The following is a 123,303-nucleotide window of genomic DNA, read 5'->3' as shown; positions in this document are numbered from 1 at the left end:
GAATTTGGGTGAAACATATTCTCTCACTTTCTACATAGAGGCCGGCCACTTAGGGGAGGAACATCTAGCAATCTATTCTTCCCTAAGTCATCCATTTCATCTTCACACTACATCTTTGGTGTGGAGACTTAGAGACACCAAACCTTTGGTGTTTTGGAGAACAAATCCTCAAATCCTCAAAGAAGAAAAGAAGCACTAAAAGGGAGGAAATCACAAGGAAGATCCAAGGAGCAAGGAGGTGACTTGAAGGCCCTCCACTTGGGTGAATCCCTTGTGCAATCAAGGATGAGCTTCAAGGGTAAAGAATCTCTAAATTCTTATTCTCTTTAATATTGTTAAAGAGTCTTATGGTTCATCATATACTAGGCTTTGAAAGTCATGGGTTTTATGAATTGTTTTTGGATGCATGCCTACTTTAATTTGTTAATAGTTTGCCTATGTATTCAAATGTTCTTTACATGTTCTTAGCTAGGACATAAATTTTCCTTCACTCGGGCCTGCTTGCCTTGGGCATAGGCCCATGTAGGCTGGAGTGGCATTAGGCACTGTTGCCTTGGGCCTGCAGCCGCCTAGTTTTGGGCCTGCTTCTCCTAGGCTTGCTAGGGCCTAACATTTTGGGCTGCTTAGAAAAAAACATTGGGCTTGTGCCTGGTGGTGCTGGCCTGGGTCTGTTGCTGCGAAGTGGCGCAAACCTAGGCTTGCTGCTACATGGCTGCCTGCTCACCGTAGGCATAGGGCTCGCCAAAGGCTGCGATGGATGGTTGCTGTTGTGGTGGCTGCCACGATGGTGCCCCGTGAGGGTGGTGCCACTCTACTAGCCATTGTGTTAAGCCTCGTGGATCATCTTAGTGGGGCTATGCTTCAATCTCCATTGCTTGGTCCAAATCCTTGAACGTAGGAAGTTCCGTTCGTTGTGGTTTCTGAATTTCTAGTCATTGTACTTTTATTTTATGCTTATTCAAAGAACTTTATAAAAAAATAAAATAAAATAAAATAAAAATTCTAGGAATAAGAACGTACAAAAAATCTAGAAATGAACGAAAAATGGGAAACTTTGAATGCGAGAGTTTTCTTCAAGCGTGTGAATCAAACTCTCAATGAAAGTACCAATTTCTGGAGGAAAATTTCCACCCTTATGCACCCATCATGAATTTAGGGGGGCAGGGGCGGAGGCTTTGGCCGAAGAATCTCCGATGCCAAAGTTAGAATTTGAGAAAGAGTGTTTAGGATTTTTTGGGGAGAGAATGGCCTAGCATTTTAGTGGGAAACATGGCTATTTATAGAGGAGTGACCGGCCCTATTTGGAGAATAGGGGCCGGCCATATATGGTCAAATTGTGAGTGTAATTGCAAAATATTATGTGAAATAATATCTTGCAATTAACTTGGCAATTAATCCCAAATTGAATAGGAAAATTGAGAGTTGCATTTTGAGTGAGGATTTGCTGAGGAGTGATGAGAGGGTTTTGAATAAATACCATTTTGATCACCTTTGACTCTTCCTTGATTGAGCCGTTATTGTCTGTTGCATGCGCATGGGAATTCTAGTATGCCTCGAGAGTAATTTTGTCCTTTTAACCCAAATGTACACGTGTCACCACCATAATTTTCTTGATTATTTTTTGCTCCACACATGATACATTTTTATGACTCGGGGTTGTTTTTGATTGAAAAGGCTATCATTTGATTGTTATCGTTGTTTGTAATCATTCAACAAGGATCTAAAAAATAAACACATCATGAGACCACATTACAAGGTATCCCCCAATAAATTTGGTACAATTACTATTATTATTATTATTATTATTATTTTGAACAAACAATATTATCTACACTTAAGGAAAGGGGTGGGCTTAGCTTCACAATGGGTTAGCAATAATGTGGTTCCAAATCGCCTTTGGTGAGAATAACATAAAACCTCTCATTTACAAGTGAAGAGGAATATCACTAGACCGTAGTACTAAGGGGCTATGTTTAGCCCCGTCTGGAGTTATAACCCTGTAAGAAATTATTTTCAAATAAACAGTGTCATGCCATATTTATATATCATCTCCAACTGAATAGGCTATTTTTTAGCTCCCTCAATAATTTATTATTTTTAAGTTTGTTCTTTATTGGTTAATTGAATTAAACTACCATATTAAAATAAGTTTATCTAGACATTTTGAGCTTCACTTGTCGCTAATTCAATAAGGCTATCCAGACATATTTTGAGTGCCATTTGAAAAAATATTGAAAATTTTAAATTTAAATTATTAGAAGACGTAAGAGAGGGGTGTATATGAAGAGTGTTTGAGATGAATAGAATGTGTAAAGAATTGGATTAAAATGAGGTAAGATAGTATGAAATGGTGGAAAAAGATGTGAGAAATAGTGTACAAATAGCTTAGGTATTTATAAGAAAAAAAAAATTAGAATTTTTTTTTTTTTTTTTAATTTCATCCTAAAAACAAAAACAAACCCCGCCAAGCTGTTAGGTGGGTTCAAGATACCTAGCCCGATAGCCAAAAGGCTCTAATTTCGCTTGATGAGATCCACTTAGTTTTCAGGCAGCTCTCCACTGGAGTTGGATTTTGTAAAAAAGGGGCTAAAAATTGGCCCAAGGCCTAAGTTGCACAATGAACTTTATTTTTTTCTGATCCGCTTTATTGAGCAATGAAATAAAAGGGCAACCACAAAAAATGAACGAAATTCTTACATAGAACTGAGGGAGTGAGTGAGTGTGTGTTGGAGTGAGAGAGGGCAGAGGAATACCTGGTAGGATGGTACTAGAAAAATGAACCGAGATAATGCCAAATGCTGAGTAGGGTTTAAGCCCAGACAAATAAATAAAAAACACCATACAGTCCTGCATTTTACTTTGAATCGGACCAACCATCCAGTCCAAGGTAATGCCATGCACCCTTGGATTGGATATGAAATCATACAATACTCATGTTTGAAGTAAAAAGCCATAATATGTGATGGGAATGCACCACCTAAGTGAGAGCGAACAGCCCTTTTGCCACAGTTAGTATATTACTTCATATTAAACCTACATCAAAGGCAAAACCCCACTGGGTGCATGTCACTGTCTCTACAAAAGAAACATAACAGAGACTGACCGACGCTTTCAGTACTAGAGCTAAAATCACGCACTTTTGAGCCTGCCCATCAATCACTACCTGCATCTCTATACACAGTTTACTCTAACTAACGTTAAGTGATCTTGCATTCTCTGCACCCTTGCCCAATTCCATTAGTTCTTTGAAGCATTCCCTACCAGAAGGTTCAATATCAACTTTGGGACTCTCTCCCTTTGATAAGGTCATAGTCACAGGTGTCAGCTGTGCAGCCAATTCACCAGCAGATATTTGGCCATTATCCTTCAATTCGTCATTTTCCTTGGCTTGATCGCCCACACTTTCATCAATAACTTTATGCTCACCTTCTGTGGCGGAGTCAATACCAGCATTCATATCGGCCTCCAATTCACCAACAGAAATTTGGCCATTGTCCTTTAATCCGTCGTTTTCCTTTGCCTTATCATCCTCACGTTCAATAACTTTATGCTCGCCTGCTGTGGCAGAGTCAATACCAGTCTTCATATCCGCCTCCAATTTACCAGCAGATATTTGGTCATCATCCATCAATCTGTCACTTTCCTTGGCTTGATCACCGTCATCAATAATTTTATTCCCACCTAGTACAGAACAGTCTGCAGATTTACTTCCAGCTGAGTCTCCACGTCTAGATATCCTTCAAACAAAGTTTCAGTTCAAGACCAATAGAAAATAACAGTTCATTACAATATGAAAGCAACCAACCCACTCCGCAAGCTTCTTAATTGGATGTTCATGTGGCATCCTCAAAGCAGATCTAAGAGTAGGTGAAAGAGGAAGAAAGTACACAAATCCAACCTTTTTGAGGGCAGACCAGCGTGCATTTGTTTTGATGGCTCTGATTTTGGCTTCCGTTTTCTCTTTTGTGGGGATCTGATAAAAAAGCACAACCAAATGATAAATAAGATGATTAAGATCAGAGAGGCATGCACATGGAAGCGGCCAAAGTGTGCTAGGCGAGGCAATTAGGATATCAACCATTCGGTAGTGTAAAGACTTTGACTGTATAGAATTAAAGTTGTGGTTAATTTGTTTTTCCATTGCTAGAGTACTTTTTAAAAGCCTATTGCCTTGATCCTTTGGTTTGAACATTCTACTCTTTAAGTAGTGCATTATTAGGTTAACCACTAAAAGAAAGCTCAAACGGAAACAAATTTTACACCGAAAATATATTCAAAATTCTAGCAATTACGGGAGCTCATTACTGTCATGTTATTGTGACAAATATTCAAGATAACCTTTTTCCATGTAGTCGTGCAAAATGCAAAGAACATCGAATGTTTGTCCAGAACATAACAAGAGAACTTCAGGAGTAATGATGACTAGAAGGATTGGTTGTGCTTCCCTTAATTCTCTAAAGTGGCCAAAAATAATCGATTTTGCAAACACCATTTAACCATAAAAGACGAACACTTGTCAGAGGCACAAACGACTAAATTTTCTATTAAGTTTACAGATATTATTTAGAGAATAAAACTTACGTATCAGAAGCAGCATCTGGTTTTAGCAGATTCTCCATTTTGACCTGTTGAAGAGAAAGAAAAATTATGCAGGATAATTCATTAGGGAATAAGTTTAACACCAATGATCAAAATATGAATAACAAAAAAGTTCAATTTAAGACACAACACATACATCTGGCAAACCATCTCCAATCAGTTTCCAGCACTGCTTTTTGAGGTTCAGATTTTCTTCATCCCCATCAGTATACAACACCTGTGCAAGTAGTCAAACAAAAAACTATGCATCATGCAAAGAAAATTTTGAAAGGAACTGAAGTTATCATGGCAGATGTCAGGCTAGATGACCAGATCATGCTCCAAGTTGATGTTATGACGAATAGTCAAATACTATAAGAGGGCCAAGGAGGTCATGCCTAGAACTCAAGGACTCTAGTATTGGGAGATCTTCAGTCTAGCATTTCATCTTTGTGATACACAAAAGAAGACAGACAATATAGCATGAAGGCCATAAATCCAACTCACCAAGTGCTTCTTTTTGGCAGGGTCGTAAGAAGAAACAACACCTTCATAAAACCTGCAGAGACAGAATTTTCAGGCAAGAAAATAATCATTTGGGGCTTAAAACTCCACCGTCACAGACTTTAGTGGGGCCATATAAAAAGGGAATAGACAAATGGCATGAAGAATAAAGCATTAACCCAGGGGTGTTTTGAATCTTCTAGCAGCTTGGGAAGCCAGAAATTTCACCTATACCTTTTGAAGATCAGAACTGGAAACAAAATAACACATGAAGACCTCCTGCAAGTCATGGCCAAAATACTGACTTCTTGCGTTGGGTCAAGAGCAGAGATATGGTTTCCCCGGCAAACAATACAAATCCAAAATTCAGTGCCAAAAAATCACATTCACCATTTTTTACACCCCAAAAGGTCCTGTTGTATGACATATATCACTATATCAACCTTCTCCTTTATTCAAGAAAAAAAACCCATTCAGAATAATTTCAGTTGACAGTCCTAAATTACCATTAAAATATAATTTGCAATCCCTTTTTTCATTTTGGAAGAATCCAACATAACTTGATCCAAGCATTGTCTCATAATCCATCACTGATGCATATACTGCATTTTCAAGCCATGCCCACAATTTCACCAAAATGTAAACTGCCACCCAATTGCCTTTCTCTGTTTCCCGGACTGGGTTTCACACCTACTAAAGAGTTTACATCAATTTTTATCTTATGTTAACTGTAAATTCATCTTGTATAAAATTTCACAGCTGAGCCCTCACATGGTTCTGCAAAAGCCTAACTAGAGTATTTATAAAACTAAAAACAAAATGGCGAGTTCCCTCTTGAGCTAAGCATACCCAATTATAATATGCACAAGCATAATTCATCAGTGTCTACCCAAATCCACTAAATGTCATGGATCCTTATAATTATAGCAAAATATTCTTGGATACGCAATGTTTCCAAGTCCTAAAGGCACTACTGATCAATAAAAACTATCAAACATAGAAACATGAAAACCACTGACGGTATAAGATGCAAGTAAATATTGACTAATTACAAATATATCATGTCATTTTTATCATCAATTCTGCAATACTCACTTTTTATCCTGTGGCCACCAAACCTTTATTCTTCTGTCAACCAACCGTTCACCAAGATCAGGCATTTGAGAGGCCTAGATTGGAAAAGTTAAATTTACAATAATTAAAAACAAAAAATTATAAAATATATCAGTAAATGAATAGATGAACGAGGATACATGTTAACTTTGGAGGATACCCAAGTTCAAAAAGTACACCATGGTCCCAAATCCAATGTGAGCTCCTTAAGATATTAAATCTCCAGTTGAAAATTGAAACCCACAGAGGCTGCCCCTACCTCACTGTTTCTGCTCTTTTAAAGGCCCATTAAAGGAGTAAGAAATGCGGAATAACAGTATAAGACGCAACACCTTATTCCAATGCATCGGCCTTGCTATTAGTTTAATACTTTCTTTATCATCAACGAAAAGAAAGCATGGATCATCAATATAGTGTCACTACTTAACTCAAATATCCCAGATTTCAGAACTTTATTGTTGGACAGAAAACCACTAATCCATTATTGTTGGACTGAATATTCGGACATACAAAGATCAAATTGAACAGAAACAGCATTTTATTTGAGAACACATTTTATGCATGGGTCATTGAGAACACCTTTTACATTTTAACCACTGAGATTTTACTCGGTTTATATCGTGTGTAATCCAATAACAGTGTTAATATTGTTCATTGCACTACTTCATCTACAAGATGATGCTAATAGGGTCATCTAGATTGAAATAATAAAGTTGGGGCCAATACAGTATACAGCCAACCTATATTACTCGGAAAATGGTCCAAAGTGATAAAGGTTAATAGTTGAGTTGAATGACCAAAGAGAAAAAAACAATAACAAAGGTATACCTTTTTTTCAAAAGAGAAAAAAATACAAGTATGATTTAGCACCAAAGCATAACTAAGTAGACTTTAAACTGGAAATGAAGTTAAGAATCCTTACCTCTTCCTTTTCAATGAAATGCTTCCTCTTGAGAACCACTTTAGGGGTTCCTTCATTATCTTTATTCATTTTTTTGGCAGACTTGGAAATCTTTTGCAAAAGTGGACAATTGCAGATGGGAGACCCGGCCAAATAATAGAAGACAAGTAAAAGTCATTACAGGTGACAACTTAAAATTTCATTATCTATTCTTTTTTGCATAATTGTCAGAGAAAGTACCTTGCTACCAGATGCTTCAGTACTCTCCTTTCTAGAAGTACCATTCCCCTTATATTTATAAATAACCTGACGGACGGATGATTGATCAGTGGTACTCTTCGTTTCTACGTCCAAAGACAAGCTTTGATGTGATTTTTTACCAGGATCAATGGGAACCTCAGATTCCTTATCTGTGACCACATTTACAGAAGAAAGAGTGCAGCCCCCATTTGTTTTTTCAGCAAGTCTAATATCTCTAAGCTGCTCCCGTAGTCTTTCTCCTATGTTAACAGTCCCCTTATATTTCTTTCTCAGCTTGGGCTTTTCTTCTTGTGGAGTTCTCTCCTCAACTTGAGCAAGCTCTTGCTTCACAGCTGAAAGGGAACTAGGATTAGCAGCATGGTCTGCTACAACTTTCTTCTTCGGCCAGCCCTTTCTGTGTTGGGATCCACCAAGAGGATTGTTCAGAACAAACCGAAAAGCCCCAATATCCCTTTCAGTTTTAGGTTGGGAACCAGGTCGCTCCCTAGCACTTTGAAGTATCAAGGGCACATCTGCTTTTACACAAAGACAATCTTTTGTACGTGAAGGATTAGACCCCCTGTAATCAGACTTACTGCTGGAAGATGGTTTCTGAGTTTTTCTCCCACAACTTATCCAAGAATGGTCATAGCCTTGTGCCGGATTCATTGAAGAATTTGGCTTCCTGCCTCTCCTTTTGGCGGCTGGGGATGGCTCAATTTCTGATTTAAGAATGTTCAGAGAGAGTGAATTGTTGGGTTGAGCATTGTCATACCCTTCCTTTGGATCCTTCAAAAAGTTTGACTTCTGGACTCTCTTCTTGAGAGCCAAGCATGGCTCAGTTGCTGATTTGACAGCTTTTGAAGAGGAGTTGTCTGGTTTAGCACTATCTCTTGAATCAATAACCTTGGAGGGTTTAGTATGATGGCAATGCCGTAATCTTGCAGTAGAATTTTTATGTCTGACGTGTTCATCCCCAGTAGAAGCAGCTACAGTCTTTTCAACTTCTCTAGGACAATAAGCACTGGGCTTAGGCCCCTCGGTCACCTGGATAATGAAGAAGTTTTCCTAGACGGGTGTAATATCAAATGAAAATGAAAAAAAGAAAGGAACAAAAGAGGAGAAGAATGGACATAACAGTAACATACATGAGCAAATCATTCAGAACTTCCTAATTCACATACAAGCACACACATGCACAAAGACTCATGTCATAAGCCAGATGAAACAACTTTCCTCCCAATAATTCTTCCTGACATGCCATGTAATTTAAGCAAAGCAATGCTATTCCAATTTCTCTAACAATCTCTACATAGAATGTAGCATAGCTAGGTACACAAAAAGAGGGGGAATTGACTTGTTATTAATTTTTCCCCGATGTCATGTTGATTTCATAAATCTGGGGTACTGGCTGGCATCTTCAATTCAGTGTAATCCTATACATCCACATTAATCTCTTATTTATTATTGTCATACAGAACATTTTTAACACTACTCAAACAGTAGACACCATTGTGCACGAAAAAGAATATGGATACTGAACACTGGGAGACAACAGGCCTTCCCATTAGAAAGAATTTGATAATATGATTACCTCACAGAGAGAGAGAGAGAGAGAGAGAGAGAGGGAGGGAGGGAGGGAGGGAAGGAGAGATTTCATTCTTCTCTTAGTTAGCAAGAGAAGTTCTGCTTTCAATTCGCCGAAAGAAAACATAAAAAAAAAAAAAAAGAAAAAATAAGGGAACAAGAGAAGAACAGAGATTCAGCAAACACAAACACAAAAACAAAAAAGAAAAAAGAAAAAAACAAACAAATCTATATGCCGGTTTGAATAACTTCCACTAAACAGGCAAGCCTGTAAACAGTATCACCAGTTTGGCTTACCAGATTCTTCGCAGAATCATTGACTTGATTATGTTTGACAGCATCAGATCCATTCTGGCACACAGAAGCCACTATTTGAGTGTAATCGTCCAAAGCGACGTCCATGGACTTCACTGCTTCCACGAGATAAGGTTTAAGCTTAGCTGAAGAATTGTCTATAACTTTCTCCCCCAATTTCCAAGAAAATGGTGAAACGGTCTGAAACAGTAACAGGCCTCTTATATAAAGAAGAATGAATTATAAAAAAAATAAATTAAAAATAAATAAAAAGAAAAGAACAAAACAAACAAAACAAGATGTAAAGGAGAAGATTATGACCTGATTTTCCTTTCTAACACTAGATAGAAGAGCTTTGAGAAGATCCACAGGAATTTCTTCACTCTCATCTAAAACCATGGTCATAATAGTTTCCATGGCTGAAAATACAGAATGCGGATGATTGAACCTTAACAGTAAGAAGGAGAAGGCATAAGTTATCATTAAAATCAATATTTGAGATGGAAGACAAGGCTTCAAGTTATCATTAAAATCAATACACACCACACACAGAGAGATTGTCTATTCTATAACTTATTGTTTATACGGATAAGTTATAAAGAAAATAATAAATTGAACCCCACAGATACAATGACTGTCTATTTTTTAACTTCGTAAACTTGCTCTCTCATTAGGACTAAACAAAGAAGACCCTGTTTATTTCCTCCACAATCATGTCTTCTGGGAAAAGATTCAGGTGAGAATACTCAGCAATATTATTTAATTTTTCTCTTTCACTTTGAAAATTTGGTGTAGATCTGCTTTGATGGTGTGGGTTTGATGTAAAAAGTAAAAATGGTTATTCTTTGTTAGCAGGTTTGGGTTGAGGGAAACAAGAAGGCTCTGGGATAAAGTTCAGTTTTGGGCTCTCTGGACTTCTGTCTCTAAGGGTTTAGGATTATTTCTTTCTCTTATATTTGGTGGGACTGAAAGTCTGTAGTGCTATAGTATTTTTAGACTGGTTTTAGGCTGGTTCTCTTTCTCTCCTGCTTTTTTCTCTTCTTTTAGTGGTCTTCTTGGCTACTTTCTTTTGCCCTTTGTTTTCTAGTCAGATGAGAGGAATAGATTCAAAATGGACCTTTGAGAGCAGAATATCAACAAGAGAAATTGTAAAGATGACGATCTGATGAGTGAAATTGTCTAAATTCATTACACAATCGAATTCTATGAATCAAGTTTTCAGTTATGTTTTTTTCTTATTCGCTCTTCTTGGAGTGCAGATGGGAAACCCTACATATCTCTGCCTCAAACTCTTAAGAATTTAAAGTATGAATAAATTTTCCAAGAAAAAGAAAGTGGATTATTCACTCTCAAATTCAGTGCACATACACTCTGAAGAAACAAACTCATCAATACTTTGTAGATGTATAAAACATACAGTTTCACTCTCGATAACTATGATTAGCTAACAGTGTTTTGAAGGAAAGTAAACCCAGTATTGAGTGAAAATTCTGCCCCACTTCAGCATAGCATGCTTGTGATACAAACATATAAAGACAAGAAACCTCTACAATTCCATTCAAACACTTGCCTAACTATTAAGAAGAAATGGAGCAGTACAGTTTTACTCATGCCATGCACAGTATAAAAATTTGTGACAACAAAATTCCTATGCTCATGATACAAACAAATTTCATATTTCAATTCAACGACAAATCACTTTCCGCACAGAACTGAGTGCAATGGTGTTCTAGGATTCATATAGCCGACCCCACTTAGGGGAATAAGGCTTTGTTGTTGTTGTAACGACAAAGCACTTTCCAGCAAAGCACCATCAGAAGTCAAAAAGTAATAAACAGCATGAATAAAGCTCTTACTGGGTTATTTTAAGGAAATGTTGGAACATCTCAATAATTAATGCACTGCAACCAAGGTCCAGCATCAGCAAGCTTGACCTAACCTTTGCAACAATGTGAAGAATGGAAACTGCCTTTCTATAAAAGGGACTGGAAACATATGAAAGCTTCTCAAAACCTGCTACAGTCAGCTGAAAGATTTCCTGTTCAACCAATAAATGAGAAATGAAGTCCTAAGAGCCCATAAAATTAAAATATAAGCATTGGAGGATGCAAGATGTAGGACTTCAAAATGATTAATGATTACTTCAGATCCTAGACAGTTTACTGGAGCTGTTATACCTTCATCCATTCATCGTTGTATGGAGGAACTGGTGCTGTTATTCTCATAAGCTCAGTAATGCAAGAAGCAACATATAGCTTCACATCCATATCTGAATGCCTAAATAGCTCATCAGAAATCAATGCCTTCATTATTGGTAGAAGTGCATCTTGCATGGATCTGAGTGGTGCTTGCTCAACATTTGACAACAAACCCTCAGCTTCCTAAAATATAAAAAGAAACAGAGGATCTCAGGTTTTCGCAATCTTTAAAGACCTAAAGAAAAAAAAAAGTGAGATATAAGCTATAGCTATGCTTAACACAGCTTGAAACATTGTGTATCACAACAGACTAGAATTTCTGATGAGTTTCAACAAAACATATTCATAGAGATAGTTTTAACGACTACGCAACTAATGAGAACAAATCATAAATAGATTTATGCATATCATCAAGACAGAATAATCAACTACTGCATTTGTAATCATCTAGTAACATCCGTGAAAGAGCAAGGTGAACAAGAGCCTGATATTTGCATCTATTATGATACTTGAACCACCACAAGAATCAGCAATATCACTACAGTAACATCCTTAGCTACGAGCCATTATCCATGAAGAAACCACTTCCATCTTCCAGTTCTCACTGGCTATTTCTTGGCCAGCATTTCCCTTTCTAGAGAAAATAGGAGTCCAAGAAATAAGCCATATGTGAGCAATATGATTTAATGCAGACGAAAATACTAAAGAGCAATACCAACTGAATGGCATTGAAGATCAACTTTATCTAATTTAAGCAAATGACAGTCCCATGCCATAGTTGTTGGAAGTTGGGGAAAAGTGTATATCGAGTTGAAAACAGGTTAAATGCCTCTCACACGCAAGCCAGTCCAAAACAGGGCAGCCTGCTGCGACTGTTTCCAGGGAGACGGCTTTCACAGCTTGAACCTGACAACCACTAGATCACATGGCCAAGCCAAATTGATGCTCTAAGATAAACACTCAATGGAGGTGAGTCTAATTACCCAAAATATGCAGGGCCTTGTGAAACTAAAGAGACAATAAAAAAATCACAGATAATCATGTCTAAGACCAGACAAACAAACAGGCTCTAACAAAGAGGAAAGATCATCAATGAGTTTAAGCCTTTGGAACTATACCCTTATCAAGTAAACTAGCAAGCCTTGCAATTGGACCTATCAATAACTCAGTATGATTTTATTTAAGCACCATGCTGAAGGTTCAAGAACCTACACCCCATGCGCGTGCGCGCACACACACACAACATCTTTTAACAAGCAACAGTATACATTCAATATCTTCTGATAAGCAACAATGCGAATCAAATATTCAAATATGAAAAATCATAGCCAACAAACAGCTCACATCTGGTTTAATGTATAATTGTCAAGCCATTCAACACATACACACACATCACCTTTTAATAAGCAACAGTATACATCAAAACATTTAAAAATCGTATGCCAGGAAATTGCTCACAATCGGTCATAAATTCATAATCCATAAGCTAATCAGCTAATTAAACATTATATGCAAAAATTGGGAAATAAAAGTCATCTGTTCATTTAAAACACAATACTGACTGGAGCAAACAATCATCAACAAGAAACCGAAACAACATTAAAAGGCCAGACTTTTTGGTAAAAATTCGGCAAAAATAAGCCCCCATTTAAGCCCGACTCCAAAGAATTCAGAAAATGATGATCAACCCATCTCAAGCCATCACTCATTTGTATTCTAATGTTTTCAATTAGCACAAAAGAGACCCAAATACACACACAGAAACCAACAACACACCAACAATCACTAATTCAACAAAATGATGATCAACCCACTTCAGCATTTCGGTGAATTCATCAAACCGAACAAAGAAAATGAGCTCAGTAAACATGCATATGAACATATATGTGTGTATCTATCTGTGTGTTTGTCTAAACAATAAAATACAACACAGAGAGAGGGTCTCAGGGCGGCATTACGCCAAGGATTTTGAGAAGCTCGTCGGTAGCAAAAGGAGGGTTGAGGAGAGTATTTCCAGCCTCCTTGAGCTGCTGCTCCACCTCTTTCTCAGAGGAACAAGACATTGCGACAACAACCCAGAATTACAGCGGAAGCTGAAAGACCATTAATCTATATCTCCCCAAAAACGATAAGGAGACAAAGATACCAACTCAGAAAACAAACAGCCAAGTTTTAGGGATTTAAGCCCATGTGTTCGGGCATGCAAACACAAGGTACAAATGGGGGCTGTTCCGCTACACTCTCTCTCTCTCTCTCTCTCTCTCTCTCTCTCTCTCTCTCTCTCTCTCTAGTTTACTGTACTGGGTATTTTTTGGGTATTGCCTCTCACGCCATCTGAATGTGCATATTGGCGCTTTAATGCTCGTTCTTTGATTGCTGGCCTAAAGTAAAAGAGTGCCATTTTTGGCCAAATTACAACTTTGCCCTTGTAATGTTTGAATTTGGAGGGGCAATGGTGGATGATAATTTGCTTGTATTGCATGGGCTACTAAAATTCTTGTAGCACCAATTTTAGGTGAAATAAGTCGCATGCTATATGCTACACATCGAATTTCAACGATCCGGATCGTCTATTTTTTAAGAGTGTCCATTATTATAGAAAAATAATTTATTCAGAGACAGAAACCTCTACCGCTACCAGTTTCATAACAATCAGAGAGAAAAGCATTTCTAGTTAGCAGGCAGAGTTTAAAGTTGTATAATTTGATAATTTTTTAATTTATGTCAAAAATAGTATTTGGATGACCAATTTGGTAGAATGCGTATAACAACACATGCCAAATTATTATTACTATTAATCTCACTACGCCCACTAATGCACACGAGAAAGGTAATTTTTTAATCACGAGAGCTAAGTGCAATTTATAAATTTTTATTCGATTTTAGACATTGATATGTCAACATTATGCAAAAGTATTCTCCAAATGGTTATCGCAATCACCATGTTTGGCTAGAACGACAACAAATTCATAAAAATGACAACTCTTAATCCCTATTCAGCCAAGTTACACAATGATATCATTCTTTGTCAATTTGATTTTTTATTCTCTACCTTCTTGTCATCTTAGGGTGTGTTTGTTTGGACTCACTTCTTTTATTGGACTGGATTGGACTAATTATTAATCTAATCGCGTGTTTGTTAGGCAGCTAGATTATGTTTAATGGGATTACCCACGACTCACTCAAACTCAACCCCTCGCTAGAAGTTCTTAGCAAAACCCCCACCCCCCCCCCCACCCCCCCCCCCCCCCGAAAAAAAAAAATCACAAGAAGAGCATCTCCAAATGAGATGTCAAAAAGTCCACATCAGCAATAGCGTTAAAAAAAAGAGCCAACAATGGTGTTTTCCAACCGAAATGTTAATTCCTAAGTAGCATGACATGGAATGGCAACAGAGGGAGTTTGACACACCCCGACCCAGAAAGTCCAATTGGACCCTGAATCGAGCTGTGCTGACCGACACCTGGAAGGTGACGAAGCCATAAAATGTGATAGAGTGTAGAAAAAAGTGAATAAATTTGAATCTAAAAGTGTCAAAGTACCAGAGTGCGCTATGAGTGGGAGCGAACCCATATCACACGCGATGTCAAAGCATAGGTAAGGTACAGTAGTGCGGGTAAGAATCATACCCTCACAATTATCCATCAATACTAAGATTCGCCACAGATTCTTGTCGATACAAACTCAGTAGCTAAAACCTGGAGGGCACCAAACAGAAGGTGTGAGTAAACAATAAAACCAAACTTCCCAAAGTTATTACCTCTCTAAAAGTAATGCCCCTAATTGTAAAACCCGTATCGTTTTCCATAAGACAGTACAACATATATACATATATCCAAACCATACTCAGAAATGACCAAAACCACGGTTTGCCATCAACTCCACCATACATTAATAAGTAGGTCAAATGAACTAAATCAATACAAAGTGATATATCAGTCAGAGTCATCTAAAATGACGTGTACAACTTATCCATATCTCATCAATCATGGCTAGCATATAAGTCGGAGTCACCTATAGTGACCTGTACGACTTATCCATATCTCATCAATCCTGGCTAGCCAATAGCTCAATAAGTATACCTGCACACGAGTCGGAACCACCTAAAGTGGTATGTACGACAGGACTGGTTGTAAATAAATACGCTCAAGTGCTACGATCACGTGAAGACTGGGCGAATAATTGCGAGTCACCTACGAGTCGGAACCACCTAAAGTGGTCTGTACGACAGGACTGTGCACCTACCTTGAATCCAAGGTGAACGTAAGGTGTGGGAAGTGAACATCACGTGAAGGACTGTGCCCTGGTCACGGGCGGGAGCACTAACACCGGGGTGCAGGTTTATGAGCTATACTATGTCTCAACACAATCGTACTCACTACCATCACTAACATCAACATATACTCACCTGAAGCTTACTTGGGTGTCCTGCGTCCACCTTTGCACTTGAAAGCATTCCCAATAATTATATGCAAGTAGTATACATATGGATATACCATGATGCAATCTAAAACTCAACCATGTTGTAGCATTTTCAATTATAAACACTACGGTGTGAAATGTACAATCAATAACGCTTTACTCCCGAACTACTTATTTTCAAGGATAATTATCCATAATAACCCAATTAACACTAATTAACTAACTAATTCACAAAACTAAAACTTGTCTTTATCAATTTCCTTCGCATTACTCAATTTCCCAAATAAGGCTTTTGTCTCAAATATTTTATGGCTGCATCTAACCTCTCGTTAGACTGCCTACGTACCCTAGACAGGGATCAAGCCATTCGTAGTTCATATTGGTACTTCAAGCATTCACAATAATTATATATGAAAGTAATATGCCTAATCAATTTAAAAGTGTCGATAGAACTCTCAACAATATGTACGATAAAAAGGAAAATATGCACTCACCTGGAGTCCACGCTATGATTCTCTAGCGCACGCATCTAGGCGTCCTGAATGATTGGTCCCTGTGACCAATTATCAAATCACATCTCAGAACTCTTATCCGTAGAATATGTAATTCACATAAAACACAACCTCAACGACATTCTAAAATAGTTTGAGACCCATTGTCCACAAGTTAACCGTCGATCAAAGATCGACGGTAGGGTTTACAAACCTGTATAACTTGACCCGGAAGATCCGCATATCAGATTTCCAATCCACAACTCCCAACGATCCAAAATATGTTTCTACAATAACATATTAAAATTTCATTACGATCCAACGGTCAGATCTCCGCCAATTGCCTAAAACAAGTGGCCGTGAACATTTATTTTACTAACTTACAAATCCAATTCAGGAAGATCCGTAAGTCGGATTCCCGATCCATAAATTCCTGTGATCTTTAAATATTACGTATTATAATGTCTCCAGTTTTGGTGACGATCCAACGGTCAGATCATCGATTCACATTTTTATCAAGTAACGTATCGTAACGAATTTAGGTTCCAACTATCAACCTACGTCATTCAAATGACAAAACTGAATTCAAGACATTTAACATAGCCTAAAAATAGCATTGGCGGCCCACTGGCCACGCGCCGCCGCAGGTGGCGGTCGGCCTCCCCGACTCGCCGGAAAATCCAACTATTTCCAAAAATTCTCAAACTTCACAGAAATGAAGATCTCAGTGAGTGGAGCAACTTTCATACCTGCCACGAAGTCCAAAAGTGGACGGAAGATGGTCAATTTTGCCCACAAAGCCGATGGGTGCCTAAAACTTCCCGACGTCGATTCGTCGTCCACGGTGGTCCAATGGGGTCAAGGTTGGTTGGGTTTTGTTCCTGGGTTGATGGGCTACAAAGCCCAAGTGGTGGCATCGGCCATCGCTTTGCCGATTTGCCGGAAAATCGAAAAGGGTGGCCGGAGCACCATTGATTTTCGTCAACTTTCGTGGCCTCAAACCGCCTCATACCATGGTTAATCAAGGTGGTTCTTGGGTGGGTTTTGTAGAGGGGAATGAGAGCTTCAAGATGGTGGTGGTGGCATCGAAAAACTCGACCGGAGTTGGCCGGAATCGGCCTTGGAAAATGGATGGTCGTGCATGTCGGGTCACGGTTTTGGGGAAGCTTTCCCATTTTTTTTTTTTTTTCTCTTCTTTTCTTCTTTCTTTTTGATTGGCTGCCAACTTTACTTCTTCTTTCCTCCCTCCATTTTCTGATTGGGCTTCCCCCACAAAGTGGGGATTTAATTTAAATAAACATTAAACTTTGAATAACCAATTTCGAACGTCCGTAACTATACCGTTATAATCCGGACTCGCAAACGGCTTTCGCCTCTGCGTTCACATCCACGAGTATTATGAGAATATGTTAAAAGAATAAGCCATACGTCTCTCTAGACGATGCTCAACATAAGTCAAAGCCCTTGCCTCTAGGGCAATTTAGTAAATTCACGCTTTTAAAATAAAATAAAAACGTAAAATTTGGAACAGGTTGTCACAATCTACCCACCTTAAGAAAATTTCGTCCTCGAAATTTAAAATCATCAGTCCAAAGTAGAATACTCAAAATTAAAGAGATATATGTATGTAAATACATGCACGAGGAAGACACAAAGTGATAGCGACTCCATAAAAGAGGATGACATTCCGTCATGATCGGAGTGTAGTGACTCTTCTTTCATGCCTCCAAATTCCTACTATCCTCCCATAAACGTGTTCAAAGCGTAACGCACTTCGAAATTAAGTATGTAATAGTTTTGGGTCAAGCCCAAACAACAATTAACGAATTAAATAAGTAAGCACAAATATTAACGTAGAATAATCTACTTGTTTACTTGCTTAACAACCCAACGAATAAGTTATTAATATTACGGTCTGCACCCCGCAAAACCGACAATTCACTGTTGTCTTGATAAGCAAGTAACAATTCCCGATGGTGCAATATTACCATCTTGCCCCTCAATGGGAAATACACATACCAACCTCCATCGTACTCATTCACTACCTTCTGAGGCAACATCGTCAATAACATAAATTTTCTACATCACAATCTCAATCAAATATTTGTTCGCAATAATTTGCTGTAAATCACAAGCTGCACATACAATATTTGTATTATATCTCGAAAGATACCATACTCCTAAACAGGAATGTAACCGTAGTTACCCATAATTCTAACAAAAGTATGCGTCCATTAAATATGCGATGTGCGTAAAATCTCCATACATCAACTCCAATGATACCATAGTTAACCCAAAATTGTAACCGTGGTTACAAGTGACTAGAATAGAGATAAGGATATACTGCAACCGTGCTAATGGTGGGACAAATAAGATGCAACTCGTCCACAAAGGTCTAATCATAATCTAGGGGTAGAAATACAATACTGAACAACTTCTAATACTCAAAACCTTCATAACGACTTCCAAAGGCTTGGAAGTGAAACATGTAACACGATGAAATATAAATACACCAAGATGATAATCTTGTCAGATTTCTGTTTGTTGAATTTGTATAGAAGTCTAGGAGTAGTTTTCTCAAAAAGTCATCGTCCTCTGGACGCAATTAGAAAATTGTAGTTGCCCAAGGAAATTTGAACTCTATATCCTCAATATCCCCACAACATTAATCAAAAGTAAGGTGCATCTAGAGTGAGGATTCATTTAAAACACATCAACGGGAGCCTCGATTTTATCTCTTCCCTACTTCCACATTTGGTCACGTCACAAAGAGAACTTCTAGATCACATCACCCGAAGAGATTGACTACATCCCACTTCTATCTTAGTGGTCTTCACAAGTGTCTTGTTGTTGAAATTTCAACGCCCATTTTAAGGAAATAACTATTGCCAATACTTCAATTTTTAGGGCAAGAAGAATATTGTTTTCCACTTAAGTAAACAACCACCAATTGGAACATCATATAAGCGTATCATTGGTTTAGCATCACGATTAATGAATTTCACATTCTTTACATATACAACATATCTCGAACTGAGCATATAAAAAGATACTTCCTAACTCCATTCATACAAAATGATTAAAATCATTTGAACCATTTCTTGATAGATTAAAGGTAACTCTACATCAATACTCATATTTCCCAACTAAATAGAATAGGACATGCTGGAAGTGTGCGAGAGTAGATACACGATAGTGCACTCATAGATGCTAATTTAATTCTACTATTGCCTCTGACAGAACTTAGCTTGTTCCAAAAAGTAAATGTAATAAAAAGTTCTAAGATCAATGAAGATTTGGACACACTTTTCTACATAAAAGTCCCAAACAATATTCCAATGAAATTAGAAATTGTTAATTCTAGGTCATAAGTATGATGGTTCATCTTTAGCTGTTCTACCACCGAGAAACATAAGCGTTAACCTACTAAGAAAGGCTGAATCTGAATTGACTTGTTACATCAATCAACAATCACTATGCATCATCAAAATCTCCACCGAGAAGTGTCATCTAGCCTTCGAAATAAGGTGATGATCGTTGGCTTTAGGTCAATGAATAAGATGGTTCGTTTCAAACGGTTCTAATCGTGAAAAATAAAAGCAATACTCAGTCATGTTACCATACCAACTTAACAATGTGGTGGTATCCGCGGTAAGATTTTTGGGATATGACGCCAAAAGTATACGTCCTCGAATTTACAGTACTACTAACCAACTCTACGACACGAACTAAAAGGTCTTCACAGTTTCCTCGACACTCATAACAATCTAACAGTGAGATATCATCCCGCATTTCGATTCTAATGTCTACTTATGGAAGTGATCGAGAGGTGGTTAGTCAAAGGGTTTTCGTTTGCCTAGATAAGTGATAGGGTAAAAACAACAATCATGAGTTTACTGTCCTATTGCAAAGCTTATTCCTAAGCTTCCACGATCCTAATTTATTCGGCTCAAGCGAAGTAGTTCATTGATCCTAGGAGGATTTGATGATTGCTTTTTGGATTTCTACAACTCCCAGGATATGACAACTTACATTCGCAAGCCTATTCTCACCCATTTAATGAGTACAACTACAAAAGCAAAAATCTGGGAATAGCGTTAATTGAAAAATCTCAATGCTAGAAAAAGACCTTACTTAAGATCTACTTTCAAAAAAACTTCATCGACAGTTGATCTTCCTACTAAAGATCCAACATGAACACAAGTATGCTTGAAGATATTAGTGCTAATAGGGACCAAACAAATAATTATCCCTCAAATGATCTTCCGCAAAATGTTACTAAGAAATCAAGACTAACTAAGATTTCCAATCTCTAAAGGATCAATACTAACGGTGGTAAGACAATGATAGAATTATTTGGTAATATCTCTGGCGATAAATGATTATCAAAACATTTACTTAGGCCAACAACTTGCCTCACTTTTATACCTTTCCTCCACAAGGAAAATCTTCGTTTCAATTCTAAGGACAACTGCCAAAATGATTTTATAAAATGTCGTCAAGACCACAAAATTGTCCAAAACTGAAGAAAAGTTAACATATTTTTCCATATTCAACGAGGTGGCATCATTCGAACGTCAAACACAAAAACCAAGAGTGCTCACATCACGCGTGTGATGAACACAATACTGCCCAACATATGCTCTGATACCAAACTGACACACCCCGACCCAGAAAGTCCAATTGGACCCTGAATCGAGCTGTGCTGGGCGACACCTGGAAGGTGACGAAGCCATAAAATGTGATAGAGTGTAGAAAAAGTGAATAAATTTGAATCTAAAAGTGTCAAAGTACCAGAGTGCGCTATGAGTGGGAGCGAACCCATATCACACGCGATGTCAAAGCATAGGTAAGGTACAGTAGTGCGGGTAAGAATCATACCCTCAGAATTATCCATCAATACTAAGATTCACCACAGATTCTTGTCGATACAAACTCAGCAACTAAAACCTGGAGGGCACCAAACAGAAGGTTTGAGTAAACAATAAAACCAAACTTCCCAAAGTTATTACCTCTCTAAAAGTAATGCCCCTAATTGTAAAACCCGTATCGTTTTCCATAAGACAGTACAACATATATACATATATCCAAACCATACTCAGAAATGACCAAAACCACGGTTTGCCATCAACTCCACCATACATTAATAAGTAGGCCAAATGAACTAAATCAATACAAAGTGATATATCAGTCAGAGTCATCTAAAATGACGTGTACGACTTATCCATATCTCATCAATCCTGGCTAGCCAATAGCTCAATAAGTATACCTGCACACGAGTCGGAACCACCTAAAGTGGTCTGTACGACAGGACTGGGTGTAAATAAATACGCTCAAGTGCTACGATCACGTGAAGACTGGGCGAATAATCGCGGGTCACCTACGAGTCGGAACCACCTAAAGTGGTCTGTACGACAGGACTGTGCACGAACCTTGAATCCAAGGTGAACGTAAGCTGCAGGAGGTGAACATCACGTGAAGGACTGTGCCCTGGCCACGGGCGGAAGCACTAACACCGGGGTGCAGGTTTATGAGCTATACTATGTCTCAACACAATCGTACTCACTACCATCACTAACATCAACATATAGTCACCTGAAGCTTACCTAGGTGTCCTGCGTCCACCTTTGCACTTGAAAGCATTCCCAATAATTATATGCAAGTAGTATACATATGGATATACCATGATGCAATCTAAAACTCAACCATGTTGTAGCATTTTCAATTATAAACACTACAGTGTGAAATGTACAATCAATAACGCTCTACTCCCGAACTACTTATTTTCAAGGATAATTATCCATAATAACCCAATTAACACTAATTAACTAACTAATTCACAAAACTAAAACTTGTCTTTATCAATTTCCTTCGCATTACTCAATTTCCCAAATAAGGCTTTTGTCTCAAATATTTTATGGCTGCATCTAACCTCTCGTTAGACTGCCTACGTACCCTAGACAGGGATCAAGCCATTTGTAGTTCATATTGGTACTTCAAGCATTCACAATAATTATATATGAAAGTAATATGCCTAATCAATTTAAAAGTGTCGATAGAACTCTCAACAATATGTACGATAAAAAGGAAAATATGCACTCACCTGGAGTCCACGCTATGATTCTCTAGCGCACACATCGAGGCGTCCTAAATGATTGGTCCCTATGACCAATTATCAAATCACATCTCAGAACTCTTATCCGTAGAATATGTAATTCACATAAAACACAACCTCAACGACATTCTAAAATAGTTTGAGACCCATTGTCCACAAGTTAACCGTCGATCAAAGATCGACGGTAGGGTTTACAACCCTGTATAACTTGACCCGGAAGATCCGCATATCAGATTTCCAATCCGCAACTCCGAACGATCCAAAATATGTTTCTACAATAACATATTAAAATTTCATTACGATCCAACGGTCAGATCTCCGCCAATTGCCTAAAACAAGTGGCCGTGAACATTTATTTTACTAACTTACAAATCCAATTCAGGAAGATCTGTAAGTCGGATTTCCGATCCATAAATTCCTATGAACTTTAAATATTACGTATTATAATGTATCCAATTTTGGTGATGATCCAACGGTCGGATCATCGATTCACATTTTTATCAAGTAACGTATCGTAACGAATTTAGGTTCCAACTATCAACCTACGTCATTCAAATGACAAAACTGAATTCAAGACATTTAACATAGCCTAAAAATAGCATTGGCGGCCCACTGGCCATGCGCCGCCGCGGGTGGCGGTCGGCCGCCTCGACTCGCCGGAAATGAAGATATCAGTGAGTGGAGCAACTTTCATACCTGCCACGAAGTCCAAAAGTGGACGGAAGATGGTCAATTTTGCCCACAAAGCCGATGGGTGCCTAAAACTTCCCGACGTCGATTCGTCGTCCACGGTGGTCCAATGGGGTCAAGGTTGGTTGGGTTTTTCTCCTGGGATGATGGGCTACAAAGCCCAAGTGGTGGCATCGGCCATCGCTTTGCTGATTTGCCTGAAAATCGAAAATGGTGGCCGGAGCACCATTGATTTTCGTCAACTTTCGTGGCCTCAAACCGCCTCATACCATGGTTAATCAAGGTGGTTCTTGGGTGTGTTTTGTAGAGGGGAATGAGAGCTTCAAGATGATGGTGGTGGCATCGAAAAAATCAACCGGAGTTGGCCGGAATCGGCCTTGGAAAATGGATGGTCGTGCATGTCGGGTCACGGTTTTGGGGGAGCTTTCCCATTTTTTTATTTTTTTTTTCTTTTTTTTTCTTCCTTCTTTTTGATTGGCTGCCAACTTTACTTCTTCTTTCCTCCATTTTCTGATTGGGCTTCCCCTACAAAGTGGGGATTTAATTTAAATAAACATTAAACTTTGAATAACCAATTTCGAACGTCCGTAACTATACCGTTATAATCCGGACTCGCAAACGGCTTTCGCCTCTGCGTTCACATCCACGAGTATTATGAGAATATGTTAAAAGAATAAGCCATACGTCTCTCTAGACGATGTTCAACATAAGTCAAAGCCCTTGCCTCTAGGGCAATTTAGTAAATTCACGCTTTTAAAATAAAATACAAACGTAAAATTTGGAACGAGTTGTCACAGAGTTGGCTTCAAATCTATATTTAGTGAGTAATAAATGCTTTTTATAATATATTATTATTATCCTTTGTTTTAAAAATACTAATCACACTTATGATTTATGAAGAGTAAATAATATAATAAATAATAGTTTAAATTTAACAAATCGAGTAGAGAATAAAATTAAAAAAAAAAAACCGATATACCACGTAAGCTTTCAAATGTAAATTTTATGTTTAAAATTTGACGACTTGCTTTGGAGATGGTGTAAGACCCCGCACTGCTTCATTTGCTTTGGCAACCCGCGCTGCTGCGCTTCCCCAACCTGCCGCCGCTACCCAATTCCAACAACCGGTATCATCTGCTAAATTCTCATCTTCCTCGTTTAATTTCTTTTGAAATCGAATTTGGGTTTGTCTAATTCTTTGTCTTCTTAATTTTTTTATGTAATTGAGATGATTAAAGTCCATGAGCTCAGGCACAAAACCAGCAGATCTTTTGGCTCAGCTGAAGGATGTGAAGGCAAAAGCTCTCTCTAATGTTACTGATAGACTGATTGATTTGTGAAATTTTTGTTCAATTTTTTAGTTTGTGTCTGTTTGAAGGCAGAGCTCTCTCAAGCTATAAGGTGTGTATTTCCGGGAATGTATGTAGTGTTTATTTGAAAATGGGTCACATGGAGAGTATCTGTGCGTACGAGTAGCATGTCCCAAAGGGGGCAAAAGTTGGCACTGGCCGCGTACTAGTATGTAACTGATTGTAATGAGGAGTTATGCAAATCTAAAAGACCATTTTGGCTAAAAAAAACCTTTATTTTATAAGCACTAAAATGTTCATCAAGGCATATTTCACATCAAGAAAGACAAGGCCATGTAAAGTGACCAAAATGTAATGGAATGGCAACATTAGCAGGAAGGCATGGTCTTTCAACAAAGAGTAAGGCACAAGAAATCCAACATGTTGTAAACTCAACGGAATTAGCAACAGAAAATAGCAAAAGAAGCAGCCTACGCATTCTAACGTAACGTGCATAAACCATCGAGAGCACACATAGGTGGAGAAAGATCAACTTGAACAGAAACAGAGTTTCCCGAAAACCCGCCGGTGATAAAATTGGTACCTCCACCAGACGCAGTTGTTTCCACACGCAAACAATGGTTTTATACGCGAATGCAACCCAATCCGTCAATCCAATGATCGAACAAAGTGCATGCAACGACAAGTGACAAGTACCAAAGTTGTGCACAAGAAGATTTCAATAAAAATATGTAAACTCATAAATTAATACATGAATATGCAGTATCAGGCACAGATAAGGTTAAGAAAGAAACCGCTTTCGGGTCTTGTTTTCTTTTTCCTGTTGTTTTCTCTTCAGAAAGTATTCTGTCCATTCTCCACACCTAAACCATACAAGACACCAGCATACTTCTCCAAAGAACCACTAAAGAAATTCTCTTTCAATTTTCTGAATGTAGAGGACGTGAGCAAACTATCCGAACCTGCCTGGTGACAAATACCAACTCTCTCCACTTCCAACAGTTCCGCGAGCTTGTTCAATCCACCATGGAGGCTATTGCAAAACTTCATCAGATGCTTGATATCGTATACTGTCGGAAAGTACATATTGATCAAATTAAAGAACCCTGCTTGAGTTTGGGGCAAGTTCTGGCACGTCAAAAGCTTTAGCAAGTATCCAAAATCATAGCCGCTATGGAAAGTGACCCAATTCACATTATCATTCAACACAATCCCAGACGACATTAGGAGCTCCCCAAACCGCTTTGCATTAATTCCCTTTTCATTGTTTTTCTTAAAATCGATGCCGCTTTGGTGCAGAAGCTCAATAGAATCACTGGCGAATACATCCTTGTTGAGATTGAACTCGCGGAAATTGAACTGCCAAATGCATTGTTTATCAGTTCCACAAGAGGGCAAGTTCCCTTGCTCATCGGAAAACGTGAGACCGAGTTGAATCAACTTGAGCATGTCCACATTGTCCTTCAAGGTTTGGTAATGGTAGTCGTAGCTGTTCTTGAAGTTGCCCACCGGACGAATAACAATGCCCGGAAACTCAGTGTCCATGGCAACATACGGGTAGTCATCGACAATTTTGCGTATCAACGCAAATTCCTCCTCAAGATTGTCGTTCCACACCTCACGAATTTGAATCGAATCAATTTTCGGTAAGAGCGGCATTCCGCAGTGAAAATCCACCAGGAAGTTGGACCAAAACCGTGAGATTTGAACACCCAAGTCACAAATTCAATCAAATACGCATGCAGCGGATCCAATTGAATCGACGGGATTTACATGAACCCCGTTCAACTCTGCTACACAACAATTAAAAACAACACAAACCCATCAAAAATCAATCAACCAAACTCCAAGTTTTTTATTAATTGATCGAAATATGCATACAAACACACAAAAACCAAAAAGAAAAAACTGAGATAAATGAAAAGGAATTGAGACCAACCTCAAATCAAAGGAACATCAACATGGCATAAAAAATCCGATGGTTTTTAACGAAGTGCATCGAGAACTTGCGGATTCAAAGGAGAAGGAAGGCAGAAAGCGAGGTTGAGGTTTCGATCGAGAGAGAGAGAGGTATGGTGGGAGAGAAGAAGGTCGGTGGAGGAAGAAGGAGATAAATATTATGGGGTCTTAAAATGGCGGTAATCAGATTTTTTAACAGTTTTTTTGTTTTAATTTTTTGGTGTTTTTGGTTTGTTCTTGGCTTCTTGCGCTGAACGAGAGGCAGAGAGACGAGAGAGAGTGAGAGAGAGAGAGAGAGAGAGGAACGAAGAACAAACAAAAAGGATGAATGGATACCAATGCGATAATATGAAATAAATAGACACAGAGGATTTTTATTTTTTTTATTTTTTTATTTTTTTAGGTGAAAATGACATGGTATTGTTGGCAGGTGGCCGTGGGATCCACTATGTCACTTTCTTTGAATTTTCTTCCAAGGCAGATTGTCTGCGCTCTTGTTTGGATATCCTTCACATCTTTTTCTATTTGTGAGGTCACGATTAAGTCACGTCCATATTTTATATTTCTATTGTTTTTTCCTTTATTATCTCTATAAAAAAATCAATATAAAATGTTAACATCGCTTAACCGTGATCGCACAAAATAGAAAGACATGAGAAGAGCGTCCAAATAGGAGTACCTCCATTTTCTTCAGTGCGCTTATGCATTCGTACACTCTTAAACTTCATATAATTAAAAAGAAAAATATATTTGTGTGAAGTGTAAAATGAGATTTATAGAGCGTTAATAACAGTTTTTTAATGAAACTAGTATTGTGATCTAGTGGTCCTATTTTCTTGTAAGTGAGAAATCTAGTGATATTCCTTTTACTTACATATAAAAAGAAATAACAATAAAACGTAGTACTAAGTCGCAATTAAAGTCACTCTATTAAATTTACAATCACCAGAATAGCCACCAACCACAATCCTCACAGAAAAGCCCCATAATCCTTACGGACCTTACCCGCTGTGCACCACAACCGACCCGAAAACCGCATCAATAATCTCGCAGATGGTCGAGTACTCGAAAACGTAGATGGGCTTGAGCACGGAGACCACATAGGTCAAGTGCCAGAGCGCAGTGACGTAGTCATGGACGACCAAGAAGATGAGGAATTTGACGATGCCAGGAGAAGAACAGAATTAATCTCTGTTCTGGAAAAGGAGACGGGTTTGGAGGCGTAGAGGGAGGCCAAATTTTAGTTATTTTTTTTTCCAAATGTCCCTGCGGTGCGGGTTTGGGTCATGGACGTTGCTGAACATAGTCGCAATGTTGCCTTGAAATAACACAATGTCATGTGTAGCAAAATAAAGTTGACTTATTATTAGACCATGATACCATCGTGACAATGTACTCGATGGCCCACACCTACGGAAATAGTAGAAAAACTTACGTGACAACTACTTATTGTAAGCGTGACATTATATGCAACGAAAGTTCCTATCGTCATGTGGAGGGGAAATGTTTGGACAGCAATGCATTGAATAAAAATGCCCCATCACTATGATCCGCCATTTGCATAGTTGTTTGCATTTATGGCTACATACATTTTACATTTCCGTTCAATTTCTCGAAAATATTTTCTGATTCGAAGCATAACTTTCGCGTTGGATTCAAATCTCTAATCCAAAATTAAATTTCAAATTATAAATCATTTTGTCCAGGAGGAATTCTTCTCCCTGCGAAACATGATTTCCCTGCCATCCGATCCAACCACTGCCCACTGGTTGTAGATTTACCATCGACCCTCGCTGCTCTGGAGTTCATCTTCTACCTCTTGCTACCAGGCCTGCCACAATACACCTCACATAGTAGGAGAACAATTCTTAACAACGGGAAGAATGGTTCTGATTCCAACAGTCGACGATTCTATACACTATTGCGTTACTCGAATCCTTGAGATTCAAGTCATTTAAACGCAATTGAGTGCTTGCAACAACGATATTCTGAGGTTGAATTCGCACGAGATGCATTGAGATAAAACAAAAGAAAGACAAAGTGGAGTACGAATCAACAGCAATATCTAAAGTGGTCTGATGAATTGCCGAGGACATCAAATGCATGTCTCAAATCTATCCATTTTAATAAAATTAAATACAGCCGAGGATTATCATTGGTGCAATCATGAATGCATCCAAACAGAGAATTTAACAAATTGCCCCAACAAGAGAACAGTAATCCAATATCTTGAGAAACATTTAACTTCCAAATAATAATGAAACTAACCTTCGTTTCATGTTCTCTTTCGCTTGAGTGTCTTCATAGTCTTTAAGACAAAACTGACAACCTCCTTCAGTGTGGCTTTCCTTCCTTCTTTGAAGTTCCAAAGTTCAGAGATAACATACCTCCCACTTGGATTGTAATCATTAAGTTCTTTCAAGGCTGTAACGACACACTCATGTATCTCATTGCCCCACTCCTCCTTCAGATTTCGTAGCTTCTCATCTTCCTCATCAAGTATCTCCTGCATCACATGGCATCTCGGAAAATTAATCATCTTCTAACCACCCTCCAATCGTCATTATGAATGGGTGATTTAACACGACATTTACATAAATACACGTAGTATCTTCACATGCATAAGAACTTCAATCTCTAAGTTTCTTTCACACTGCATCTCAACCAGGAAATTGTTATTCAGCACAACTTTTACCCAATATCTATTAACACAAAACAGATGGAAAAAACAAACTCCTATTACGTAGTTATCAATACATTTGCAAGGTACCTCTGATTTATACCTGGGTATAAGAAATAAAAATATACACGTAGGAGAGCCAATGTAAATTATCACAAGCAGATAGCATAACTCCTCCCACCATATATATAATTGTAGAAACTGTGTTGGTTGCCAAACACAGCACACCTATGATTAGAATCCTAAAACTTTCCATCTTTGAAACTCTTGTAGGGTGCCTAGTTCTTCCCAGATACTAATTTTATGTTTCAGACTTGGTATAATGATTACAAAAACACCAGGAAATAGTTGAAAACAAAAATTAACAAAACAAGAATACTGTGTGTATTTGTTGAAATAACGAGTTACTAGATGAGCTTTTTATCATGATACCACTGCAAGTTGGAGTGCACATCTCCACTTGCATTGTTGGTATATAAATGAGTTCCGAAACCATCAATTTGAAGGTATTTAAGAATCATACCTTGGGCTCCTCATTGACTGTTATAACCTTGAAAGGATGCCAATCAGGATTTGTTAGATTGTCCTGCCACAAGGAACATAGAGTGGAGGCCTGCACCTGTGCTTCCTCAAGAGTGAATCGTTCCTTGCATGTGTTCATGAAGGGCTTCTGATCAAGATCACCCATTCTCTTTATCCCAATATTAGATCGACCACTCAACATTTCACTCAAACCCTGAATAAACAGTAAGTTTTCATGACTTCATTATCTCTCTTTATCATATGACGAAAATATGCTAATTACAAATAATTTTTTTATTTGTTCCTTCTCTGACAAGATAATGGAAGTATACTTTTGTTTTTATAAGTATGAACCACAAGATTATGCCAAACAGAAAACACGACAACCAGCATTTTCCAATCTCTATCTTATACTCTCGTCTGAGCTGTGATTATGCCAAACAAAAAGTACGAGAGGTTAGATGATTACTAAAACAGAATTTACCATAGATTACCAACTCATCACTCTAAAGCACCTCTTTCTTAATGTACTTTTTCTAGCTTCCAATTCGATTACCTTCCAAGGCAATGTAACAAGGAGAGAATAGTCATAATAAGTCACTATTTAAACATTCGAAAGTGGGATATATGTTTCTTAGAATATCAGAAGTACGTTAAGTCTATACAAAATAAATAAATAAAAATGTATGTATTAATTATTAATCAATATACAGGCTTCCCCACAATCATCATTGCGAAAAATCAACAAAATCTAAAACCTATTGTTAAAGAATTTTTGACAAAGAAATTGACGACCAGTGTTTCAAGAAACCAGGTAATGATCAGATGGTAACCAAAATGGCTTCCAATTCGGTTGTTTTTCTTGGATGGATGCTCTTAATTGAGTATTAAAAAAACCAGACAGTTTTCATTGTGGAACCACAGTGTGGGCCCAGCTTCAACAATGTGGCCCTTACTTTTCTTAAAATGGGGGCATCCTTGTAGCGGGGTATATAAAATAAGTATAACTATTAATAAGTAAAGTTCAAAATAAAAAGGAGGAAAAAATGCATACCGCTATTAATTCTTTACGCGCTTCTTGTAACTCATCATTGCTTTGGCGTTCTTTGGTGATAAGAGTTTGATTTAGAGATTCTAAATCCTCAAGTTCATCAACTTTTTCCCCTAATTCATCTTCCATTTCTTTTATCTTTGATTGAACAGCATCATCATCTTGATCCCCTAGATGCTTCATTACCTCTAATTTCCCTTTTAGCTCTTCAATCTCCATCTCCAGCTTCTGTTTAGCATCCAGCTGCTTTTCTAACTCAAGTATTTTATTTAAGGCATCCTCTTTTTCTCTCTGAAAAGTTCAGATTCCTAGTCAGTGAAAACCATGGAAAAGACAGATATAGCATGGAAAAGACAGATATAGCAAGGAAGTTTTGCAGTTTCTATTGAGTTTAACACTAAATTTCCACACCTTTTGCACTTCAACCAGCCTCAAGACACTCTCATCAGCCTTTTTCTGCTCCTCGGAAGCCAATTGGAGTGAATTGTTTCTCTCATCATTCTGGAGGGGCAAACTATATTAGTACCCAGGACACAAACCAAGCAACGGCTTTACCTACTGGCTGCACATTTCTAAATTTGAATTTTTAACACATGGCAATGCTTATGTACATGACTGTTTGAATTACAGGGACAAGTTTACCAGAGCTTAACTTGTATGATTATGAGGATAAACTGTTGACCAATTTAAAAACCAAACTGGATATCACAAACCCCATAAAATAAAAAACCAATATGAAACAGAAGTCAAATTTTGATGCATCCTAGAAATTAAACGGAAATAATGAATCATTTTTTATAAACGCTAACTGACTATTTACTACTTAACTCCTAATGCAGACAATTAACCCCTTTTATTGAGGTCTCAAATTGTTCCAATCTCACATTAATCACATATGAAACTGGGTATGACTTAAATCTTATACAGACAGGAAATGATTCTAAGTTACAGAATTTGACAATTCAAATTCTTGAAATATCTACAGCTCTGATTAACTAATAAAATCAATTCCAATTAAACAAGATTTGTCTCTAGTTGTAGCTAACTACCAGAATACAAGGATAGCAAACAGAAATGCAACGTATGGACTGCTAGTAAACAAGTAGATTCAATGCTTACTTTAAATTCGTTTAATGCAAAATATGGAGTGGTACAAGTATGTCATATATGTTACCTTCTTCTTATCCTCGTCAAGTTTTTGCCTCTCACGCTCAGTCAGTGCTTCCCGTTTGTTTAATTCTTTGCTCCAGGTATCAAGTTTCTTTTTTTTAGACTCCAACTCATAATTCAATTTTTCTTGTTCCTCTAATATTCTCTGCACATTATTTCTTGCCATTTGCTGCATCTTTCTCGTTTCTGATAAACACGAAAACAGTTCGTCAAGGAACCCCCAACAAATCAAGCAAAGATAATAAAATCCAAATGCATAGGTACATTTAAACAAGAGGATGTGCTACACGCATGCACATAAAAAACAAAGCATAGAAGAAGGGGCAGGACAAAACCTTTAACAAAGTCATTGTGCAGCCGGTCTTTCTCTTCAAGCATCCTACTTAAAGACAGTGTCCTCTCATTGTACTTGTATCGCAGTTCATCCAGATTTTCATTTGTCATATCAATTTCATTGGCCAGGCTTGCCACAACATCATTTCTTTTTCTAGCTGCTTCCTGTACAATGTCAGATACCGTTCTTAGCTCTCCTGTCTTGCGAAGAAACTCCCCTATCTGCCCTTGGGAATGATAATCATCAGCACGAGCGCACCACCCATAGATGCTTGAGCCAGGCTGTTCCTTTTGTGCATTCCAATCCTTTTTACTTTGACAGTCGGTTTCAAACATCTTCTCAAAATCAGTAGCATTCCCAAAACCATTCCAATCTTTACTAAAATATACTACAGCGCATGCAGCTGGATTGCCTTCATTGCACAAAGTACAAACTTCTAAAGGTTTATATTTTGAAAACTTTCTCATCCAGTATCCAGAATCTAGAAGATCTTTTCCATCCTTTGGCTGGCTCACTATGTTTACAACAATGCCAGTCCAAGGCCACACATAGAGGTCTTCTTGCTTTTCTTGCTGAGCAACAGGAGCCGGTAACGTTGGATGCTGTATTTGGTCTCCTTCGCTGGCTAGATCATTCTCCAAGTACAGTGCCAAGGCAAGGTGGTTGGCTTTCTGTTTCGCATTTCTGAGAGCAGAACCCTTGGCCACCCCTGAAGCATGTTGGAGGAGGTCCTTAAACTTGTAATCTTGTTTCTTCTTCCCCGCACAAAAGGGACATCTAAGAGTCCCATTAGGACCCTTTACTTTATATTTTCCCTCCCGTAACTGCTCGTAAGGTTTATCTTTGTATTCATGGATCTCGGAATCACTAATATCAGATTCATCTTCAGAGCTGTAGTCCATCTGGATTGTATACAAACATCACAAATCATTGTTTGAAAACAGACTTGGTTTCGTAAATCCAAAAAACTCCAAACACACAAAACTGGAGTACTTGCAAGGAGACAGTTTAATGGACATTACAGCATGTCCACTCCTAAAGGTCAAGGTGATAAATAATTACAGCATAACGAGAAATTGAATAAACAATCAAATGCTTTAAGCGAGTTTGAAACTAATGAATACAAAAACCCAACAATCAGAACAGTTTCTCTGCAAATTACTCAAGAATGACAACAGTTTCTCTACAAAAACCCAAAAATTGAACAGTTTCTCTTCATACTTACAAAACCCGGCTTCTCTAAACATGTTCTGAACAAAGTAATTTGTATTGCAATAAAACTACATTTCAATCTCAATCTAATGCTTCAATCTTCAATCGCATAAACTACATTTCAAAATGCGAAAAAATAAATGCATAAATTCGCTAACCCACAAAATTGGAGGCCACATTTCAAAATGCAAACAGCAACGGGTTGCCATAATCAAAGAAATTTTGAGTCCTTAAGCTGAGATTGTAGCGAGAGAAAGAGAGACTTACAGTGGAGAGTGACAGTCAATGAGGGCAAATGGGTCTCTCTCTCCCCCTCTTCGTCTTCTTCTTAGGGCGAAAGAGTTGAATGGTCAGCACTCAGTAGCAAGCCCTAGATACTGTTTCCGAGTATCCGAAGGTGAGGTGACGATCACGTGACTTGCTTACACTCGCCCCGCGATTATTCGTTAGAGCAGTTCCAGCGTGGGACCTCGGCAATACACTATGCTATCCAACTAGTGAACGTTACTCTTTAATAAACAGTAACTATCTTTTGTGTTATTGCATTTCAATAACCTACAATAGGCAATAAAATAATAGGTGACAAAGGCCCACTCCCCTCTCTGCTTCCTACTAATTACTCAATTTGTACGGCCTCCATCGTCCTTTCGATTCTCCCTCTTTAATTTATTTCACTCTCTGTCTCTCTGCAAATCTTCCAAACGCTCGCATTGATCGAAGAAGCAAACTCGGAACTTCACTGCACCTCAACATCTCCGTTTCATGGGCACTCTCTCGCACACGATCGCCCCGTCAGGACTTGCCGTCCACCACCGCACTTCTCACCGATTCTCTCCGCCGTCTCTGAGGCTACTGACTACTTTTGAAGGAGTCGCAAAGAACAGTAACCACATCTTCGCACAGAGCAAGAGCCAGAGCTGGCAGCAGATCGATTTTAGCGATCCCAACTGGGAATCCAGGTTCCAGAGGGATTTCGAGAAACGGTTCAACATCCCTCACATCACTGATGTTTTCCTTGACTCCGTTCCCATTCCTTCCACCTTCTGCTTAAGGATGAGGTCACTTTTTTCTTCTTTTTTTTTTGTTTAATTTTATTTTTGAATTTTAGTTGGGAGGCCCTGAAATTGGTTGATATTATGTTGCAAGACTCCGGTGATCAAAGACTTTGCAGGTGGGTACTGTTAGTGGTGTGAAGCTCGTTAGGACAGCGAGATGGTGGTTGTTAGTGTCTCTGTGTTTGCAGGGATATAAAGAGACAATGAGGGTTATGGGCAGAGAGAATGGAAAGATTAAGGGACCTTAGGGATTTTCCCCCTATTTCCTGGTTTCGTGAAACTCACAAAGATGGTGAGGCTGTGACGATGGTTTGGAGTTCGCCGAAATAGGAAGGTTGTGTGGTCTCCTAACAGAAAAAAAATTAAAATAGGCGTATGACGTCAGCTGATGTTAGACTCGCCTCAGGCGCTCGGGCTGACACGAATCCACGGGCCTGGTGCTCGGGCTTGCTTGTGCTCCTTCGCCAGCCAACGCTGGACTTCCTCCCTCCGGCTATCAGGCCTTGTGCTGAAGCTTGTCCCTCGAGCAATTGCTTCCGCTGAAGCTGCTCTTACAGAGAAGTGAGCCAGTGAGAGGAAATTCCTCTTTCTACTAGGGTGGTAGACACACTCTCGATGCATTGAAATTTCAAGACACCCCTTTTTTCATATAGAAAAAGGCTTTTTAACTAAAATAGTTCCTGACATTTGCATAACACATCATTTTCGTTCTTGAGATTGAAAATCAATAGAAATAGTCTCTGAGATTGTCCATCATCCATTAAGTGTCCCATTAAGTGTCCCGGAGCTCTTGGACGGAAGTTTGGGCAATTTTCAAAGCTTCGTAACTCAATCGTTTCTTAATCAAATTCAACCCATAATATATCAAAATGAAGATAGGAAAGTATAAAACAAGATTATACATATTTGGAAGCCTAATGGTCACCGGAGAAGGCTGGAAAATAGCCTGAAAGGTGATTGGTTCGCCGGAAAACTGAAAAACTTACCGAAAACTGGGCAAACTTTAAATGATCATAACTTCTTCAATACTCAACAAAATGAAGTGATTCAAAAACGAAAAATCATACTTCTCAACGAGACGAAGAGAATGATACCTTACCCGAAGCTTATTCGTTGTGGTTTGGTCGGAAAATGGCTCGAAAGTAGCTAACTCGAGACCAAGACAGCCACTTTCGAGTCGTTTTTTGGCCAAACCACGACAAATTAGCCTTCGAAAAAGGTACCATTCTCTTCACTACGTCGAGAAGTGCAGATAAAGGGAATTTTAGCACACCAGAATCTCCTTCAGGAGTGCAGATAGAAGGAATTTTAAACTCAAATCTAAGTACCATAGGTGGATTCTAGTACATGGACGATAAGGATCAGAAGAATCAGGCAAAGCTGCTCGGATGTTTTGGTTGGCTTCCAACCAGACCTTGTAGTCATTTAGTAGATCTCGGCGATGGCGAACGAAGGCTTCATCATCTTCTTTACTCCGTACTCTAACCACATGAGGTTCTAGTAAGAGTCGTAGTTTGCTACAAAGGCATGAAAAACATTCAAATAAGACATATCTCGATTTGAAAGGTATGGGGAAAACATTGGAAGTGAGAATTTCTGGCAACGAAAGTAGAAGGTTCAATAATCGAAGGTTCTGTAGAAATCTTAAAATAAAGTTGAAGGCTTGAACACTTTGAGGTGGGAAGAAAACAAAGAAGAAATCTGAGGATATTTATGGAAGATATTTTAGATTCATCCTACCGTTGATTCTGGATCGTCATGCCTTGATATCTACAAATCCGACGGTCTACATAGGTTAGAAACATAAAAAGTAGTTCCTTATTTCTTGCGCACACACAACTAGGGCATCCCTATTATTGTAGCATTTATGGCATGCTCTTCAGGAGCACACATATGATTCCGGAACATCTCAATTACCTTGCAATAGGCAATAACTATGAGGTTGGATAGCCATGCGTCAGAAGAACTATAAACAATATGTATTCTGATTTACTCCGAAAGGCATGATCTTTGGATAATTATCTATCTTTAAGTGGAGCAACCCTTTAGATAAATAGTTAAGGGAAATTGTGGGACCATGATTTTCAAGGGTTGGAGTAAGATGGATCGAAATATAAGTACCTAACAATTCTGGTGATGTACCTAATAGTTCCAATCAGCTTAAGCTGTACAAACAGACTAGCGATGCCACCATCATCTTGTGTCCCAAAAAGGCTAAGATTGACCATTCTTGTTTCATAAGATACGGAAACTTGATCCGGTCATGGATCAGATAAGTTTCTATATTCTTGAAAATTCCTACAATCCATGGATTGGCATGCGCCACAAGTAATCAAAATTCTAAGAAGATGCAATATCTACTTCTAGATATCCTCTGGGATTCTCCTAACTTAATACGTATTTTATGTCTTAAAAAGACTCTCTCTCGACTAGTATAAATACACCATTCTAGGATTCATTTTGAGAAACGCAATTATCACATGCTCTATTGTCTTAGCTGTTGCTTGAGTCTCATAAATTGCTTACCAACTTGACCATTGAAGAGCCTTTGACTGGTACCCCACCGGTTCTAAAATGATATTATGATCGTTTGTTCTTTTACAAATAGTCGAGTTTGTGCATCTCCTCCACACAAGGGTGGTGCACGAATTTGGTTCCAATAAACTAATTTGGTAGGTCAACTTCCTTATTCCCCATTTTCCTCTCATGTTGTTGACTCTAGTTGTTAGCCACAACTGAAAACCAATCGCCTTCGACTACCAACATCCTTATTCCCCATTTTCCTCTCATGTTGTTGACTCTAGTGGCTTCGCTTTGAATGCTCAAGCTAGCCTTTCTCCACATGTGATTCAAGGGAAGCCCCCTCCTCAAGATGTAGGTTTCTTTCTTGATAGAGATTTTCACCACCTGCAAAAGTAGAGATAAAAATACACAAAATACTTGCAAGAGAATAAGGTAGTTGTAGTATAAACGGCTCAAGTAAGATCGTTTTCCACAGGGATTGAATGAATAATTTGTATTTAAAACTAACTCTTAATTAATTATATAAAACAAAGTTTGAAAAATATTGATTTTGAGATTTAAAATAATAAAAACAAATTTAAACTAAAAACAATTAAATAAATCAACTAGAAAATAATTTAAAGAAACATTAGGATTCTACCGTCACCCTAACAATCCTATGTAGTTCTTCTAATCTCATATGAATTACATATGCATATTTTGAAGGTTAGGTTTTCCTAAAATATATCCTACTTGGAACCTCCAACATAGAATGTATATCTAACATGCAACCCGTTTGTGGCGTCCAGATTAAATGTGAACATGTAAGACTCATTAAGTTTTGTGAAAACCTTTTGAAAAACCATATAACTCTTAAGACGTGCCGTCCATCCTAAAAAGCTACACATATGAACCACAAGAAGGCTTTGTCAATTTTAGTGACAGCCCTCCACCAAAATTGCATCAAATTATTTTTCTAAATATCCTAATGGTGGCCAATCATCAAGACAATTAGATAGTTTAAATCGGTGATTAATAATTCAAAACTTGCACGCATAATATCATAAGCAAATTGAAAAGAAACTAAATATTCTTGCCAAAGCTCGTGGCCTCGTCCTAGCTAACAAAAATTAGTTACTAACAACCATAAAAGGAATTTTATTGAAATAGAAGAATGATAGAAAACACTTTGAAATACAAAACATCAAACCCTAGCTAAGTTCTATAAATTGATGTGTTCTCCTCTCCTCTCTAACCCTAATGGCTAAAAAGCCTTATTTATACTACCGCAAAATAAAATCCTACCTTTCCTAGGTCTTTTAAAAACTAGGAAACATATTAGATTAAAATACCTAGGAAACAAAAGGTTTCCTATTTGAATTGAAATTCAGACTTCTCAGAAAATCAGACTTTTGACCGACCAAATCAACTCCAAATTCAGAAGGAATATTCCTCAAAATATGCCATCTTAACCTCCAAAATACCCAAAACATCCAGAAACGTCAATTTGGGAAAGCTGCGTGTTGGGTCTTTATTTCATCGCCACAGTCAAACGGTTTGGTAGAAAAATCTGAAATTTTGATACAATTATCTTGAAAGAATCACGAACATCCTTCAATTGGAATCACTCCAAAATTCATCCGTTTGATCACTTTTTGCTCTAGAGGAAGTCGAATGTCCTATATTGACAATATATAACAAAGTATCAAAATTCTACCAAAATAACCAATAAACTATAACTAAGAATAGGATAAAATATATGGTATAATATGGACTCATCAGTTCAGTTCATGACTTATCTGCTGGTGGTGGTTTCATTATCAAATTATGGTGGTCATCCTCTTGTTGTTGGTACAAAACTTTTTGGTAACTTAAACACCCTAGTGTTTAATACCTTGGCGAATTAGAACTATTTCCAAAGACATTGTAAACTTAACTAGTGTTTTCTCTTCTATTTCCTTCCATCATATTTTGAGAGAGGCTAACTTTTATGTTGATGTTAATGCTAATTTTGGGCCTCAACAAGCCTCCGATTGTATTTGGTTAAATTCGGGTTTCTTCATGCGCCGGGCAGGCTCCCTCCTTGACTCATCCGTCAATAATTATAATTCAGTTCAAAGCTAATTTATGGGATTTATAGCTATATTTTTTCTTTGGTCGCAAATAGTACTAACCTAAAGAACGAAAAGCAATGAAAAGGAAAAGGAAGCATTTCGCGGTTGGGAGTCAAGCTTGGATGATAACTTCGATTCAAATTAATCAAACGTTACCGCGTGAGAGGAGATTTGAACTCAAAACATCGAAATACCTAGTGCAAGATAACTATTTTTTACCAGCTGAGCCACAACCTCTACTTTTGACATTTTAATAATAACAAAAGATAAATTATCGTGATAAAACCGAATCTATAGAAAAGGAGATTAAAAGATTGGAATGGAAGGGAGGTACGCACAAAGAGATGGTCACATGAAGATTATAATATTTATTCTACCACAAAAAAAGCTTTTTTAGGCTTTACCCACTTGAATACATGAATGCAGGATATTCTACATTAACTGAATGCGCATATATTTTGGTTCTACTTGTCGCATACCTTCCATACGGCTTCACCTAACACTTCTAACAAGGGAATTTGGCTTCCAATTATTGATGAGTTTTTTGTCCACAAGTACAAAATTATTTAGTTAAAGACGCTGAATCAAAATAAATAAATAAACAAATCTCAGTTTCTCACCGTCCACTTCCTCATCCCCAGTAGCAGTTCCAACCACTTCTTTTTCTCACTTTTTTGTTTCCCTTGGGATTCTCTAAGTCAACTTGCAACTTAATACTAGTAAACTACTACTATATAGGCAAACAAGCTAGTTAAACTGAAAGCTCAAACTTTCTCTTCTCTTCTCTCTCTCTTTAAGATTTTATTGTTTACTGCACAAACTTTTAATTTGTTGATTTTTTCTCTCTATAGATCTATCTAGTACTCTTTTGTATTTGAGTTATATATAATTGATGGACAATAGTGAGGAAGTTCCGTCAGCTCCCTCAACTCTTGTAACACCAGAGACTCCTGGTGCCCCTCTCTTTGGTGGCTTCAAGCCAGATCACACAAGTAGTGGGATTGGTAGGAAATCCCTCCTCAAGAGCTGCACCAGATGCTTTACTGTTGATGCTTGGCCTTTGGAAGATGGCACATTGCAGCCTAAAGTTTCTTGTGCATTGCCTTAACCTCCTGTCTTACTTGCACGAAAGGTAATTCACTGAAAACTCCAAAATTAATGTAGCTAAGTTCATAGTTCGAATCTCTCTTTTTGTTACTTTCGGGCTTGTAACTCCCCGCAATCCAATGTCAAAGATATGTGTTGGTTCATTTTTAATATTAAATTAATTATAATTGTCATTATTTGGTTGTTAGTGGGAAAGTAATTTTATTTGTCATTATTTGTGGTTAGTGGGAAACTAAGATGGAGTCTTTAGCTTTTCATCTTTTGTAACTCTAGTAACCTTTTTTCTTTGTTAATTTGTGTTTGTTATGTTATTCGCTAAAGGTGACAATAAACATATAATTATTATCATTTTCCATGTCTTTTTATTTAAGGAAAACTAATGAAAATGACTTGAAAACTTTGAGTTTTAACGATAAGGATAAAATAAAGGATAAAGTAAATAGTACCAGAATTGCCTTTTTAGTGTAAAAATATGGTTTTTCGTTAAAATGAATAGTACCGGGAGTTTTGATTAAAGTTTCCTTTTATTTTATGATCCCACTACCAATTTCCTAATAACTACAATCTTCATTCCTCCATACTTTGTATCTTTTACTTATATTGGCCAAAGAAGGTGGTTCTTGTGGAGCTTAGGACTCTTCTCTTTTTGTGCATAAAGGTTTGAGTCAAACACAATTTAGTTGGGCTGTTGTATCTTGAAGGGGACAAGTCAAGAGATATATTGCTGCACCGAACGTTCACTTTTGTCAAACTGCAGTGGGCTTGAATCTCCTTAAAGAGAGCAAAATACCCGCGCTTCAGCCTAATTGTCTACGTGTTTCTTAGAAGAATATTACAATTTTCTTGTAAGATATTTGAGAAAATATGTTGATGATATGTTAATTTTTGAGAAAATATATTTGCGATTAATGAAACAAAAAATATGCTTAAGAGCCATTTTGACATGAAAGATCTTGGTGAGGCTAATTTTATTTTAGGTATGAAAATTACAAAAAACATGTGATGGTATTTTCTTGATTAGTCACATTTTTATTGATTGCAAGCATGTTTCCATTCCTGTTGATTCAAGTGTTCACTTATTTCCAGTCGAAAAAGAAAATTATGTGAGTAATAAAAAAGGAATATGCTAGCATACTTGGTAGTTTGAGATATGCGATTGATTGTACTAGACTTGATATTGCATATACAGTTGCAGTGCTTAGTAGGTCTTCCAGTAAGCCAGGTAAAGAGCATTGGCATGCCATAGAAAGAGTAATGAAATATTTACTTGGCACTAAGAATTATGGTTTATTTTATATAAAAAAAAAATCTTGTAGTACTTAAGGTTTTTAGTGATGTTGGTGATTCTCTTTCTACTACTGGTTATATTTTTACATTAGGTAGTTGTGCTTTTTGTTGAAAATCAAATAGGCAAACTATTATTGCTAATTCAACCATGGAGGCTGAACTTATTGCTTTGACATCAGCCACTCAAGAAGCAGAATGGTTGAGAGATTTTTTTATATGACATCCCATTTTGGGAAAAACCAATGCCACCTATTGTAATTCATTGTGATGGCATTACTATTATCAACATGGTAAAAATCAATTATTATAACGGTAAATCCAGACCTATAAGAAGAAAACATAGGGTTATGAGATCTCATTTGAGCATGGTACCATTATTGTGAATTTATACTAAATATGGTGATAATCTTGCAGTTCCATTAACCACGACCTTCGTAAGAGAAAAGGTCTGGAGTACATGGAAGGGGATAAGATTAAAGCCCTTGAAATCATGAGCCATGTATGAGGACACCCAACTTGGTAATTAGAGATGCTAAGAACTAGGTTCAATGGAAAAAAACGAATCATATGATGGCCGTAAGAGATGTATTGTTATTTTTACTCATCCCTACGGTGTAAGTGCATTTATCCTGTAATGTTTTTTGGAGGTTGAGTGCATTTATCCTGTAATGTTTTTTGGAGGTTGAGTTTTTTTAATCTCTTAATAAAATCTACAACTCGTTTTGAGTGTGATGTTATAATTAGAGGAGCTTCCTTAACTGATTTTACTTATGTGAGTGTGAGAGTGAGGCCGCTTTCTATGAGAATTAGGCTTGTTCTCAAATACACTCGTGAAAATTGAAATTAGCACAAGGCCGTAACGTGCTAGCTATTAAAGCTCAAATTAGCACCTGGATTATTTTGTGTGAGCAATAATTCTTATTTGCCCTTAAGTAGATGTAGTTCATATGAGACCACTATTAACTCTGGAGTAGGAATTATTGATGCGTGAATTTATACGCACACAAATTAAACCCTCTTTTCGTCAAATTGTAGTATATGTATAAGTAGGGATCGTTCTGGACCGGGGATTAGGAGGGATTGTTAATCACTTGGATTTGACTCAAAAACGTAAAAACACAATATAAAACACTAAACTAGACTCAAAGAATGTAAAACTAAACTTTAAAACACTAAGACAAACCAAAGACTCAAAATGCTTTTAAAAACACAAACTAAAATGATTTCTAACTAAATTGACATTAAAGTAAAGGGGGATTTAAGTTTATACGAAAATTGAAATAACGAAACAAGTTAAATAAACTAGACAGAATGTAAATATGAATGTGATGGAATTGAATGGATGAATGCTAGCTAAGGGGTTCATCTCCATACATGTTATACTTGCATAATAAAACGATTTCCAATTGCATTTCAATAAATCATTAATTCTCAACACTCCAAGTTAATTAGGTCCGCTTAAATTAACCGTCAAGTTTTCCTTACGTTAATGAATTGGATGATTGCATACGACAACCCAAAGCATTCCTCACAAGTTCCCTACATGAATTGCATAATAGAGATACAAGCAAGAATCATTAAGTTCTTTGAAAACTATAAGTGTTGACGAGGCATTCGTTACTATGATTGCATGAAACTTATGCCAAGAATTCGTTTAACGCGATTGTTTATAAGCAACCTCCACTACTTGTGAATATAAGTTCATAACGATTAGGTGAAATTCACTTATATTCTAGCGTCAAATTCATGCATGAAAATTAAGTGTGCACTCTCAATAAACATACATAAATAGGTTATCAATAAAACAGTTAAACAAATTGAATTCACAACTTATGAAACGTAATTAGAAGTAATCAAATCAAAATGCAAGCATAAACATATATTTCGAATCACCCCCTAGCTAAAGGGGGGTTTAGTTCCTCATACAAAACAAAGAGAATTGAAATTAAACATTGAAATCAAAGAAACGCCTAAACATTCCAACAACTCAAACTTGAATTGTATGAACGTTTAGGCTCTCTTCTCTTCCTCTTTATTGTAGCATAAGGTCTAGGGATAATTGGTTTGGGGGATGGAAGTGTGGAATGGAAGAGGAGTGGTGGAGAAGTGGAAGGGGAATGGAAAAATGGTGTTTGGATTATAAGGGGAGAGATGGGAAGCTCACGGCTAGGGAAGGGAGAATGTGTTTGTAATGTGTTGTGTATGAAATGAGATGATCATGAATGAATGAATGCAAGGGTATTTATAGGAGTAGTGGAGGGAACATATGGCTATGTCATTTGTAGGTGAAGTAAGTGTGTGAGGTTGGTGAAGTAAGTGGAGGTTGTAGGTGAAGTAGGTGGATGTTGTAGGTGAAGTAGGTGGATGTTGTAGGTGAAGTGGATGTTGTAGGTGAAGTAGGTGGATGATATGTTAAGTGATAAGTGATAAGTGATATGATATGTGGTTATGATATGATAAGTGGTTAAGTGGTGATGATAAGTGATAAGTGATTAAGTGATATGATATGTGGTGATGATAAGTGATAAGTGCATGTGGGTTAACTAATGAAGGAAATGCATGTGCAATGACAATGTGTTAGAATGGATGTGTGTTATGCATGGCATGATTGGGATTAGGAAAGGTTTAAATGTCCTAAAACTAAAGAGAACAAGGTTCCAACACTTTGGCTCCAATTAGGTCTTCAATTTCGTCCAACACTTTGGCTTCAAGCATAAGCTATCCGTCCTTAGCCCAAAAGTGCTCCAAAAGTCTCCAAAATGCATCTTTTTGCTCCTTTAGCCCTTTGGACCTACAAACACACGAAAATAGCTTAAAGTACTAAAATAACTAAAGAAACATAACGTAAATGTACGAGAACAAGCCATTTAAGTCGCATAAATATGCTCCTATCAAATACCCCCACACTTAGCTTTTGCTAGTCCTCGAGCAAAACAGAAAAACAAAACAAAAAGAACAAAACACAACCTACACCTTCCAACAATCGTATCAGGGACTTCCAATGCACATGACAAGTTAAAAATCATTATTCTCACAGATTTGAGCCATCTTTACACTTAAGTACATTCTTAATCATAGTCACCACATACTAGTTCACAATTAAGCAATTAAAACACATTTCAAATGTAGTAACATGCCTTTAGAGAATTCCCTCAATTTCTTACTAGATGTACTCTCGTTTTTCACACAGATTTTCCGATTACACACCCTACACTAGGTATATGTGAGAAGATTGATGTAAACATGTAGACGAACACTCACATATGTTATAATAAGGAAAGCATTTTCTGGAGTTAATAAGCATGTTTAGATATGATCTCATGAATGGAATGCTACTACTTAGACGCAAGAACCAGTGACACCATAAGCTCATACCAAGTTCAAACTCCACAATTGAAATACATAACACTCAATATAGAAGTCAAAGGGTAGTAACGGGGCTAGGGTCTTGGCTAACAATGAAAGGTGAAGGATAAACAAACATTCTTAAAGCAATAGTGAGCAAAGTATTGAATTAGGCACTTAGAATTCCCTTAAGAACGCAGAAGTCAATTTTGAACACCCAAGGGAAAATCACACAAAACTTAGGGCCATATTCAACTTTTTGGACCCTTTCTTCAACCATCAACGCTCGTGAGTTCATTCTTACTTATTTTCACTCCTTTTTTTTTTTTTTTTTTGTTTTTTTCTTTTCTTCTTCTTTTTCTTTTGAATCTCAAAACATACATATAAACGTAAGAACAAACTTTTACTCCCCCACACTCATTTTCTTGCATAATGTAACTCAAAAGGAATTCATTTAAGTCATGCTCACTAAACTTTAAGAACAAGGGTATAGGAAAGTCCTACTCTAAGCTAGGTAAGGGGTGATGTGGGTAAACAAGGAATAAAGGCAAAACGAGGCTCAACGGGGTTAAAACTTACAACATATACGAAGTATGGGAAGTAAGGCTATTTGGCTATGGTGGTGGTCACTACACAACTTCTTCTTGAATATGTGTTATGCAAATCAATAACATGCTTTGAATGAAATGGGCATGAGTTCTAGCATTTGGAACTAAATGATGAAACGCCTTCTAAGTAGTAACCAAGCAAAGAATAATGAGATCATGCAACGACTTTAGAAAACAAGAAATCACAGATTATACTCTCCAACGAACGTTATAGGCTCAAGTCTCTCAGGGTTGTAGCGTTTGTTTGAGTTCCTTCCTTCAAGCATGTTACAAAAACGAATTTTTCTTTTATGATTGCATGTGAAGTCATACATATAACCATAACCAAGCATATACCAAGAGTAAATCAAACTTTTCTCTATGTTTATAACTCTTTCTAACCGTCATGCAATTATAAACCAAATCCTTATCATTGTGTTGGAAGGTACCCTAAGACACAAACACACAAAAACGACTCAAAACACTCTTTTTAGGGTTTTTAAAACAAGTTTTTCAAATTTTTATGTGATTTTCGGAGTTATAAAACAAAACACATTAAAACACTCTAAAACAACTTAAAAACACCTTAAAACAGCAAGGAACAACATTTGAAGTTATGGGTGATAAAATCCCACGAATTTGCATTAAATAAACTTAGTTACCCCCCCACACTTAAATCAAACATTGTTCTCAATGTTTTAAGCATATGGTTCACACAAAACATAAGTAAACATACTAAACATGGCAGAATGTAATTAACAAAGAGAAGAGTTTAGGGACGCAAATCTGGTTATGGAGTGTAAATTCCCTCTTCTCCTTGGTGATTGCATTGAGGCTTTGATCTTTGTGATTCCACAGGCTTACTCTTGAACTGGTTTCCGCCCATCGTTGATTTTCCTTTGTGCTACTCTTGAACTGGGCAGCAGGATTCCTTTTAGGGTCTCCCCCGAAGGTCTGAGCTTCCTCCTGTTACCTGTTTCTTTGTTCAATCTTTGCAGGAGTGGTCCCTTCTCTGGAAGTGTATCAACCGTTGAAGATGACTACTCGAGAGCAACACTAGGTAAGCAATCAGGAATAGATTCCAGGCAGTTGGCTCCAGATCGGTAGACTGACTCCAAGTGCCGGCTGATTGCTTCTTTTACTTTGCCATGCAAGTAAGAACAAGGACAAAGAAAAAGACAGGGAAAGAGCATGATATGAGATATTTTTGCTTTTGACCTTGATGATATGAGATACCTTTGCTTTGAAGAAGCGGTGAATGAATCAGCACATGCTTCAATCCGCCGTTTCCTCCTGGGTCATATGTACTCCAGGCATCTGGTATCATCTTTGGGGAAGAAGAAAGAATTGAGTATTTCGAAAGGCTTTGCTGGGAGTGCGCCCTCAGAGGTGAGAGAGAGTTGGGCATTTTCTTCAGGTTTGCCCTGCCATAAAAGACGAAGGTCGACATATATAGAGATAATATCAAGTGGTGGTACCTTTTACCCTTGTCGACAGACGTTTTGATCCCGCAAATTCGGCTTTTTGAAATAGTGGCGCCTCTTCGATCTTTGAATACGCTTTTTCGATTTCTGAGCAGGCGCCCCTTCGATTTCTGAACGACGCCCCTTCGCTTTCTGAACGACACGTGGTAGTGCAGATGCGGCTCCTTTTGACAAAGCTGCACGCGTTTTCTGAAAAGCAGAGAAAGCGTCGCCGAACTTTACGCTTGTCGGCTAAAGATGTGTAGTTGCGATGATGGCCTCCACGTGTTGTCTGAAAAGAAGAAATCTTTTGACAAAGTTGAACGCGCCTTCAGAAAAGCCGAGAAAGCGTCGCCTAAATTACGCCGGAAATTCCGGCTTCTTGAATCGGTGGACGCGTCGCCTTGGCTTTTATAGAGCTATCAATCACCACAACAAACACACTCTGAAGAATTCCCATTCTTGAAAATCGACTCCGGCCCTTTGAGAATTAACTCCATCCGCCCCTCTCTTTGAACACTTTTGAAAAATGGCAAACCCATCGAACCTTAGCTTGGAATTGAGCCTTAGCAGTGATACGGGCGCGCCGCGTCAAGGTAACGTATGGCGCCCTTCTTTCTTATCTTCTAACGGTCCTCTCACAGGTGAAGACTCCGTGATGCAGGACGCCACAACAGCTACAATAGTAGCTAGGAACCTCCTCACTCCAAAAGATAGTAGGCTGCTGTCAGGACGGTCCGATGAGTTGGCCGTTCAAGAGTCCCTCGCACTTAGTGTTCAGTGTGCGAGTTCTGTGTCCAACATGGGCCAACGCCTGCTTGCCCGCTCCCGTCAGGTGGAATCATTGATGGCAGAGGTGGAAAGTCTTAAGCAGGAGATCAAACTGCTTAAGCATGAGAATAGAAGTTTGCACGTGCTTGCCAACAACTATTCGACGGGCATGAAGAGGAAGCTTGATGAACTGCAAGAGTCTGAAGGTCGGATTCAAAGTGACGGTCAAAGGTTTTCGTCTTTCCTCCAGAGGCACCTTTTTCTTGGATCATCCAGCATTTGGCCAAGTATTGAGGCCTCGAATGCTCTATCTTCGATGCCTCTAGCTCCGATGCCTTCCGCTCCTATGTCTTCTGCCCCGATGCCTTCCGTCTCGATGCCTTCCGCTTCAAGAGTTTTGCCACGTAGTGGGTCTTTAAGTAAACAACCTTTGTGAAGCCTCGCCACTTTTATTATTATTATTATTATTTTTTTTTTTTTTTTTTTTAAACAAAATGCATTGGGTTGCTTCCCAAGTAGCGCTTTCTTTTACGTCTTGCAGCCGGACGAAGAACCCAATCACTCCAGGATATGTTTACGAATCGGATGAGAACTCCGAGTCATAAACTAGTACCTAGAACAAGAAACAAAACAACATTAAGAATCTGGAATAAAAACAAACGAAAATAAAACAATCCAAGGGATTAGCAAATTTTCTAATCCCCGGCAACGGCGCCAAAATTTGATGCGTGAATTTATACGCACACAAATTAAACCCTCTTTTCGTCAAATTGTAGTATATGTATAAGTAGGGATCGTTCTGGACCGGGGATTAGGAGGGATTGTTAATCACTTGGATTTGACTCAAAAACGTAAAAACACAATATAAAACACTAAACTAGACTCAAAGAATGTAAAACTAAACTTTAAAACACTAAGACAAACCAAAGACTCAAAATGCTTTTAAAAACACAAACTAAAATGATTTCTAACTAAATTGACATTAAAGTAAAGGGGGATTTAAGTTTATACGAAAATTGAAATAACGAAACAAGTTAAATAAACTAGACAGAATGTAAATATGAATGTGATGGAATTGAATGGATGAATGCTAGCTAAGGGGTTCATCTCCATACATGTTATACTTGCATAATAAAACGATTTCCAATTGCATTTCAATAAATCATTAATTCTCAACACTCCAAGTTAATTAGGTCCGCTTAAATTAACCGTCAAGTTTTCCTTACGTTAATGAATTGGATGATTGCATACGACAACCCAAAGCATTCCTCACAAGTTCCCTACATGAATTGCATAATAGAGATACAAGCAAGAATCATTAAGTTCTTTGAAAACTATAAGTGTTGACGAGGCATTCGTTACTATGATTGCATGAAACTTATGCCAAGAATTCGTTTAACGCGATTGTTTATAAGCAACCTCCACTACTTGTGAATATAAGTTCATAACGATTAGGTGAAATTCACTTATATTCTAGCGTCAAATTCATGCATGAAAATTAAGTGTGCACTCTCAATAAACATACATAAATAGGTTATCAATAAAACAGTTAAACAAATTGAATTCACAACTTATGAAACGTAATTAGAAGTAATCAAATCAAAATGCAAGCATAAACATATATTTCGAATCACCCCCTAGCTAAAGGGGGGTTTAGTTCCTCATACAAAACAAAGAGAATTGAAATTAAACATTGAAATCAAAGAAACGCCTAAACATTCCAACAACTCAAACTTGAATTGTATGAACGTTTAGGCTCTCTTCTCTTCCTCTTTATTGTAGCATAAGGTCTAGGGATAATTGGTTTGGGGGATGGAAGTGTGGAATGGAAGAGGAGTGGTGGAGAAGTGGAAGGGGAATGGAAAAATGGTGTTTGGATTATAAGGGGAGAGATGGGAAGCTCACGGCTAGGGAAGGGAGAATGTGTTTGTAATGTGTTGTGTATGAAATGAGATGATCATGAATGAATGAATGCAAGGGTATTTATAGGAGTAGTGGAGGGAACATATGGCTATGTCATTTGTAGGTGAAGTAAGTGTGTGAGGTTGGTGAAGTAAGTGGAGGTTGTAGGTGAAGTAGGTGGATGTTGTAGGTGAAGTAGGTGGATGTTGTAGGTGAAGTGGATGTTGTAGGTGAAGTAGGTGGATGATATGTTAAGTGATAAGTGATAAGTGATATGATATGTGGTTATGATATGATAAGTGGTTAAGTGGTGATGATAAGTGATAAGTGATTAAGTGATATGATATGTGGTGATGATAAGTGATAAGTGCATGTGGGTTAACTAATGAAGGAAATGCATGTGCAATGACAATGTGTTAGAATGGATGTGTGTTATGCATGGCATGATTGGGATTAGGAAAGGTTTAAATGTCCTAAAACTAAAGAGAACAAGGTTCCAACACTTTGGCTCCAATTAGGTCTTCAATTTCGTCCAACACTTTGGCTTCAAGCATAAGCTATCCGTCCTTAGCCCAAAAGTGCTCCAAAAGTCTCCAAAATGCATCTTTTTGCTCCTTTAGCCCTTTGGACCTACAAACACACGAAAATAGCTTAAAGTACTAAAATAACTAAAGAAACATAACGTAAATGTACGAGAACAAGCCATTTAAGTCGCATAAATATGCTCCTATCAATTATTGTTTCACAAATGGAGGTTCAATGCAGAGTCACACCTTCATGATGCATAATGATCCGTCTTTGGCCAATATTATTTTCCTTCTTTTCTTCATAGCTAATATTAAAAATGAGTGGGGGAATGTTGGTTCATTTTTAATATTAAATAAATTAAATAAATTATAATTGTCATTATTTGGTTGTTAGTGGGAAAGTAGGTTTTGTGGAGCCAAAAATAATCAAGAAAATTATGGAGACGACGCATGGACTTTTGGGTAAAAAAGATAAAATTACCCTCAAGGCACACCGGGATTGCCACGCACATGCAACAAATAATAATGGCTCAATCAAGGAAGAGTCAAAGGTGATCAAAATGATATTTATTCAAATCCCTCTCATCACTCCTCATCAAATCCCCACTCAAAAGGTAACTCCCAATTATCCTATTTAAATTAGGATTAATTGTCTAGATTAATTGCAAGATATTAGGGCCGGCCACACCCCTATAAATAGTCCCATTTTCCCCACTAAAAAGCTAAGTTCATTCTCTCCCTAAAAATTCCCTACACACTTTCTCTCTTAAATTCTAACTTTGGCATTGGAGATTCTTCGGCCAAAGCCCCCCATTCATCATGGGTGCATGAGGCTCTTGACCTTGATCGTAGGTGTTATTATTTTGCAAGTGTATTTTCGTCAAAGGAGAAGACGGCAAAAATTTGCATCCACAAATTGGTGCTTTCATTGAGAGTCTTGATTCACGCTCTCGAAGAAGACTCTCGCTCAAAGTTTCTGATTTCTTGTTCATTTGTAGATTTTTCGTACTTCTTATTCTTAAAATTCTTTGAAAAAAAGTAAAAGAAAAGTACAATGACTAGAAATTTGGAAACCACAACAAACGAAACTTCCTATGTTCAAGGATTTGGACAACGGTGATCCCCACAAGGCTCAACTCAGTGACAAGTGGAGTGGCACCACCCACTCAGGGCACCATTGTGGCAGCCACCACAGTAGCAACCCTTGATGAGTCCACAATCCACGGTGAGGGCTTCACCTTGTAGCCATAAGCGTAGGCCCGCGCCGCTTTGGAGCAGCGAGCCGAGACCTGCGCTATAAGAGAGCCTAACATGGCCCAGCGGGAGCAGGCCCAAGGTGCAGCTGCTAAGACAGCGGTCCAAGACCCGCAGGGCTAAGCCGCGCCAAGGACAAACCAACGCCCCGCTCCACTCTAAACCACATAGGCCCATGCCCAAGGCAAGCCGGCCCGAGCTGTGACTCAGCGCGAGCCTAGGTACTCCCGAGTCAAACCTAAGCCCATCGCCCATGTGTGCTACACATGGAGCAGCCCAAATCGGTCTAAGACTGGTTCAACCGTCCCGGCTTTAGATTTCTGGATCGACGATTGAACCAGGGATATTTTCACCTCATTTTTCTGTAAGATTTGACATATCCCAACTCAAATCTTGCACTCGAAGTCCATTATACTTCCATTACTCAACGTGACGCATATCGTCCAAGCCTTTCCAACCCAAATGGCGAACCATACTTGTTTCGACAAGTCATAGAGTTAACAAGTGCCCTCACATAGTAGATGACCTTGGTGAATTAGCTCTTGCAGCGCTCTAAGATGAAACGTGCCCCAGATGAGGTGTCCTAATGTGATAAATAATAGCACTCAAATTAAACCCTGTTATTGACAATTGTAGTAAAGACAAACTAGACTCTAGGACTTAATTTGGACGAAAATAGAATTGGTTTTGACTCAAAATGCTCAAAAACACACAATAGGACAGATTTGACACAACAAAGTAAAGGGGATTAGGGTTTTGACGAATTGAAGATAAAAACAAGTAACTAAAAGACTTAAGCAAAGTTTGGACAAATTTGGGGAAAACTATGGATGATTAGCCAGCTAGAGGATTCTTTTCCACACATGATACATTTGAACACAAATTGATTTCCAGTTGCTTTTTCGATAAACCATGAACCTCAACACCCCAGATTAACCGTGACATCACTAATTAACCCTCAGATTCTCCTTTAGTTATTAGATTGGATGACATCATTCGATAACCCAAAGCATTCTTCAAAAGTTCCCTACATGACATCATAATAGAGATACAATCAAAGATCATTACATTCTATGAAAATCATAAGTATTGACAAAGCATTCGTAACTATGACATCATGATACTCATGCTAGGAATTTAACTTAACATGATTGTGAAAACAACCTTAACTACTTGTGAATATACGTTTGTAACGATTATGTGAAACTCCCTTATATTCTAGCACCAAATTCAAGCATGCAAATTAAGCAGGCCTCCCTAATCAACATACAAGAATAAGTTATCCATCAAACGGTTAAGTAAATTGCACTCACAATTTATGAAATCACAACTGGAATTAATCAATTCATATCACAAACATAATCATGGTTTCAAAGTCTCCCCTAACTAAAATGGGTTTAGCCTTTCATGTTCACAACAAAACAAAGAAAACTTGAATTAAAAATTGAATAACAAAAGATAGATTACACCTAAAAACGTTCCAACAATCCAACTTGAATGCAAAACGTCCAAGGCTTCTTCTTCTCTTCTTCTTCCTTGCTATGCTGCGGCACAAGGGTTTAGGGATGGTTTTAGATGTGTTTCTGGGTTAGGAATGGATTTAGGTTAGTGAAGAAGTGCGGCAAGGGGTAGGAATGGTATGTGTGTGTTTGAAGGTATGGAAGTATGGGAATGATGTAAGAGTGAATGAAGGCTGCGGCAAAGGTTGGTGGTCCTCGTGAATGATGGCTGATTGTGTATATGACTGAATAGATGTGTGTATGGTGTGGCAAAGTGTTAGGAAAGGTCAATGAAACTTAGCTATTTTTGTCCAAGAGCATTAAGGGTCAGAATCTCCTCAAAATAAGTAAGTAAGATCATAAATTCAAGGTAATAGGAAGGTGACATGCGACAAGAGAAAGGGAAGGAAAGAGAATGTGTTTAAGGCTGAAATTAGGCAAAGATTTAGGATAGAATAGGAATGTAAGGTGTGGCATTGACTAGGGTGAAAAATGAATGTGATCTTGGGACACAAAATAGGGAATAAGCAATCCCCCCTGCACGACAAGGAAATGAAAAGTTAAGGCAAGCCATGGCAAGGGCAATATAGGTGCAAGGAAGGTTTAGTTTGTGTCCTAAAATGCATAAGAGACCTTCAATGTTGCTGGAACTTAGGGCTTTTAGGATTAGGAAAGGTCAAACCAAAATAGGAATCCTTCTTTGATTAGGAATCCTAACATCTTTAGGTCTTCAAATTTGTCCATTCCTTTTGCTCCAAGCATATGCTATCCATTCCAAGTCCAATTTTGCTCCAAAAGGCTCCAAAATGCACCTTCTTGCTACTTTAGCCATATGGACCTACAAACACACGAAAATAGCTTAAAATACTAAAATAATAAGAACTAACAACAAAAATGTAAGAAAACAGGCTAACTAAGTCGCCTAAATATGCTCCTATCAAATTCCCCCACACTTAGCTTTTGCTAGTCCTTAAGCAAAACAAAACAAACAAAACAAACAAAACTAACAAAAAAAAACAAACTCTAGACCTTCCAACATTTACCTCAGGGATTTCTAATGAACATGACACATTAAAGAACACTACTCCCATGGTTTTTAGCTTTCTTTACACTTGAGCAAACACTTAACCATAGTTACCACTTACTAGTTCACATTTAATCAATTAAAACAACATTTTGAATGTAGTAACATGCCTTAAAGAATTTCCTCAGTTCCTCACTAGAATACTCTCTATTTTCACATAGATTTTCTGACTACACTCCCTACACTAGGTATATGTGAGAAGATTGATGTAAACATGTAGACTAACACTCACATATGTTATAACAAAGAAAGCATTTTCTGGAATTATGACAATGACATGTATATGATCTCATGAATAGAATGCTACTACTTAGAATGAGAACCAGGGATTCCATATGCTCATACCAATTTCAAACTCCACCTATTGAACACCTAACATTAAGATAGAAGTCAAGGGTTGTAATAAGGCTAAGATATTGGCTAACAAAGAAGGGTAAAGGATAAGCAAAGGTTCTTAAAGCCATAGGAAGCAAAGTAATGAAATTGACACTTAAATTCACTTTTGATGGCAGAAATCATCTTTTAAACACAAAGTGAAGATTAACACAAACTTAGGGTCAAATTCAAACTTTTGGACCCTTTCTTCAACAACCAATAGTTGTGAGTTCATTCTCACTTATTTCTCAATTCTTTTTCTTTCTTTTCACAACTTTTCTCATTTTTTTCTTTTTTTGTTTCTTTCTTTTGCCGTGCCTTTTTACATTCCCCCACACTTGTTTTCTGCAATATGTTGATCGAAAGGAATTCATTCTAAGTCATGCCTTACTATCCTTTAAGAACAAGGGTATAGAAAGTCCTAATCTAGGCTAGGTAAGGATAATGTGGCTAACAAAGAAAAAAGGCTTGAATAGGCTCAAAAGGGTTAATCCTACAATACAAATGCAAAGGGATAAGGCTTTTTGACTTTGGTTTAACTAGCAACTTCATCTTATTGTATGTTATGCAATCAATATCATGCTTTGAATGAAATGGGCATGAGTTCTAGTATTTGGAACTATAATGATGAAAACGCATTCTAAGTAGCAACCAAGCAAAGAATAATGAGATCATGCAATGACTTTAGAAAACAATAATCCAAAGATTAATAACTCTCCAAACAAAGTTTAGGCTCAAGTCTCTCAGGGATGTAGCGTTAGTTTGAGTTCATTCCTTCAAGCATGTTACAAAAACTAATTTTTTTTCTTTGTGATTGCATGTGAATTTGCAAACTATAACTATAACCAAGCATAAACCAAAAAGCAAATCAAACTTCCATCCATGTTTGTAACTTGCTTTAATAGTCATGCAATTAAAAACCAAATCCTCATCATTGTGTTGGAAGGTACCCTAAGACACAAACAAACACACAAAAACAACTCTTTTTGGGTTTTCAAAACTGTTTTGCAAATTTTTTTTGTAAAGTTTTCATATTTTCTGATCCAAACACATTAAAACACTTCAAAACACACTAAAAACACTTAAAACAGTGAGAAACAATTAGAAGTGATAGGTGATAAAATCCCATGAAAATCATGCAAAAACAACTTGTTTACCCCCTACTTAAATCAAACATTGTCCTCAATGTTTCAAACAAAAACTCACATTCAAGCAAACAACATAAACTAACTAGCATGATGAAATAAAAGCAAGAAAGAGAGGAGTTTAGGAATGCAAATCAGATTGGAATGAATTATTGGATTGCCTAAGTCCTCTTTAGTTGAATGCATGGGTTGCCTCCCAAGAAGTGCTTGCTTTAACGTCTTGCAGCCGGGCGAAACCTCTTCTTAGGCTCAATTGGAACCCACGACATGGAGGGTGACTTCCTCCATAATCTGCCTTTCAATACTTTCATAATATGGCTTCAAACGATGCCCATTCACCTTGAATTCATGCCCATTCCTCAAGCTCTGGATTTGAACTGCACCATATGAAAAAACATTAGTAATAACAAAGGGGCCAATCCATTTAGAACGCCTCAATGGTGCGATTACAAAAAATGAGACCCTCCATCACTAATAAGCACTCTAGGCATCCCAAATCTAGAAAAGATGTTAGTTTTGATGAAATCTGTAACCACTCTAGAATCATTAGTACGGGTGACTTTTGCTTTCACCCATTTGGAGTCCCAATCAACCGCAAGCAAAATATAAGTGAAACCATATGAAGAAGGAAAAGGACCCATGAAATCAATGCCCCAAACATCAAAAATTTCAACATTGAATATAGGGGTTTGCGGCATTTGATCCCTTGCACCTATATTGCCCATTCTTTGACAACGATCACAAGTTAAACAAAAAGTTCTAGCATCTTTAAAGATTGTAGGCCAATAAAATCCACATTCTAACACCTTAAGGGCTGTGCGTTGTGTGCAAAATGTCTTCCACATGCATAAGTGTGACAAAAAGTTAAAATTGAATTAAACTCACAATCATGCACACATCTATGAAGAATCTGATCTGCACAATATTTCAACAAATATGGGTCATCCCACACATAAAACTGTGCCTCTTTCTTGAGTTTATCACGTTAGTGCTTGGTTATGGTCTTTGGAACACGTTTTGACACCAAATAATTCACCAAATCGGCATACCAAGGTTCACTTACCTTAATGGACATCAATTGCTCATCAGGGTATGTCTCTTAGATGGGTAAAGACTCTTCATTGCACACCAAACGACTCAAATGGTCAGCCACCACGTTTTCACTCCCTTTCTTGTCTTTAATTTCAATATCAAACTCTTGGAGGAGAAGCATCCATCGAATTAGCCTTGGTTTGGCCTCCTTTTTGGTGAATAAGTACTTCAAAGCTGCATAGTCAGAATATACAACAACTTTAGTGCCAAGTAAATATGAACGAAACTTATCTAAAGCAAACACAACGGCAATAAGTTCTTTTTCAGTGGTAGAGTAGTTTAATTGAGCATCATTCAAGGTCTGGGATGCATAATAGATGACATGTGGTTGCTTGTTCTTCCTTTGGCCCAAAACAGCCCCTATTGCATAATCGGATGCATCACACATTAGCTCAAAAAGCATGCTCCAATCTGGTGGGACTATGATTGGTGCCGTGGTAAGCAACTCCTTGATGTGCTTGAATGCCTTCTCACACTACTCGTTGAATTCAAAGGACACTTCCTTTTGTAGGAGACGGTAAATGGGTTGTGCAATCTTGGAAAAGTCCTTGATAAATCGCCTATAGAATCCTGCATGTCCAAGAAAAGAACGAACCTTTCTCATCGAAGTAGGAGAGGGTAAGTAACGTACAAGATCTATTTTTGATTTATCAACTTCAATTCCTTTTTCAGAGATGATATGACCCAAAACTAAGCCTTGTTTTACCATGAAATGACTTTTTTCCCAATTTAAAACAAGGTTAGTTTCCATGCATCTTTTCAAGATTAAAGTGAGATTATGCAAACAATCGTCAAATGAGTCACCAAATACACTAAAATCGTCCATGAATACCTCAATAATCTTCTTAACATAATCAGAAAATATACTTACCATGCATCTTTGAAAGGTGGCTGGTGCATTGCACAAACCAAATGACATACGACGATAAGCAAAAGTACCAAATGGACAAGTAAAATTGGTATTTTCTTGATCATCCGAAGCTATGACAATTTGATTATATCCCGAATAATCATCAAGAAAACGATAAAAAGAATGGCCGGCTAACCTTTCAAGCATTTGATCAATGAATGGCAAAGGGAAGTGATCCTTCCTTGTGGCGGCATTTAGCTTCCTATAATCAATGCAAACTCTCTTCATTCTTCACCATTGTGACTCGGACTTCTTTGGAACTACTTGGACCGGTGAAACCCAACAACTATCCGAGATGGGATAGATCACGCCACAATCAAGGAGTTTGATAATCTCATTTTTCACGATTTTCATCATTGGAGGGTTGAGTCGGCGTTGAGCTTCTCTAGATGGTTTAGCCCCCTCCTCTATGAGTATACGGTGCATGCATGTAGTAGGGCTTATTCCCTTGATATCGGCCAAAGTGCACCCAATGGCTGTTTTGTGCTCCTTTAGAACCCTTACCAACTTGTCCTCTTCTTGTGCCGTGAGTGAGTAGGCCACCATGACGGGCAATGTCTCGTGTTCGCCCAAGAAAACATACTTCAAATGGTTTGGTAACGGTTTAAGCTCAAGGGTAGGTGGTTCTTCTATGGAAGGAAGCAACTTGTTAATTGAAATTAGAATTGAAATTGGGATTGAGGACTTACCATTGAGCCGTGGCAATGACTCTAGGGCAACCACCACCTCAATTACATCATCACAAAGGGGCACGGCATGGAATTCCAGATTGGTGCCGTGGGATGCTATTGGTGCTACCATTTGATTTGTCAATTCTATTCCACTTGTAATGACCGTTTCAAGTGCATCCTCATGCAATTGTTCAAGATGTTCCTGCGCCAATGAATCAAAGATATCAATAGAAAAGCATGACTGATTATCATTAGGAAATCTCATGGTTTCAGAAATATTAAAATCAATCACTTTCCCATCAAATTCCATCGTTAAAGTTCCTTTAAACACATCGATCTTGGTGCGGGCCGTCTTCATGAATAGCCTTCCAAGAAAGAGCGGCAAGGATGTGGAATGGGTGGTTTCTTCCATCCCAAGAACATAGAAATCCGCCGGGAAGATCAAGTTATTAACCTACACTAAAACATCTTCCAAAACTCCCTTTGGATAGGCATTAGATCGATCGGCCAATTGAATAATCACACCATCATTTTTCAATTCTCCAAGGTTCATGGATGCATAAATAGAATATGGCATGACATTAATTGAAGCTCCTAAGTCTAACATAACATATTCAAACTTAGTTTGGTCAATAATGTAAGGGATTGTAAAGCTACTTGGATCTTTGCACTTTGGAGGTAACTTTCTTTGTAAAACAGCGGAAACGTTTTCACTTACCCTAACTACGTCTTTATTTGAAACCCTCATCCTTGTGGTGCAAAGTTCCTTCAAGAATTTGGCATATTTGGGAACTTGCTTGATGGCATCGAGGAGCGGAATATTGACTTGTACTTTTCTAAACATCTCAAGAATGTCTTTGTCATTCTCCTCTTTCTTTGCTTGCATAAATCTGCGAGGAAAAGGAACATTGGGTTGAATAGGGTTAGAATTAATCGAATTTGAACCCAACTTACCTATATTGGCCGAATTAGATGAATTGGATGAATTGGGGTCCCTAAGAGGTTGCGGCAAGGGTGCTTCTACCCTTGCCGTGGCTTTGCTTTGCTCCTCTTCTTCCAATTGCAGCTTTTCATCTTCATTGGGCCTTGATTTGGATGATGTTGGATTAGTGCCAACTTCTTTTCCACTTCTCAATGTGATTGCTTTGGCAGATTCGAATCCTCCCTTTGGATTGACAATGGTTGAACTAGAGAGTTTGTCTTGGTTTTGGAATTGTCCTACAAACTCCGCTATCTACCCAATTTGTTTCTCTAAGTGATCCACCCTTTTGTCTCGATTTTGCATGGCTTTGTTTTGATTCTCTTGCCCCTGAGACAAATTGGTAAGTAACTTAATAAGTGTATCATTGTCCAAAGACTACCTTGATTGTTTTGGGCAGGTTGTGGTTGGGCTTGATTTGGTGCGTATGGCTTGGTGTAGAACCTCTGGGGTTGTTGCCTAAATCCTCCTTGTTGTTGAGATTGTTGAGGCTCCCTCCACTTGAAATTTGGATGATCTCTCCAACCCAGATTGTATGTGTTGGAATAGGGATCATTTTGTGGCTGATTTTGGCTTGGAAATCCAATAGCATTCGCACTCTCCCATCCCCCATTCTCAATCAATTGAGGGCACTTTTTAGAAGGGTGTCCTTGGATAGAACACACGCCACATACACTTGGTCCTTGTATCCTCATTCCTTTGGCCATCTGAGACACAATAAAAGTAAGATTAGCTAATTGAGATTGAATGTTAGATGTAGAACTTACCTCATGCACTTGCTGCCGTTGGGGGTCTCTTTGCCCAATTCCTTCATATTGTTGTGCATTTTAAGCATGGTTTGCAATTAGGGTCTTGGCTACCATAGGAGTTTTGTCCACCAATGCACCTCCCGCTGAAGCATCGAGCATTTGCCTTTCAATTGGAAGAAGGCCTTCATAGAAATATTGAAGTAGAAGCTCCTCCTTCATTTGATGTTGGGGACATGATGGAACAAAGGCTTTAAAACGCTCATAATACGCCAGAAAAGACTTTCCTTGGCTTTGTTGGATTATGCTAATTTTCTTCCTCAAGAGAATGACTCTTGAAGCAGGGAAGAATTTCTCTAGAAACGCCCTCTTCATGCTCTCCCAAGAAGTGACCGTTCCGGGTGCTAATTCATATAACCAATCTTTAGCCTTTTCCAATAGAGAGAATGGAAAGGCTTTCATCTTCAAAGTATTGCTATCAACATTAATTGGAGTCATACTTGAACACACCACCTCGAACTTTTTTAAATGCTTGTTTGGATCCTCCATGGACAGCCCATGGAACTTTGGGATGTGGTGCAACAAACTAGATTCCAATTCAAATTCATCGGTCTTGTCTTGAGCCGCCCTAGGGTATTGGATGCATAATGGTGCGGCATTGTACATTCCCGAGGCGGAAAGCTCCTTGATTGTTTGATTGTCCGCTACCATGACTTATACCTCTTCTTCCTCCCTTGCTGTGGGCTGTTCTTCCTCCTCAAAGTCAGATGCCGAGCTAGAACTTGATGGGTTAAGTTCTGGCTTCTTCCTCTTCATTCTCAAAGTGCGCTCAAAATCGTCGTCAAAGTCCAAGATGTTTGCACGAACAGGTTGAGAGCTACGAGTCATAAACTAGTACCTACAAACAAGAAAAGGTTAGCAACTAAAACAAAATATATGAAAAAGAAACAAAAAGAAACAACGGGGGATTAGCAAAGTTGCTGATCCCCGACAACGACGCCAAAAATTTGATGTGATAAATAATAGCACTCAAATTAAACCCTCTTATTGACAATTGTAGTAAAGATGTAAGTAGGGATCGTTCTAGGCCGGGGATTAGGAGGGATTGCTAATCTAATGAAAGCTGACTCAAGGATACAAAAATATGCTTAAAAACACTTAAACAAACTCAAAGACTCTTAACTAAACTTATATGACTCAAAACAAACTCAAAAAACTCAAAATAACACAAAACAATCAAATAGACTCAAACTAGACTCTAGGACTTAATTTGGACGAAAATAGAATTGGTTTTAACTCAAAATACTTAAAAACACACAATAAGATAGATTTGACACAACAAAGTAAAGGGGATTAGGGTTTTGATGAATTTAAGATAAAAACAAGTAACTAAAAGACTTAAGCAAAGTTTGGATGAATTTGGGGGAAAACTATGGATGATTAGCTAGCTAGAGGATTCTTTTCCACACATGATACATTTGAACACAAATTGATTTCCAGTTGCTTTTTCGATAAACCATAAACCTCAACACCCCAGATTAACCGTGACATCACTAATTAACCCTCAAATTCTCCTTTAGTTATTGGATTGGATGACATCATTCGACAACCCAAAGCATTCTTCAAAAGTTCCCTACATGACATCAGAGATACAATCAAAGATCATTACATTCTATGAAAATCATAAGTATTGACAAAGCATTCGTAACTATGACATCATGATACTCATGCTAGGAATTTTACTTAACATGATTGTGAAAACAACCTTAACTACTTGTGAATATAAGTTTGTAACGATTGTGTGAAACCCCCTTATATTCTAGCACCAAATTCAAGCATGTAAATTAAGTAGGCCTCCCTAATCAACATACAAGAATAAGTTATCCATCAAACGTTTAAGTAAATTGCACTCACAATTTATGAAATCACAACTGGAATTAATCAATTCATATCACAAACATAATCATGGTTTCAAAGTCTCCCCTAACTAAAACGGGTTTAGCCTCTCATGTTCACAACAAAATGAAAACTTGAATTAAACATTGAATAACAAAAGATAGATTACACCTAAAAACGTTCCAACAATCCAACTTGAATGCAAAACGTCTAAGGCTTCTTCTTCTTTTCTTCTTACTTGCTATGCTGCAACACAAGGGTTTAGGGATGGTTTTAGATGTGTTTCTGGGTTAGGAATGGATTTAGGTTGGTGAGAGAGTGCGGCAAGGGGTAGGAATAATGTATAGGTGTGTGGTTGAAGGTATGAAAGTATGGGAATGATGTAAGAGTGAATAAAGGCTGTGGCAAAGGTTGGTGGTCCTCGTGAATGATGGCTGATTGTGTATATGACTGAATAGATGTGTGTATGGTGCAACAAAGTGTTAGGAAAGGTCAATGAAACTTAGCTATTTTGTCCAAGAGCATTAAGGGTCAGAATCTCCTCAAAATAAGTAATTAAGATCAGAAATTCAAGGTAATAGGAAGGTGACATGCGGCAAGAAAAAGGGTAGGAAAAAGAATGTGTTTAAGGCTGAAATTAGGCAAGGATTTAGGATAAAATAGGAATGTAAGGTGCGGCATTGACTAGGGTGAAAAAGGAATGTGATCTTGGGACACAAATAGGGAATAAGCAATCCCCTTGCACGGCAAGGAAAGGAAAAGTTAGGGAAAGCCACGGCAAAGGCAATATAGGTGCAAGGAAGGTTTAGTTTGTGTCCTAAAATGCATAAGAGACCTTCAATGTTGCTGGAACTTAGGGCTTTTAGAATTAGAAAAGGTCAAACCAAAATAGGAAACCTTGGCTTAACTTTCCTACTTCAAGTAGGAAACCTTCTTTGATTAGAAATCCTTCTTTGATTAGGAATCCTAACATCTTTAGGTCTTCAATTTCGTCCATTCCTTTTGCTCCAAGCATATGCTATCCATTCCAAGTCCAATTTTGCTCCAAAAGGCTCCAAAATGCGCATTCTTGCTACTTTAGCCATATGGACCTATAAACACACGAAAATAGCTTAAAATACTAAAATAACTATGAACTAACAACAAAAAAAAAAGCTAACTAAGTCGCCTAAATATGCTCCTATCAGTGACGCATACTGTCCAAGCTTTTCCAACCCAAATGGTGAACCGTACTTGTCTCGACAAGTCATAGAGTTGACTAGTGCCCTTACACAGCAGACGACCTTGGTGAATTAACTTTTGCAGCACTCCGAGATGTAACGTTCCCCAGATGAGGTGTCCTGAAGTAAGACAAGGGCAGATGAGAAACCTCTCCAACAGCGTCCCGATAAGCAACCACTCGACCAGTCACGAATCGAACTTTCTGGCAGTGTACATTCTCGACTAGCTCCCGAGATAGTAATTTTATCTTAGCGCGCGGAGGAGCGTGCACTATCGGTTAGGCCCACAAACGAACATACATACACGGTTGGGGCTATATTCTAATAATCAACATGAACAGCCTTTCAGGCGAAGTGTTCATTCGTGGCTAGGCCTGCAAGGAGCATCCTCTACCTTACATCGGAGTAGGCAGCATGATGTTGATGTATATTTCCTTCTTAATGCTAGAATATATTTAGTATAATGGCATAAGTAAGGGTGTCGAATCCACAGGGACTAATTGGACCTATGTAATTACTTGTTTTGCAAGAACTATAAGAAATGAATCAAACTAAACAAACTAGGCAGATTTGGAAATGAATCAAACTAGTCTAAATAAACAGATTTGTTTTTGTAACTTGAAAGCATGAGAATATGAAATAAACACAAATAAATGAATCAACAACTAATGTAATGGGATAGTATCAATGGAAATGAAACTAGGGATTCGATTTCACCATTGCTCAACTAAGTCCATGTTTGTCAAGTTAGTTTATACTCATTCATCTACCTATTTCTTGAGTTTGTTTCACTTGGATATGATCAACCATATGATGTGTGGATTTGATCAAATGTCTCTAATCATGAACCTAATTGTGATGTGCAACTTTGGTTCATAATCAAGATTATGTAATGTACAAGAAACTTTCATAAAACCAAAGGGAATAACTCGGCAGGATGTGTGCTAAACACTCCCTTCATTCATTCACATATCTACCAAGATTATGCATGATGTGTGTTCTAATCTTGGCTACATAACTTTGTGATTAATTCAAATGATGATCAAACATTAAAATCAACACACTAAATCACCATTAAAACAGAAAATGAAACAAGAAATAGATGGACAAACTGAGCATTCTAACTTGATTACATGGCAAACTTTGCAAGGCTACATCGAATCCCTAGAGAAAGATTAGTTACAATTCATGTTTACAGAATGTTTAACATAAAGGTACACAACATGAATGAACATAGAATGAAGTAGAAGGAACCCTTGAAGCAAAACTGATGTTGAATTCCTTGAAGAGTGCCTTCGGTGTTGGAGCTCCCAAATGTGTTTGTAAATGAGGGTGGAGAAACTTATGTCGAATGGTTTCTGTGAGTGGTGCATAAATGGAGAGAAATGGACAGTTTCTGTGAAAGGGAGAGAGTGTCGAATGAAATGGAATGGAGAGGGAGAATGAGAGTGAATGGTGGACAGAAATTGGAGCAAATAGAGTGTGTGTGATCCAATGAATCCGAAAGAGCCATCTATCCCCCTTGGTGAATTTCTGAATGAGTCTAATGATGGGGAGACAATCAGATTGGATCTTGGCTTTGTTTAATTCAGATGGCAGAGCTTAAGTGATGGAAATGATTATGTTTCTGAGATGGAAGACTCACGGCATGGGCAATGTCCAAGGAAATGTTAATGTATTCAAAGAAGCACATGCTCTTGCTGCCATAAGTGAGTGGAACCTGCCAAGGTGACTTGGACCACCAGAAAATGCTTTGTAAAAATCTGGAAAGGAGAAGGGATCACACGGCATGGACTAAGAATGATTGATTTTCTGGAATAATGGGTGAATAACAAAAGGGAAAGGTGCAAGCATGGGTTTTATTTAATTGAAGTGCATGTGTATTTCTGCAAAGATGAAGTGCAGAAATGTAATGGAATGCACGGAATGGATGTGGATCATGCATGTGAAGATGTGGCTGAATGGATTAAGTAATGGAAATGGATGTTTTTGGCTCAAAAGGGAGTTGGAATGGCATGGGACGCACGGACTGGATGTCAGCATGCATGTGACCGTATGTTTGGTGTTTAGAAGTGCATAAAATGATGGGATTGCATGAGAACACACGGTCAAGGTTGTGACATGCATGTGAATGCATGTTTTGATGTTTTAGAAGTGCATAATCTGACTTGGAACCACATGGGATTTGCATGACATGATTGTGTTTGTTGGTGGAAATATGGCTGAATGTTTTAGGCAAGGAGGTACACGGCACAAGCCATGTGGAATAATAAGAAATCTGCATGTTTTTGCCTTGTTTAGAACCACCCAATGTGGTCGAATTGCACCACATTCCTTCATTTGCCTTCCAATTGATCTTATTACACCTTGGCTGCACACTAACACAAAACAATGTAAAACGCGACTAGTTTAATCCAAAACAATCACAAAGACACCAAATAAGGAAGATATAAATGCATGCAAAATGTGACTTATCAAATACCCCCAAACCTGGTTTTTGCTAGTCCTCGAGCAAACTTAAAACTAAAACACACAAAATACAAACATCTAACTAAACCACTTTCGCTGGCCAAACGATTGCACTGAGCATGTGCAACAAGCCTTTGAACCCCTAGGTGTCCCTAGTTGGAGGAGATGTGTCTCCTGAGGGTTTACAGCGATGAACCCACAAACATCTACAAAAACTGCAAACAACTTGGTTAAAACATGCTTTAAACAAACTAATAAGAACCAATGAAGATTTTGTCATATATTCAAACTCAAAAGTTTGCCACTTCCAAAGAATCGTATCCATTGTAACGTATAAAGATATTTCTCCATGTCTTACAACTTCAAGGTCACCATACCCAAATGCTTCAGAAAGAATTCGCCTCAACTCTACTCCTCACAGACTTCACTCAAATTTTCACTCAGATCCTAAGGTTTAGTCTCTCAACAACATATATGAGTGAAATTATGTAAAGGAAATCAAAATTCTCACATATGAAACCTGAAATGGAAGCACAGTTTCTGAGTAGATCTCATGAAATGAATCAAATGCTAAGAATATAGATAACACACACACTTACCATCACCCATGAATACATCCCCAATGATCAGCTAGGTCTTTCTCAAGGTTGTAATGCAAGGCTTAGGGTATAGGTTACGAAAGAAGTGATATGAAAAACTAGAGCTTGGGGCCTACCAATGTGTCTTTGAGGCTCTTCACTGGCATTTGTCTTCTTTTGTTTTTGGCGTCCAGGCCCTATGCTTTATAATTAGGCGATTTGGAGTTTGTATCCACTTTGATCCTTTCTTTTTTTTTTTTTTTTTTTTTTTTTTGTTTTTTTAGAAACATTTTCAACATAGGTGCCCTCGGTACACGCCACAATCTTGCTTTATAACTCAATCTGCCCTTAGTCTTCATCACATTGGTATTCCCCAAACTATAAGGTATGGCTTGTAATGGGCTAGAATGGGTAGATTATGGTGTAGGTGATGAAAGAATTAGGCTAAAGTGTTTGGCTGCAACGAGGGTGAATGGAGCACACAAATGGGTAGGATTTAAGCCTTTTAGTAGTTAAACATGCATAGCCTAACATCATCTCATTGAGTTCATTCATGAATGATACTAACTACATGGTATCTGCAAAGGAGAATGATTCTTAGCATCCAAACGAAATAGAAATAATGAGATCATTTAAAGTGAAAATGAAAGAAAAAGATAGGAGTAGGAACACTTTAAACCCTCTCAAAGAAGCAATTAGGCTCAAAATAACTCACTAGGGTAGTCTCCACTATTCTTCTTCCAGAATTTGAGTATGGTACCTCTATCATCATAATTTCAAGAGTTATAGCTTTATAAATGACAACAAGATGCAACTCTTTTCCATAGCAACCTAATCGCTTGTTTTCAAACCTAGTCCTCATATACATTCGTATTAGTAAGCAAAAACACACTTAACTAAAACAAACCCACACAAATTGAACAAAATGAAAGCAAAACACTCTTAACCAAACTAACACATAAAACAAATATAAACACAAACTTTCCATCCCACACCCCCAAACCTAACCTAAGCATTGTCCTCGATGCTTAAAATTGTATGCAAAGTAAAAAAAACAAAGAATATGGAATGGAAATAACATAAACACAAAATAAGGAATGAGTGAGTCTGCCTTGGTGAATTTCTTAATGTGCTAATGATGGAGAACAATCAGAAATGCATGTGGAAAACTGACATGGTCCATGTGAAAGGAATTCTGAAAAGAGAATGAATGTGCACGGTATGGGCATTAAGGAGATGGAATCGCATGAAATGGTTGGATGAGTGGATTTCTGGCATGATACCTGCAAAGCATGGACATGATCTGCAAGTGTATGGTTTATTTAATCCAAAACACATGTGGAATGTCTGCAAGCATGAAGTGGATAACCTGAAATTGGTTATAATACTCTGGGAATGGCAGAAAGCTCACGGCATGGGCATAAGTGGAGCTGAAATGGCATGGAATGTTTAATTGAGGTGCATGTGGATTTCTGCAAAGAGAAGTGAAGAAGGGAAATGGAATGCACGGGTCAGGTTGTGGACATGCATGTGAATGCATGTTTTGATGTTTTAGAAGTGCATAATCTGACTTGGAACCACATGGGATTTGCATGACATGATTGTGTTTGTTGGTGGAAATATGGCTGAATGTTTTAGGCAAGGAGGTACACGGCACAAGCCATGTGGAATAATAAGAAATCTGCATGTTTTTGCCTTGTTTAGAACCACCCAATGTGGTCGAATTGCACCACATTCCTTCATTTGCCTTCCAATTGATCTTATTACACCTTGGCTGCACACTAACACAAAACAATGTAAAACGCGACTAGTTTAATCCAAAACAATCACAAAGACACCAAATAAGGAAGATATAAATGCATGCAAAATGTGACTTATCACATGACAGACGGAGAGAAGCAGTTACTCAATCCGGCTCAAGTTCAATAGCCTGCGAGAAATTCTCTTGCCTGCTAAGAATGTACCATATATACTGCAGCTGCAGCATAGACGAGTCAAACACATGGAAGAGTAACCTAGGCTAGTAGGTCACGACTGGGGGTAGTCGAGAGCTCAGCCACCCCCAACAAATGCAAATTCAAGAAGAAGTAGAGAGGCTTTTGATTGAACGATTGCATGATTTCCAACGTAACAAGGTCACTGATGAGGCGCTACATTTCACATCACCCTTCATAGACGAAATCGAGCAGGCAGAGCCTCCATGCAAGTTCAGCATGCCACATTTCATGTCCTTTAAAGGAGATGGAGACCCAGAACACACTTGAAGCACAATGATCCTTTATCGGAACAATGATGCTCTTATGTGCAAGATATTCATCACCACTTTACAAGGCAAGGCACAAGATGCTTCCACACCTTGCCGTCATAATCAATTCGGAATTTTGGTGAGCTTTCTTTGGTTTTCACCAAAGAGTACTCATCCTACTGGTCGATCAAGAAAAAGTTCGACCAATTGTTCAATGTGAAGAAGAATCTAAAGGAGTCACTCCTTGACTATGTGAAGAGGTTCAAAGCAGATAAGGCAAAGATAGTCGAATGTGATGACTTGATAGCTAATATGGCCTTCCAAAAAGACTCATAGTAGACCATCTGTTGTTTGAAGAATAGACTTGATAGCTAATATGGCCTTCCAAAAATACTCCTAGTAGACCATCTGCTGTTTGAAGAATTGATCATGAATGAAGATCTAACTCTGGCAGAGTCTTTCGCCCTGGAAGAGAAGCATGCATTTTGGGATGAGGCTCAGCGAACATACTAGTGGTATCTGTCCAACTAGCCCAACCTATAGTCAATAGAATGATGGTTGACAATGGAAGTGTAGTCAACCTACTTTAGCTCTCAGTAATTTAGAAGATGGGCCTGAAAAACACAATCATACTCCGAGCAGAGGTACTCACCGGATTCAACGGTTACACCTCGCCTGCCATCGGCAACATTACATTTGACATGAGAACATTGCCTAGTTGTCTCAAAGTAGATGTTCACAATAGTAAGCGACCTATCTTCTTACAATGGGATTCTAGGGTGACATTGGCTAATAAAGCTGGATGCCGTAACCTCCGTCAAGTATCAAAAAATTCGACTCTGCATCTTAAGAGGAGGAGTTGGAAAAATCAAGTTTGAGCAGGCCACATCTAGACGATGCACAATGCAAGTACTGAATAAGTAAAAAAAGAAGACCTTTACACCCGTAGAGGCTACCGAGGTCCAAAGGGATGGTGAAGCTACCAAATAGTAATTATAGCAGACAAATTAAAAAGATAGTGTCCAAATCAATGCACCAACAGACGAGACAGGATGGAAACCTGAAAAGGACGCTGAGCACATCATTCTTAATACCTAGTAGTTGGAGAAGACTATTAGAATCGGCTTACGTCTGAGCCAGAAGAAAAAGAAGGAACTCACAGCTTTCTTTCAGGAAAATCATGACGTCTTTGCATAGTCATCTTCCGACATGCCCAACATTGACCCTAAGATAGCTTGCCATAAGCTCCACGTCGACTCCGCTGCCAAATCGGTAATCCAAAAGAGGAGACATTGTGCACTCGAACAAGTAGCGATCATCGAAGCAGGAATCAGTAAGCTATTGGAGGCCAGATTCATAGAAGATGTAGCACACTCAGCATGGCTTTCCAACATCGTGCTAGTGATGAAGAAATAGAAAGGCAAATGGAGGGTTTGCATAGACTACACCGACCTTAACAAAGCATGCACAAATGATCCATATCCAGTTCTCGAATCAATCTATTAGTAGATTCAACTTCCGGGAACCAGCTGCTCAATTTCTTGGATACATACTCTGGCTATAACCAAATAGCCATGCACAAGCCTGATAAAGAGAAAACCGTGTTCGTGATCGAGCGAGGCACCTATTGCTACAAAATTATACCTTTTGGCCTTAAGAACGCTAGAGCCACTTGCCAACGATTAGTAAATATGATGTTCAAGAAGCAAATTAAAGCAACCATGTAGGTCTACATCAATGACATCATGGTGAAAGGCAAGCAGCCATCAGACCACATCGATAACTTCGCGGAAACTTTGGACATCCTTAGAAAATACAAGATAAAGCTCAATCCCGCCAAATGCACTTTTGGAGTATCTTCAGGTAGATTCTTAGGGTACATAGTAACCCAATGAGGAATCGAAGCACATCTTAAGCAAATCCGAGCAATCCTAGAGATGAAATCTCCAACTACCTTGAGGAGATCTAAAATTTGACCCGATGAGCAGTCACACTCAATCGTTTCCTTTAATGGTCCACCGATCAATATAAGCTTTTTTTTCAAAGTTATTAAAAAGGCACAACGAGACAAATGAGATGATGAGTGCGAAAAAGCTTTCTAAGACCTGAAACAGTATTTGACATCACTTCCCTTACTATCCAAACCGGAAGCAGTGGAGGATTTATACATTTACTTGGCATTCTTAGAAGTAGCAATCAGCTTTTCCCTCATACGAATAGAGCTAGGGGCTCAATTACCGATGTTCTGCACTTCTAAAGCTTCTCTCGATGTGGAAACCAGATATCCAAAGATTGAGAAATTAATTTTGGTGTTTGTTGTTGCGGCTCGGAATATTAGACCATATTTTCAAGCTCACACAATCATCGTCATAACTCAGTATCCTCAACGATCAATCTTACATGGTCCAGACGCTTCTTAATGAGTGATGAAATGGGTGTTGGAACTCGGCCAATACAGCTTAGTTTATCAACCCCACACGACTAACCTAGGTAACGTAACAGAGCAACCCAATAACGCCCCAGAGGTAACCGAGCATGCCCTAACCATGCCTGCCTCACCCAATTGAGACTTCTGGCATTTGCAAGTCGACGACACATCTAAATACAAGGGCTCGGGAGCAAGTGTGGTCCTTATCACCTTAGATGGTTCGATGCTTAATCAGGCAATCACTCTAGGTTTTATAGCATCCAACAACGAAGTAGAGTACGAAACCCTACTAGCAGGCCTCTGAATGGCAAAAGACTTGGCGTTGAAAAAGCTTGCAATTCATTCTAATTCCTAACTAATCATTAGCTAGACTACTAGGGAGTACATGGCAAAACATCTGAAGATGGCGCAATACCTAGAGAAGGTACGAAAGTAACTCGAGGTGTTTCAAACTTACACCCTCACTCAAGTGCTAGCCGGCCTAGGCTCTGCCTTTAACCACCAACTCAAATGCTCTATTCTAGTGGAGTACCTAGACAAGCCAAGCATAGAGGAGAAGCCAACAACCGATGTGTCACTGGTTAATATAACTCCAAATCGGCAAGATTCCATTATAGACTATATGGTCAATGACACACTTCCTATGGAAAGATTGGAGTCTAGAAATCTCCAAACAAAGGCAACACGTTACTACATGTAGAACGACATTCTCGTTCGAAGATCCTACATTAAACCACATCTCTGCTGCCTAATGTTTCCTGATGACCTAAAGGTTCTAAGTTCAATTTACAAAGGCGTTTGTGGAAATCATAGGCCGATCCTTAACACAAAAGGCTCTTAATGCAGGATGTTACTAGCCTACTATGCATCAAGATGCTGAGGAATTAGTACAAAAGTACGACTGTTGCTAATGCTACAAGCTGGTACCAGCATTGTCTGCCAGCGAACTACACCCGCAAACGAGTCCTTAGCCATTCATGCAATGGGCAATGAACTTGGTAGGGCTAATGCCTCTCACTACTAAGGGTAGAAGCATGATAATCGTGGTAACTGACTACTTAACCAAGTGGGTGGAAGTAGAGTCCACGACAACCATAACTCAGACGAATATAGAGCGCTTCATATAGAGGAACATCATTTGTCGATTTGGCATCCTTCAATCTATCATCACAGACAACGGCCCACAATTCATAGGTAAAGTTCTTCCAAAAATATGGCATCAAGCAACACATGTCTATGCCGAGGTATCCCCAAGGCAATGGGCAGGCCGAAGCATCCAACAAGACGATTATCGACTGCCTTAAGAAATCCCTTTCCGACAAGAAAGATAAATGGCAAGACAAACTTCCCAGATGTTTATCAGGATATCGTACAACCAAAACATGAGCAACCGGTGAGACTCTTTTCTCTTTGGCATTTGGTTTAGAAGCAATCATTCTTCCCAATTTCATCGTGCTAAGTATCAGTACTCTACTGCCAAGCATCGAGCAGAACATAAATGAGATGGCCACAAACTTAGATTTAGCAGAGGAGAAACGTGATAAGGTTATCACTTGCATTGCAGCCTATCAACAGTAGCTCATCTCCAGCTATAACAAAAGGGCCAAGATCCGGCAGTTCCAACCCGAAGATCTAGTCCTAAGAAAAACCTCCATCACTGCCCGCAAAGAAGGCTTTAAATATATGGATCCCATTTGGGAAGGTCCGTACAAGATCAGTAAAGTAGACGGTAAGGGTAGTTACACCCTCGCCACCATGAACGACAAAGAGATTGAAAAGCAGTGGAACACCTAAAATCTGAGAAAGTACCATACGTGACCTCCTGCTACATCAAAGCCTGAAGACTTAAGCAGCTCGACGGGTACCACCTCACAAGCTGATGACTATCTAGTTGTTATGCAGTTCTTACCTTACAGCTAAGTTTTCATTCGTTGCACTCATTCTTCAATAAGGAATTCAGAAGTAATTTACAACTTGGCTTAGCTGCATGCTTATAACAACTTATCATTCATGCACTTCAAAAGAAAACCGCATCCTTCTTAGGGACTTATCGCATGAATTGCGTCGCCTTGAGGACCAACCATGCTCTCCAGTGTAAGAGGGTAAACCAATTCCCCGACACCCACATGGGCTTGCTCTTCATTGTGGAAGGACAAACTATACACTCCGAATATCTAGACGTGGATGAGTCGGGCTGCCATGATGTAACTAGGTGCATAATGGCTTGCGATGAGATTTCTAGAAGTAGCCATAATGGTCTTTTTCAAGGGTTAGCTAACTGAAGGATTTTGGGTCTCTTGGCCTAATCCATATGGAACCAAGCCTCAGAGATGGAGGAGGCACATTATGCAATATGCCCTATGAACGGCTGCCCTAGACCCTAAAGCTGCTACCGAGTGCACTAAAGTAGCCTACAGTTTCCAAAAAACTGCCTACGGCTTGCCCTTTGAGGAATAAGGAACACTAAACTTATACAACCACATGTTTTTGTGAAAGATTAAACAAGTTAGTGTGCATACACGAAGCTTTATCCAATGCCGACATGCTACGCAGTCGATAAGCTTCACCTCTGCCAAAACGCAGAATGTTCATTTAAGATCTACACTAATTCCTAAAGTGCTATGATACTTGTTACGCAACCCACAAAATTGGTTAAATAAAAGCAAGGAGTTCTCTCGACATTTGCTTACTAAATTCCATATAACCGCATACTTATGATACGAAAGGTTAGTGGATTTCATGACCCAAAAATCTTTAGTATGTTGTGATGCAGGCCACACAGCTCAAAAGATTGAAGAAAGCCAAGGTTAACAGCCTAGTGGTCACGCAGACTCATCTACTTCTATAAGTAAGGCATCCGACTGCATACCCTATGGTTAACAACGTCGCAAAAATTCTGCACCAACACCTACGGCTATATAGGCTACGTGGGCCTGTCTGCTTATAGAAAAGTAACACGTCTGTCGCTAGTCTAAAGGTCAAAGGTTGGGCGTCAACAAAAGAAGCGAAGATGAAGAAAAGAGAAAGAATCAAGTTTATTAAATTTTCTAGCAAAATTGATAAACAAATAGCGAAGGCAAAAGGAGTTCAAGCAAAGCAAAGCAACAAAGCAATAAAGAAAACAAAGAAAACCCTAAAAGCTACCTAGAAGACTACTCTTCAGCTACTTGGACATCCCACGACTACTTGGTCGCCACATCTTCAGCAGCCGTGACATTCTGAGCAGGGACATCATATAGCGTTTTACCTTGGCTACCCTAGCCTGGGCACCAACTTCTTCAACTACTACACCAATGGAAGCCTCAAAAGTAAAGGCAAGCAAGTCTTTTGGAGAAATAGATAAGGTCTCAAAGTCTTTCCCAGCAAACTCAAGGTTAGACGACCTACCAAAGAGATGATCTACATAACCCAGCTTGTAGAAATCAGCCTGACTTTGAACAAGCGAAGCCTTGAGCTCAGCCTTTTCACCCTTCAGTTGTTCGTTCTCCTCGAGTAAGCCAATATGGATGCGCTACAGCTTATCCACTTCCTTATTTAGACTTTCGTTAATCTTCATTGAACCTTGGAGTTCCAACACTTGAGGTTCAATCCTATCGATGATCTTTTTGAAGTGGATCACTTGATTATAACAGCAATCAACTCTTCATCCTTTGTGTAAGCAGCAGAACGAAGCTCAAAAATGTCACGCTCAAGATTTTGAATCTGACATATATAACATCCAATCTCTTTCTCTGCACTTTCATACTTAACTTGGATCACGTCAAGCCTAATCTTCAAATCAACGATCTCTTGGTGAGCAATCTCAAGCTGCAAAGAAGTGAGGGCTAAGATATTAGACCCTTCAAAGCGACAACTCAGATTCTAACCTTTTGACCTTCTCGGTATAGGAATAAGTTTTAGCTGCTATGTCTTTGCCACCTCCTTGGCAACCTTGGTATCCTCTTGGTCAAGGAGCATAGACTCGATAGCCAAAATCGTCGTTTTCTGCATCATAGCAAGCATAACAGTCATTCTATATTCGGCCATATACTTCGCAAAGGAATTTGGGCAAACAACCCCTTTAACGCAGACAACAAGCTTGGCATACACGTTCATATTTTCAAGCAGATCTGGTTTCGAGAGTGCCCAAATCTCAGCAGCCTCCCCAGAAACAGGCTTGGTAGATTTCTCACAACTGCCAACGCGAGCAGTCTCCTCTTCCTCAATAGGCGAATCAGTCTTAGTAGCGAGGGGAGTGGGCTTTAGCGCCACTTTAGCAGTAGAGCCTACCTTATCGCTCTTTATAGTGGTAAACCTCTCCGAATGTGAACCAGACTTAGCTCCCGATGAATGTTTTGGCACAAATTTCGGCACTAGGGGCACGACATAACCTCTACGCTGAGCAATTTGATCAACAATTGTACTAGCCATCTTCGGTATGGCATGTGTCACTGGTTTAGATCTAGCAGCCCCATCTTTATTTCCCTTGGAAGAAGTTAAATCAATCACAAGCCAATCGGAAGCAGGTGTTCTCATGAGCAGTGGAGGAAGTTTTCGACTTTTTCTCAACCAACATCTCTTGAGCAGGTGAGGAAGATCTCTTCTTTCCACTTTCATTCATAGCAGGCTCCACGACAGCGATCGAATGAGCCAATGCCTTTACCTTGATCTGCTTTATATCATTTCTCAAGGGTAGTCTACCTTTCTCCCGGCGAAGAAGACTAAGCAGCTAATGCCATACACGGTACTCAAAAGGGATACCTAGAGCAACAAACACCTTCTTCATATCTGGAGAAGTCTTGGGAGTTGAGCCACATTTTGAATCTACATAAACAGAGAAGGATAATCAAAAAATCAAAGAGCAGCTCAACAAAAGTATAAAGCAGCCTAGAGACTAAGCAGTCTACTTACAGGTGATGAAAATCGTCATAACACACAACTCAGGGAAAGAATCAGACTTCCACTCTCCACTTATCTCCGAAGTCTCATTGGCCCAGTTATGATCTTTTTTGCTTGAATGATCGAAGAGCCTATGGCGGGATCGCAACTGCCCAACTCTTTCAATGTGGCTTATGCCAAAAAAGTACCAAAATTCGTTGATGGTCATATCTAAGTCGAAGAATTGGCTTAGATTAAGGAACCCCACCATCACACGGACCACATTTGGAGAACATTCAGTGGGGGCACACTTCATGAAGCAAATCCCTTATTGGAAGAAAAGCGGCTTGTGGAAGGTAAATCCCAACACGAAGTAGTAGGGATGAAACTTGATGGCTCTCCGAGCCCTATTACATGGCTCACGGCTGCTACTTTCCTTGACACGCTTCACATGCACCCCCGATGAAATGGCGTGCCTATATGCCTCAAGAAAGTCTCTAAACAAGTCATTGGAGCTAATTTTGAAGTGAGCAGCCTTGAAGTAGCCCACCTTACTCAAAAACCCACCTTGGCGATACAATGGCGGCACACCATCATCACCCTTATGGCTTAAAGAAGACATGCTCGAGGAAATTCTAAAAAGACGCGAGGAAATTTTGTTAGACAACTGCACAAATATATATATATGTATGTATCAGGCCCCCACAGCCGAAGACCGCAGAAGCCTAGCAACCACGCTAGGCCTCACGGCCTAGTCTATCTCCCTTTTGGCCCAAGAGGCATCTCGGGGGCAAGCACCCCAGGGCACCCCTTAGCTCACTCAAACGGGCTAAGTTTGGCGATCCACAAGCTTAGCAGCCCTTGGCCCCTTTCACCTCTCTTCACACACGGGCTTGAGCCCAGAAAGGAAAGAGGCTCATGCCTCTTTGGCACAATCCATCGCACCAGCCTGGCCCATGCTAGGTCTAGCCCAATGCTTTAGCGCCTATTAGCTTTACCTAATCCGTGCCGTACCTAGCCCAGCCAGTAGCCCCATCGAGCCGATAGCAGCAAACCACCCATGGTAGCCATGCCGTGGCTTTCCAGTCACCTTTTCACATAATCTCAACCCCTGTTGAGCCAAATTTAAAGCCCTGAGGCTTCCAATAATTAAGAAGAGAAGAATTAAAATTTTTCTTACCTTGGTGTGGTGTGAAGATGAAGAAAGGAATGAAATACACTCATTTGCATGGGCAAGTGTAGAAGATTGCTAGGGGAGGGGGAAAAATATCATTTTGCTTTCTCTCTTTTGTAAGGTAATGTAAATTGCTTTCTGAAGTTGATTTAATCATCTACTTAAGGTAGACTTAAATAGACTTTAGAGTAATTTATTTCCCTTTCCTAGAAGGATCTAATTTCCAATTAATGTGGGAATTTACAACAAAATAGGAAATAATATTATGTTTCCTAAAGCAAGGGAAAATCTCTACACCTGCTGCCCTTTCTTGCAAGCAGCCCAACAGGTGTGGGGGCATTTGTGGAGCCAAAAATAATCAAGAAAATTATGGATGCGACACGTTGACTTTTGGGTAAAAAGGACAAAATTACCCTCAAGGGACACCGAAATTCCCACGCGCATGCAACATACAATAACGGCTCAATCAAGGAAGAGTCAAGGGTGATCAAAATGGTATTTATTCAAATCCCTCTCATCACTCCTCATCAAATCCCCACTCAAAAGGTAACTCCCAATTATCCTATTTAAATTAGGATTGATTGCCTAGATTAATTGCAAGATATTATTTCATATAATATCTTGCAATTAAATCCCTAATTCCACCAAAAGTGGACGGACCCTATTCTCCATATAGGGACGGCCACACCCCTATAAATAGTCCAATTTTCTCCACTAAAATCTCCACACCTCTATTTTCCAAATAGAGACGCCTCAGCTAAGTTCATTCTCTCCCTAAAAATACCCTAAACACTTTCTCTCTCAAATTCTAACTTTGGCATTGGAGATTCTTCGGCCAAAGTCCCCCCCTTCATCGTGGGCGTGTGAGGCTCTTGGCCTTGATCTTAGGTGTTATTATTTTGCAGGTGCATTTTCGTCAAAGGAGAAGATGACGGAAATTTGCATCCATAGGTTTATTTGTCATTATTTGTGGTTAGTGGGGAATTAAGATGGAGTCTTTAACTTTTCATATTTTGTAACTCTTGTAACCTTTTTTCCTTGTTAATTTGTGTTTATTATCCTATTCACCAAGGGTGATAATAACCATATAATTATTAGCATTTTCTAATGTCTTTTTATTTATGATCCCACTACCAATTTCCTAATAACTACAATCTTTATTCCTCCATACTTTGTATCTTTTACTTATATTGGCCAAAGAAGGGTGTTCTAGTGGTGGAGCTTTGGACTCTTCTCTTTTTGTGCAAAAAGGTTTGAGTCCCACAATTTAGTTGGGCTGTTGTATCTTGGAGGGGATACATCAAGAGATATACTGCTGCACCAGTTCATTAACTTTTGTCAAACCACAGTGGGCTTGAATCCTTGCCTCAGCCTAATTGTCTACGTGCTTCTTAGAAGAGTATTACAATTTTCTTGTAATTTTCCCAACAGTACGAATCCCTTTTTTTTATCGTTTTTTTATCAAAAGTGAAGTCTTTTACTATCAAGAATCAATCTCAAATTGATGAAAGAAAAGACTTTGCATGGGCTACTCTCCATATTGCCGAATAATTTTATTGTAGAACTCAAACTTTCTTCATTTATTGCAACTACCCTCAGTAGTTCAGGCCATATTTGTGCAATCTTCTCGTTACATATGCTAAAGAATATTTACCAAATTTGAAATTTAAGACTAACCCATTTTTATTTGATGCCTAATCTGTAATGGGTTCATTCCAAAAAACCAGGTGGGAGCTGAATTCCTAAGCACTTTCATACTGATATTTGTTGGGAAGCCTCATCCATAGTAAACCAAAAGACACAAGGCTCAGAGTCCCTCTTAGGCCTTGCAGCATCCACTGGCCTCACTGTCATGATTGTCAGTCTATCGACAAGCTATATTTCTGGGGCCCATCTCAACCCTTCAGCCACCACTGCCTTGGTTGCACTTAAGCACTTCTCGAGGAAACATGTGAGTGATAAGTTATGAACACACAATAATTGCCACTGCATCTCAGAAATAATTACCAAAATACCAGTGTTCTAGATCTTCAGAGTATTGGTGTTTGTTTATATCTGTTGATTCTCTTTTAATATATTCGACCCAAAGGCTACAAAGAAGGTGCATCAGGAACACAGTGGCAGTGCAAAAATAACTTCTCGGTCATAATTCTAGGGCTAATGTTAACTAGGGTATGTTTTAACGCATGTGCCAGTATATGGGAGCACAAGCTATGGCATCGGTTTGTGCTGCATTTGCATTGAAGGTGATATTTCGTGCAATAATGGGAGGTGGAGTGATAGTTCTTTCAGGGAGTTGGAGTCATCCAATAATGGGAGTTAAATTCATTATTAACTTCAACCTCATGTTTGTTGTCACTGATGTGGCCACCGACACTAGAGCTGTAAGTTCATCTCTTTCTAAGTTTCTAATGTAAATTTAAGTGGTGGATTGTCCTAATGGTTAAGGTCTTCCTCTATCTTCAACGCATTGCGTCACATGTTCAAACACTCATCTCTCCTTTTAGAGTAACTAGAAATATCGCTTGTGTTACAAACAAGATTCTGGTATTAGTTTTGAGGGTGAAATGGAAATATATGTTGGATTTGTCCAACATAAAGCAACCTTAATATGGTCTACTATATGCAATAGGAATGTAACATTAGAGAATAATATATATTGTTATTTGATTAGCCAAAGATATCAATCCTATATTGTGAGTCTTGTATAGGAAATAGGATTGATAAAATCCTTATACGATTATAACGATGATACATTACTTGGAGGTCAAGAAAGTAGATTTAGTGTCTCCTTTATGGAAGGGACTTTAAGTCTTTGGCCTATATAAATATGGGAAATTTTATTTAAACCCATTTAATCTCTTTTTACACCCAACTTAAAATTTAAATATTACTTGTCTATTTTACCCTATTGCATAATTACTATTAAGTACAACATGAAATTAATAATAAAACTCAAATTTATCAATAAACCCAAACACTATAATTAAACACTACGATCCCTCTTTGTTTATCTTACGTTTATTTTGGCTAAAATCCTAATAGCTCTCATGGAGAAAAATAAGTTTTTTTTTATTGATGGATGGTGATTTTGAAGTTTTGAATCCTCCAACCAAGGTATGACTCAATTTATGAATTTTTTGTTGGTTTGATTTCAATTTTTTAGAGAGTAGGAAGTTATTTACTGTAATTTTTTTCAACAAATACAACGAAAGCATCCTACCTTCCGCTAAAACAACAACGAAAGCATCCAAAAATGAAAAACGTTCGGAGTGAAAGGATCCAGTAACTGGTTGAATTGCCAAACAACTGAGAGAAGTCAAACTCTATGCTCCTTTCTTGCGGTTCTAATGAAAACCACATTCCCTTCCCTTTTCAAGTCTGTTACGAAAACCCACCGGGCTCGAAGGTCACACGAATTCGTAAGGAAGCATTTCCTGCGGGCATCGATACAGAGCTTCTATGGAAACAAATATTGACCATGTCACTCAATCTCATATTCTCCCAAGAGGAGACTCATTCACCTGATCATCGACCAGCCATAGATCATAATCATGGAAGCGTTTTATCTTCTTCTCAAAGCCCAGGATATAATTATTGTGAATTATAACATGCATCCCTTTAGTTTCTCGCACCCACGTCTTGTTCTTAAAGTATAATCCTCCAGTTAAGAATGCTGCCTGTGGCAGCAGGTGGGGATCCACTTTGTTAACGAGTTTGTTGTCTAATGCCCAGTTAAAAGTAGGTTGATCATAAGCTTTTTTTTTCTCTGGACCATGATTGATCTTTAAGTTCCTCGATCCACTTCTTAATAACCATCTTTAGGTTCCTGCAGGTAACAATTGAATTATCAGCTTTTGTGTGGTGGAAAACCATGCAAATAACTTAGGTCTAAACACATCAAATTTAGCTTCTAAAAATCAAATGGGTGTAAAAATAAATCCACATATTGAATTGGGTTTATGGGGGTATATTAGGTATTAAATTTGGGTTTAAAGAGATATTAATAGTTTAGTTAAAAATCAAATGTGTGCAAAGAGTAAGTTGGGTGTAGAAATAGGTTAGATGGGTTTAAATAAAATTTCCCTATAAATATTGGTCCTTGTTAAGACTACACAACAGCTTCCCATGGAGCATTGTGTTAAGGCTAGGAATTCACAGAAGACTTGATGTTTTTCTTCTCGGTGCAATCTGATTCCATGGCTGCTGCAGGAGCGTCTTCAGGTTAGAGTTCTTTCAATTATTTACGTGTGTTACTTACATGCATGTAGTGTTTTAATTATATAACCTTAATAGATAACAATTGGAATCATAGTCCTAGGTTATATGGTTTAAACCTACGATTGTTGTCATGATTAATACTCATATAATTTGTATGAATGAATGGTACACTGGTGCCTATAAAGTTTGCGTGGCCAGTATCTATATTGCCCAATTAGATCATATATTCAAGCCTAGCCGTTTATCATGAAATAGCTGAGTAATATAATCAAATTGCTGCTCATAATTGCATTTAAAATCATAATATGGATGTCGTTCATCTGCCTATCATGTTTTCATGGTTAGAATTTACATGGCATAACGTGATATGTGTATTGTACCAGCTGTGGTATTTCCATCTTCTCATAAGTGCTAGAAACTACCATGAAGGTAAATGTAAAATGCATATATATACTAGTGTTAGAAGCATTTTAATTCATTAGCCTGCAGATGTTGAGTTAATCTTGTCTTATGAAGGTATTGGGATGTTTAATGCAAAGTGTGTATGTTATTCATCCAGTTATGAATGTTGTGAACACTGTTCAAACCTTAAGTGGTACAAACTACAAAAAGTGGAAGCAAGACATAGATATATGTCTGGGATTGATGGATCTTGACATAGCTATTAGGGAGGACTCTCTTCCATAACCTGCTGTAAATGCAGTTGCTGATGTCAAGGCCAAATTTGAAAAGGCAAATCGCATTGCTCTTTTGGTGATCAAAAACCCGATAGTGAGAAGGGTGGATCGAATCAGTCAAAGCTTGGTGTGAAAAAAGAGTTCCAAAAGTATCAAAGGAAAGTGCTTCTTTTTCAAGAAACCTGGACACTTGGAAAGAAACTGTCAGAAATATAAGAAGTGGACTGAAAGTGGCAAGGGAAAAGGTAATATTGTGATTTATAAAGGTGAAGTATTAGTGTATTTTAAAGCAAATAACATTGAATTTGCTAGAGATTCATGGTGGATTTACAGTGGTGCTTCAATACATGTGACAAATTCTTTGCAGGGCTTCATAAATAGGTGGGTGCCAAGAGAGGATGAAATCTAAGTGATTGTGGGAAATGGTGACAAAGCTGCTGTCAAGTTCTTTGGAATAGTTAGGATTAAGTTAGAGGCTAGTCTTATTTTGGATTTGCAAGATGTTTGTTATGTACCTTCAATTAGAAGGAATCTAGTATCAGTTAGTCAATTTGTTAAGAAGAAATTCAAATTATCAATAAATGACAGTGGCTCATTATTTATCAGAACTTGCAAGCTATTGGGAATGGTTTTCATATTTGTGGCTAATATGGTTGGACAGAAATTCTTGTTACATGTCTAATATGGTTGGACAGAAAAGACTTAATCAAACTGAGACATCATCCACTCTTTGGCACAGAAGATTAGGTCACATTTCGATCGAAAGGGTTAAAACTTGAGCAAGATTGGTGTATTACCAGAACTTGAACAAGATAATCATGTCATATGTATTGAATGCATCAAAGGAAAAATGGTAAATTCACAAAAAAATTATGTAACTGAAGCATTGATTTGCTTGAGCTTGTGCACACTGATATATGCAGACCTTTCCCTACTCCAACATATGATGGTGATAAATATTTTATAATCTTCATAGATGACTTCTCAAGATACTTTTATTTGTATCTGCTCTCTGAAAAATCCAATGCGCTTATGGCCTTCAAAATTTACAGGGCTAAGGTTGAGAAACAACTAGACAGAAAGATTAAAGTGGCGAGGTACAATAGAGGTGGTGAATACTATGGAAGATACACTGAGAACGGCATAAATCCTAGACCATTTGCACTTTACTTGCGAAATGAAGGAGTCGTGGCCCAATACACGAATCCTGGTACTCCACAACAAAATGGAGTTTCAGAGAGGAAGAATCGTACTTTAAATGACATGTTAAGAAGAATGATGAGTGCTACAAGCTTACGTATATTCTTGTGGGGTGATGCTATCAAGACTGCAAATTATATATCTAATAGGGTCCCTAGCAAATCTGTGACTACAACACCTTTCGAATTATGGTACAAAAGGAAGCCAAATTTGCATCATTTATGAATTTAGGGTTGCAGGCTGAAGCAAGGGTATATAACCCTCAAGAAAGGAAACTAGACCCTAAGACAGTGAGCTGTTATTTCGTGGGATACCCTCATTGAACAAAAGGCTATAGGTTCTATTGTCCCAACTATTCTATGAGGTATATTGAAACTGGAAAAGTAAAATTCATAGAGGAAAGATCAATGGAAGCAACAAACAATGAGATTGATTTTGAGAGTAAAATGAAGAAAATACAACACAGAAAACAAAAGGAAGTGACATACACATTAACACTGATTCACTGCGTCATATTATTCTTGATGAAGGCAATCATTTAACTTTGGAGCATGTTGCGCTAGTTACAAATAATGGTGCACACGAAGTTCAAATAAATAATGATAAGGATGCAGTGGATGACCAAGCAATACATGATGGTGCAACTAATGCAGTGCAGACACAAAATCAAACTAAAGAAGAAATTCTAGACCATATTGCACCTGCACTTAGAAAATCAACAAGATTAAGAAAACCTACAATCTCAGATGATTTTGTTGTGTATCTGAATAAGGCTGACATTGACATTGGGGAGCCATCAATTCACAAAGAAGCAATAAATAGTCTGCAACAAGAGGAATGTTTAAAAGTTATAGAATCAAAACTTGAGTCAATGCAGAAGAATGGAGTCTGGGAACTTGCAGTTTTACCAGAAGGATCCAAGATAATTGGGTGCAAATGGAATTGAAATTGAAAATGGATACATCGATAAGATCCTGAAAAGGTTTATAAAATGGAATTGAAATTGCACACATTGATAAAATGGATACATTAACAAAAATCTTGTTAAGTGATAATTTCGAGATGAAAGACATGGGAGAAGCTTCATATGTTCTTGGAATTGAAATTACACATGACAGGTAGAGAGGATTACTTAGCTTATCGCAAAATGGATACATTGATAAGATCCTGAAAAGGCTTAATATGTCAAACTGCAATGGCAGTGAAGTGCCAGTCACTAAGGGAGATAAATTAAGTAACGAGCAATCTCCCAAAACTGATATTGAGAAGAAGGAAATGGATGACAAGCCATATGCTTCAAGGGTTGGTAGCTTAATGTATGCACAAGTGTGCACTAGACCTAATATAACTTTTGCATTAAGTCTATTGGGAAGATATCAGTCCAATCTGGGACAAGCAAATTGGATCGTAGCCAAGAAAGTGATGAGATACTTGTAGAATACCAATGACTATAAGCTAGTTTACAGGAAGGGCAAAGACTTGGAAATTGTTGGCTACTGTGATTTAGATTTCGTAGGATGTTAAGATTCATTGAAATCGACTTCTAGTTATATATTCATGATGGCAGGAGGTGCTACTTCTTGGAAAAGCATGAAACAAAAAGAACATTGCAATATCCACAATGATGGCTGAATACATGGCATGCTTTGAAGCTACTAGACAGGCTGTGTGGATTGGTAAATTTGTAGAAGGGATGAATGTGTTGAAAATCATTGCTAGACCACTACAAATCTTTTGTGACAACACTGCAACTGTGTTCTACTCCAAGAATAACAAGAGGTCTTCAAGGACCAAGCACATGCATATCAAGTACAGACTTATTAGAGAAAAGATCAAACAAGAACTCATCAAGGTTAGCTACATTGACACTACTTCAATGCTTGTAGATCCCTTGAATAAAGCATTATCAGTTGCAACTTGTGAAGAACATAGGTTTGATCTTGGATTTTGATATGCTGAGTTAGTAGGAGTAGATGTTATTTTGTCCGTTTTGCAATGAATAAGTGAGTTGTTATCACAAAGGATTATGGAGATTGTAGTTTGTTATTGAAAGGTTTTGAATGTATGAACTTGTTTTCTGATTAAGTGTTCACATAAGGTTAAATACATACATGCATCTAGGTAAATCTTGTCTGCATTATTTGGGATTTTTCTATAGAAAGGCTGTGATCACTCATTGAGTGACACTCACTTGTATTGACAAGTGTGCAGGCTTGTTTAAAGCATATAGTGTAATTGCATGGTTACCATAAAGAGGATCTAAGATGATATAAGGAAAGATAAAATTACAATTAGGAGTTCATCTCTCGATCATAGTTTGATGGTGTTTCATGTGGATAAAAATTTCGACATGTGTGATTATGAAGGTTCAAATTATGACAACTTTACAACTTTGTTAGTTCCATGTTGTATGATTTATTTGACAAAAACTTGAGTAAGGATGGGATGAAATCACTGTACATGGCCACTAAAGTTGTATTAGTCTCTAATCTTAAGGCTGAACATTGATATTGCATTTTGTAGACCAAGTGGGAGAATGTTGGATTTGTCCGACATAAATCAACCTTAATATGGTCTATGATATGTAACAAGAATGTATCATTAGAGAATAATATATATTGTGATTTGATTACCCAAAGATATCAATCCTATATTGTGAGTTTATATAGGAAATAGGATTGATGAAATTCTTATACGATTATAGTTATGACACATTACTTGGAGGTCAAGAACGTAGATTTAGTGTCTCCTTTATGGAAGGTACTTTAAGTTTTTGGCCTATATAAATACTGGTCCTGTGAAGATTAGAACACATGACAAAAAGCTTTCCATAGAGCATTGTGTTAAGGTTAGGAATTCACAGAAGACTTGGTGTTTTTCTTCTCGGTGCAATTTGATTCCATGGCTGTTGTAGGAGCTTCTTCAGGTTAGAGTTCTACCAAATATTTACGTGTGTTACTTACATGCGTGTAGCGTTTTAATTGTATAACCGCAATAGATAACAATATAATATCTTAATGTAAAAACTAAGGTTCTAAAAAACGCTAGGCACTAGTCGGGCGGCAGGCTGGCGCCTAGCGCCTAGGCGGCTAGGCGGGGTCTTGGCGGATTTAGGTAAATTTCTTGTATATCTTGTAAATAAGTGCATATTGACACTTACAAAAAATTATACTTGTATGAAATCTGTGGATAAGATAATAAAAAAATGATAAAATGCAAAAAGAGTATCCAACAAGTCCAAAATTTAAAAACACATTAAGCATATATGCCATATGACCATAGTGAGGAGTATTGTAGGATGACACATGTACAACAAGTTCACAATTTAAAACCACATAAAATGCAAAATAGGAGGAAAATAAGGAAATATAGTAATGTAAGATACCTGCAAATTTACAAAGCCAGACATCAAACTCTTCTTCACCATATCCCTCCAAGACCCTCTCCGTGTCGGACTCAAACTCAACTTCTTCATCATCTCCTTTTTCTTCTTCCGTGTCCTCATCCGATATAAAATTTTCTTTATGAAGTTCTCTTACTTCAACATCTTTAGAACTCCTGCTAGGCTCTAGGGAACTACCTACCTCCGATGTCTCTCCAATTCCCGAACCAAGCTCAAGTTCTTCATCACCACCCTTCACAATCCATCCTTGAGCCATACTAGCTTCACTTGCATAGGCACTTAGACTTAGATAGGATTTTTTTTTTTTTTAATTTCATAAAAAAACAAAAAACCAAAAATAAAACCACCTAGCCGCCTAGAGCCCTTTACTTATAATTTAATTTTTTAAGAATAATGATTTTCATGTTGAGTATGAATACAAATATCAATTATATGATTTAAAACTTTTAATCAGTCGAGTTACAAACCCCTTTGTGAGAATAATTTTTTCAACTTCAAAAAGCAAATGTATGAGCTACAAACTTTTAATCACTCAAGCTATAAATATCAACATAACTTTTGAAATTGAAATTATTCCTTTTGAAATTCAGTTTGTGAGAAATATTTTTGTGACATTTAATTGGTGGCATGAGAATAGATAAAGAGTTGGTGAAAGATAATTATGGTTCCTAAGAGATTATATTCATACATCCCAAATTACTTCTCCCACATCTTTTTAATTTTTTAATATTTTTCTATCAAGTGTCAGTGATGTGTAGAAAACATTTAAAAAGTAAAAAGGTGTGTCAGCCTAAGAAGTAGAAACTTGAAACAAATTTAGAGATATATTTTATAAATCGGTGACAAGAAAGGTTCTCTCTTAATCCTAGAGGAGGCACCAATGCATACACCAACTATTTAAATCCCAAATGATCTCTCGGGTTCATTGTGAACCAATTTATTTACAATGAGTAAGCAATTGTTATGTCATATGCTATGATATAAAGGAAAATTAATCAAAATGGCTTGAAAACTTTAAGTTTTAACAATAAAGACAAAATAAAAGGTAAAGTGAATAGTACTAGGATTGATTTTTTAGTGTAAAAATATGGCTCTTCGTTAAAGTGAACAGTTCCATGAGCTTTTCGTTAAAACTCCCATGATATAAATATTAGAAAAGTATCTTTCATTAAATGAATAGTAGTTTACATTGGGGTATTTATAAATTTGTCAATAATTGATTAATGACTTAAGTAAAAGACTAATCAAACTTAGGGTATGATTAGTTACATTTTTGTTATAACAAACTATAATAACCTAGCTATGATAACGCTGAGTGTGCTGCTGACATGGAGCTATATTGTTGATCTGTGTCTGTAGTAAATACACACAGTTCACAAGCAAAATGAACACACTCCTAAATTTATGTAGAAACAAGAATACAGCAAGTCAAAATATAAAAGGATGTGAGACACCTCAATGCTATTTCAAGATGATGTCTTGAAACTTTTTGTTTCCTTTTCACAATTGTGCAGGGAAACAAAAGGGGCTTCAACGAACCCAGTGAGAACATTAGGGCCATTTGGGTCTACCTTAATGCACCATTTCTTGGGGCGCTCTTTGGGGCGGGAACCTATACGGCTGTCAAACTGCCAGAGTATGGTGACAATATTGACAAGCCTTCACCAAGGAGCTTCAGAAGATGACTGATCGACATTCTTGTCGGGCCCGCATCAATCATCAAGAAGCTCACATCAGGACACAATGAAATCCAACAGGTGCATAATTAACAATCAAAGTCTAAACAAAAAGTTTCATACAAGAGTCAAGGTAGGCTGAAATTTGACAGTGGAATGAAATCCAACAGAAACGTTTCATCATAGTTCCTCAGGTAAACCTTTTGGTATCACAGTACAGTATATATATCCTCCCATTCAAGTTGTCGAACAAACGTATGAGACGGTAGTCTAGGAGAGTTGTAATTGTGTTTACCTCTGTCTTCATATATAGCCTATGGGCAGTACAAATATCACACAAAAGAAGACACAGCATAACTTCGCAACTAATTTGGTTTCAAGCACAACCGTACCAAAACTCTTCCCCGCTATATCTAACTATTGATTCTTCGCAAAGAAAAAAAACATTGTTTAAAACCAAGCCAGTATGTCTGTAAACAGTGATTCCATCTCACTTGACAATCATCCAAGCAGCTACACAAGTTGATCTTTCATAAATTAACAAGTGAACAAGCAGTAGACAGTACATATATTGCCAAGTGAACAAGCCGTAAATTTATTTATTTATTTTTTGTCAATCCCGTAAATTGTTTAAAAGAATCCAACTTTTGTTGTTTTGGGTATTTTTTGGGCCGAATTCGTGTTGGCCCATCGCAAAGTGGGAAGTATCCAAGTAAAATTTGAAGAATCCCCTACAAAGAGCATGTGAAACTCGTTTAAACCAAAAGCGGTTTGTGGTCTTGTTTGTCAATTCAGACTATATTGATTCTTTTAGTCGGATAAGATAAATAGTTATCGGATAATACTAATTAAATTAGTCAGGTATTTTGTGCAATATCGGACTAATGATCGTATTACCTATATTATGTTTGATACTTGATAAGAGGAATTCAAAATAATAAGATAAAAAATGATGATTAATGAAAAAGAACAAACAATACAATTACTTCTAGCTTCAATTTGCTTATTTTCATCCAATTTCCGAGCACAAAAAAATAAAACAAGACAAATCACAAACCCCATGGGCTGCCCAATGGCAACCATAATCACCACAGCGAAAATTTGTTCAATCCTAAATATCCATCAACCAAGCACGAACCGACTTCGCCTCCACCCCGAGTAGACCTTGGATCTTGGAAGGATTACAGAGAGAGGCAATGATTTTGAAAGGATTGCAGAATTGGGTCTGGGAAGGATTGCAGAATTATTATCGCATTGCTTCATTCATTCTACAGCTAACACTTTATTTTTTGGTTTTCGAACACACTCCTGCGAAGTAGTGGATGCCAGTCCTGGCCGGGTTCTGGGTTTTCATGGCCGGAACCGACGCGGTAGTTAGAATCAAATGTGGGTTCCATGAGGTAAGCTCGTCGAGCTCGTCTATGGCGGCCTTGGCCTTCTTGATTAGCCAATCGACGGCCTTGCTGGTCGGTATGGAGGAAGAAGAATGAGGAGAGACACGAAGCTAACTAATTATCCCTCCTTTTTAGGGTGTATTAGTTAGCAGTTGTAGGTATGGTCTGGGGTTGAGGTAATTTTTATAAAAAGTAGGTATAAAAAAGGTTGGGGTATTTTTGCGTTTGGTAAACTTCTAACTTCAGTTTTTTTTTTTCATAGTTTAGGGTGAAAAAAGTTAAAAAACAGAAGCAACAAAAGGTAGCTTTGAAAAGTTGGCTTTTCAGCTTTTGCACAAACCTCTAAAACACGGGTGAACAGTAACCCTTTAATGAAAATTTCTGACAATCCTACCCTCCCTTCATCTCTATCATCCCCTTTATGCTCCTCCAAGCTTCATCTTTACCAAAAATCTTTGAAGATTTGTGTCGCCCCCACTGTGAATCTACCTTGTCCCTCCTCGTGAAGATCTGAATCGTCACCACTAGAGACCCACAAGGGTCGCCAGGAGGAGAGCCCTAGACTGCTGTCATCACAAATTAACCAAAGTTGTTATACTCAAATGTCCTTGAAACTAAATCAAAATTAGCAGAGGAAGATTGCGTGTTATGAGAAACCACAAATTCACTGAGGAAGATTGCGGCGGGAAGGTCTTTCCTACAACCTTGCGGCGAAGAATCAAAGATGTGCATCATCCTCCACAATAAGATTGCGGCGGGGAGGACTTTGTGCTTGGAGCAAAGTGAGGGAGGAGTGGAATCAGGTTTTTGGGTTTTATTCTTCGTTTTCTTCTTTGGGGTCCCATGGATAAGCTTGGTTTTGGGGAATGAAGAAAAAGAAATATGATAGAGAAGCAGCAGAGGAAACAAAGAAAAAGAAATATGATAGATAAGCTTGGTTTTGGTCGTTTCACAGCGTCAAGCTGTTTTGCATAAAAGTTTATCAAACACTATCATACTGTTTTTTTTTTCTTTCCAAAAGTATTTTTACAAAAAAGTTTACCAAACACTCTGTTACTTTATTTCACAGTTGCTTATTCTTATAAATAGCAGAAGCAGTTTTTTTTCAAAACACAGAAATACCAAATCAATCTGCAGACCGCACAAAATAAACGGATCCAGATTATTAATCAGCCGCCTATTTAATACAAAAATGTACCAAACAAGTAGACCCGTATTATTGATCTTACTGGGTGTGTTTTACGAGCTGCCAAACAGAAAGAATAGCTTTATAAAACGTATCAGATTCCTTTACTTCATGGCATAAAACTAGTGGAAGAAGACTGGAAAAAGTTAAAGATGTTATAATTTCTTGAAAAATACGTTCTAGCTGTAACTTAATTTTTCTAGCTAATAACCGTAATGTATTATATTGATAGAGAAAAAGAGAGAACCGTCTACACCAATTATCTTATAGTTTTCACACGGTGATGACAATTAGGGCTGTTGCTTAAACTTTTTTAAAGTAATTTTTTGGGGTCTTAATTATGTTTGGCCAATGAAAAAAAAAAAAAAACGGATTTTTTTTTCTTTTCAAAATCATGGGTCCATAACACCGCAAAAAGTAGAAACAGATTTAAACTTGCTTTTCAAATTTTTTTTTTTTTTTTTCATTGGAGGCAGCTGAAAAATTCTAATTAATGAAACTTTCATATAGACAATCCTATTCCCATTTCTATTTTTGCTAAAAACACTTTTAGCACTATAGTTTACCAAACACCTCTTTTCACAACTATTTATTTTCACACCACAATAGAAGCAGTTTTGATAAAAAAAACTTAACCTCTAGTTGGTCATTGTGAAGTTCATCTTTGTTTTCCGGAAGCAATTACTCACCTTAACCAACGCACCAAACAAAGCATTGTGTTTAACTTTCCTCTTTTCTCTCTGTGAGAGTTCTTCCCTCTGTTTGAGGGTGCGTCTCACCATATTGTGTGAGTGATTTCCCGATCGTGCTTCCGTTTGGTGCCGCCGATCCTAGCTGCGGCTGGGATTGGTGGGTGGTTTTTTGATTTTGCTTTTTCTTTCTTCTCCCCTTCCATCTGCTGATGGTCTTTCTCCTTTTCCTCGGGCTTTTTTGCTTTTGTTTTTTCTTTCTTCTCCCCTTCCATCTGCTAATGGTTTTTCTCCTTTTCCTCTCTGGCTTTTCCCATCCCCTAACCCCGGTGGGTATCCCTTTTCATGGCCCTTCCTTGCTTCGTTTTTCAACCATGGTTTATGTAGAGTTCGTGTGTAGAGTTCCGGTGTCGTATCCGGTTCGGGTGTTTCCCACACCACCACGTTCTCCTTGTTGTTTGCCATTCACAGCGGTGTTGCTCGGAATTTTCCCAGAGCTTCTTCCCAATGGTTGGCTTCTCTCTCGCCAACTATCTCTTGTTAATGACTGTGTGCAGGTGGCACCTGTGGAGGTGATGATCGGCGGTGGACAGAGGATTGGATGGCTGGCTACTTCTCAGATTGGCGGTGGAAAGCACAGTAGATGTTTCTTGGATGTTCGTTTTTGTTTGGGCTTCATTGTTGTTGCTCATTTTCTGTGTTTTCTTTGTTTTTAGGCTTGTTCTTTGTTTGTTTCAAGAAATAAATTGGGTCCTTGTTTCGTTTGTTAGTGTGTGTTTGTTTTAATAAAACCTCCTTGTTGACAATCCTTTTGGATATCACTTTCCGAAAAAAAAAAAAGCCAATAACAAAGCATTGTGTTTTCATCAGAATTTATGGAAAATTATAACATTCATGTGGTTGTATCAAGGAGGAACAACTTTGAGAATTCTCAGTCTCACACACGTGCAAAGACGGAAGACCAAATCATTTGCATCTTAAATTTCTTCCTACCTTTGCAAGATTAGTATTCATCAATTTGGTCGTATATAATTAATTTTCTTTTTTGACAAAGGTCGTATATATAAATTAATTAACTTAACGTAGACATGAAAAATCCCTTAAAATTCTTGAATGGGAATATGGTAGACTTAATGTTTACAGGTTCAATGGATAATTTGACCGTTACGTGCCAGATTGCCAAAAGTATACTAATCTTGGTCACCAATGATGCTTCTTGAGTTTGGCATTTAGCTACTTGCATGTCACTTCTGTGTTTGCGGTGCCAAACATTCAAGCCATACGATTTAATTGAAAACGACCTCTTATACATTATTCGTTGCAAATAAACCTACCAATTTTTGTTAGATCGGTGTTATCTATTCATATTATGATACGTTAATTATTTCATAATTTTGATGCTCATAGTCATAAAGCGTGTGTAAGAAGAATATCCTGTTACTTGTTGACTTCAGTGCTAGTAGGAAAAAAAATATACACGTTTTGTACTTTCTTTTTTGTTTGTTTTGTTACCTTTATTAGTAAGCAAAGAGAAAAACAAACCTAAAACCTCAAGTGTAAAAGTAAATGTTTTTTAACAATTTGAAGTGCAAGACTTAACCAATGCTTTAAACTAAAAATAGCTAGTGCCACTTAATGCTACGGTCTAGTGATATTCCTCTTTATTTGTAAGTAAGAGGTCTTAGGTTCGATTTTCGCTGTAAACGAATTTGACCCACATTATTGTTACCCTATTATGAGACTAAATCCAACCCCATCTTTTTAGAGCAAATAATATCGCTTGTTTAAAAAAAAATAAAAATAAAAAAAAAAAAAAATAAAAAAAAAAAAGCTTAAAATAGCTAGAAGACCCAAAAGACACTTTGACTACAAATAGCTAGAAGACCCAAGTAGGCAAGTCCTGCAGTCCCCACCCGACCCTAGCGAACGGGATTTATTTGGAAATGGATGTATCTGGAAGGGTTAGGATTTGGATTCATTATTGTCTTGATTAGTTGATTTGGTCTAGTAATTTGACCCAGCTGTAATCCCGCCCACTCTCTCATCATCTAAATTTCTTAAACTAGTGCACTGTTCCTTTTACTACAACAAACAACGATAATTTCACGTTGAATTAAAACTGGAACAATAAAAAAGCGAAAGACGAGAACAAACTGATACGGTACGAGTAAATTAAATCTCAAATAATTAAATATGTTCTGATACCAAATTGAATATCAGAATACGCAACAAAATTAACTGAATATAAAACTTTATTAAATAAATAAATACGAAATTACCAAAAAAACTACATGAACTCAAGATGCTACATCTTGACTTGTTTAAACTAATGCACTTATTATTTAAGAAAACTAATGAACTTTTTATTTTCTTAAACTAGTGTACTTTTTATTTCTTTCAATTAATAACCTCCACTTCATAATTTCACTATTTTAATGATTGTGCACATATTGCTATATCCAATGGATGAATCAACCCATCTAGGTTTTCCGTTGAACTCTTACTTGAAGTTCCTAACTTCCTATAGTTGTACGTAGGGATGGAAAAAATTCCCGAAAATCTCAAATCGAACAAAAAAAATCCCAATCCCAAACCAAAAAAGTCCCAATTCTTAACCAAAATTCTCGAAAATTTCGGGATGAAATACCGAACCAATCCCGAAATTTCGATATGGGATTCGATATTGTCTACTCAATTTTTTGGTAATCCCATACTGAACCGAAAATAAATATTATATATATATATATATATATTTTTTTTTTTATACATTTGATGTCACATCTCGACCCAGGGCCCCCACCACATCCTAAGCCCAACTCCACTGTAGTACGATATTGTCCGCTTTGGGCCCCTACCACACCCTCACGGTTTTGTTTCTAGGAACTCACACGAGAACTTCCCAGTGGGTCACCCATCCTGGGATTGCTCTCGCGCGAACTCGCTTAACTTCAGAGTTCCCATGGAACCCGAAGCCAGTGAGTGGGACATTTGATAAAATTGGAACGATACAGAGAAGATTAGCTTGTCCCCTGCACAAGGATGACACACATAAATCGAGAAATGGTCCAGATGAGAAGATTGCTAACATTCCTCATTGTACATTTGACAATTTGGTATCAGAGCCTAACCCTGGCTGCGTGTGTGCCGACGAGGATGTCGGACCCATAAAGGGGGTGGATTGTAACATCCCATATCGCCCAGGGGAGTGGATCCTCTAAGCTTTATATGTATATTCCCATCCCTACCTAGCATGAGGCCTTTTGGGAGCTCACTGGTTGAACAATCCTCCTTAAGGGCCCGATGTCCTCGTTGGCACACACGCGGCCAAGGTTAGACTCTGATACCAAATTGTCACATTCCGGCCCGGGGCCCCCACCACATCCTGGGCCCGACTCCACTATAGCATGATATTGTCCGCTTTTGGCCCCTACCACACCCTCACGGTTTTGTTTCTGGGAATTCACACGAGAACTTCCCAATAGGTCACCCATCCTGGGATTGCTCTCGCGCTAACTCGCCTAACTTCGGAGTTCCCATGGAACCTGAAGCCAGTGAGCTACCAAAAGGCCTTGTGCTAGGTAAGGATAGGAATATACATATAAGGCTTACAGGATCCACTCCCTTGGACGATGTGGGATGTTACATTTGAGCTGTTGCTAACTACTAGTAGCAATATAATTGGTGTGGTCTACAGTTAGTAACCATAGCTCTTTATCGCCACATCTGTCAGTACGAACCTCCCACAAATACGTCTATTTCTTCAACATGAAATCAAAAAATTGTAGTGTTAGTTTTCGAACATATTAGGTTTTTAACTTATTTTTTCGTTTTTGGGTTTGTTAATTATTTTATTTTGGTTGCAAGCTAATTTAACTTGATATGAATCATTGCTATTTCAATTTGTATGAAATTTGGGAATACCAAGCCATCCTGAAATATCAAAAATATTTCGGGAATACCAAAAATTGGGAATACCGAAATTTTAGTTTGGGTGGTCTTCAACTAGTCTACAACTTTTTAAAGGCATTCGTTCATTTTGATTATTGAGACTTTTTTTTTAATCTTTGATCCTTTGCAACGTTTCTTGTCACAAATATAATGAACATTGTAAGATTATTTTCCAAAATTTTCAATTCACTCAGACATATTTTAAACAAACGTGTCTCCAAAAATCAAGGGGCAATTATCTATAACATGTTTAATAAGAGTATGTTTGGTAATGTTTTGCAACATAGTTTTGCATTTTACAGATACAAAAATAAGTGTAGAATGTGTTTGGCTAGATTGCCTTTTAGTAATAATGAAAAGGGTAAATTATAAAAAATTACCTTGACTATAGGTTCAACGACAATCTCATACCTCATGTTTGAAAAATGATAATGTCATATCTCATCTTATAAATTCGTGTCAATGTTAGACCTTCGTTAGTTTTTTTGTTAGTTTTTCTATTAAATGCTTGGGCTCCACTCTTTAGTCCAACTGGATTAAAAAATTAATAAAATATTAAATAATTAAATAATATTTTTATAAAATAAGTGGGATGTTGTTGGGATGTTGTGTTCCTTCCGAGTGCAATATATGGTTAGTATAATGGTACAAGTAAAGGTGTCGAATCACAGGGACTGATTAGACAACTAAAAATTACTAGCCTTGAAAGAACCCTAACTAAACAATGAAAATAACAAATTAAATGTAGGTTGTGTGCTGTTAATGAGAATAACTAAAAATGCAAGAAAAATGTAACAACGAATGATATGTTGATTGAGAAATTATGAGGATGGGTCCAGGGATTTTGAGTTCACCATTACAAAACCAATTCCATGTTTATAAAGTTAAACCGTATTCAATTACCAACCTGTTTCCAGAGTTCATTTTTACATATATATGATCAGCCATATGATGTGTGGTTTTGATCAAATTCTCCTAATCTACAACCTAATTAGGATGTTCAACTTCGGTTCCAAATTAAGAGTCTTTAGCAAGCAAGAAAACGTTAAAGAACCAAAGAAAATACATGGCAGGATGTTTGCATAGCATTCTCTTCATTCATTCACATGTCTACCAAGATTAAGCATGATGTTTACTATAATCTTGATCAAATGATCTGTAAGAAATCCTAATGGTGATCAATCATTAAAATTAACAAACAAATTTAACAAAAATTCAGTGAATGAAACAAGAGACAGATTGATGAATTCAATATTTTAACATAAAAACATGGATCAATTGCGCAAGGCTACATCAAAATCCCTAGCTATGAATTTAGTTACACATCATGTTCACAGAGATGAAATTGGAAATACACAACATGAGTGAAAATAAATCAAAGAGAGAGGAAACCCTTGAAGCAATTCTGATGTTGAACTTCTCGAAAAATAACTTGTCGGGATAAGTCTTCGATGATGTTGGAGAGTATAGAATGGGTGGAGTTTTGAGTGTGGATGAAAAGAGAGAAAAATAATGACTAGAGTTGTGAAATTCGCTCAGAATGAAAGGTGTATGTAAAAGTGGCTGAAAGGCTAGGTTTTATGATGTTAAAAGCTGTTACAGATTGCCAATACATCCCAGTAATTGGGCATTTAATTCCCATGTATTTTTTTTTGCTATTATTGGTCTCATAAAGAGCCATATTCATCATCATATTAAATTTCCACTTTTAATTCTTTGTCTACATCAGCATCCTTATTCAATTCTCCATTTTTAGCACCATTTTACCTTATTTGTCCTCATCTGAGCTCCAAAATATGATTAGCTGCACACTAACACAAAAGAGAGTAAAATGCAACTAGTTTAACTCAAAAATATCACAAAGGGACTAGGAATAGATGGTATAAATGTATGAAATATATAAGTTATCATGGGACCCATCCTCACAAATTCATCACCCTCACCAAATTTAAATCTATAACCAAACACCCCCACAATCCCACTCTTCTGCCACCACCACAACCCCAAACTCTTTCTCCGTACAGTTACACCACATCGATGCAATGGTGCTTAACAAAACCCCCACCCAACTCTTCCACCTCCGCCTTCAGTGCGACGCCTTCAGTGTCACAACCCTTACCTCACTCGCAGCTTCTGCGGTATCCCTAAACAGAACAACCAGAGGCATCTTCTCCATCTCCAAACACTTCTCTATTTTCTTTTTCTTCTACACTCTACACCATCACTGTCCCTCATCGTCGTTCATCATCACCGTCCCTCACGGCCTCTCTCTCTTTAATTTTTCTACCACTGATCCGGAAGCTCCTCATGTCCCACCTAGAGGTGAGTTCCTCTGGTGGATGGATTCCGACGCCATGTTCACCGACATGGCATTCGAGGTCCCCTGGGAGCAATACAAGAATCACAATTTTGTTATGCATGAATGGAACAAGATGGTGTACGATGACAAGAACTGGATCGGGTTGAACACCGGGTCATTCCTACTCAAAAATTACCAGTGGTCGCTCGACATTCTAGACGTCTGGGCACTGATAGGTCCAAAGGGGAAGATCCGAGATGAGGTACAGGTTAGGGTTTTGAGGGAGTTAGGGGGTTTTTTGTTTGAAATTGGTCTGGAGATGGAGAATAGAGGGGATTATGGAGGTGTTTGGTTACAGATAAATTTGGTGAGGGTGATGAATTTGTAGGGGGTAGGTCCCACTTATTTTATAAAAATATTATTTAATTATTTAATATGTAATTAGTTTTTTAATCTAGTTGAACTAAGGAGTGGAGCCCATCTTAAGCCACGTCAACATTTAACAGAAAAATTAACAGAAAAACTGACGGAGGTCTGACGTTGACACGAATTTGTAAGATGAGGTATGACATTGTCATTTTTCAAGCATGAGGTATGAGATTGTCGTTGGACCTATAGTTGAGGTAGTTTTTTTTTGTAATTTACCCTAATGAAAAATGTATAAAACAATATGAAGGCTAAAATATGTAACCCATCAAATATGTTTTTATGTTTTCTCAAAAATTAAATCCAAAAAAATGTATATATAAACAAAGGTAGAATTTTTATTGAGAAAGGAAAAAAAAAAAAAAAACCATATGCGCCATCATGGCTACCATGCCTCCACCGTCTTAATCCACCACCATTACTCCCACTACCACCCAACCACCATTGGCAAGACTACCTCACACCACAAGCCTCCCACCACCATGCCATAACCGTCACCATCACCTTCATCACCCCCACCTCTATGGCCACCGCCACTTCTATGGTCATCGACATGGAGCAAAAAATAATCCTAAAAATCCTAGAGTTGCCATGTGAACTTTTTTCTGAAGAAGACAAGAATACCCTTATTAAATTGGTGGGGCCCACATTTAATCCACGTGCAGTTCAACCTCCTTGAAGACATGAGCAACCGACCACGATGTCATCAAACTCTAATGCCCATGGCAAGGAGAAAAGTCAAGGGCATTAAAGATAGGGTTAATTACCAAATCTTATTTTTAATACTCTCTTAATTGAATGTCAACTCAAACAAGAAAAGAATTTCAATCAGATTCAATTAGGGATAATTCCAAGATAATACCAATAGATTATCTCATAATTAATATCTTGGGATTATTCTTTCCTCATCTATTCTATAGATGACACACCTTAGACAATGAAAAGTTGCCATGTGTAGGGCAAAACCCCACCCTATGGCGGGGCCAGTCCTAAGTTTTTGGGTGACAGGGGCAAACTTTCAAAACGTTTCTTTTTTCAATACACGAACATATATTATACTATTTGAGGAAAAATATGCACTTGGGGACATGACATAGTACCTAAACCCCGACGATCAAAACCAAAATCATATACAGCCACTCCAAGCAAAACTCCTTAAAATATCAATTTTAAGAAACTGTCTTCTTGCATTTTTTTGACGCAAAATCATCATTTATATTTGTGGATGCAAATTTCTGCCATTTCTTCCTTTAACGAAAATGCACCTGCAAAATAATAGCACCTAAGATTAAGGCCAAAAACATCACGCGCCCACGATGAATAGGGGGGCTTTGGCCAAAGAATCTCTGATGCCAAAGCTAGAATTCTAAAAAGAATGTTTTTGAGTGTTTGTGGGTAGCAAAAAGCCTCCTGAATTTTAGAGATAAAAGGTGTATTTATAGGAGGGGAGGGGAGAGGAGAGGATTATGGGCTGGCCCTCTAGGGTTTAGGGGTGGCCTGCCCTACGTTATATTTTGGGTGAGAATATTCCAAGATATTTGTGTAAATAAATATCTTGGAGTAATTTGGTAAGTATCCTAAATAAATGGATGAGGATTGCTCAATTGAAAGATGTCTTCTCTAATTAGGCATGTATTTATGATAAAAATAAGGAATTATCCTATCACAAATACTTTTGACTTTTCCTACGAGTAAGGGTGTCTTGAGTAGTCGTTAATCTCTGTCTGCTCTACCTTAGCAGTGCATGGTGAATGAGACTGCTCCTTGCTCATTTAATAGGGGCAGTATAATCCATGTGTCAGCTTTATGATTTTTGGGATTATTTTTGGCTCCACAGATGCCCCCACACCTGCTGGGCTACTCACAAGAAAGGGTATGAGGTGTAGGAATCCAAAGCTGCAATGGAGTTTCAGTCCCAATTTGATGTAGATTCCCTCTTTAATTTAGAATTTAAGTTCTTCTAGGAAAGAGAATCTAATTGCCACCAAAACCTATTTAAGTATGCATCAAGTAAAGGATTAAATAAATTTGGAGTGCAATTAAAATTCGCAAGAAAGAGAGAAAGCCAGAGGATATTTGTTGCCCCTCCCCTAGCAATCTTTTTTGCTTGCCCTTGCAAAGAATTATGTTATGTTGCTTTCCTTATTTTCCAAGGTAAGAAAAATTTAATTTTCTCCTTCTTCTTGATTTTTCGGAGCCTCAGGGCTTGAATTTTGGCTTGATGGGGGTTGAAGAGGTGGCAAAATGTGGCTGCCATGGGGCTGTTGTGCTACTGTCGTGGCAGCTGGGTTGGCTTGGTGCATCGCTGCATTGGCGCGGCTAAGTTGGCTTGGTGTGCTAGCTGCTGCATAGAGGAGAAAGGGTTGATCCTTCCAGGGGACGGCGCTGGGCTTGGGCCTATGTGTTGGGGCATTGGTCTTGAGCTGCTAGGCTTGGGCTCATGCAGCAAGGGAGATACGAGAGAAAGAAAGGGAGGCGCGGAGGCATTATCCTCTCCTCTATTTTGTTTGGGTTGGAAGGCCATTGGGCCGTGAGAGAGGCTGGAGACGGTGTGCCGCCTATTGGGCTGAGAGGAAGATAGGGCCTAGCATGCTGATCCATGTGATTTTCCTTTTTTTTTTTTCTTTTTTTTTTTTTGTTGTTTCTTCTTCAATTAGCCTTCTAACAATTTTTCCTTATGCCGTTGTAGGCTTCTTCAGGGTTGTTCACGTCAAAGTAGGTTCCAATGAGCAGTTCAAAGACTTCCTCTAGATGTTTAAGTACGCAACTCCATCTGGGGTTCGCGTGAAGTGGGCTAAGAATTATACTAGCCGTGAACCGAGTTAGGGGTTCACCTTTCCTATGCCTCGATTCTTCCAGAAGGTGATTTGCTATATGAAGTGTGCTCCTGCTCAGTCTTCGCTTGGGCTACGCATTCTGACTCCTTTCATCGATGGTAAGTAGGCTACTTATTCCCTAAACTATTTTTTACTTTTGTTAAGCTGCCTTCTGATTTATCCTTATCTGTTTTTGTAGATTCAGAATTCCGTTCAACTCCCAAGACTTCTCCAAACATGAAGAATGTGCACATCGCTTTGGGGATTCTTGCTGAATATCGCAAATGGCGTTGGCTGCTCAGTCCTATTCGTAGGGAGAAATGTGGGCTACCCCCACATGAGGAGATTAGGAGGATCAAGGGTGAGGCGTTCACTCGTCTGATCGCTACCGTGGAACCTGTTGCTAGTGGAGGTGGAAAAAGAGATATTCGTTGCCTAATTGAGAGTTGTCGGCAAAGAAAAAGCCAAAGACTTCCTCTGCTGCTTGCGAGGGTGTGTTCACTGCTAAGAGGCTTATGATTGACTTAACTTCTTCCAAGGGGAAGAAAGAAGCTGCTGGATATAAGTCTATGAAGCTTGCTTCTTCGGGGGTTACTAGAATGGTTGTTGACAAGATTGTGCGGCAAATGAGTTCTACCATGCCCCTTATATCTGGTTTTGTTTCGAGATAGTCTTCTGTGCTTAAGTCTGATTTAATTCTGGAGGTGCATGCAGCGGTGAAGAGTGATGATAGTTATTCTGCTGCAAGGCGGTGCCAGGGCAAACCCTTCTTATTGAGAATGTAGCGTCTACCAGTATGAACAGCCGTGAATAGCCGACGAAACCAACTTTATGAGACTTTTCTGAGATCCGTACACTGTTAAAGCCTAATTTGCTTCAGGACACGGAAGCATGTGCCAAGTTTGTTGATGGCGTGAGCAAGGTTATTGACTCCAGTTTCTTTGCGACACATGAGGCTTAGTCACGAAAGGGTTCCCTCATCGCTATGAAGAAGCGCATCGGCCTTACCCACATGAGATTTATGGCGTTTACATGCCGACGGTTCCTCCAACAACCAGGGATCGGGACTAGGTTTTGTCTTCATCACCTCCGACGATTTGGTGCTCAAGTAAGAGATCACTATAGACTTAAAAGCGTCCAACAACGAAGTAGAGTACGAAGCACTACTAGCAGACCTTTACTGTCAAAAGACTTAGCGGTGAAAAAGCTCGCAATCTATTCAGATTTTGAGGTTATCACCAACCAAGCTTTAAGATAGTACATGACAAAACATTCAATGACGGCATAATACCTGGAGAAGGTATGAAAATAGCTTGCAACATTTTAGAGCTACACCTTTACTCAGGTTCCACGAGTAGAGAATGCTCATGTGGACGCATTAGCAAGCTAAGCTTCGCCCTTAACTATCAATTCAAATGCTCTATTACAGTAGAGTACCTGGAGAAGCCGAGCATAGACATGGAACCAACAACTAAGGTGACACAGATCAACACAATCCTGAGCTGGCAAGATCCTATCATCGACTACTTAGTCAATTGAACACTCATTATAGACAAGCTATAATTGAGAAATCTTCAAACGAAGGCAACATGGTACTCCATGTCAAACGACATGCTTGTTCATATATACTTTACAAGAAAACATCTTTACTAGATGATGCTTCCTGACAACCCGAAGGTTCTACACTTAATCCATGAAGGCTTTTGTGAAAATCACTCTAGAGGCCACTTCTTGGCGCATAAAGTTCTCAATGCGGGCTATTAATGGCCGACCATGCATCAAGATGCTAAGAAGTTGGTTCAAATGTCTACAGTTGACACACCCTGACCTAGAAGGTCCACTTGAACTCTGAATCGAGCTGTAATGGCCGACACCGAAAGGTGACGAAGCCATAAAGTGTAGTGATGTGGAAAATGTGAACAAATTTACACCTAAAAGTGACTAATGCAAGAGTGCGCATGTGAGCGGAATTGGACCCGTTTCATATGTGATGTCAGAGTATAAGTAAAGTACAGTAAAATGAGAATAAGAATTATACCATCGAAAGTAGTCTTATATCAACTTTTGCTAGAAATCCTCGTCGACACGAGAGCTCTGTCACAAAGACCTGGAGGGGAAAAAAATAAGGGTAAGTAGGCCTGAAAATAAAGTTTTGTTAAACCTTTTCGAAAACGTATAATCCCTTGCCATAAAACAAGTATAGTTTCCAAATACACACACACACACACGCTACATATAGTATGAAAACCCTTATCGTCACCAACAATATTTCAGAAATACAATAAATCATAATATTCTGCATATAACATCTAGTAATCACAATATCTTGCATAAACGAACATATAATATCAGGTGTTCATCAACATATGCTAACACACGAGTTCATGCAGAGGTGTTCCGACATGAACATGATTAGGTGTAATAATGATTTACGCTCTAGTACTACAATCATGTGAAGATTGGTGTTATGCGTGTCACATATGAGTCTTATTTGCATATAGCAATCTAGGACTGGACTGGCATTTACAATGGATCCAAAGTGAGTGTACGGTACGATGGGAACATACATGTGAAGACTGGCCCTGACCCGAGTGAGTACTAACACCAGTGTAGCATGCATGATGAACAATTACATAAATATGATCATGCAACGGTAAATCATCAATTCTAGTCAACATAATACTATTCATTGCCGTAACTATCATTAAGGCATCCCATAATAATACGCATACTTGTACATCCCATAGGACGTAGCATCATTTCTTAAATTTTGTCAATGCGCTAATTCTTATAAACGTTAATCTAATCTAGGCATAACGTAGAAAATTCTTTATTAAATACATAAATGGAAACTAAATAAATATAATATTTAAAAGCAAAGAACCATTCACAAGACATGTAGTCGGGTCAAACCCGCCTTGCAGGCATCGAAGATCCTTGTGATGTGTTTCACCTGGAAACGAAACCATTTACGTATATATAACGAATTAACGTAAATATCCGTTTTCGTACAAAGTACGGCTAATAAAGGAACTATTTTAAAATGATTGAATTTCGAAAAATGGAGGGCGGATTTGGATTCAGCATGTTGAGAAACTTAAGAAGAGGCTTCGGGTTCCTCCACGCGCCACCACAAGGTGGTTGCACACGTTGGCCACCATGTGAGCCCACGCGCCTTCTTCGCGATTTCCAGATTTTGTAGGTTTTTAAGCTAACTTTCAGAGCTCATTCCTAGATCAATTATTCACCAAACTCGATGATTCAAAAGCCAATTTGTAGCAAGAAATGTAGGGGACAAAACCATACCAAATTGGGATCGAATTTTGGTCGGTGTTGGCTGGAAAAATGGCTTGCAAGTGGCCAAGTGGTCATGGATTTCACCTCTCAGAAAACTGGGAAAATCTCCCCTTCGTCCTTTCAACATTAACCTTCCTCCAAATCAAGTAAAGAGGTTATAAACGATATCAAATTGTGATTAAAAGAAGAATCCAAGTGATCTTGAGGCCTACCTTAGTTGTAGAGTGGAGTTTTTCCATGAAAAAGGGCAGTGGTGATGATGTGTTTTCTCTGCACTTGCAGAGATTGAGAGACACTAGTGAGGGAGATAAGGAAAAAGGGAGAGAAAGTTTGGTAGTCAGTGGTGGTCTGGAGTTCGTCGGAGTGGCAAAGGTGTTGTGTGCGGTGATGTCTCAATGGTGTTTTATTGAAAGATGAGAGATAGTTTGAGTGAGAGAGAGAAAGAGTAAAGGAAAAATAGAGGAATAACAGAGGAGGGGAAACGAGAGAGAGGAAGGAATGGTGTGGGCCCCACTTGGCACACAGCCTAAGCCACAAAAGACAAAACATAAAATATCTCTCGTAAACATGAATCTACTAAAATACCCTCAGTATTCAATGCTTCGTAAAATCTTCGTTAGAACTCCAAATTCAATTTCACTTGCGCCCACACGTTCTCATCATCAAGTACTACGAGAATATGTGTGTATGTGTCTTTGGTCAAGCCCAAACAATAATTAATTATGTATGATGCTTAATTAATAAAATACTAACGTAGACAGGTCTACTTGCCCACTTGCTTAACAAACCCAACAAATAAGCTATCGATATTACAGTATGTAGCCTGTAATACTGATAACTCATTGTTGTCTCGATAAACAAGTAATAAATTCCCAAGAGTACAAAATTATCATTTTGCCCTCATTGGGAAACGTGTAAAAATCATCCGATTTATGCCAGTTCATGCTCACATGTTCATAAGAACACATACCACCTAGAAATATGTGCAAAGGAATAAGGAGTGACAAGTGATAGGAGCATATTTATGCTACTTAGTTAAGTTGGTTCCTTGCATTTAGTGAGTTAATTACTATTTATTTGAGTCTTTTAAGTTATTTTCATATGTTTTTAGGTCCTAATGACAAAAGGAGCAAGAAGGGGCATTTTGGAGCTAAATGGAGCATTTTTGGGCATGGATTGGATAGCTTAATCATGGAGTAAAGAGGATTGACGAAATTGAAGTCAAGAAGGACTAGGAAAGGCTACAAATCTGGTGGAAGAAGTCCAAATGCAAAGAAGATAAGGAAGAAGCAAGAAACAAGGAACCTTATCCAACCTTATCTTATCCTATCCTAACAAACCTTATTCTTTCCTAACTCTAACATTATCCTATCCTATCCTATCCAAATTAGGTTAGAACTTAAATCTAGCTAATTAGAGGGGATTAATTACACATTTAAACACCTGTTTCAATTTCTAGAAGCCTTATCCATGTGTTTGCCGCATGTGGACCATTCCTTGTAGGTTTAGGAGTTGCAATCCTTCTTCTACACTTATATCATGTGTCCTTGCCCCTTTAGGTTTAGGAATCTGCCCTAAACCATTCCTTCTAGAAACCTTATCTCATCCCTACAAAGATGCCGCACCTAACCTTTTAGAATTCCCTAAATCCTAGCTGTGCACTACCTAGTCCATTCCCCATTTGGTTTCTGCCTTGAATTAACCCTTTTTCAATGGGATTGTGCAATCCTTGTCCTTCACTAAGTGTGCATAATTAGCCTATATAAACAGCCAATGCCTCACCATTTAATGCATCCACCCACTCATTCATTCATTCATACTTTCATCCATCAAACACCACAATCCATTCTACACCACCCTAGTGCCGCAAGCAAGGAAGCAAGGAGAGGAGGACTTGTGCAATCTGCCATCCAAGGGAGTGCCGTGCATGCCATTGGAGTGTGGAGCATTTTTCTTGGTTCTTTCTATCCTTAGTCTTAGTTCCATGTTTAAATTTAATTATCTTTGTTTTGCGAACATGAGGAACTAACTTCCTTTTAGTTAGAGGAGAATTTGAAGCCATGATTATATGTTTTATATGAATTGATTACGTCCGGTTATTATTTCTTAAGGCATGAATGTGATTTGCTTATCTAAGTTATTAAAACTGGTTTATGTATGTTGGTTGGGGGTTAACACTTAATTTGCATGCATAAACTTGATGCTGGAGTATAGGGGGGTTTCACGTAATTGTTATTCACTTATATTCACAAGTAGTGGAGGTTGCTAGTCACAATCGTGTTAAGTAAATCCTTGGTATGAGTCTCATGCGTTTCATAGTGATGAATGCCTTGTCAATGCTTATAGTTTTCACGAAACTTAATGACTTTTGATATGTATCTTTGTTATGCATCTCATATAAAGAACTTGAAAAAGATAATTTGGTTGTAATGCGTTTTCATTCAATTCAATGAAATAAGGAAAACTTAAGGGTTAGTTGTGTGATGCAACTAATTTGGGGCGTTGTCATTCATAGTCTAAAGGAGTAATAACTGGACATTGGTTCGTATGCATATATCATGTGTGGAGAAGGACCCTCTAACTAGCCTTCCACCCATTTATTTTACTTAAATTCGTTTTTCAAAAGTGTTTTCTACAAAGTTTTTGTTTTGAGTCTAAAATTCGTCAAAAACAATCCCCATGTTATTTAGTCTTCATATTTGAGTCAAAACTTGTTTTCCTTAAGTCTTTTGAGTCAAGTCAAGTCCTATTTTCGTCCAAAACCTTTATTGAGTCTAAAATTGAGTCTTTTTGAGTACTGGTTGCTGTTTTAAGTGTTTAAAGTTAGTTTTGAGTCCATAGAGTCTAGTTTAGTGTTTTTGAGTCTTATTTACATAGATTAGCATCCCTAGTTAATCCCCGATCTAGAACGATCCCTACTTACATATCTACTACAATTGTCACAGATAGGGTTTAATTTGTGTGTCAAGTTAATTTTCACATCAACAAGGACTCGAATGTCCACGAAGGATTTCCATGTAGCCCTTTAGGAACATAATAAAAAAATTTCAATGTTAGGGAATGAGATTTCACAACAGCTGCCAGCACTTCAAGCCAGCGCCTACACTACATGCTAGCGAGCTCCATCCGCCGACAAGCCCATGACCATTCATGTAGTAGGTGATTGACATGGTGGGATCAATGCCGCTTGCTACTGGGGGCTGAGGCATGATGATCATGGCAACAAACTACTTCACTAAGTGGGTCGAAACCAAACCCATGACAACTATCACCCAGAAGGACATAGATTTCACGTGCATTTGTATCAACAATTATATGTATTTATTTTTTGATGTCAAACCCAAACGTGTACAAGTGATTCATTTCCAATTGAATTGAAAAGATGCGATCCACGTAAAGTGCATCCCTAGAACTCCTGATCAGAAGACTCTGGCAAATTTATATTTAATTTATTTTTTAATCCTTTTAATGTTTTCTTCTTGGAGAAATTTGACAATTTTCTCGCTCAATAGAAGCACTGTTCCAATTCCGGCCGCAATATATTATTGAGGCAATTCAATCAAGTTTTTGGTAATTTAAATGCTTTGGAATTAGACCTTCTTTCCAATTATACAAAGATTGAAAAAAATATATTGAAGACGGGACATCACTAGTGAGTAAAATTTTTAGAGAAAAGGACATGCATCAACCCAAATTCTCTCTTCATCATTTGAAAATGAGCTTAAGGATCAAATAATCTGGACCCCTGAAATTTGATCTAATGGCTACAAACAGGAGATCTTTTTAAAAATTCTAATAATTGTAGTTGTTGGATCAAATTTCAACGGCTCGAATCATTTGATTCTCAGGCTCAGTTTCAAATACTCCAGAAAAGATCTGGGTTCGACATGCATACGTTTGTATTTTATGGAAAAACAATAGAATATTATCAATCATTCCACAATGAACAAAAATAAATTATACATAGGGTAATATCGACATGTGGGATTTGTATTTTTATTTGGAAAATTGACGAATTCGGGGGACCACCATGATTGTGATCTGGCAACTCCATGCATCTCCCAGGTGAAGCTGATCTCATGCATGGCGTCGAATGCGAACGTTGTAAATTTGTAAAGGAGAGGAAGCATCTCTCTTCTCGTATGAATCTCCTTCAATTTATTTGTCCCCAATTTATTGAAGATGCCTTTATATTTCTTTGCAATTTGGCCACTTAGTATTACGGTTTAGTGATATTCTTCTTTACTTATAAGTAAGATATCTTAGGTTCGATTCTCGTCAAAGACAAATTTGAACCACATTATTGCTAGCCTATTGTGAGGTTTAACCCACTTTCCCACCCCTTAGTGTAGATTATATCGTTTGTTAAAAGAAAAAAAAGATTATTATGGTGGTTTAGTTGTATTTCTCCTTAATTATAAGTAGGAAAATTTCGAAGTATTTTATTTAGTACAAACGATATTTTACACTAATATATACTAAAAGAATGGATGAAGGATTAAACTCAAGTCCCAGTGGGTTTAAGAGGAAGACTTTAATTATCAAAGCAATCACTCACTTGCGATTCCTAATTATAGTTGAGTTATTTGGTTGGTTGACCTAATTAAGAGCTTATTTGGAAGTACTTTTAAAATAATTGAAAGTGCATTTAGAGAAAATATTTTGGGGTTCCAAAAGCACTTGAAGTGCTTCCTCGAACAAGCACCAGTTATGTGCTTCTTCTAAGAAGCACTTCAAGTACTCTTTCAAGATTCACTTGCGTTTTTTCAAATAATTGGTTACAAAAATACTTTCACCAAAAGTACTTTCAGTCATTTTAAAAACACTTCCAAACAAGCTCTTAATATCTGCCTCTAATATCGTTGTATCCATAAATGATTATTGTTAGTGTGGGACAAAAGGTTTATTTTTTACAAAATCCCGTTTTGCACACCATATTTTTCATTATGGTGATCGTTGAATGCAATTCATACTCTTTCAATCGGAAAAAAGCACTATATACCAAAACAATATTCCATAAAAACATTTTTTATTATGAGTTCAAATCAATAAAAAAAAAAAAAAAAGGATGTGACAAATAGAGAGGAAGTGAGTTCAAAACAATAAATTCAAATTATTATTGGTTGGGGAGCTAACTTTTACACACTGTATTTTTATCATTTCACACTGTTCTTTATTCATGCTCATCAGCTTGAACAAATTTAATAAAAAGAGTAAAAGAGTATCATCATCACCCTATTTGCGATTGATGTATCCACTTGAGACTCTATAATGCTAGTAATAATCATCCTTCTAGTGGTTTAAGTTTGTCATGCAATGTTGCATTGTGATTGAGCTTGTAATGTACGACAGTCTATCTTGCAATAAACTTTATTTGTAGAAGCATTGATCAATTTGAACTTGTCATGTAATTTTGGTCTAGTCTATTTAGACCAAGCTCCTTCTTTTTGTTGGCAACTCTTTGTAACTTATACTTGGATCTCTTGACCTCAAGGTATTATTTTGTAATCCTTAGTCACGCCGTGTAAGTTACACGGCAAAAAATGATTAAAAAATGTCCACGGTCACCGAAAAATGCAAACCTTGCAAATTTTTAGTCACGTCCACGAAAGGATTCACAAACGTACAAACTAATCAATTGATATTAAATAACTTTCTTAGCTATCTTTCTCAACCCTTCCTCGCTCTCTTTACTAACTATTATTCTTTTCCTATTTAAGGGATTAAACACAAACCATAATCCTAAACCTATTAAACCAACTCAAAATCAAATAGTTAAATTGAAATGTTAATTTATCTGTTGATGATTTCTTTCCCTTCAATAAAAAAATGAATGAAACTGCTCTTGGTGAAAATATTTTTGGGTTCTAGAAGCGATTGAAGTGCATTTTGAAAGACACACCAGTTATTTGTTTCTTGCAGAAAGCACTTCAACTGTTGTTCGAGGGTTCACTTGCATTTTTACTAAGGATTGGTTCCAAAAACACTTTCATCAAAAGTGCTTTCAATCATTTTAAAAACACTACTAAATACACCCCAGGTGAATACGATTTGTGGATGTTTTTGCATATCAATTATGACTTTTAGCATTTATGATGAATCCTTAGTTTAAAAAAGAATAAAAAAAAAAAAAATCCTCTTCTAGTAATTCATGGTAAATTATTTAAATAGTTTTCAAAAATCACATATTTTAGTCACACTATTGTATCTTATGATATATGTCCAGTGATGTATACATGTTACATTATTAATGAATTTATCTTATTAAATATTAGTTACATGTATCAACTGATGCATCATGTACAAATGTCGTTCAAAAATGTGTTCTCCTTTAACATTGGTGGGATCCAATGTACTTATTAGTTACATGTATCAGTTTTCATTTTTAGGCGCAATGCCATGTAGCCGACACGAGTGGGTGACAAGATTAACATTCTCCATAGTCAATGTCAAGGTCAATATCTCTGTAATCTTTGTCTCTTTCTTTCTTTTATTTTTTTTATTTTATTTTATTTTATTTTTATTTTTTTATAACTTAAATTTTCTAATAATCTTATGCTATTTTCTAAACTTATGTAACTTATGTCCCTATTTTTGCACGACTTTGTTTCTTTCTTCGTTTCTGTGCTATATCATCCACTCTATAATTGGTGGGATCAAATCTACTTTTAGTAGTTGAGCCTCTCTTCCCTTCCCTACCAATTCTGCAAGTTGAAGTGGGGCAGTACGTGTATAAGTCTCAAACATGTGCTTGTAAGTAAGACCAGAACATTTTGAAGTCCAACAATATATCCAAATTCATGAAATTAACTGGATTTGGACTTACGGAAAAAAACATTCATGAATGAGAGCATGCGTGGACAATTTTTGCAAGTTTAACTCAGTGGACTGACCGACCCTATCAAACCCTAATTTTATTCATCATATTCATATTCTACTGTGCGATGCGAGTCTATAATATCTATATTTTGGGGTTGGTGTTTCATTTGGTCTTTAGCTAGGGTTGAGTCTTCTTGTACTTCTTTATTTTGTCCTCACGGATTAGGTTTTGACTTATTTTTTGCTTATGCGATCAAGCTCGTGATTTCATTTGGTGACGCACCCCACCGTCCAATTAAGCTTTTTGGCAATCTCAAAGTCTTAACTTTAACCACTATTTTTAATCCAAAATTAACCACAATGCAAGCCATTTGAAAATTGAAAACCAGTTTGAATACTTGAATTACTCTTTGATTTGATAATTCATTTAATAACTAACAACTGTACCCGAAAGTCAAGCACGTTTATGTTTTTAATTTTTGCATCTAAACTTGATTGTCTCCTATGTCAAAAGGAAGATAACCTAAAAATCTCAATGATCAGAAAGTACTGTATGCTCATGAGATTAATTCAATCACCATATGCAAGTGAATTTCTAGGTACATAATGTCATGGACAATTTCTGCCGTCTTCAGTCTTGAAGAAAAAATACTTACAAAACAATCAACACCTTCGATCAAAGACCAAAGCCTCACGCGCCTATGAGGAGTGGGGGGATGAGTAAGGAGGGTTAGCTAAAGTATCTCCGATGCCTAAGTTATTCTATCTAAATAGAGTGAACGTTTATTGTTTTCTGTATATAGAAAAGCTTACTAAAATTTGGTGGAGATGGAGGTATTTAGGGAGGTAGTGGCCGGCCATGGGTGTAGGGTTTTTCCCTACACATGGCGACATCTGATGGGCCAAGGTGTGTCATCCATTAGATGAATGAGGTAAGAATATTCCTAAGATATTAAGTAGAATATAATATATTGGGATACTGGTGGAAGTATCCCTAATTGATTGAAATATTGATTACTTAGTTGATCTTCAATTAGGAATGTATTAAAGATGAAATTTAGTAATTGATTCTATCTTTATTGCCCTTGACTTTTCCTTGCCACAAGCAGGGAAGTTTGAGCAATCATAGTCAGCTGTTTGAACTTCCAGGGATGTTAAGCTGCACGTGGGAGTATCTGAGAAGCCTGCCTATTTAATGAGGGCAATTTTGTCTTTCTTGAGTAAAAGTCCACGTGTCGCCTTGTGGACTATTTGAATTATTTTTGTATTTTTGATTTTTGAGTTGTAAGAGGGAAGAAGAAGGAATGGAATAAAGTGAAGAGAAAAGGGTATAATAGTTATTTTCTAACTAGCTTAAACCCATGTGGCACGCTTCATTAACCTATGCATAATTATTATAAATATTTTATTAATTATGTCAAAAAATTACCCCATTGATAGGCTAATTAGTAAGGATTTTATTGATCTTTGGCTAAATATCCTTATAAGAAAATATCAAAGGAAGCCTTGAAACTTTGTACTAAGGAAGGAGGGAGACTGATTTATGAAGTCCATAAAGGATGAAGCTAGAGAGACCATTTATTTAGATCATATATATTTTGTCGATCACATAATGTAGTAGTTGATGGTTGGATTCCTTCTTTAAATCATTAAAAAAGAGGTCAACCACCAACTACCACATCATGTGGTTTACAAAATATGGTTTAAAAAGATAATCTCCTAGCATTTTTTGTCGATAAAATATGCACTCATGCATGTGAAAGAATACATTGGAAAAACCCTTTTTTCTGAGGGAGAGATGAAATTTAAGACGTAATACTTTTGGCTTTTCACAAAACAACGCTACTAAATTAAACAGTTTGTGCGACAAGGGACATTTTGTACCGCAAAGCATTCTTAGGTCGCACAAAAATTATGGCGACCAAAAAATCGTCACGTAGATTTTGCCGCGCAAAGGTCGTGAAAAAAAGACATTGTGCAATGAAAACTTCAAATTCGTTGCGCGTCTAAACAATTGCACGATGCTTTAGTACTCGTTGCACGAAAGTTATACAGATGAAGAGGATACAAGTGCGCTTTGGACTAGTTTGTCTTGAAATTGTTTGCGTAACGAAAAATTAAGAGTTGCATGGTGAAGCGCGACGAAGTGATAAGACATGCTTAATTTTACGCGACGGCTGGTTGGCGTCGCACAATTTTTAATAAAAAATAAATAGAATAAAAGGAAAATGAAAATGAAAAAAAAAAAAAAAAAGATTTCACACTAATGACAAAAAAAAAAAAAAAAGCAAATTCATGAATAAAAAGGCAAATTTTATTTATAATCTAAATAAAAAAAGTACTTACAAATATAAAGTTTTAAAAGAAAGGGAGAACAAAACTATGAAAAAAAAAGCGGAAAAATCTATTGGGATGTCGTTCAAAGGTGCTTGGTAATCTTGCTGCTGGTTGGGGACAGGGTCGGAGGTCAACGGGCCTGATTGTTGTGCTTGCTCGATGTGGAAGGGCTCTGAGGGCGATGATGTAGAAAAATCGGGGAGACATATTCCGGAGGAACTGAGGGCTTGTACAAGCATTAACATTTGAGACTTGTACGATGCCAGCTCACTCCTCAAGCTAGTGACTTCCTGCGTCAAAGCGGTAACTTGGCCCTTTGGTTGCGAGGATGATGAGGCTCCACGCTTCTGCCGCTTGGCATTTCCTATCCCCCGACAATATGTCCCTGGCCTTAAGGGGATCCACAAACTCGATCGGCGTCTCCGAGGGAAGCTAGGAGGCGGACTCCTAAAGCACCGACTAACTTTTCTTCACCATAGTTGCCTGTGAAAAAAAAACATGGATTATTAATAGAAAACAATTTGAAATATTTAGTATAAATGTTGAATGCATAAGAAATTAGTTACATGAAGGGACTCGGTAAACTCATTCCCAGGCCAAACATAAACATTAGCAAAGACGTCGATCTTCGGAAAATTTCAACCCTCCTGAAATCGAAAAAGATAAGGAAAATGATAGTAGGGAAAAAAAATTATTAGCAACATTTTAAAATTGGAAATGAAAGCTATAATATATACTTCATCGCGCCTCCATCCTATAAGAGAAAGGCCTCGAACCCGAATGGTGGAGAAGAGTCTTATTCTCCCGATTGATCTTGTTCGCCTTTGCCTTCTTCTGTTATACAAAAAATAAACATATTAGTTGTAATTCTTAAAGAAAATTTAAAACATAATAATAAACATTAGTAAAAATTAAAAAAAAAATTAAAATGAAAGAAGCCGTAATTAAAAAAGCACCATATAGCCCGGCTCCTGAAAATGACCGCAAAGCAAAACCCAACTATCTTAGCGGTCCGCCAACTCCTTTGGACAACCCTTCTCAAGAGCAACGTGCGAATCATCAAACTGCTGGAAAGATTGGTGCAGGTCACTCTTCCACTGCTTGTAGTGTTCGGAGAAAAGCCGATGGAGGTACGCGAACATGTCCTCATCCATGTCCTCCAAATTGTAGTTTGTTTGTAACAAATATTATGAAAGTATTACCAATAAAAGACAGTAATAAATATAAATATATAAATTTTACATGAAATGCATTAAAAAAGCAACGCTACTTACGGACAATTGATTGTGCACCGTGTTCTTCGTCTACTCCGGCATCGCCTTCTAAGACTTCCACCGCATAGGGCAAACGGTCTACACGACATGCCCAATGTCGTGGGCCAATCCACTATGTTGCTCCTCCATTGGTGCTGCCCGATGTCGCTCATCGTATCCTATTGGGATACGACCGTTGGTCACCCGGGTGACCTTCGCCGTCTTCAATTGTCGACAAGGTCGCCAGGTGTGTTTCTTCGTTGCAAAGAGATGAAAAAAAATTTATTAACCCAAAACTAATAACAAATCCTACTAAAATTTTGGCATAACCTCCCCTATAATTAAAACATTTACCAAAATCTTGAAAACAACATAAACAATATACGTATCCAACACAATGATCACAACAGTTTAATAAAAGGTTCAGAACGATGGCAACTTTTTAATCCTTACATGACATAACTTATCAAATTGAACCTAAAATAACAAAACTTAGTTAACATGGGAATGAGGGAGTAAATTAGGATTATATACCTGGCCGTGTACCCGAGGCTTCGGTTGTAGATCCCGATGGCGACATTTGGTCCGTAGTGCGGGGGCACCAGTGAGTACGTCGAGCACTAACAGGTAACGCCACCGAAGAAGTCAACGATGCCTGCATTTATGGGACTGGAGGACTAACTGGGTCAACCAGATGAACCTGCCCATGGTCCATCTTTGCCGGAACAAAGGCGGCAGTAGTAGGTGTAGTCGTCAGACTAGGTGTAGTCGTTGGACTAGGTGTAGAAGTCATCACCCTTCGGGTTCTAATGAGGTGTGTCATCTATAAAATTGGAAATCAATTTGTTTCGTACACAAAGATTTAACTTACCGTACACATGTTAATACTTTGAATTTAAATTTAAAACGAAATTTAAAGACCCTAATTCTAAACCCAATTCAAGTTTGGCAGAAACAAAACTTAAAACTGATGTAACATACACAAACTAATCAATTCAGATAGGATATAGACCCAACAATTATAACTTATAAGAAGAAACTAGCATAAAGGACAACCTTACAAGTTTACTACCTAAAACCAAACAAATGTGAGGTGCCTTGGATATCCTTACTACCTTGTGTTTAAGTAAAGACCTCACAACAAACTAATAATGTGAGAGAAAGCACATTATTATTTACTAGTAAAATCCAGATTTGCTTATATCATTTGGGTTCCCATATCTTTGAATAATAATAATAATGGAGTTCACAAACAGATTTCATTTGATTTAATGTGTTCCTATTGGTTTGTTATACCTAATCACCATGACATTGCCTTGTTTGGCTGAAAAGATATTTTACATATAAATTTCCCATTTTTTGTCCTTCTTGGTGAATTAAGTATAGCCAAACCCAGGAGAGAATCCATTCATGACATTCCTAAAAATGTAACTTCAAAATTGGGAGGCCGAATTCAACAAGCAACACAACCGAGTCTATCATATTAATAAGGCAACAACAAAGGCTAATACCCCATTATATACAAGAAATCATGGTAGTCAACAATGCAAATCTCTAAAAACTTATTCCACAAATGTACAGTGTAATTCAATTTTTTTTTCTTTCAAACCTACAATAGAGAACACATCCTACAATATCTTAAATTCCAACATAAAAACCACAAACATAAATGATTACTCATATATTTCATACATTTATACCATCCATTTCTAGTCCCCTTGTGATATTTTTGAGTTAAACTAGTTGCATTTTACCCTCTTTTGTGTTAGTGTGCAACTAATCGTATTTTGGAGCTCAGTTGAGGACAAATAAGGCAAAATGGTGCTATAAGTGGAGAATTGAATAAGGATGCTGATGTAGACAAAGAATTAAAAGTGGAAACTGAATATGGTGATGAATATGGCTCTTTATAAGACCAATAACAGAAAAAAACAAACGTGGGACTTAAATGCCCAATTACTGGGATGTATTGGCAATCTATAACAGTTTTGGAGCTCAGTTGAGGACAAATAAGGCAAAATGGTGCTATAAGTGGAGAATTGAATAAGGATGCTGATGTAGACAAAGAATTAAAAGTGGAAACTGAATATGGTGATGAATATGGCTCTTTATAAGACCAATAACAGAAAAAAACAAACGTGGGACTTAAATGCCCAATTACTGGGATGTATTGGCAATCTATAACAGCCTCTTTAACCTTATAAAACTGAGACTTTTAGCCACTTTTACATAAGCTTCCCCTTGGGGACGCCCATAGCTCTCTCTTCTCTTTCTTTGGCCTTTCTTCCAGAAACAAAACCCTATTTCCCTTCACCACCCGCTGCCACCAAAGAAACCACGCAGCTACATTGTTCTTGGAGCAATTCAACATCAAAATTGCTTCAAAGGGGTTTCTTCTATGAACTTTAATTTCACTCATGTTGTTCTTGATTTTTATATATTTTGGAATCATGTTGTGTAATTAAGTTCATAACTGAGGAATTCGATGTAGCCTTGCAAACCTACTCTACGTTATTAAGTTAAAGTATTCAAATTACCAATTTGTGTTCTTGTTTCATTCACTAATTTTATAGTATAATTTGTTTGTTAATCTTAATGTTTGATCACCATTAGGGCTACTTATGAATTATTTGATCAAGGTTATAGTACACATCATGCTTAATCTTGGTGGACATGTGAATGAATGAAGAAATTGCTATGCATACATCCTGCCATGTGATTTCTTTGGTTCTTTGAAGTTTTCTTGTTCTTAATGGATTCTTATTTGGTAATATAAGTTGAACATCACAACTAGGTTGCATATTAGGAGTGCTTGATGACAACCACACATCAAATGGATGATCATAAATAAGTAAAATGAACCCTAGTCGTAGATTGGAGAGTTGAATGCGTTTTGACTTAATTTTCATGGAATTGGCTTGTCATGGTGAAATCGGTATCCCTAGTTCCATTCCCATCGTTTCTGAATCATTCTATTATTCATATTTACATTCTCTTGCATTTTAAGTTACTTTACTTCTCAAATCAAAATCCAAACTCAATTTGTTAGTTTCATTGTTTAGTTAGGGTTCATGTAAAGCTAGTAATTTGTAGAGGTCTAATAAGTTCCTGTGGTTCAACACCTTTACTTGTGCCATTATACTATCCTTATATTTGCACTTGAAAGGAACACAACAATAAATATATTTCATCTAATCGTAATAAAAGAAAATTAAAAAGGTGAATTATACAATATAAAGATAAATAAATAAAAGGATTGTTGCATATCGAAAAAAAAGTGTAAGTACAATGTTGTGGATGCATAGAACATAGGAAAACATTAACAAATCCCTAATTTAAGAACCTTGTACTTAAATTTAAAAACCCCTAATTTGAACCCTGTAGTTGAAATTACAAAACCCCTAATTTAAGACGTAAATCTAACCCCAATTAAGAACCCTCAAAACTCTAATTTAAGAACGTAAATGTAACTTCCAATTTACGAACCCTAAATCTAACCCCACCGCTCCCAATTTGAAAAATTAAAACCCTAATTCTAACCCCTAGTCAATAAACAAAATTGAAACTAAAAACTGAGGAGGAACTTACCTTTTGGAGAAGAAGCGGCGACGGCCTCAGAGAGGGACGGAGAGACGAGGTGAGTGAAGGAGTGACGCACAAGGTTAATAATATAGAATCTTGCACGACGCAGGCTTTGTCTCCTAAGGCTAAACAATCGTCGTGCAAGTTTTTAAAATTTATGCGCAAAAAAAAAAAGCCTTAATTGAATTTTCAGACAGTTGCATGACGAAAACATATATTCCGTCGCGCAAGTGTCTGAAAATTCAATAATCCTGTGTAAAATTAAAATGTTTGCACGACCAAAAAATTTTTATGCGTCGCACAGTTATGTTTTAAATTGGTTTTTATTTATTTATTTATTTTGTTTACAATTTATTATAAAATACAAGTAAAACAAAATTTTTGTACAAAGTAATTCACATATAAAATGGGAATCATTCATACCATTTTTTTTCATCACTCTATATAATGCATTAACCATTTCATGTGTTTTACAAAAAAAGTTACAAATAAATTGCTTTAATCTTCATCCAAACTATAATAACTTTCACTTTCGTCGCTATCATCATTTTCAGTGTCCCATTCCTCATCATCGATAGGTACGTCACCATCGTCGTTTGTGCGCACTGGACCATCGAATCGTGGAAGATCACCAAGGTCAATTGTGATCGACTGAATTGGTATTTCGATGGAAGATACTCCTTCTATCTAAAATGGTTCTTGGATAATATTAGTATCTCGAAGTGTTTCCGCACCACTTTCCATCGAAGATTCAAGACGTTGGTCCGCAACATTGTCGATGTTGTCATCAATATGGGCTGGTTCTGGTATAGCATACACGTTCCTATGATCCATCTTCTGAACAACTTTCCAACCCCTCCTGGCTTTAGGGTCATCCAGATGCACAATTTGTTTTGCTATGGTTGCTAAGATGTAAGGGTCATCATCGTACCAAGTTTTGGTAGTGTTCACTAATAGCAATCCATGATCTTGTTTCACACTTCCTTGCCTATTAGGGTTTGTTTCAAACCATCGAAACTTAAATAGGATCACTTGGCACCGGTCTTTGTAAAGCAATCGCACGACACTTGTTAGTTTGCAATAGAATTCAATGTATGTACTTTTGCCTCCCTTGGGGACATGAACACCGCTAGTTTGTGTACATAACTTGTCATCTCGTGCACTTGCTAAGAACTTGATGCCGTTGGCATGTCAACCCGAGTACAATTCAACGCGAATCGGTCTGAACACCAAGTTATATAACTCTTTACTGTATGCCAGGGAATTCGATGCTTTCAGTTGATTCACCTAATATTAGACAAACATTTTAATTTGTTAGTCCAAGCAAATTAATTGGTACAATATATACGTCCAATACAAAACACTTCAAACTTACATATTCGAGAAACCACCACGGAAACAATTCACGGTGTTTCTTGGCATACAAATGTGAAGGATGTGCCTGCTTCATCATATTTTCATGCTCGTCTTTCTTGGAAAATGACTCACCACAAATCTGATCTCCAAATGGTCTAGCGATTTAGGCAAAAACTGAAAGTTTCTCCTTTCTCACACCCTTGTCATTATTGCGAGGAAGACGATTGAAAGTTGTCTCAACATCATTTAAATACATTCCACAAAATGTAAGCGCCTCATATGCCACCCAAGTTTGTATAATGGATCATTCTGGCTTCGCTTTGTTTCGTACACTTTTCTTCGAGTCTCCGAAAAGCCTGCCAAAATAAAATGATATGATACACATATTATTCATCATAATATATTTAATATTGATTAATAAAAAAAGACGAGGAATATATACCTTTCTATTGGATACATCCATCGAAAGTTGACTGGTCCAGTAAGTAATGCCTCCTCTAGTAAGTGAACCATCACATGTATCATACTTGTGAAGAAAGTTGGAGGAAATATCATCTCAAACTTGCATAGAACTTGCACAATGTCATGGCACAACTGATTAACGTTTGTTTTTCACAACATTCTCGACGTCAATTGCGAAAAAAAAACTGGACAACAACATGATTGGTTTCACTACATTGGATGGCAAGAGATGTCGAACACCCATAAGAAGTAGGTGTTGCAGAACCACATGGAAGTCATGACTCTTTAGGCCAGCTAATTTACCCCTGTCAACGTACGCAACACGCGATATTTGAAGCATACGCATCAGGAAACTTTACAGATTACAAAAACTTTAAAAATTCTTTCTTGTTGTTCAGTTTCATTGAAAAAAAATGCAAGATCCCTTCTGGCTTTATCATTGTCCCTATTCATCCATAAACCTCATCGTATTCCTATTCATTTTAAATCAAGATAAACTTTGATCGTGTCATTTGTCTTGCCCTCAATATCAAGAATTGTGTAGACCAATGTGTCAAATACATTTTTCTCAATATGCATAACATTGAGGTTGTGTCTCAATTTTAGTTTGGACCAATATGGGAGCTCAAAAAACATAAACTTGTGCGTCCAGTTCATATGTGTAGAAGGTTTGGTCCTACTGACATTGGTCCCGAAAGGAGCAAAATTTGAATGGTTAAGTTGTTCCAAAATCTGATCACCGAACCATTATCTAGGTCTAAGGCGATGCTCTTTCTCCCTGTCAAACTCCTTATCCTTCTCTCACCACTCGTGGCCCTAAGGCAACCATCTCCAATGACCAAGGTAACAAACTTTTCTAGCGTGCCAACTAGATGTTATGTCTTCCTTACATATAAAGCATGCCATATAACGCCTAGTGCTCCACCCAGAAACCATTGCATATATGGGGAAATCATTCACAATCCACATCACTGTAGCCTGCAAAGTGAACATATTGCCAGTACATTTATCGTATGTGCGCACATCGTGTGTCCACAAATCTTTTAGCTCATTCACCAACAGCCGTAAGTATACATCGATTGACCTACCAGGATCCTCAGTTATCAATAGAGTCATAATCATGTATCATTTTTTCATACATTTCCATGGCGGCAAATTATACGGAAATATAAAAATCGGCCAAGTATTGTGGTGTTGGTTTAAAACCCCAAACAGATTAAATCCATCAGTGGCAAGTCCCAATCTAATGTTAAGAGAATTAGCAGCAAAATTAGGGAACGTTCGATCGAACTCTTTCCATGCCTCTCCATTTGCAGGATGTCTGAGGACATCGTCATCAACCCGCTTTTCCTTATGTCATCTCATGTCCGTGGCAGTAAGAGTTGACATATACAATCACTGCAACCTAGGTGTTAGGGGCAGATAATGCATGACCTTTTTTGGGATTTTAGTCATTCTATTCTGAGATGTCATTTTGAACCTCGACTCATTGCATACAGGGCATTTATCTAATGCCTTATTCTCTTTGTAGAATAAAATACAATTGTTTTTGCAAGCGTGAATTTTTTCATAACCTAATCCAAGACCATTCAACACCTTTTGCGCATGTATATGGTCTTTCGGCAAACAATTGTTCTTCGGAAGCATTCTCTTGAAAACCCTCAAAAAGTAATCAAAACACTAGTTCGACGGACGATATTTAATTTTTTTGTGCATTAGTTCCACAATGGCTATGAGAACGGAAAAGCTCTCTCACCCCGGGTATAACTCTTGGTTGGCATTTTTTAATAGCTTTTCATATTGTTCGAACTCTACATTGTCCATTGGTGTAGGCACGTCATCTTCCCATTCCTGATTGGTGTTTGTCGATGCAAATGGAAAATCATCATTTATAATATCCGTGACTTGTTCATTAAGATCCACAATAGGTTCGACATTGTCCACTCTTGTGGCGTTTGAAGATAAAGCATTCTCTAATTGTTCCCCATGATGGTTCCAAGTATTATATGTCTCAATCATTCCATTCCTTACTAAATGGACTCAAACATTTTCAATTGTCTCCCTTAACGTGTTGTTACACCTGCTACAAGGACACTGGATTCTAGTTGCACTCGGGTTGCATGTAAGTGCAAAGTCAATAAAATCCTCGATTCCATCCAAGTATTTGTCTGCGCATTCTGTATCCACATCCTATCCATAATTCTTGGAACCACAATAACAATACAACAATCACAACAACTTCATTCAAAATGATAATGTCACCTTATGCTTCCGGTAAGGGCCTTATCCCATTTAGGAATGCATAGTCATGTCACGTAATTTACGGTTACATCAGATTAAATTTCAATGTGGATGAATTTTGGTAGCATCTCGATACAGTTTTTTAGGTGTACGACCCAAAGAACGTACAAAGATGACACTGAAATCTCCACAACCAAAACTTAATCCTTCAACCATAAACCACCGTAGTCATGCTTTCGCATCCATGCGCGAAAGCCAACTAATGCTCGAACGGGAAACTAAGTTTTACTAAAAATAAAAAACAAGTACGAAGTTAATTTTAATTAACTCCGTACATCACAACACATATTTGTACATCACGTACAAATTTAACAACATAATATAAATATAATTTCACAATACAATATAAACATAACAAACTAAGTTCAACATAGTTTAATTAATTTTATATGTCCAATACAAAACGAAGGAAATACCTTCTCAATCGTTCTCCACCAATCGCTAAGCACAGACAATATCCCTATAGACAACGAAATTAATGGCGTTCGTATGAATTTACATTAATACTTTTACTCTAACAACAAAAAACGCTTACCAGACACATCGAGATAGCTTGATCAACCTAGAGAAGAAGATGGAGGGAGTATTAGATGATGAAATTGAGAGAAAATAGAAATGACGGATGCCAAATTGAGAAAAATCGAAGGGATGAGTGCAGAGGCACAATCTGCAATTTTTTTTGGAGTTTGGCTCTGCACATGGCTGAATTCAAATTAAAATGGACAATGATTTTGCACGACGAACAAGGTATTCGTTGCGCAAACACACATTGTGCGACTAAGATGATCTTCGTCGCGTAGTTTTACGATGAATCGTCGCGCAATGCATATTTTTTGAATTTTTTTTATGTTTTTCTTTTTTATTTGTATGTATTGTAAATTTTTATTTTATTATAAATCAAAAACTCAAACCTAATTAAACATTAAATTAATTAACAAAACTAATTTAGTATCCCAAATAGAAATTATAATTGATGCAAATATTAATACTCATCCACATAACATATATTTATTCATTGAATTAAATATAAAGTCCACAAAATCTTATTTTAAAAAAAATAGAAAACAACCCTCATCAACTTAAATCGTCCCTCGCCCGCAACACATCAAACTTCCGTTGCCGGGCAAATACTTTAGTCAGTTATGGAGAATGAAAGAATGAAGTTGAAGGGCAAAGACAAAAGAAACAAAAAGGACGAATGGAGTTGATTGGAATTAATTTATACATGATTTTGTTTTTTTTTTTTTTGTCAAACGGTAGATTTTGTTAGATTAGGTGTTAGATTAGCCACCGAGTTGAACTCATGCC

The 123,303-nt window shown here is 37.7% G+C and overlaps 4 protein-coding genes, 1 non-coding gene and 1 pseudogene across 19 annotated transcripts; 2 read left to right on the top strand and 4 right to left on the bottom strand.

The window, feature by feature from the left end:
* Positions 1–2,824: 2,824 nt before the first annotated feature.
* On the bottom strand, positions 2,825–4,160 carry LOC125475416. Of its 2 annotated transcripts, none has more exons than XM_048580150.1 (2): positions 3,899–4,160; positions 2,825–3,728 (listed from the first exon to the last, which is right to left on the bottom strand). In XM_048580150.1, exons 1-2 carry the CDS (start codon positions 3,922–3,924, stop codon positions 3,188–3,190), a joined length of 567 nt encoding a protein of 188 aa, XP_048436107.1. In that variant the 5' UTR covers positions 3,925–4,160; the 3' UTR covers positions 2,825–3,187. The 2 variants fall into 2 exon arrangements, with proteins under 2 accessions (XP_048436107.1, XP_048436106.1); XM_048580149.1 differs by having other exon boundaries at positions 2,825–3,737; positions 3,899–4,156.
* Positions 4,161–4,215: 55 nt separating this feature from the next.
* LOC125475415 (sister chromatid cohesion protein PDS5 homolog C-like) lies at positions 4,216–13,706 on the bottom strand. Of its 12 annotated transcripts, none has more exons than XM_048580145.1 (12): positions 13,374–13,706; positions 11,395–11,598; positions 11,074–11,255; positions 9,539–9,665; positions 9,221–9,418; positions 7,337–8,404; positions 7,118–7,207; positions 6,178–6,251; positions 5,317–5,361; positions 5,086–5,137; positions 4,736–4,816; positions 4,216–4,625 (listed from the first exon to the last, which is right to left on the bottom strand). In XM_048580145.1, the coding sequence occupies exons 1-12, from the start codon at positions 13,476–13,478 to the stop codon at positions 4,578–4,580; spliced, it is 2,274 nt and encodes a 757-aa protein (XP_048436102.1). In that variant the 5' UTR covers positions 13,479–13,706; the 3' UTR covers positions 4,216–4,577. The 12 variants fall into 12 exon arrangements, 3 of the variants coding, with proteins under 3 accessions (XP_048436102.1, XP_048436103.1, XP_048436104.1); XM_048580146.1 differs by having other exon boundaries at positions 4,217–4,625; positions 7,337–8,383; positions 13,374–13,705; XR_007256802.1 differs by adding an exon at positions 5,589–5,772 and having other exon boundaries at positions 4,609–4,625; positions 5,086–5,495; positions 13,374–13,705.
* Positions 13,707–25,159: 11,453 nt separating this feature from the next.
* LOC125475414 (probable CCR4-associated factor 1 homolog 6) lies at positions 25,160–26,757 on the bottom strand. Of its 2 annotated transcripts, none has more exons than XM_048580143.1 (2): positions 26,383–26,757; positions 25,160–26,236 (listed from the first exon to the last, which is right to left on the bottom strand). In XM_048580143.1, the coding sequence occupies exon 2, from the start codon at positions 26,100–26,102 to the stop codon at positions 25,278–25,280; it is 825 nt and encodes a 274-aa protein (XP_048436100.1). In that variant the 5' UTR covers positions 26,103–26,236; positions 26,383–26,757; the 3' UTR covers positions 25,160–25,277. The 2 variants fall into 2 exon arrangements, with proteins under 2 accessions (XP_048436100.1, XP_048436101.1); XM_048580144.1 differs by having other exon boundaries at positions 25,160–26,233.
* A 1,271-nt stretch (positions 26,758–28,028) lies between these two features.
* Positions 28,029–33,796, bottom strand: LOC125475413 (factor of DNA methylation 1-like). Of its 2 annotated transcripts, XM_048580142.1 has the most exons (8): positions 33,639–33,796; positions 32,161–33,061; positions 31,830–32,011; positions 31,067–31,156; positions 30,659–30,946; positions 29,606–29,818; positions 28,671–28,908; positions 28,029–28,233 (listed from the first exon to the last, which is right to left on the bottom strand). In XM_048580142.1, the coding sequence occupies exons 2-7, from the start codon at positions 33,059–33,061 to the stop codon at positions 28,678–28,680; spliced, it is 1,905 nt and encodes a 634-aa protein (XP_048436099.1). In that variant the 5' UTR covers positions 33,639–33,796; the 3' UTR covers positions 28,029–28,233; positions 28,671–28,677. The 2 variants fall into 2 exon arrangements, with proteins under 2 accessions (XP_048436099.1, XP_048436098.1); XM_048580141.1 differs by lacking the exon at positions 28,029–28,233 and having other exon boundaries at positions 28,465–28,908.
* A 5,873-nt stretch (positions 33,797–39,669) lies between these two features.
* LOC125475417 lies at positions 39,670–81,561 on the top strand (annotated as a pseudogene).
* A 12,509-nt stretch (positions 81,562–94,070) lies between these two features.
* On the top strand, positions 94,071–94,174 carry LOC125475418. The gene has a single exon (XR_007256810.1). It is a non-coding gene; the product is annotated as a U6 spliceosomal RNA (small nuclear RNA).
* Positions 94,175–123,303: the final 29,129 nt, after the last annotated feature.

Source organism: the organism of the source record quoted next, unplaced genomic scaffold, assembly GCF_019419815.1.
Source record: "Pyrus x bretschneideri cultivar Hongxiangsu unplaced genomic scaffold, Pyrus_bretschneideri_v1 Contig149, whole genome shotgun sequence".
NCBI classification, from domain to species: domain Eukaryota; kingdom Viridiplantae; phylum Streptophyta; class Magnoliopsida; order Rosales; family Rosaceae; genus Pyrus; species Pyrus x bretschneideri.
The sequence above is the reverse complement of the archived record's forward strand: the minus strand, read 5'-3'. Positions and strand labels throughout refer to the sequence as shown.

Bases quoted from the DNA above. Each gene is read 5' to 3' on its own strand.
- LOC125475416 (XM_048580149.1), bottom strand. From the start codon at position 3,924: ATGCACGCTGGTCTGCCCTCAAAAAG. The intron at 3,738-3,898 runs GTTGGATTTGTG...CTTTGTTTGAAG, and splicing joins GCTGGTCTGCCCTCAAAAAG to GATATCTAGACGTGGAGACT.
- LOC125475415 (XM_048580145.1), bottom strand. From the start codon at position 13,478: ATGTCTTGTTCCTCTGAGAAAGAGGTGGAGCAGCAGCTCAAGGAGGCT. The intron at 9,419-9,538 runs GTCATAATCTTC...TTACTGTTTCAG, and splicing joins GTGTTAGAAAGGAAAATCAG to ACCGTTTCACCATTTTCTTG. The intron at 8,405-9,220 runs GTAAGCCAAACT...ACACCCGTCTAG, and splicing joins ATGATTCTGCGAAGAATCTG to GAAAACTTCTTCATTATCCA.
- LOC125475414 (XM_048580143.1), bottom strand. From the start codon at position 26,102: ATGCCGCTCTTACCGAAAATTGATTCGATTCAAATTCGTGAGGTGTGG.
- LOC125475413 (XM_048580142.1), bottom strand. From the start codon at position 33,061: ATGGACTACAGCTCTGAAGATGAATCTGATATTAGTGATTCCGAGATC. The intron at 29,819-30,658 runs GTATGCATTTTT...CTGTTTATTCAG, and splicing joins CGCGTAAAGAATTAATAGCG to GGTTTGAGTGAAATGTTGAG. The intron at 28,909-29,605 runs GTATGATTCTTA...CATGTGATGCAG, and splicing joins CAGTCAATGAGGAGCCCAAG to GAGATACTTGATGAGGAAGA.